General features: G+C 34.2%; 7 protein-coding genes across 17 annotated transcripts; 3 read left to right on the plus strand and 4 right to left on the minus strand.

Moving 5' to 3' along the window:
* Positions 1-6,214: 6,214 nt before the first annotated feature.
* Positions 6,215-31,647, minus strand: LOC106056484 (long-chain fatty acid transport protein 4-like). The gene is made up of 12 exons (XM_056040629.1): positions 31,254-31,647; positions 29,018-29,360; positions 27,837-27,882; positions 26,308-26,460; positions 25,842-25,911; positions 23,047-23,248; positions 18,844-19,036; positions 18,493-18,636; positions 18,148-18,285; positions 17,543-17,707; positions 9,759-9,905; positions 6,215-9,369 (listed from the first exon to the last, which is right to left on the minus strand). Exons 1-12 carry the CDS (start codon positions 31,421-31,423, stop codon positions 9,212-9,214), a joined length of 1,929 nt encoding a protein of 642 aa, XP_055896604.1. The 5' UTR covers positions 31,424-31,647; the 3' UTR covers positions 6,215-9,211.
* A 643-nt stretch (positions 31,648-32,290) lies between these two features.
* Positions 32,291-37,936, plus strand: LOC106056481 (ankyrin repeat domain-containing protein 54-like). 8 transcript variants are annotated; one of them, XM_056040633.1, is made up of 4 exons: positions 32,291-32,376; positions 32,834-33,099; positions 33,234-33,335; positions 33,756-37,936. In XM_056040633.1, exons 2-4 carry the CDS (start codon positions 32,943-32,945, stop codon positions 34,067-34,069), a joined length of 573 nt encoding a protein of 190 aa, XP_055896608.1. In that variant the 5' UTR covers positions 32,291-32,376; positions 32,834-32,942; the 3' UTR covers positions 34,070-37,936. The 8 variants fall into 8 exon arrangements, with proteins under 8 accessions (XP_055896608.1, XP_055896610.1, XP_055896612.1 ...); XM_056040635.1 differs by having other exon boundaries at positions 32,311-32,435; XM_056040637.1 differs by lacking the exon at positions 32,291-32,376 and adding an exon at positions 32,439-32,502 and having other exon boundaries at positions 32,832-33,099.
* Positions 36,480-47,329, minus strand: LOC106056483 (proteasome subunit beta type-1-like). The gene is made up of 6 exons (XM_056040630.1): positions 47,176-47,329; positions 42,795-42,902; positions 41,616-41,697; positions 37,807-37,936; positions 37,263-37,369; positions 36,480-36,762 (listed from the first exon to the last, which is right to left on the minus strand). The coding sequence occupies exons 1-6, from the start codon at positions 47,250-47,252 to the stop codon at positions 36,577-36,579; spliced, it is 690 nt and encodes a 229-aa protein (XP_055896605.1). The 5' UTR covers positions 47,253-47,329; the 3' UTR covers positions 36,480-36,576.
* Positions 47,330-48,436: 1,107 nt separating this feature from the next.
* LOC106070338 (endoplasmic reticulum transmembrane helix translocase-like) lies at positions 48,437-69,717 on the plus strand. Its single transcript, XM_013230216.2, has 27 exons — positions 48,437-48,709; positions 50,850-50,939; positions 52,482-52,669; positions 53,426-53,498; positions 54,498-54,653; positions 54,901-54,970; positions 55,432-55,538; positions 55,845-55,974; positions 56,223-56,405; positions 56,602-56,739; positions 56,988-57,108; positions 57,226-57,377; positions 58,188-58,363; positions 58,500-58,610; positions 59,203-59,328; positions 60,659-60,767; positions 61,037-61,146; positions 61,848-61,940; positions 62,298-62,394; positions 62,767-62,834; positions 63,192-63,326; positions 63,440-63,557; positions 63,924-64,120; positions 64,581-64,723; positions 65,391-65,505; positions 66,445-66,588; positions 67,280-69,717. The coding sequence occupies exons 1-27, from the start codon at positions 48,455-48,457 to the stop codon at positions 67,388-67,390; spliced, it is 3,516 nt and encodes a 1,171-aa protein (XP_013085670.2). The 5' UTR covers positions 48,437-48,454; the 3' UTR covers positions 67,391-69,717.
* A 3,677-nt stretch (positions 69,718-73,394) lies between these two features.
* LOC106070336 (uncharacterized) lies at positions 73,395-81,066 on the plus strand. The gene is made up of 2 exons (XM_013230214.2): positions 73,395-74,074; positions 75,252-81,066. The coding sequence occupies exons 1-2, from the start codon at positions 73,882-73,884 to the stop codon at positions 80,063-80,065; spliced, it is 5,007 nt and encodes a 1,668-aa protein (XP_013085668.2). The 5' UTR covers positions 73,395-73,881; the 3' UTR covers positions 80,066-81,066.
* Positions 81,067-97,200: 16,134 nt separating this feature from the next.
* LOC106053937 (uncharacterized) lies at positions 97,201-102,302 on the minus strand. Of its 4 annotated transcripts, none has more exons than XM_013209624.2 (3): positions 102,162-102,302; positions 101,341-101,407; positions 97,201-98,601 (listed from the first exon to the last, which is right to left on the minus strand). In XM_013209624.2, the coding sequence occupies exons 2-3, from the start codon at positions 101,381-101,383 to the stop codon at positions 97,682-97,684; spliced, it is 963 nt and encodes a 320-aa protein (XP_013065078.2). In that variant the 5' UTR covers positions 101,384-101,407; positions 102,162-102,302; the 3' UTR covers positions 97,201-97,681. The 4 variants fall into 4 exon arrangements, with proteins under 4 accessions (XP_013065078.2, XP_013065079.2, XP_013065081.2 ...); XM_013209625.2 differs by having other exon boundaries at positions 102,192-102,293; XM_013209627.2 differs by lacking the exon at positions 102,162-102,302 and adding an exon at positions 101,756-102,116.
* Positions 102,303-111,398: 9,096 nt separating this feature from the next.
* On the minus strand, positions 111,399-113,613 carry LOC106053936 (uncharacterized). The gene is made up of 3 exons (XM_056041797.1): positions 113,124-113,613; positions 112,533-112,700; positions 111,399-112,023 (listed from the first exon to the last, which is right to left on the minus strand). Exons 1-3 carry the CDS (start codon positions 113,174-113,176, stop codon positions 111,936-111,938), a joined length of 309 nt encoding a protein of 102 aa, XP_055897772.1. The 5' UTR covers positions 113,177-113,613; the 3' UTR covers positions 111,399-111,935.
* Between the last annotated feature and the right edge of the window lie 785 nt (positions 113,614-114,398).

A 114,398-nucleotide genomic window follows, 5' to 3' on the forward strand; every position in this document is an offset into this window, starting at 1 on the left:
GGATGTTATTACAGTTTAGACAAGTCTTTTTTTTTTTAATTTGTTTCATTGACATTTCCATTTCACAGCTTGTATTTTTTTTAATGGCCCTCTTTCAATCTTCTGCCATGTTTTTTGTTTTCTTTGTTTTAAAACTCTTTTAGCCATGATCATTAGTTTTTAATTCTTAGATTGAATGCCAACGAGTAGACCATTAGAGTGGTGAATCCAGATTAATTTTTTAAAGCTTTAACAAGTTCAGTTCTGCAGTTTAAAGATTAGAAATGATTTCCTTCAAAAATTCTTTTTTTGTTAAATTGTCCTCAAAGACTCTTTTTTTTTGCTTATTTCTTTTCTCTAGTCTAAAATAGGGATAACATCACATCAGACTAAAATAGGGATAACATCACTTCAGACTAAAATAGGGATAACATAACATCAGACTAAAATAGGGATAGCATCAGTTGAAAATAAGTAGTAGACTACCAATGTCAATATGGCTATCTCCTTAAGTTTACAAAAATCCTAGCCTGATTTTGTTTTCTTTGATAGTTGGATATTTTACTAAATATTTAATATAATTATCATACATTATGCATGCCAAATGATTAATGTATCCTCTTTCACATAATTTGATACATTTCCTCCACCAACAGAGTAAGACAAGTGCTGGGACTCTCAACTAAACAGGCTGGTAAGAAAACTAGTTGATGGACCTGATGGAGAGTTTTTATTTTTGGGGAGAATGAAAACGTCTACTTCACAGTTGACCAGATGGCTAGAGATTGAAAAAAAAATAATTTTTTTCTTGGAAAGGCAGGTGGAAGTTTTTTGTTTGTTTTTTTGCTTGTTTTTTTTTTTGTATGTTTGTACAAAAAAAATACCAAAGAAAAAATCTTGTGTTGAGATACTGTGCTCAAATAATGTCTTCTTTAAAAAGAAAATGTGCTATAGAGTTTCATACTAGCCCTGATCTAGATAATGTGAACAAAAGCAGAAAGAGTGTCATGGTGGTAGAAGGAAATTCTGTAAAAAAAAATCTTGTTTGTAAGAAATTTTTTTTTTTATGTTACTACATTGTTACATTGAGTACCTATTGTTATATGCATAATAACTTGTAAAAAATTGCATTTGAGAGTGACACTTTGGTAATTAGTTTTTAATCATAACACTTGCCATGTTTTATATAGGACAGTATTGTAATAGTTCTTTGATTAATGTACATGCTCAATTTCTGAGTGTTATATGTAGATTTTTAAAAGATCAAAGATCTTAGTGGAGATCAGGTTAGTTCAGGGGTCAGCAACCTTTTGTGTCGGGAGTGTCAAAAATTACAATGTACAGAATTTCAAAGTTTTTAAAGATCTGCAAATTTTATGTAAGTAAAAATAAAAATTAAATAATTAAACATTTACATACAACTCTAACTTCAATAACCAACAATTGAGCAAACTAATTCAGTAGGAGTGATGGTCTTGCATGGTTTTAGAAAGTTTGGATACATTTGGCTCATAACTTGTTTTTAGTTTCAAACACAACTCTGAATTTTTAATAGTTGGCTTCTTACTTTCTTTTAATTATATTCATGCAAGAGAATGCTCACTCGCACGAATAGGTCGATCGGATGATAGTCAGCACTTCAAATGGCAACTTCTTCACCTCACTTTAGCAATCTGGAATCTGTTATATCCACCATAATGTGAATTTTTGCGACCATTTGTCATTCTCTAATTCAGGATTTAGAAATGTAATTATTTCATTCAAATACAAAGCAAAACGTTTCAACACCTTACCTTTGGAAAGCCATCACACTTTATTAGGAAGAATGTGGTCAGAATACTGAGTCTCCATTTAGTTTTAGAGTTTTTAAACTATTAAACTGACAATGGTAGAGTGCTTTTGACAAGATTCTGTTAACAATCTTGATTACAAGATTAACAATTGATGACCTCAACTGTTTCGGCCGGAAATGTTTGGACACAAAGTGCTTCTAGGTGTATTATTCAGTGAAGCGTAGGAATCCTTGTTGCCCTTTTAATTTTTCAGTCATACTTCTGGCTTCATCAGTTGCTATTGAAACGGATTTATTTAAATCAATTTTATTGTCTTCAAGGTATTTTTGCACTGCATTTGCTATATCTTCACCTCTAGTTTGTCTCACAAGAGCGGTAGCAACCCTAGAAGTTCTTCTTTTGGACCTTGGAAAGACATATACTTGACAAATAGGGCAATTTGTGCCATGTCTTTTATGTCGCAAGACTCATTTATACCAAGTGATAAGACAGAAGAAAGCTGAATATCTTCCACCTGCAAATATGTTACATTTCAAGACATGGTGGAGGGGTGCGCTGAAAAGGGAGTACAAGTGGCTGAGAGATAGAATCTGTGCCTAATCCCCGTTAATCGATTCAGAAATGTTAATCGATTTAGAATGATTTTTTTAATTTTTTTTTTTTTTTCGATAAAATAAATCATATTTGATATGGAATTAAAGAGCCGCAGCATCCAAAGAGCTGCATGGCTCACAATCTGCAGGTTGCTGACCCCTGGGCTAGTTCAAGAGATTAATTACACAAGTGTTGGCAATGAGATTTTTGTGTGAATCTCTTTACTTTGCCTTCCAAAATCTTTCTGTAACTATTTGTTTCATAGCGCATTTATTTCTAAACTTGTAGTAAACTTGGAAAAAAACAAAAGAACTCATTTATTCTTTTCATGTATTTTTGTTTTACTTCAACAAAAATTAGTTAAAACTAAATCTTTCCCTGTCTGTGATATTTTTTTTAAATGTCCTACTTTAAAGTATCTAATCATAACGTTGTCAACTAGGCCTTGCAACCAATGTTTAAAAGAAACAAAGTTTAGAAAATACTTGCTATAATTAAATGCATTTTTGTCAAGGCCTTTAGTGAGCAGTTTTTCATAGTTTATTATTGGAGTAATGAGTTTTTGTCTCGAAAGGAGGTTCACTTAGATTAGCCAATTAATTTGTTTCAGTAATTTTAAAAAATGTTTTAATAAAATGATACATTTTAAACACTCTATGCTGTTATTGTTTTAAAAAATAATATAAGTATTTTGCAGAAATATTTATCTGTTGTATTACAAGAAAACAAGTAAAGATAATAATATAACCATTTCTAAGATCTATTCTTTAAATTATTTGTTTCTTGCTGAAGATGAGTTCTTGTTTTTGCAAGCACTTGTAGTGTTTAAAAAAATACATTAATTGAATTGATTATGAAGCATGACTATAAGAGTGAATACACTCTGCATACGGTACTTCACTGTCTATTTGAAATTTGTTTGAAAAATTCATGTCTACTTCTAGTCTATGGTGTGATTAAAGTGTTTCTGATGTATTGTGACCCAAAATGTAACCAGTCTATAGTGATGCTGGCAGTTTTATCTGTGATTTGTTGAAAGAGCAGTTTATTTGTTACCACCTTGTCAATAATTGCCTTGAAACTCCAAGGCATAGCTTAACACAAGTTAAGTTTGAAGCTAGGCTGACCCAGGTAAAATAAAAAGTAAAGTTCACATTTCAGACCTAGTGATCTATGGGGCAGATGATGTAAAGGCCATATGTTTCTTTGGCCCACTGTTAACTAGGGTGTTATGTGGCCAGCACAACTAAATGCCTTTATTTTTCCCCAGCTAATGTCAGGTACCCTTTAGAGATAGGTGTACTCATCCCAAAAGTAAAAATCCCATTCTTCACTTAGATTCAAATCCGGGACCCCCATGTTATAAATACCTTCTTCAAGGTGATTTTTGAAAGCTTAGCTAAATTAGTTTGAAATTCAGACAGTTAGATGGAGATATTTTAGTGGAATGCTCAAATCAACTGCCAGACAAGATTAGAGGGACAAAATGAAAGTGAATTTGTTAATGTTGAAACTTTATTTTAAAAAAAAATGTTAAATCTTGATGATGCAAAATCGTTGAAAGTTGTTAATGTTTTTTTTTTAATCTTAATGACTTTGATATTTTTTTTAAATAAAGTATGTGTCATTTAAATCAATTGTTCTTCTGATGTGGTCTATTTAAAGACCACATTGTTTACATTTGAAATATAAAATGTAATGAAGGGCAACTTATTTGTTCATTCTATCTCCCACCTAAACATCTTGAAACTGATCAACATTTTGTTCCGGGCTGTCAACTAATGCCTGAGATGAACTCCAATTGGTGACAAGGCTGGAAGGATCAATAAATGCATATATTATTATCATTTTGATTTGTGTGTGTGCATAGTGTGTTAAGTAAAAAGATCTAGCACTGTGTGGTGTTGGGACAAGTTCAGTTGAGCTGTTCTGAAACTAAATGTTAACACTAGTTGGGTAGATCTAAGAAATCCCTTGGGCACCACACTCTTACCATCTAGACATCTGTAAATATTAATCCTATTTGCTTAATGGAAGGTGGGTTTGCAAAGTATTATCTGTGATGTTCTTTAACCATGACCTTTTCAACTTTGTACATTCATGTCCTTACCCTACTTAATGCTGTAATATGTATTGGCCTTTTTGTTTTTCATGTTTTGCTTGTATGTTATTGTTTTTTTTTATTCTTAAATTTAAGCTTATAGGATTGTGATCTTTTTTTTTATACTTAGAAGGAATTACTGGATGGATGGCTGCCTGGTCGTGCGGTTTGCGCGCTGGACTGTCGTTTGGATTTATCGACGGTCGAGGGTTCAAACCCTGCCCGCTCCCATCCCCTGTCGTCCTGCGGGAGGTTTGGACTAGGAAGTAAACTATATTCAACTCTGAAGGAACATCCGAATTATGTAAAACATTTTACAAACATTTTACTGACTGTTAAAGTCCATGACTGTGTTTGACCTGCAGTTAGTTAAATATCATTAAACTTTTTGTTTTTTTAACACTTAGTATCAACAGATTTTGCAAGATAAAGATATAATTAATAAGATAAAAAAAATAAAATAGAAATTTGTTACACATTGATAGTTGCATATGGTTGTTGATTAAGACACACTGCCTATTTAATTTTTATTGTTGAATGCTATTTGTAAAAATGCATACAATATGCATACGTAGTAGACTTTCAAAGGACTATCACTAGCTGTTGTCAAACAAACACATATTTAACACATTTTTTAAAAAGTACAGTTTGTATTCATTTAACAAATACAAAAACTTTATCTATTTAGACATAATGGTCTAGAAAGCTTAACATTCTGGTCACATCACTCTCCACTAAATCCAATTATTCCATAGCATTACTATAAAACTATAACATCTTGCAGTTACCTCTCTTTTGTAAGCACGCTAAAGTTTGATGGAAAAATGTAATTTTGAATAGCACTTTTAGTTTGCAGTGCAGGTGTGATGGACAAAGCCAGACAGCTTAAGTATATAGATTTCCTCCACAGTATTAGAAACATTGAGTGAATTTAAAGTAATCTATAAGCCATCTGCTGTCTGCACTGGATGGAACAAACTAGGTAGATCACAGCTAGAACTGAGTAGGCATGTGAAATATTGCACTCCTTTTTAATCTTCGGACTCAAAGACAAGCCTCATTTTTATTATGTAAGCCATCTACATGTACCAATAATGTTCAGCATTAGTCAATCAGGTGCTTTCAGATGTGTCTATAGATTTCTATTAGTACTATGAACTCTGATTTAGTTTTTCTAATGTAGCCCAGATCACATGGTGTACACTTTATGTAATCAGTCTATTTTATTTGTGTTGAGGAAGTAGATCTGCTAGAAGAATAGAAGCTTTTAAAAAGTTCAAAGAAAAATAGATTTGTTTTGTAAGTACCGGTATTCTACTACATGACATTTTTATTGGCATTATGTCAAACTAGGTTTTACTGAGCTGTATAGGTTTTCAATTGAATATCATCTGACAGTTATTTGATTTGGATTCTTGTGATGTCGGCCTAATCTTATTGAAATGCATTCCATGTAAAGTTAAACTTTGTTGAAATATTTACACAACTTGTTTTTTTTTTATTCATGAAAATAATCCCTGCAACAAATACTTTGTTTTGAGGAAATAGTCAAAATAGTTGTTTGCTAAAATGTCTTATTTTCTCAACATGGATTCACCAGTGTTAGTCTCATGAAAAGGAAACTTAACATCATTGTCTTTGGCTTCTAATTCAGACTACCTCTTATTATACATACTTATCCCTAAGCATTGTACAGTAGTTTACTTTAGAGTTCACTTAGATAGGGCATTACTTTTGTTTCATTCCATTTCCTTTTAACCCAGATTTGACATTCTAGTCAACCATCCCATTTGTAAAGTCATAAATAAGACATTTATATTGCTTACTTCTAGAGCTTTTTCAGATAGTCACATAATACACACAAAATCTTTGTATTTGCTTTGCAGCTCAAGCCAATGTAGCAATGTCACTCTTCATGTTCAAATTTGTTTATTCTCGATTTTGTTTGACAAAACTTTGTTCCTACAAGTTTGATTGTACCATGTCTTCAATTCCAATCTTTCGAAATAAACATTTTTTGTAAGACCATATTGATGCTTAATTCTTCTTAAAGAGAGCAATTGAACAAGTCAAAAACTTTTCAACAATTTAGCACAAGCTAACCACTTTGTAAAGAGGTTAAAATTTTACTTAATACTTTATTTGGCTTTCATGCTAGTGTATCATATATTAAAAAATAAACAAATTTATATAACAATACAGTTTGAGATTTGATTTTAAAATTTATCAAATACATTTATTATTGTAAAAAAAAAAAAAACTATTCAAAATAATAGTTCTAATAGACTTATAAGCTAATGTCTGGTTAAATGAAATATCACATCTAGTGATTTGAAGAGATGGAGAATGCAGAAAGTGAAAATAAAAATGAATATAAAGTGGCAGTTCTATTTTTAATGTCATTAGAAAATAATTTTCCCTCAAAACTTTAAAGAGATAAAATAGGTCAATTAGTTTAAACCTTCACTCATAAACATGTCAAACCTCAGTTGCACAATGCATGAAATCATGGTTTGATATTTTATTGTTTTCATAAAATTGCTTAGCAGTCAAGTTTTTAATCCAGACATCTTTAGACTAGTTCCTGATTTTTTTTCTAGTGTCAGATCTAGGTCGACTGAATATAAAAGTAGGCAGTGGAAACTGCTGGTCATCATCATGCTGGCCTAGCCAAATTGTATGTTTTATACATAGAGTACAATGTATTGTAAAATAAATAAATACATTTGCATAATCGATAAATTATTTATTGTTTTTTTAATTATAATAAAGAGATCTATGAAGGCACAGTAGTGTTCAATGTAGATGAAAACTTTTGAAAAAGAACAGACAAACTTATGATGATAAAGTTATACAATGTCTTGATACAATTACTTTAACTGAGCACAGAGTCTTCCTCTAATCTCTTTGTTTTGTTCTTGTCTGGAATGTCAGGATTGAAAGATTTCTATGGTTTCAAAATTTAACAATCAAGGAATGAATGTCTAACTGAACTCTGACAAATGAATTCAAGAATGGTCTAAAACATTGATATCAATATCCAACTATTATTGAACAAAACTCTCTCTTTGTCTACTATTACTTTTTATAGCTAGAAAAAAAAAAAGGATTTTTATATTGCATTGACTTGCAAAGTCTTCCTAAAGACATACATTGGACTGTAAAAATATAGAGAATGTATATTTCATAAAACTTGAGAATTTAAGCTGAAATGTTTATAAATTGAGTAAAGTAAAATCCAGTGTGAACATGTCTTGCTCTTCTAATGAAATTTTTAAAAACAAAAATATATGGCACAAAATTAAGTTTCCAAACTATACTACAAAATACAGTTGAGAACTCCAGAACTTATTTTCAACTTGTTTCATTCTTTTATGCAACAATCATATTTTATGGTGGAAATTTACTCATTCTAAGATCTACTGGCCATTCATTCAGCCCAAGAGTTAGTGCTACAAGAGTTGACGATTTAGGAAGCTCTCACAAGTTGGCATCATGCCAATCCTTTCATTATACACTGTATAATGGCTAATTTGATTGTATTAAACATTACTTTTTTTTTATTATTTACAAAACATCACAGAACTAGAAGAATGCAATTCACACGCTTGGCTTGTAGTGTTCATAAACAAAGACAAAACTATAAACCCACTGTAACAGTGGTGGGGAAAAAAGTTTTGTTCTTTGTGTAAATCTAATATATATACATAATAAGAGTTTTCCCACAAGGAGCTTACATGAACAGCTCAAAATGACCTTTTCAAAGCTCAATACATTGCAACATACATTATACTGTTTTTGTTTTTAAACTGACAGAAAATATTTATTTAAAATTACCCTATAGTATCATTTAGACATTGTAGTCCAGTGGCACACATTAAGATTTGTATTTTAAAAAGTTAGGTATTGTTTACCCAGCATCACCATTTCAAAATATAAATAGTATAATTCTCATGTATCTTAAAAATATTACACAGTCAAGTTACACGTGAAGGATAGCACACTTTGGTCTTAAATAGAAAACACATTTGAGAATATATAAAACAAAAGGGAATTAATTATACATTGTTCTAAACTATAATGCCATTATTCTATCTATCATTATTTAATGCCCAGCCATTGGCATCCCTTATAATTATTGAATGTGACAAACTCATACAAATATATATGTATATTTTATATGAATGTTTAAATGTTTCCTATGTGTTAACTTGGAAAAGATTTTCCAAAAATTATCTATATGTGGTGTCTAAGCAATCAATCTAACTTTTTAATAGCCTAACAAAATGTATTTACATTATTTGGATTCAGTGTCTCCTGAGAAAACTAATTTAACAAAGAATCTAGAAAACGGTTTTTACCCAAGAGTTAAAGCTAATAGAGTATATATATATATATAGGGACAATAAATCATTTCCCTTTGACTTTGAGAAATAATCACTATAAAGTGTAGCATGGCATGTACCATGGTTGGAATCAATGGAATACTTGATTGTGGGTATTTTCTTTTAAATAATTGAACACCCAAGTATTGCTTTTTATTATTGTTATCTATTTAGTTAGTAAACCAAAAACTACCCAGACTATATTAATCTTTAAACACTTCTGGTATATATATATATATTTTAGAAGAAGTGGTAATAATACTTTTGTTATTTGTTTCTAAAGCACATTTACAACTGATTACATGATAGCAGCACCAATATTATGATGAATCCTACTCAAGACACGCTGATCAACCAAATCATATTCTAATTTTCCCTAAAACTATATCAGAGTACACCTCAGGAGTCAGTGTTTGATACTGCTGAGACTTGGAGTCCAGGTAGAAAACTTTGTCATGGAATAAATTGATGTTGAAGCCTTCATCTCTCAATGTGTTTTTCTTCAGTTTAAAAGTGCCTGGAGAGTAATTTAAACCAACATGTTTACATAACAAAACATATTCATATACTGTCAGGTGACAAGATAGAAATAATTACATTATTGATTTATAAAGTATTTGTCAACCCTTTGGGGGCTAGACAATGCTTATATATTATGTTATTAAATTATCTAGTAGCAGATCAGTTAAAAATTGTGCCATGGATGCATTCATTACATAAGGATATATTTAGATTTTGCTTGTTGAAAAGAAACTGTAGTATGAACATAGATTTTGTGTGCAATGGTATTATAATTTATTAGCTCCTTTAATGTATTGTTATGTGTAATGCAAAGACAAATTTCCTCAAGATTTTTGTTATTATTATCATTAACAATAAACTGCATGTAAAGAAATCTGTACTCACCTGTTGTATCAGCCTCTTGGATAAACCTTATAAATAGAGGTCTGGCATAGGTTGGCAGAGTGCGATTTAAAGACTGTGTCAGTTGAGTCATATTTACAATACCTTCACTGTCCACAATAGATGCCATACCTGCTCTGCCTTCGCTACCTAGAATAAAAAGCAATAAAAACATTGTTTAATACCTAAAATTTAAAAACTCTTCACAATATATATAATATATCAAAACTCAAGAGGATACAAATAGAAAAACAAAAGTTCTAGAAATAGAAAAAGAAATAATATGTTACTCAGGTTATCTACCTAATGAGGTTGGGAGGTGGAGGCTAAACTGGAGATTTAGGTTTAGTCGGAAAGACAATTTGATGCAAACCCTAAGATGAAAAAAAAAATAATAATAAGTCTGATTGGTAGGATATTTATTATATAAAATATTTTAATAGAACGCATCTACCATGCTCTTAAAGCATGCTCACTGTGCAGTGCTGTGGTTCAAAATCTTTTTTTGAAGGGTGAGGTTGGGGGGGAGGGGGGGGGGTATTCTGGAGGTGCTTGTGCTGCCTTTTGGTGCTCAGCAAACACAACTCTACAATGAATTCAGGCTCAAGTCCTCAGTTACAAAGAAATCATTATATGCCAATCAGCCATAATCCAACTAATGATAAAGCAGGCCCAAATCAGCTGTAGGATATAGGGGGGTGGATAGAAGTTTGAGAGACTTAGCTAGCAGCTAAACATGGTGGTTTGAGGAGAGACTTAGATAGCAGCTAAACATGGTGGTTTGAGGAGAGACTTAGCTAGCAGCTAAACATGGTGGTTTGGGGAGAGACTTAGCTAGTAGCTAAACATGGTGGTTTGGGGAGAGACTTAGCTAGTAGCTAAACATGGTGGTTTGGGGAGAGACTTAGCTAGCAGCTAAACATGGTGGTTTGGGGAGAGACTTAGCTAGTAGCTAAACATGGTGGTTTGGGAAGAGACTTAGCTAGTAGCTAAACATGGTGGTTTGGGAAGAGACTTAGCTAGTAGCTAAACATGGTGGTTTGAGGAGAAACTTAGATAGCAGCTAAACATGGTGGTTTGAGGAGAGACTTAGCTAGCAGCTAAACATGGTGGTTTGGGGAGAGACTTAACTAGCAGCTAAACATGGTGGTTTGGGGAGAGACTAAGCTAGTAGCTAAACATGGTGGTTTGGGGAGAGACTTAACTAGCAGCAAAACATGGTGGGAGAGACTTAGCTAGTAGCTAAACATGGTATGACTTATCATATTGAATTGACCAACATTTAAATCCAATGCTTCAGGGACATACTCAAACACTTTAACTATTTTTATCTCCACCAAAATCTTTGGTAAGCAAATCTTTCACCACCATAGACAAATTTACACTGTATCACTATAGACAAACTACTGTGTATCACTATAGACAAACTACAATGTATCACTATAGACCAGGGCTGGCAAACCTATGACACGCGTGCCCAAGGTGGCACGCGAAACGTTTTTGTGTGGCACGCGACAACGATGATATTAAGAAATGTGTTTTTAGGAAAAAACACGGATATCTCAAATTACCATAATTAATAACGTTCAATTATTTCCGAGAACTGTAAATAATATGGAAGAAGCGCTAGTGGATCATATCCCATATAATTATTTTCATATGACTGTGTTTCATTTGGGGAGCATAGGGCATAATAAATTAAATTAAAATTAATTAATAAAACAAATCTCGTATTTGAACGAGATCTCCTTAGCTTCCGCCATTTTGTTGATATTGAAAACGTGTCGGTCTTACATCGATAGCTAGTGTTGCCATCAATAAATTTTTATCAGAATAATTACCATAACATGTCATTCTCAAAAATAAAAAAAAGAAAACTTAATGAAGAAGAAGGAAGTGGCCGACCTTTTCAAGAGTGGTGGACTGAAAGATATGGAATGATTCACAGAGAAAACAAGGCCTTATGTGTCATGTGTTTTGAAAGTGTTGTTTGTCGGACATCATCAGTAAAACGTCATTATGAGTCCAATCTCAGCTGGCTTTTAGGCAAAAGCGAGGATGAGCAAAAAGAACATCTATCACGTGAGTTAAAAAAAGCGATTTCACAATCCAGTTCTTTTGTAAACTTTGTTAAAAGTTCTTCTAACTTAGTGGCTGCAAGTTTTGAAGTTTAAAAAATTATAGCTAAGCATGGAAAACCTTTAAGTGACTGTGATTATATCAAGGAAGCAATGTTAGAATGTGCGTCTTATTTGTTTGAAGACTTTCAAAACAAGGATAAAGTCATTCAAAGAATAAAGGATTTGCCAATAAGCCGAAACACGCTTAAAGCGAGAGTTATGAAATTGCGAGTTAATATTCAAGACCAAGTAAAGAAGGATATTAATGCATGTCAAGCCTATTCTATTTGCCTTGATGAAAGTACTGATGTGACATCGTCCACTAGACTAGCCATCATCGCCAAATATAGCAAAGGAAATGAAATACACGAAGAACTAATAAAATTAGCAACTTTACCAACGACAACAACAGGTGCAGATATATGTCAAACTGTTGTGACTGAACTCAGAAATGCAGGTGTAGATCTCAAAAAATAGTTTCTATTACAACTAATGGTGCTCCAAGTATGACTGGAAAAGATACAGGTTTCGTTACTTTGTTTACAGGACATGTTGGACACCCACTAATAACTTTTCACTGCATTGTGCACCAACAAGCCCTATGTTCAAAAAACGGCTTAAAGGAACTTGAAGACATTATGAAATGTGTAACAAAAACCGTAAACTTCATTACTGCCAGTGCTTTGAATAAGAGAAAATTTGAACAGCTGCTAAATGAAGTTCAGTCCAGTTACTCTGGCTTATTAATGTACAACAACGTACGTTGGCTAAGTCGAGGTCACGTTCTGGAACGGTTTGTGGAATGCCTTGATGAAATTCGAATCTTTATGGATGATAACAAACAAAATTGCTCAGAATTGACAAATGTTGACTGGCTTATCAGACTAATGTTTTTTACCGATTTTTCATCCCATTTAAATGAACTTAATATGAAGTTGCAAAAGGTTTCGGAAAATCTGTCGATCAGGCATTTGACATCTTGACAGCATTTGAGAAAAAGTTGAAGATTTACAAACGTGACATAGGGAAAGAAGAATTAAAATATTTTAACAAACTGAAGAAATTTTATGATGATTTAAAAGTTCATGATACTACCGGCAAAGATTTTCAGAAAAGATTGTTTTTAGAGATAATTGACACAACTGCTGAACAATTTTCACTGCATTTTGAACAATTTCGAAAATTCGAGTACACCTCCAAATTTATAAAATATCCAGATACAGTAGATTTTGAAACTCTGGATTTGACCATGTTTTCTTGGATGGGATTACACGACTTTGAAATGCAACTTGTTGAGTTTCAGTCCAGCGCAATTTGGAGACAGAAATTTATTGACTTACGAATACGACTTGAATTAATTGAACGTAAACGGTTAAATGGATCATTAGAACCTCAGCTATTAGCAGAAAATGAGATCCTTCAAGTTTGGAATGACCTGCCTAAAACTTTCAATTCTCTGATAAAAGTAGCAACATCCATTCTGTCAATTTTCTCGTCTACTTACTCATGCGAATCTTTATTTTCTACAATGAATTATATTAAATCAGATGCCAGAAGTTGCTTGACCGATGAACTAAGTGCGGCGTGTGTAACTTTGAAGAATACATGGTATACACCAGATATCAAACTGTTATCGTCTACCACACAACAGCAGAAGTCGCACTGATTGACCTGCCCTAAGACTTCAAATCTGTAGGTCAGGATAATAAAATTGAATAAACAAGTAATATTGTTACTAAGCTGTTTTTATACATGCAGTTGAATTACTGGTTGTAGCACTTCTTTTATATAGCGGCGTCACTAGTAGACCTACTGGGCATGCAACAATCTTCATTGTTTTTAAATTGAAATTAATTGGCACTCGGACTGAAAAAGGTTCGCCAGCCCTGCTATAGACAAACTACTATGTATCACTATAGACTAGTATAGACAATATCATTATAGACAAATTACAGTATATCATTATAGACAAACTACAGTGTATCATTATGGACTAACTACAGTGTATCATTATAGACAAACTACAGTGTACCATTATAGACTAACTACAGTATATCATTATAGACAAACTACTGTGTATCACTATAGACTAGGGGTGCACCGGGCTCCGGCTTCTGCCGAATATCCGGCATTTTTTACTATCCGGTGCTATTCGGCTCCGGTTGGATATCACTATCGGATAGTAAACCGGATAGTAAAAAATACACCTATTTAATATGCATAAAGTGGACCTCGTTGCATTAATGTCTTTTGTAGAATGTATTAATTTTTATATTAAAACAAAATAATGTGCTTAAAAATAGAGCCATTATGAATATGCACCAAACATCATTTATTATAAAGACAAGGCGTGTTAATAACTTAATATAAATAGAAATGAAACTTTACATTATAAATGCGCTTTACATACAGAGCAGCAATGGCTGGCACTTTTTTTTTTCAATTTGTCTTGACCTTTGAGTAGGTTAGTTAACATGTTAAAATGCTACATTCCTTGACTACGTCAAGCTGACCAGACGTCTGTCTAACTGTGCGGGTATATCTCCAGAGGTAGAGATGAACAACTCCCACCCCTTTTAAGTGTCTAGTCCATCACATTGAGTTTTTTTTATAGGTAGGCGACCACAAGTTAAATACGATGGACGTAGGTTTAATGTCAGCGTATTGACACTCTCTAGAGGTCACACCTTTCGAGGGAGCTAAGTTTGTTTACTTAGTAGTTAATCTTTATAAGGGGGGCTGGACTACAAGAGCCACACCTCTAAGGTAACTAGGTATATTTCCAGATGAACAACTCCCTCCCCCTTTTATTTGTTTTGTTCATCACAATGAGTTCATTGATTGACAGGTGCCCCAAGTCAGATACGATGGACGTAACCACTCTCTAGAGGTCACACTATGTTTGTTTACTTAGTAGTTAATCCTATTTGGAGGGGGGGGGGGGGGGGGGGCTGGACTGGACTTCAAGCCAAACATCTACACGGGTATCCGGACAAAGAGTTTGCTTATTTGGAGAAAAATCTTAATCACGTGGTTGGGCTAGAGGCCACACCTTTTCAAGTGTGCTGAGTTACTTGAACATAAATCTCAATTAGTAAGCTGGACTAAAGATCAAACGCATCTAAACGAGTGACCTTTAGCTACACAGAACACAAACCCCGAGATTATATAGCCCAGTAAGCCAGTAACTAATTATTTTGTAGAAGACACGACCAGGGCTATCTTTAAATGGAGAGCTAAACACACCCTACTCTTTATTTTATTTCTTTGGTCCTTAATACCCAATTTATTGATAGACATTGGCCATTTTTAAGCCAGAATGAAAAAAAAAACACAACGTGCTAACAAAGGATATTACACTGTCAATAAATATTACGGTTAAATAGTTTTTCTAACGTGTTAACTTGAATATTACTCCTGCAGTTAAGTGTCTTGATTTGATAACAATATTCTTAATAATTTGTGACAGTCAATTAACTCCTTGTTATTACTAAATTTTTTTTTACTTAAAACGCGTACTTAGCCAGTGTGTATCAGGCCAGGACGACTTTTACACACCTGACATCCATAGGCTTACTATCGTTCCCTTTTGTAACAGTTACTGATACCACGAATAAAATAATTAATAAGTATTAATTAAGAAAGATGTTTCTTACATACGTTCTTTGCATTTAATATTTCTTACGTACGTTCTTTGCACAATAAAATAAAACAAAGATGTCCATGTTTGCGTGTGTGTATTTTTTGCCTTGTATTAAAATCTTTAGAAAGAAAGCTAATTTCATTGTTGAATTCTTTTGACTTAATAAATAACGAAAAACCTTACAGTACATTTTAAAATCGCATAAAATAAATTGAATAATAATACCGCAGTTAGATCTAGCAAACAAAGAAACAATAAGCTGGAGCGTAAAAAAAAACAACCCTTGACCTCTAACTAGTGGACGGGTATAATTTATCTATATGCTTGACTGACCATGCCAATGTGTTATCTTTTTTGACTGACACCCAAATCTATTGCATGCGTATGCTCAAGGAAAAAAACAATGCTTGATGGTTAACACAAACAACTATACACACTACACTAGGGCTACATGTGTAGGCTCATTAGGTATATCTGACCAAGTTGATGGTCTGAAATTCATGAACACACACAACCGACCACTATACAAGGCAGATTGTACTTTACTTATGAGATTTACATTAGTAACTAGTTAAATATATACTAACATTATTTACATTGACCTTCCTACCCACATCCTTTACAGTTGGTGGCATTGTACATACACACAGACACACTCATGCTATACAGATTTTTTGAAATACTGTTAAGTTTGAATAAATCAATCAGTAACAGAGTTTAAAACAAAAAGGTATATAAAAGGAAAAAAAACAACAACCAATATAGGTATGTTATTTAACAGTTTCGTAAAATGTTCAGCAATACAAGATATTTACAAGACACTTAGGTATCCGGCTCCGGCCGAATATCAAATTTTACTATCGGGTCATATCCGGACCCGGTCAGATATCAAAAAGTACTATCCGGTGCACCCCTACTATAGACAAACTACACTGTATCACTATAGACAATCTACAGTGTATCATTATAGACAAACTACAGTGTATCACTATAGACAAACTACAGTGTATCATTATAGACAAACTACAGTGTATCATTATAGACAAACTACAGTGTATCATTATAGACAAACTACAGTGTATCATTATAGACAAACTACACTGTATCATTATAGACAAACTACACTGTATCACTATAGACAAACTACACTGTATCATTATAGACAAACTACACTGTATCATTATAGGTAAACTACAATGTATCATTATAGACAAACTACACTGTATCATTATAGACAAACTACACTGTATCATTATAGACAAACTACACTGTATCATTATAGACAAACTACACTGTATCACTATAGACAAACTACACTGTATCATTATAGACAAACTACACTGTATCATTATAGGTAAACTACAATGTATCATTATAGACAAACTACATGTATCATTATAGACAAACTTGGACTGTATATTTCAATTCTCTATTAATAAAGCCACCTTACTTATAGTGTTTTGGTATTCCAATTAGCTGTTACTAAAAACAACCTTGGCTAAACATACACTAGTACAATAAAGTTCCCCTTTCAGACCTTGTGGTCTATAGGGAAGATGATGTAAATGTCATCTGTTTCTGTGGCCTACGGTTAATGAGGGTGTCATGTGGCCAGCACAACGACCAACTGCCTTTACTTTTCCCCAACTAATGTCAGGTACCCATTAGAGCTAGGTGAGAACTCAGAGGGGCCCGAAGATCCTGAAATTAAAAATCCCAGCCTTCACCGCTCAGCCACTACGCCTCCCTAGCCCAATAAGCTATTACCCAAAATTATCAGCTAACCTAAAGTTCTGTTACAAAAACCAACATGTTCTATTCTTATGTATTTTTTTTCTATATTTACATACAAATGTTCAACTACTTGTCCCAACCTAAGCTGTCAATAACTCTGTTTATAACTCAAGAATGTGTGTACCATACAAAAAGCAGGGAATGAAACAAAGTCATCATTGTTAACTATTCTGTACAATCCTTACTGCTTTGTAAGTAATAAGACAAGACTAACACGATGTTGAACTTGCCTGGCACTTCAACCCCATAGACTACCGCATCCTGCAGGCCAATGGCATTACTGATGACAGCCTCCACCTCATTGGTGCTGACATTCTCACCTCGCCAGCGGAATGTGTCCCCAGTCCTGTCTCTAAAGTAGAAGTAGCCCAAGTCATCCATGACCAATATGTCACCTGGAGAAAGAGGTTCATATTATATTGAGAGCATAGTGTCTAATACAGTGTAATCATCAAACATGTTCTAATAATGAATATAAGCATCAGTACCTTCAAATGGACATGTAAGTCTAATAAACAAAAGATAAAATTTCAACTGAAAAATATTTAACAAGATTTGTTATTGACATCATAAATGAACAGATGTTAATTTTTATTGAAGTTTGACTAGAAGACAACTATGTACTTAGCGCAGAGTGGGCCCTGATACATCCTAATAGAATACTACTGTGAATACAATAGACTAAGAAAAAAATCTGATGCTAACTAATATTTAGTAAAAATAGATCTTCAGTAAACCCCTATACACTTTGATGGTCAAAGAGACAACTAAAGTTTCTACATTATACATTTGTCTGGTCCAAAAAAAAAGTGTATTATGCTAATAAAAATCTGACCTGTTGAAAAAGCCATATCTCCCTTAGAGAATACATCCCGAATAATTTTCTTGCTTGTAGCTTTTTCATCTACATAGCCATCAAACTCACGACATGGGTCTCCTTTAATAATTTTACCAACTAATTCACCAAGCTCCCCTGTAAATAAGAGAGAAATTAAATCAAGTCATTGCAGAAGAAATTAAATGTAAAGTTAATGTGTTCCTGTGAAAGACTTGAGCTGTCTTTTGTCTATTTTAGGCATTCAAATCTTCTAATTAGTGACAATAAAATTCAGCAGGAAGGAACAACTTAGAATGAACTTAAAAAAAAGTCAATTAGTAGTCTTACTAATTCAATACTTACCTGGCTCAGCCTTAACACATATTCCACGACTGTCTCTTATGATCTCATTGGTTTCTGGATTTATTTTAATCAATGTAATGGGATACAAGAATGGGAGTATCCGTGTGGTAAACCCAACAGCTCCTACTTTGTTCTGGGTGTTCACTGGACACAAAAGAAGCATTTATTTGAATAGGAAGATATATATATATATATATATAGTAAACATAATGAAGGTGAATATGATCCATGATGATTTTCCCAATGTGCTAGGTACAGTTGCAGTTCATTGTATATATTCTATTCTAAATGTTTACAACACACTATATATATATCAATATAAAATACTAGACCATAGTCAATAGCTTATACCAATAGAACAGTTTCCTTCAGTGGCACCATAAAACTCTGCTATCTGCTTGACTTTAAATCTCTCTTGAAAAAGGTTCCATATCTGAGGCTTGATACCATTACCAAACATTATTCTCACATTGTGCTGAGTTTCTTCAGGTTTTTTAGGTTGTGCCAGTAGGTAGCGGCAGATTTCACCAATGTACTGGGCAGCCTTCAAAGAAATCAAAATGACAGTAGGTAGTAAATAATGATTTTATAGTTAAATAAAACATAACTTATTCAACTGTCTTCCTAAAATAGTGGAATTCTTTATAAATAAAGCCAGTAAAAATCTAAAATATTCCATCTATAAATATCTAAAAATTAAAATTAAAATGCTATAGCTTAATAATTAAGGTAGAGTATCTAAAAGAAATATTTTACCAATAGTGAGTATCACTCTTTCACTAAATATTTATAATCTACACTACTCACAATACAATGTATTGTCCAACAAGAATGTAAGCAACTAGACAGTGGATCTAAAACTTAAACTACTCACAATACAATGTATTGTCCAACAAGGATGTAAGCAACTAGACAGTGGATCTAAAACTGAAACATGCCCCTGCCCCAAGTTTACTCCTTCCCATCCTATACCATGGTTTTCTGCATTTTGAGCTTAGGAAATTTCTCCTCACATCCACAATGAACAATTACTCCTAGTGTGATGGAAGAGTGGTAAAGGGATTGGCTTTCAAACTGAGGGATCTTGGGTTTGAGTCCGGGTGAAGATTGTGATTTTGAATTTTAGGATTTTTCAGACACCTCTGAGTCCACACCCAGCTCTAAAGGGTACATGATAGATGGGGAAAGAAAAGGCATATGATCACTGTGCTGGCCTCATGACACCCTTGTTAACAGTCTGCTCCATACATTGTAAGGTCTGAAAAGGCTACTTTACTTTAAAGAAGAGCGCATGTGGAATAAAGTTTCATTAGGAAGGATTGGGATGAGCTGAAAATGAATGTGAGAAACACAGCATGCACATTTGTAATGGACTTGATAAGATTATCTTTGTGTCCAGCCAGATGTCTTAGACTGTTTTGTTTATCCAAAAGAAGTAAACATCACTCTTAAGAAATTTAACTGTTCTTACAAATAAAAGAAATCAAAAGAAGTCTACAAGTCAACCTTGTTGCAAATGCCACTAACAAAATAATATAAATGATTGTAATGAAATCAATCACTTAATTTAACTCTTTCTCTCCATAATTATTTTCCACGTTCTGATGGAATTATTAATTTAATCCGATTGTAGTGCCCTAACATGTTATAATTAAAATGGTATAACTTTTTATTTACAATCATAGAATAATGTTTTTGATATTGAATTAAAGGAAAATGAATGTTCTTGTTAGATATTACAAAATCAAAAGTATAAATTGAAGTAATTTTTTTTGTTTGCTTTATGAAAAGTAAAAATGAAAATCTGAAAACTCACCAACGGACGACAAAAAATGTAATCAAAGTCACATAAGAAGATCATTTCTATTCCAAATTGAATTAACTGCATTTTTTTATAATCCTTTTTCATATTTTCATGAAACAGAACCACTAAAACAATAAAAAATTCATGGAGTACAAAACTGGAGCACATTATCCAAGGTCACCACCATAGAAAATTTATGAGAAAAAACAACAACTTGCAACATTACGTTCCAGTAAGAAAATAATCACACTGTACGTGATATATTTCAATTAAAAGTGAATCATTTCTATTTACATAATGTTTGCCTGAACAAAAAACAACTTCCATGTTTTAACTATGGATGTGCATCACGTAACGATGAGTCTAATCCAATCATTGTAGTCATGGCCAGAAATTTATAAATTTCATAGTTAGAAACTGGTTTCCATTTTGTAAAAATGGATGTCCTGCGTGCTGAAGTGCTTATTTTTATTATATAATCTGCATAACAGTTTATTGCATCAACAAGATTATCAACAATTGTGGAATCTAGTAGAGTAAAAAAAAATATTCAAGCTCAGTTGACTCAAAATTGAGTAAGTTCATGTTGACAACTGTATATATTACATTGGCTGAAGTAGATCTAGATTTACTGGAAGGAATAAATCTAAAAATGCTTTCTGTTTTAGTACCCATCTCTGCATTTTTCAAACTTGCTGAAACAGGCCTAGATCTAGATGTATTCTTTGTGCTAATACGTCTAGTTTAGGGGGGGAAGGTTCATCAGCTGATGAACAATCAGATTCAGATCTAGCATCTAGATCTAACACTGACACTAGAACTATCACTATGAACAGATAAAACAAAATCACTGTCATCTGAATCAATAAGGTCTCTTACTTGTTGATCCGAATATAATTTAGATCTACAAGTTTTAGTAGATCGACCTTCAGATGGGCAAGGATCCATTTCCATTTTAACACACACACAAAAAAGACGACTTTCAAAACGCTCTGTAATATTAAAACCATGTTGAAGGAAGTAAACAGTGAACTCTTCAGCAAGCGGAAATCATGTGGATTTAGAATATAAGCATTTAAAATTATCAACCAAGAATAGGAACGAAACAAAGATGTTTAAATGCACAGACGGCAGTATCGTCACTTAATCGACTATTAAGAAAAAAATCTATGATATTATCGTCGCTTAGGAGAGAAAGAGTTAATAACTTGATTTTTTAAACTCAAATATTTGTTTATAACTACAATGTAAATACAACAGATTGTAGTCCTTGGGAAAAGGCTACCTAGTCCTTCTCTCGTATACTAACTCATGCAGAGTTGGAGAAATGCTGGACTTTGGAGTTGTCTGGGAATTTTTGTTCAACATCTCTGCTCTTTGATATAATTATCAGGAGCATCCATTTATACATCAATTCAGGGCCAATGAGAAGCAGATAAGAGCTTGCTGCATGTAGTGCCAATTGGATTTAATATATTATAAGCAATAAATTGCATTAGTTGTTTTTTTTTTTACCATTTCTTGTTTAATGCAATAATAATTGGGAATAAAATAATAAACCCACATTTTCTTGTCTTTGGATCAATAAAATAATTACATTTTACATTATAAAATCTTTGCTGAAAAGAAATACAAAGTACTGAATTATGGATGGTATTTCAAACAAAGTACAGACCTGCCTACCAAAAAAAATCCAAATGCGTAACGCTGATGGTCAAAATGCGTATTTTGGAACCAGAATGCGTAACACTTACGAGATCCACTACTTTGTCATATATATATATATATATATATAATATTAGATCTAGATGTCATGTTTAAATCTACAATCTAAATCTAGATCAATACGACAGTCAATAGAGATGATATCTAGACTAGATCTATGTCTATATAATGAATATAATCTACTCCAGACCTAGATCTGGGCTCGAGAGTGTTACCGATGCCGTGGATCCGCTACAAACGTAGGTCTACTCCAAACTTTCGTAAGCCTACCTTCATCCTTGATCTATTCTATACTAAGACTAAGAATCTAGTCTAGATCCAGACTAGATGGTAGTAGATGTTATTGATCTAGATCTAATCAATCTAAATCATACTACAACTAAATTGGATCTAGATTGTTGAGTAATGTAGAGAATCATGACTAACGTAATGACTAGCTAGATCTATTCCTGTATAACAAGCTTTCTAGATCTAGAATCCAGATCTAGACTAGATATCTACAATGTCACTCAATGTGTTTTGAATCGATAGCACTTCGATATTTTTTTCTATACAAATGAATACGGGAATCAGGGATTCAACATAATTAATTTCTACTAATGAACTTACAAAAAAAAAAAGTCACATTGGTGTATCAGCTAACTGACGGTACCAACCAGGTACCAACCCGCCACTCCCTCACTCTCGCGTTCTTCATTTCTAGACTAAATAATCTAATTACTTTTAAGAACCAATCAACGTATAGATCTGGACACAATGTGTTCCCCCACCTTTTCTGTCTCCCCCCCCCCCGACCAACAAAACGGCTTAGCGTGACCTCCGTGACCGCTCGTAAGCTAGTCAAGAGAGGGGGGGAAAAAAGGATACGAAAAGCGTAACGGGACGGGTTCAATGCGTATTTGCGTACTGACTGTCATTTTTGGGAGATTTTGCGTAACGAATATGCATTTTGCGTAACGGTAGGCAGGTCTGAAAGTACACTTATTCACTTTTATGATTCTCCAATGAAACCAATGCTTACTTACAGTACAATTGTATTGGATACAGTCTGTCCAGAACTGACTGGCAGAGAACTTGCTTCTTAATGCTAGCGTAGTGCCATTCAGCAGAGATTGAGCAGCTCCTAGTATGCCCCCAGCTGTGTGGTACAAGGGAAGTGGAATGTAGAGGACATCTGAAGGTTTCAGTTTCAACAGAAGTTCTATGCCATAGCCCATGTAACAAAACCTATGATGCAAAATGAGAACTTAATAAAATAAATTTTGCGTAAATACTTTTGAAAATGCAACTCATTACAATGTGCCATCAACACCATTGAAAGAAAAGCTCATGTGAGAAGACCTTTAGGGTCAAAGAAATACAAGACGAAAACTACAGCCCAATGAACCACAGCTATTTCTTTCCCCCAATAGATCTAAAGTACACTTAAACTCAAATGTTCTTAAATCTCACAAATTTGGATTTTCATCAGAATTTGTACTCAGGAGGCCCTTAGGCTTAAAATTCAAATGTTGAATCTTTCATTTGTCCAAGGATGATTATGTTTTGGGTAATTATCTATAGGTAAATAAATGAGTAAAAGAGTTAATTTATTGCATGTGTGGAGGAGACACAAAACCAAAAAATGAAGGACTCAACTTCCTGTTCTACATCTCTCTTCCAGGCATGTAGATGGTTGTTCCCACCCTCACCCCCATTTCCTTGTATTTATACAACTGCCATTGTCTGACAGACAAAAAATATTTCTTTGGGTAGTATGGCTTACCATCATAGAGGAATAATGAAAGTTTTTGACTGCTGTTAAAAAGAGATCAATATCTTCTTTAAGAAAACAGATTATTCTGAGAGAATCTAATCATTCCAAGTTATTCATTATTTTACTTCTCAAACCTAATTCACTAACTTTGGAGGGTACAGTTTGATTTGAAGCCAAAATCAAATTTTTTCTTTTATTTGACATGATTTCCCTTAAAAAGTTTGCATCGCAGTTTTCTCAGAGTCTGTTACTCTAGTCTTGAGTAAAGCAGCATTGAAAATGAATTATATGCTTACAGCCTACAGTTAAACAATATGTTTTCCAAAACTGTATTGAAAATATACTGAAGAAAGAAGTAAAGAAAAAAGAGAAATAATGTCTTGCCAAAGGGCAAAGGATTAGTGCAGAGCTGGAAGTAACTGGGCAACTTTGAAAGTAGCCTAAATCAGTAAATGAACCTCATTTACTTCATCCTGGCCAATCTAACAATGATGAATTTAAAAAACAACAAAATCGTATAAAATACATTAAAAAAAAAAAGCTTATATTATGTGTAATTGTATCAATTAGTTTAGAGCAGCCATGTGATTGTAATAGATATAGACTAACAATAATAAATCTGTGCGAATAGAACTATTTATCCAATTGTATTATTTAACGCAATTTCATTCTTTTAGTTTTCTGATATTAACTTATTTCCTCCAGCCCCATAAACTATACACATGGGATAACTATCATCAGTTTTCTCCCCTTTTTTAAAGTTAACGGTACTATAAATTAAATAAATCATTTTCCTTTCCACTTAAAATTGCATCCCTTTTTTTCTATCATTGTTTTGTTTCGATTTGGACAATATTAAAATCCACACCCATGTTACAATGTGATTAAACAATAATTACTAAACAAACTTAAATACCAAAAATAATGGACAACAAGAAAATTAAAAAAAAAAAAAAATTTCTTTAAAAAAAGCTTATATTAAGCATTAGCTTGGATTAGTCATGTAATGAAATTTGTAATAGATCTAGACTAACAATAAAAAAGCATTTATGAAAATTTTTTAAAAAGGGGAACGACCTGAAGTTGAACTCATGGCTAAAGCCTTCTAAGGCTTCTCAAGTCAACATGGTAACCACTCTGCTAGTGGAAAGCTTAGGAACAAAGAAGATTGCATAGTTATCTGGGAGAAATAACGTGTACAAACTTTTTACCAGACAGGCAAATAGACAAGACAGATTGACACACAGAGTAAATTGATATAAGCTTTGTTCTATACATGAAAAATATGTTAAACACAAACACACATACAAAACACTAATATGTATCATTCTTGTTTAAAGAAACAATACAATGAACATAAACAATTTGATCAAAACATTTCATGCAAAAACATTCCCTGCGCCAAAACGTCCTGTTTTGTTAATTACCAATTAACTTTTTGGTTATTCTTTTAAAATTGATTACTGTTTTGCGCATATGGGAAGCGTGATCGAGAGGCTAAGTGTGCTTGTACTTGGCTACCAATGAAGGGGGCTCGAGGTTTGACACCCGACTCGGGCAGAGTTGTGTTTACTGAGCGCCTAAAGGCAGCACGGAAAAAACTTCTAGATATTCCCCCCCCCCTCCCACTGGTCCATAACTGAGATTGGACCAAAGTGCTCTGAGCATGCTATAAGCATGAAAGTAGCGCTATATAAAAGCCATAATTTATTTTATTTTTATAATTTCTACTTGATCTGACATTGGGAGAAATAACATGTACAAACTTTTACCACACAAAGAGAAATTAAGAACAGAGTTAGTTGAAATAAGCTTTGTAAAAATTGCAAGCTCAAATTTTAATTGTATATTTTCAAGTACTGTTCTTTGATTCTTAGGAAGGGGAGGTAATTAAGAAACTTAAGAAATCATTTTATAGAATCACTATAAAGGAAAATGTGTATCTTGTCTACAGAAACTAAGCAACATTAAAGTGTTGTTGTTTTTTTTACAAAGGATGTTTTATGTGATTTAATAGAGTGAAGTTACTAGGGATTAAAAACCTAAATATAGTCTATGCGTTACCTCGTGTTGGTGACAACTGCCGCTTTGGGAAGTCCTGTTGTCCCAGATGTGTACACATAGAACAGTCTATCTAAAATATAGAAGAAACTATAAAAAATCATTTTCAAGCTTAGTACTGATACAAATGATAGAATAAGCATAGCCTGTAACATACAATAGCACAATTAGTATAACTATTGTTATTGCCACGTGAAAAAAATCTTTAAAAAAAAAAAAGGGAAGCCCTGACAAGAACTCAAACCAAGCCCATGGAATATAGAAAGGCAGTATTGCCGAGCCAAACTGGACATCTCTAGAATCCTAGTTGAAGTTTGACTACAATTGTATGTTCATTCCATCAAAAGAAAGTATATATTAAAAAAATTATGGTTGTTGTTTTTTTTATTGCACTAGCAGTTGTCTAAATACCTATGTCAAATATATATATTCTTCAAATCTATTACATTTCAATAATAAAGACAATTACCAGAACATTTGACACCTGCAGCTGGTAGATTATTGAAATAAACTTTGTTGATTTCTTCATCTAGATAATGAAGCGGCAGGTCTACTTTACATGGTCCATTCAAACAATAGTAAGTTAAGGAACGAGGCAATGTATCTTGTATTTCTTTAATAGCTAGATAAGAATTGGAAATAAATGTAGTTAATCATTTTATTTGAAATTTCAAATATTAAAAAAAAGAGAGTAATACTCAAAATTACAAACATACATAATGCGTTACTGTGTTTTATTTCAAGTCAATGTATAAGTGATTTGTACTATGGATTATTCATTCTGTATTAAAAACTACAAAAAATATTCACCGCTGAGTTGCTTCATTTTGTCCTAATGGTGTTTAAAATTGCTCAGTCTTAATTATTTTTTTTTCTAGATAAAAAAGGGGGTTGTGGTGCTTTTTAAAATTTTGCATACAGGGGGCCACAAGCCTCGCAGTGACCCTGGATCTATGTACATATGCTTGACAACCATGCAAATGTGTTATTTTCTTGTGTGACCACTCAACATACATTATTGCATAATGCGCAAGGAAAAAAAAACACAGAGTGATCTTGTCATCATCGAATACACACTACAGTACAGTAGGCCTGCATGTCTATGTCTATCTGACCAGGTTGTTAATCAGTAGGACAGACAGTCTATTTACTTTTTGGTGTGGATTAATTTTGTTTTCCTAGAGTTGGTTATCCTAATACTCTTATCTACATAAGCCTAACTTAAGATTTAGACCTATAACACATCTCAATAATAGGGTCTAATAAAGACTATTATCTATTTTATGCTTTGGCTTCATCTACAGATTAAGCTATAAAAAGGGTGTACTTGATGTTACTGCAGTTAATAAATGATTGTTTACCACAAATGAATTGACCTAACATGCTTATCAGATTCCTAATATAAACAAACAGAATTAAACACCACAACGTGAATTTTAAAAAAATCTGAACTACCCCATTCATAATATTGCATGGAAGCTTTTGGCAAAAAATGTTTAACAACATTTATAACATTTATAATGCTGCTATTTTCAAGTGCAGATATTGGCTCCATAACTTCTACCACCATCTTACTTTACCAATTCCTCTTTAAATAGTTGTTAATTGCATTTTTTTAATAATCAATGCCATTGATATCATGTACATGATCAGAAAACAGGGATGTGTGTTTTCAACCGCTACCACATGTTAAAAAGTTTTACACATTTTAATTGATTTTCTTTAGTTTGTAACTAAAACTATTAATTAAACTACAATTTTACCAAAAATATTTTTCTAATTAAACTTTGGCCTTAATTAATTTTTTTTTTAGTTAAACTAAAAGTTTCTAACTCTTTAGTTAACTTTTGCCCATCACATAATTGTTTTCTTCTTTTTAAAATTTTAAAAATGTCTCAAAAATAAATGTGTCTAGCTTTGAAGAACTGGCAGTATTTTACAGCTTAGTTTGAAGTTATTATAAAAGATATTGTGTCACATTTAAACATATGTTCATACCTTCAGCAAGATTGGCTGCAAATATGATACCTTTAGCACCAGCAACCTGTCAGCAAATCAAAAATAAAAGTCAAAAATTATATTGGCTGACAAGAAAAACAAAATGAAAGAATAAGTTAACCCAAACATTTTGACTCCTATTAAAAATAGATAGATGATAAAACAGGCCAAGGTTTTTATCAAATCATCCAGAACTCAATGACATTTTTATTTATAAATGCCCTAAAAGAATCTGAAACAGCCTAAACAGGACAAGTTTGAAAAAGTAAAGAGAGCTTACAAAAGAATTTTATTCACGTCAGGTTAGATGAAGGAATAGAAGAATTAATGTTCAGAAATCAGCTATTATTGCAGTTGAACATAAGTATTACTATTACAAGAAAGTTGAATGCTGTATGCCAGTGATGCTCAAAGTACGGCCCGTGGGCCAGATCCAGCCCACCGAACCATGAACACAAAGTGACTGTAGAAATTCCCTCCCTCCAAAAAAAAAAAAAAGATTGAAAAATTTATCTTTACCTACTTTTGGGCCCTCACTTTTTCTCTGATATTAATATGTGAACATTTATGAAATGGGAGAGCCGAGGAAACTACAAGTAGACTCTGAATTTAGGATCTACTAGGGAAATAGAATGGATCTTTACTTTTTGGGGGATACATGATAAAAATCCAAGATATTTGATTTGTAAAGAAAATGTAGCTGTTTGTTTTTTCTTTAAAAAACAACAACAACTTATACATGGCATTATAAAACAAATATGACGCCATTCTTGCCTTGAGCTGTGAATAAAGATTATTAACCTACGCCTAGAGATTGGAGGATTGATGTGAATATTCACCAAAAAGAGACAAAAAATGAGTCGGTGGTAAAGGTATCTACAATGATATTCATATTTTAAGTAGAGACGTGAAAACAAAGATCAACTTCAAATATCCCATTAATTATTGTAAATACTAGATACACACGTTTCTAAAAAATTGTTTCAGGTCAATTTCATTTCGTTTTTGCACCTTTTCGGTCATATGGCCCGCGACACGAGTGTCGGAAATTAAAATGGCCCGCAGTTCGATTTAGGTTGGGCATCACTGCTGTATGCTATGTGTGTATAAATGACCAAAGGTCATGCACAGAGAATGGTTTATCGTAATTACCATTGTCTATGAAAGCTGTTATCACTTACTTTTATACAATGAGATAAAGATTGATCTCTCAAGTTGAAATTAATTAAAGCTGCCACAACACCAATTCTGGACATTCCAAGCCATATTGGGATATACTCTAAACAGTTCTCTGAATATAGAGCTATTACATCTCCCTTCCGATAACCTGATTCAAACAGGTAATTAGCAAGTCTTTCTGAGTAGCTTTTGGCATCTGAAAAAGTCCAGGTCTTGTTTTGAAACAGGGCAAATGTTTTTTTAGGATATCTAGCTACTGTTTCTTCAAATATTTTATAAACAGTCCTATTGTTTCGTAGGTTTCTTCCAACTCTGTATTTCACCAGAAGCAAACACTTCAAACCACTGAAACATAAAAGCATATAATTAATATTACAGAAAAAAAGGATATTAACTTGTTGATCATTAATACAATTTAAAAATTATATAAATTTATTCTCAGAGGACTAAATTTCCATTTAGACCTAAAACATTGATGCATATACACTAATGCAAAAAGGATGGCTAATTTAGATTTTTCAGTTTTCAGTCTAAATAAACCAATTACAAAACTAGCCAAATATAATTAAATCGTTGACCTAAAAACTAGATCTTAATTACAAATTTCATATTTTAAGATTAGTGTCACAAGTGCATGTATAATGTCAAGCTTAACAGCACACAATAATGGCAGACCAGGGAAGAGTACCAATTGTGACTGGAATGAAGCTAACGTCACCCCCTCTCCCATTTAAAAAAGGAGAAAAATCTGAGCCAGGAAACTACAGACCAGTATCACTAACCAGCATCACATGTAAAATCCTACAACACATAATTTGTAGCAACATCATAAACCACATAGATATATATATATATATATATACATAATGTCCTTACTCCATAGCAACATTTCTTTAGGAAATTTAGATCATGAGAAACACAACTAAGACTAATTGATGATTTTTAAAAAGGTTTAACAAAGTTCACCACCATAGTTTGCTTAAAAAATTAAAATATGTTGGCATTGAAGGTCCATTGAATCAGTGGATAACAGATTTTCTAATAGGGAGAGACTTAGACTTAGGTCCTCACGCACTGTTCAGCGCATTGGGCAGCAAGCTGTCTCCATAAAGATCTGTCGTTGGCAATGTGACAATGTCTGAAGCCTCCTCCCACCTGGTGTCCACTATTCTGAGGTCCTCCATGAAGGTGTAACGCCAAGTAATACGAGGACGTCCCTGATTGCGCTTTCCTCGTATTGGCCTCCATGTCATTGCAACTCTTGGTATGCATGTTCATTTTGTCGTAGAACATGTCCCGCAAACCTCATGCGACGCTCTGTCACAACCTCACTAAGTGTTCGACTCCTGGTTCGGCATAGGATTTCCTTGTTTGAGACCCCATCAGTGTAACTGAGTCCCAAAATCATTTTTTGTTGAGCCACATTTAGTCTCTTCTCTTCTTTTTTTTTCTGCATTGTATCAAGGTTTTCTAACTTAACCTCTCTCATCCCTCTTTTTCGTTAACTGACAATGGAACCATCAAAAGATGGAGGAGGGAAGGAGCAAAAACAAATGGGAGTGTTATCAAAAGTCCATGCCAACCAGCAAAATGATTAGGCCAAACACAACCTAGAAGACATCAAAGCAGTGTTGAAGTCCATGCTGCTCGTGTATAGCAAAGTACGGACTAACGTTTTGCAAATGATATACGTATAGTGTATAGTGTACATTTTTTTATATTCTTGTTGAATTTCAAACAAAAATAAGAGTAATAATAATAATAATAATAATAATAATAATAATAATAATGTGTTCTGGCATCTGTGTCTCGCTGCTGTCACTTTTTTTTTTGTCTGGTCGCGACCAGACCGGCCCATTTGGCATTTGCCCATATAGCCAGTCCGCCCCTGTTGACAATCGTCCATAAAGCATACCATATGACCAGGCAGCCACTCTACTAATCAAACCTATTATTTTATTGTGATTAAAACTGATTTGTGTATCATAATAACAATATTTTATTATGATATATATTATAGATTATACAATTAAATCAATAAATTAATAGATCTACTCTAAATTCTAAAATCAAAAATATTAATATTATTATTTCATTATAGATCTACTAATTAATTATACAATATATGAATATAGATCTATTAATATAATTATATAGAAATATATATATATAGATTTAGCCACTACTGCACTAGTCACTAGTCTCAACTATGATCCAGTTTCAGACTAGACCACTTACGCAATATCTCTGGGCAAGGTTAGTATAACTACTCTGACAAATCTCCATCCTCCAGTAAAGAGATAAATTGTAAACAAAAGAGCGGATGTAAGCCAAAATTTCATTTCTAAAATAAACACACAAATAAATCCCAGGGCAAAGTATATTGCTACCTTCGTTAACGTGTTCATTTTGCATTTATGATAAAAAATGTGCAAAAGAAAGGATTATAATTATAGATCTAGATCTAAGTGGATTATTCAGAATTACTGCTTTTGTATATCTTAGGTATCTTGTCTACTAATCTAGATCTAGAGTCTAGATCTAGATTAAATCTAAAGACTAATGGAAAATCGCATCAAGCATTTTCCTTAGAAGGTTCGTGTACTCTTGGATTATGTAAAAAGTATACTTTGATAATATATCTAATTGACAACTATTCTATGAAAAAAAAAATATTTAGACTTGTCACTTGTCTAGAACTAGATCTAGAATCTAGATTAGATCCAGATCTATCATTATCATCTAGAATCTTGCTTGATCTTTATTATTTTTTTTAAATGGAACTGTCTCAAACGCTAAAGTTAGTAAATTTTTGTTCAGAAATGAAAAATCTAGATCAGTTTTTATTCACAAAATCATTGAAATAATATGAAAATCTACAAGATGCTCAGATGGCGTGGAAATGATCCGAGATCAATATAAATTTCATTGCTAAAAAAAATTAATGTTGTTACCTAGATCTATGTCTACGTTATTTTACCTAATTATATCTAGAGTTAGATTAACATTAAATTGTTCAAATTTAATTATAAATATTTTCTTTTCTTTTTTTTTCTTTGAAAAAGGGATTAATTGGCAGCACTATAACGAAAGATTCAGATACATTTTTACAACCGTCACCAATGAAGCTGAAATCCTATTTTTATATGGGGTGAAAGTTCAGTATTATACCAAGTCTATATATTATACATTTAAAATTACCATCATCTTTATACAAAACAAAATCGTGTTTTCATTCTCAATGAATTATTGTTACATATTCAAGTTCTAATTTTTAAATCACATACAATTGAAGATTTGTAAATATAAAACAAAGCAATTATTTAAAGAGCAATCGTATTTCGATTTAAACATTTAATAGGTCTAAAATCTAGATCTAATTAATTTCAGACTGTTGCTTAGCAATATGCTGTCTTAAAAGTTGGATCATGTTTTTGTTTTTTAAATCATTTTACTTTCTTTTTCGGAATCCTACTATTCCTTCCTGATTAGTACTAGCTAGATCTAAATGATTTTATTTTATGATTTGTAGATTATATTTTAAAATCACTTCCCATATATTGAATAATTAATTTACAATCTTGTGAAATTTTATTTATTTCCATCGCCAGGCAGCTATTTATTTTTTTCTGTATAATAAATAATAATAATAATAATAATAATTATACGTGTACACTAAAATCTAGGTCTATAAATAGTAAAATACTATAATTATTATAGTAGACTATAGTAGAGTATATATAAATAATAATAATATAATGGAAAAATAACCATAAATTACTAATCATTGCTTTTTATCATGTCTAATGTTAATACAGCTCTACTAGATCTATTTATTAATTGTGCTCAGACAAGACTATCGAATCAGATTAAACTTCCTGTTCGATTCATTGGATGATTCAAATAGAATTATAGATCTAACTAAAGATGACACTTTCTGAACAAAATTGTCATTTTGAACAGAGGATAGTATCAGCTGCTGGAAGTGGAGATATTTCTACAGTAAGAAAATTATTAAGAAAGAAGATTAATGTAACTGCTACTGATGTGTATGGTAGAACTGCCCTGAGCTTTGCAAGCAAGGGTAAGTTTCACTACAAAATAAAATATATACTACTACTACTTCTCTTAAAAGTAAAAAAACACATAGTTTTCATTTCTTTACTTTAGCATGTCAATTAAGGCCCCATCTCATTTATTTTTGTCAAATGATTACAGGTGGACATGCAGAGGTTGTTAAGCTGCTTTTGGAATCAAATGCTGATTGTGTTAATCAGAAAATAGGATATTCGGCTACACCCCTTCATCTTGCAGCAAGAAGTAAGACTTTTATTTAACATTAAATGTTTGTTTTTCCTTCAGAATGGAAGATTATTACATCGTCGCCATCATAGCTTGAAGGAAATCAGGGGATGACTTGCAGAGTTCAAATCTGGGACATTAGAGATCGTCCAGAGCGCATACCTCATGACCAGACAGCCATCCCTATTGGGTGTCATATTACACTAATTTACATCACAACAATTTAAATCACAAAAACAGAGGTTTCAAATAAGACTCCATTTCATTAACCTAAGAAGGTGAATAATACAAGGCGACACAACACAGTAAAACAAACTTGAGAAACACATTAACACACTGAACAAGGGAGATTACACAAAGAAATCATAGTCTATTATTCCTCTTTAAGTATCTCAGTACTTTACAAGGAAAATGAACTTTTTCCTTCTTTATTATCAGATCACCACACAGATGTTGTAAAACACCTAGTTCTGGCTGGAGCCTCATTAGATGAAAGAAACTGCAACAAATTAGCACCATTGGATCTGTGTCGTTATGATTCAGATACTAGAGTTGTCTTAAGGAATGTCAAACAAGGACATCTGCCTTTGAATGAACAAGTTTCTGAAGTTCCAGAAATTCCTAAACATGCATTGCCAGAAAGACCAAAATCTACAAGCGAAAAAACTAAGACTAAAGGGAAAACAGGCAAAGGAAAAAAGAAAACAGGTGGAAAAAAGAAAGGAACGAAGAAAAAAGGGAAAAAGAAATAATTTGTTTTCATTATTTTTGGTTTGAATTAAAATTTAAAAAAATTGTTCTATATTGAGTCAATCCAATTCAATCTGTATAAAAACCTAGTCTAAAAACTCATCTTAAAGGCAGATACAGTATAGTGCATTGCCATAAAAAAAAGTTGCATATTTTTTTGTTTAACTTTTGCTTATATAGTTTTTAAAAAAATAGAACTGAAGAAATTTTTTTTATATTTAATGTATAAATTATGAACATGTCTGTTATTCCTATGACATAACACAATAGCCCATTTTATGTCTCAGTGATTACTAATAGCACTTGAAGATTACTGGATAAGTAATTTTCATGTGAGCCTTTACATTTCATAACAGAATTTAAAAAAAAAAACAATAATAAATAAGCAATTTCAGAGTGGTGGAATTCCTAGTCTGTCAGTATTAATAAAGTAGAAAATTAGCATTGAAAATAATATTTAAATGTTAAGAATTGTCTTGATATTGATGAGAGTAAAATCCTTTTTTTAAAGATATTTGTTACAGACAATTATAGCATTTAATTTCAATTTCTTCCTTGGGCTCCTATAAAATTCATTGGATTACGCTGGTGTAGCATTTTTTTTTGCAATATATTCACTATTTGCATATCTGTTGTAATGCATATTTTATATTAATGCTAAATTCTGCATATTCAACAATTTAAACTATTTCATTGCACATCCTAATAAAAACTATTTCGATGCATATGTCTTGTAATTATATGTATGATTGACCTAGACTTATAAATCTGTGCAATAGAAATATTTTTACCAATTGTTTTTGTTTAGCTTTAAGCTTTCTCAATGTGCTATGATACTATCACTTGTCTAGATCAGTTGTGAAAGGGGGAGGGAAGAAGGGGTATCTTGGTGAATGTTTACATGATAGTTTTTTTTTTTAATGCATAAAAAAAATGTTCACTAAGGGCTGTGTCCTCAAGGGGACTAATTCAACTTATACCACCACATCTGTCAAGTACAGTTTCTTTCCCTTGTTCAAGATACTAAACAAAAAAACTAATTACCAATAGTTAATTAACTACTTGGTTAATTTTTTAATTTATTCTTGTGTTGTCAGGTAAAAGAAAAAAATTGTGCACAGTTTTTAGCTTAATCCAAGATTATGTGTGGGAGAAATGTGTAAAAACCTTTTACCATACAAAGTGAGTTGATAAAAGCTCTCTAAAAACTGATAAAAATTAAAAGATATGCTCCTATTATTTTTGTAACACAATTTCTATGTATTGATTAATTATTGGCTATGCTCAACATTTTGAGGGTGACTTCCCACTGTCTCATTTTATTCTAAATTAATTCTAAAAATAATTGATTGGTGAACACAAAATTTTACAAACTACTTATCTTTATGTGAAAGCGAGAATCGACTACAAAGTGGCCATACTTTGTCATCAGTGTATCTATAATAAAGAAATGCCCTTGTACCTTAGCAAACTGATCGCTCCACATGTCCCTCAGACTCCTGCACTCAATTGTCTCGTTAGTGGTGCCATGTTTCTCCCTCAAAAACTTTCAAGAAGAACATTATACCCGATGTGTAAAACTTGTTTAGATTAGTTTGTCATTTTAACTCTCACTGTAATGTTTTCACAGCGAATTGAGCCTACATTTTGTTTGTTAATAGTGCTTTTCAAATTTTATTATTAATATTAACTCTGATTACCCTGATCAATATGTTTTGTATGAAATCATGAATTTTTTGAGCATCTAGTTGCATTTTCACAATAAAACATTGGCTGCTCATAAATTGTAACAATTCCTGAACATTGTTTATGAAACTCTTGAATCAATAAACCCTGAATCAATAAACCCTTACATTCGAAAATTCCCAAATGCAATAGTCCTTTCGAAACCCATGTAGGATCTAGACCTAGATTTATAACAGTCAAACTAGGGTTTTACCCATGTGGCCAACAAGCTAGTAGTTAATACATCAACTGTTAATTTTCTAGGAAATCGCTAGACATTTTTCATTTTATATAAAATAATCCTATATCACCTAATACCCATCCAATGAGAGGCAAAACTGCTTCTACTGACAGATGAAGAGGTGAAGGGATACTATTGCCCTCTTAAACCTTGAGCTTCAGATAGATGTGGGGTTCATCAGCATAGTAATCAAATTCATTTAGAAGAGAAGTACTCAAGACTTAACTACATCTGCTTTGTGCTGTTTAAGCTTCAGGAGTCAACCAAAATAAAAGAATAGCAATTGATAAATTAATGAATTTATTAAATGAAAATAGCGTCAAATATTCTACTCCTGATAAAAAAAAACATTATAAGCCTATTGTTTGAACTTTTTTTTTATGCCAAAGACTTTTTTTAAATATATGAAACATAATTTCAAAAAATTTTGTAACACTCACATAAAGTAAGCTGTGGAAAATGTTTGAAGTGTTTAATCTTTGAAACGCAATGTTTAAGAATACAATACATAATGTATGACAAAAGCCTGTGCTAACAAATGTACTAGTCTCGTCGCAACGGGAACTTCTCTGATTTGATGCCATCTTTGTTGACCACAGATATAATTATGTTGTCTCCAGTGTAGATGTCTCTCTCTGCAGCAGATGTGAAGACATCCTTGACTAAAGCAACACACTGTGTGGATGTGAGAGACTGAGCAGTGTACCCGTTCTGGTTCTTACCTCCAATCTAAAAAAAATTTAAAAAAAAAAAATTAACAAACATTAAAGTAACTAGTCCAAGGTTGTTTTTATTATGCTAACTATACCTGAATAGTGCAACCTAGAAACCTTAATTAAAATTGTACAAAAAAAAAGAAATATAACAATATGTCTACTTTCCAAAATATATGCTCCAAATTATACATGTATTTTTAAGGGTGGCATTGCATCAGCACTTTCATATAAAAAAAAAGTTTAGGAAAAGAAAAAAAGAAGAGCTATTATATCCAGTTTTAGTTAAGCATACACACCTGGCTTTAACTACAAGATGTATATATTCTAGTTCTGAACAAGATATGAAGAACTTTTCTAATACAAAAGTTTAAAAACAAACCTGTTACCTGGTTAATTTGTATCATCCATCCATTTATTCATTGAACTGAATTAGGAGTTCACTGTAAATACAGTATTCTATCACAGAAGGAGTGTGTGTTAAACCATTTTAATCAGTATATGAAAAAAACAAACCTGGTTATCCAGCAGTGGTTGCAACATGGCTGAGGCTGACCCTTTTGCTCTAAATGACTCTTTTTCATAACAACCAACAGGATCAAAACTGTAGACGCAGCCTTTTCCTAACAAATAAAGTATTCAACTGATACAATATTCAAGATACACCCACCATTAAACAAAAATTAAAAATCTGTTCCAAGAATTTTAAGTACCTTAGAAATGATTGCTAAATATTAATTCCAATATCCTGATCCTCCATTTTAGCTAATAAAAGACAAGTAATACAAATTTAAAGATAAGAGAAAAATGCTATATAATACTACTTTAATTAGCAGATTTTAAAAAATTAGGCCAAATGAATAATTCCGTCAGAATTTGGAAAATAATTATGGAAAGAAAGTGTAAAAAGTAAACTTGTACAGAGAATGTGTATCTATCATTCTGCATCCGTTATTTATTTACTATACTTACCCAGGGCAAGTTAGAGCTATTTAGAAGTACATATATCCAGAAATTCTATAAAAAAACAATTAGATCAACACAAAGAAAAAAAAAATACCCTCTTCATCCAAGCCAGCCACCACATTGTGGGTGTAGTATGGAAAAAATCTTCTGTAGTACAGTATAGTGGAGAGCATGGCAGCTATTGAAGCAGTTGGCATGGGTTTGTTGTGATCTTTTTCAAATATCTGAAACATGCATTATACAAATATATCACTTCCAATACTAAGCACAATCATTTTAAGAATTGTATTTTACACATCACTCATTCACTGTCACTGTCAGTGACATAGACACATCATTGTCAATATCTAAAAAAAAAAAAAAATATTATTTTTTAAACAGATTTTATGGATTAAAATATTATTTCTAAGTTTCTTCTTAAGTTCTATTTGCATAAATTCATCATCAAAGCTTCAACATTTTAAAATGACTGCAAAATTTAATCTACAATTTTTAAGCATTTCATTCCACTTTAAATGTGCCAATCGTTATTGTTTTACATAATTAAAGTGCATTCATGTTTGTAATGTCTAATTATGTAATGAGACTCTTTACCGATACACTAACACTAAAACGACAAAATCATAGTTTATAAATAATTTAATCTTAATTAACACTGTAAACACTATTTTGTATATATTCCTCCATTTTGGTTCTCTTTCTCTCTAACCCTTTCAACATGCATTCGCACCATTCCACATTCACGCTATGCAGGACCCTGCATATAATTAACTTACCACACTCATACTACCATAGATTTAAACCCAATGCCTATTTACTTCTTAGTATCATCATAAAGATTCCAGTCTTGACATTTCGTTTAGGTATTTCTACCACATCATTTTGATAATTTTCTTGCAAATGTAATTTTAATAGAATAATTATAATCAAACAAAATCAAAACAAAATAAAATACATTGTACAAAATCTACGTATCTACTTTCTACTACTTATACTCTTTACATTTCCTATATAGCCTTTACAAAGCTTCTATAATGTAGCAGCCTTAACATATACTTATATGCAACAATGATATCCAATTCATTAAAAATATATTTGGTCAGTGTAGATTAGAACAAAAATTAGTATCCATCATCACCACCTTTCCTAATCATATCTCTATATAATTCTAACATTATTTACATGCCATCCTTTCCGTTTCCCTCCTTTGCAATGATGTCCCATTGTGATCCCACTACCGAATGGTCTAGCTATACTGTTTTCTAGCCTGCTAATATCCCTCTCTTTTCTCATAGATGCCTCTCCACTATTGTACCTTAATTCCTTAACTGTAGACACTGTCTCATAGTATGTCCCCTTCTCCCACAATTAAAGCATAAGATGTATGGATTTATACGTATGTATGTGGGTTGAAATCGCTTTCCCCATACCACTGATTGTCTTACTTTATTTTGATTTTGACCCCTTCCAATTGCATTTCTTTCTACCTTATCTGTTAATTCTTTCTTCTCATGATCTCTGCTACCCATGTCATCTGATTGCTGGGATCTTATGTCTTCTTCCACATCCCCATTTCTACATTGATTAGACTTTATCTCATAATGTTTCTTCCAATTCTCTATCTCCATCTCTGAACACTTTTTCCCCCCCATGAATGTTCCCAATAATTAAATCTATCTCACCCTGATCTACAACACAAGCTTCCACTATTGTGGGTCAATGTTAACTTTAGCAATCGGTAATTGTAAAATCTTCCCATTAAACATAACACACTTTCTACATTCGCCTGTATATTCATAGTCTTCCACTAATTTCTTATTCACTCCAATAATAGTGCTCCCTGTGTCCCTAATGGCCTAGGCTGTCTTGTTCCCTACGAATGTCTGAAAAACCTCCAATGTTGCAGTATCAGATGACAATGATAAACCTTGTTCTATTCCACCTTTCTCCAAGTCCTTTCCTGTTTCCTTGATATCTTCCGTTGCAATTATCATATTGTCGTTCATATGTACCACGTCTATTATGCCTATTCTGTGTCTCCTTTGTTCTGTGAGAGTTATTCTGTGTCTCACATGTTCAGTTAAAGGCAACTATTTCTTCTATATCACTGCCTCTAGATAATTTCTTCTCGGGATGTGCTGCTTTATAAGTCCTTATCAGTCTTACTATGTCTTCTATGGATTTCGGTTTCCTCTCTAACAGAAATATTTTTAATTCCTCCTGACACTCGTAAATTATTTTGTCCAACATGAGAAATGTCTAAGACTGTCAAAGGTCTTTTCTACCTCAGCAGTTTCTATCCAGTTATCGAAATGGCTGCTCATTCTGTCCAAGAATGTCTGCGGGTCATCCTCTGGTTCTAATTCACAATTAACAAACTGTTGGCGATAGAAAGCCTCTGTTTTCCCGAAAGTTCAAGGCAATTGCTCTTTCACAAGATTGTAATTACCCTGGTTCATACATATTTTTGAAGGGACCTCCGCTGTAAATGATCTAGACAATAAGAATGTCCATTTGTCTTCAAGGTACTCCAGTTCTTTCATTTCGATTTCGAACTTTGTCAAAAAAATGTCAATGTCCATCTTGGTCAAAAAAATGTCAATGTCCATCTTGTCTTCGTTGAATTTCAAAGCTTTATATTTTGCCAGTTTATTTCCTGTAGTGTCACTCTTTCTTTTATCACTCTCTTTTTCTTGGTCTGTTTTAACTTTTTCTCCACTGTCACTTTTCCAACGCCAATCTATCTCTTTCAATAGCAACGAATTCGTTTTTCTTTTCCCTTTCAATGGCAATCAATTCTTTTTCTCTTTTTTCCTCCATGGCTAATCTCTCCTTTTCTTTTTCTCTTTCCATAGCTAATCTCTCCCTCTCCATCAACCTTTGTTGAACGTATTTTCTTAGCTCCGATCTTTCAAGATCCAACAACCTTCCTGTCAAGAGTGGGGGTGTGTAAGATGTGAGATTGTGTGTGTGTTTGTTTATTTTATTAGTTGTGAAGGTGAACTGTTTTAGCACGGGATTTTCAAGGGGGGATAATAAGGTTTCCTGTGGTCATTCTAGTCAGTTGGAGAACTGACCTGGTCTGAGTAGGGTGTTGGTGATTGTTGTCAGGGGTGTTGCCTAGATTAAGGAGATATTATTTCTGCATTGTGTGTACTGAATATTTGGGGTAATACTATGTTGCACCCTGTAGTATTTAAATTGGGCACCTTTAGATACTCTTACTATTGATGATTATGTATTCCATATTATATGTGTAACCTATTGTTTGCTGTAAATAAATATTAATTATATACTCCTTTGTTGAGTGTACGGTACTTTATAATACTTATACGCTTGTAAAGATCTACAGTTGGGACATTAAATTAGGCCCCTCAAAGAATCATACCCTTAGTACATCGAGCCATTTATCTAAAGTAAGAACTAACTAAGTTCTTTACACGCCCCTCTTCCATCAATGCTGCTAGCTCAGCCTTGTCCTCCATTGTCTATTATCAATAGCCAAATAATATCCTGTCACTAGATCTAGGTTTTAAAATCCCTACTGTCTGTTGACAGGAGATCAACTATGTACAGAAGAATATGTGGATAATACCTTTACGTTAGGCGCCACTTGTTACGTTTAATTATGTAATGAGACTCTTTAGTGATACACTAACACCAAAACGACAAAATCATAGCTTATAAATAATTTAATCTTAATTAACACTGTAAAAAATATTTTGTTTATATTCCTCCATTTTGGTTCTCTTTCTCTCTAGCCCTTTCAACACGCATTCGCACCATTCCACATTCAAGCTATGAGTGCATGTAACAATGTTACATACTTTTTTAAACATTTTTATTTTATTTTATCAAAATATAATTCTGTTTATATGAAAGGAATTGGATGATAATATTTACCTGCAGTCTTGCTGCTAGTGTTTTAGTCAGTGTCAAAACATCTCCATGGAAACCACAACATCCCAAAATTGTATTGTTTGTTCTATTAATTGAAAAAAACAATTATCTGTTAGAGATGCTTTTAAGCAAGATTTTCTGAAACATTTCAGAATATTTTGGTTAGACTCAAATACAGAAATTAACTAATTACTCAACATTAAAGACAATCTTTTAAAACAGAAATTGTCTAAATTAAAAATCTCAATAAACCTTCACTTGTCTCACAGTGCACTGAACCATTGGGGAACTACATATCATCTGTCAACCATCTTTCTCCATTCCTCTCTAGAATCTCTTTCAATGACAGGCCCATTCATTCTTTAATGTTGTCTTCCCAACGCTTTCTCTGTCTGCCTCTTCTTTTTCCTGGTACTGTTCTCTGAAGAAAGGTCTTTGCAAGCCCTAGTTTGCGTTTTTTTTTTTTTTTAAATGTTCAGCAGGTCATCATGAGGCCCAAATTACCATTGTGATCCTGTTTTGAATCTATCATTTGTGATGCTGCTGTCTTTTTGTAGGTGATACATAGAATTCTTCTATAGCATCTCAGTTCCATTGCTAGGATCCTCCTTTCCAACTCTGCAATTAGTGTCTAAGATTCGAAAGTATACAAGAATGTCACCATGACCAAGGAGCACATCAGTCTGAGTTGAGTACCAAAGCTATGCCTTTATCTTTTCAGATTGCTTTGAGCTTTGCAAGTGTGCTGTGGACTGTGCAACTGGCCAGTAGTTCATGTTTGGTTCCTTCATCTGAAACAATAGCTCTCAGGTATTTAAACACTTCCAACACTTGCCAGCTTTTCCTCTCTGATACTGATGTCCATTTGAAAGCCCTATTGGTTATTGGACATTATTGTTCTTTGGCATTTGTTTGCATACCATATGCTGCAGAAGTCTTGTGTTTGTGCATCATCAAGTCATAAAGCTCTCCCCTGTCCCTGCCAGACCATCAATGTCATCCACAAAGCACAAGCTAGTAATTCTTCTTTCGCATAAACTATGCTCCAGTAAACACATATTCCAAAACATTTTTTTTTCATTTAAAATAAACATCTCTCGCTTTACAGAACCTATATAAAAAGTTGAAACAAAATGCAAAAAGATACATACATATAATATAGAATATTTATACCATACTTACAATGTAAAGGTTTTAGGACATTCTCTTGAATGAATTGCAAAGCCCTGACTTAACCTAGTATCAGTTGCAATTAGTGCAAAGTCATTCCCAGCAATGGCTAAAACAGTCCTGTAAATTGTGAAATAAGAAATAATATAGAATAAGTGTAAAGTTGTATTAAATCACTATAAGACTTATCTGGCAATTGAATATAAAGATAATAGATCTATTTCATTAACATAAATAAACTAGAGCTTGAATAGCAAGACCACTACTACAGTCTACACTTGGCACTGACTTAGTGTCTACAGTACATGGAGTACTAGATCTAGATTAATATTTTACTAGTATACTTATTAGGAAGTTAACTATAGATTGTATAAACAGTGTTTCCCAAACTTTTTCCTAGACGGAACACTTCCCACATTCTGAGTATTTAGTGGAACACTTCAATAAAGCCTTTTTTTTTAGATATTGGATTTTTTTCTAATTGGCTAAATTTTAAATAAAATAAAAATAAAGCCATATTATCATATGATAGCAGCATTTTTTCCTAGCTTTTATATTATATAAAAATTTATTTTAAATATATGTGTATATTCATTTAATTGATATAAAGCAGATATCTGGTGTGGCACCAAGCCTGTCTCTATAATTTTACAACAAGTTGCAACATAATAAATAATATGAAAATCTTGCTTTTCACAAATAGGTTGTTATGAAATTGAAGTAATTAAAAAAACATAATATAATATAATCATGTGGTGCTCTTTAGAAAAACATAACCAGAAATCATTTAATGGTCGATCTTTTATTATAGGTTTGTTTCAAATGAGAATCATAATCTAAATCAGTTCAAAGCTCAGAGAGATGTTGTTGTAGAATTTATTTTGTTACCAAGAATAACTAATATAAAAAATATTTTTTCCTATATTTACTTCTAGAGATAATTATATGTGGTGGCCTACTAGTTAATTGGTCCAGTAGTTTGTGGAACACCTATTAGCCTCATGGAACACTAAAAGGTTCTGCAGAACACAGTTTGGAAAACACTGGTACAGACCACACTCCATAGTCATAGATAGACAGCACTCAGAACTGTCTCAGTGACCGACGCTCTCATAGTCTGGTCTCTAGTTTCTATATCTTATATAATACAGACGTTACTTCAAAAAAGAAGATGACTACGTCCTACGCGTAATGCATTTAGTCATGCATATTAACCAATGACTTAAATTCTGCCAAGTCACTGGTTTTCCTGGCTAGCTCAGGCAACCCATTCCATGCTCTAATAGCACTAGGGAAGAAGGAGTATTTGTATAAATTTGTCCTAGCATATGGGACGAGGAATGTGCCTTTATCTGTGTGTCTTTCAGAGTATTTTTTATAATTTTGTTTTTGTATTTTATGTATAATTGCTACCCTACTTTTGAATCTTCTGTCCTGAAGGCTTTCTAAATTTAGTGATTTCACTAAAGGTGTTACTCTAGTCAAATGTGAATATTCGTTTGTTATGAATCTCACTGCTCTATTTTGTGTCTGTTCCAGTTTATTAATGTTTTCTTGTGTTGAGGGGTCCCAAACGGAGGATGCATATTCTATTATTGGCCTAACCAATGTTAAATGACATTTTAGTTTTATGTTCTTATTTGATTTATATAAATTTCTTTTAATAAACCCTAATGCTTTGTTGGATTTTTTTATAGTTTCATCAATATGTGGATTCCATGACAGTTTTTCATTTATTATAACACCTAGGTATTTTGCGTTTTTAGTCTGTGTTACTGGTTTGCCATAAGATAAGTGGAATTAATTTGTTTTAGTTTTTTGTTACTCTTAATAACTGACATTTTTCTGGGTGGAAAGACATGCTCCAATTTGATTCCCATTTCTGTAATTCATCTAATTCTCTTTGTAAAATATCTGTCTTGTGATGTTTTTATTGTTCTATTTATTATGCAATCGCCTGCATATAATCTGACTTTTGTTCCTGAAGTAATGCAATTTGGTAAATCATATATGTACAAATTAAAAATAGTAGTGGACCTAAGACTGCTCCTTGAGGTACACCTGAGTTTACTTTTATCTGTGTTGATTTAGAGCCATTTATTATTACATTTATATTTAGAGTCAGACTAGTAGATCAAGATCTAAATCTAGACCTCTATAAATAGACGTCCTAGATGATAGAATTATATCAAGTGACCTTATTTAATCAATCAGTGAATATATATACCTCACTCTCCTCGCCGCTAGCTCATCTGGAGTAATCACCTTCAGTAGGCATGGTCTCTGGCTACAAATTAGCAGCCTGCACTTTTTTCTTTCAATCATTAATTATATATTCTAGATATCTCGATCTAGAACATGTTTATTCATTGAACAAATATAATAGATTTATTAATCCCAATAATATTTCTAATTTTTTTTTTTATTTTACGATTTTGCCATGTTCAGGAAGAAGAATGAGTTAAACTCATTATTATTCGCTGAATACCCTCTATTAGATTTTATTTTCTTTAACAGCTAACAGTATAAATGTGATTGGAATGTTTTCTATAGTATAGATGAGTGGAAGCTTATTTTGATATGCTCATCAACCTAAAATCAAACAGGCTCATAATATAGCCCTCATCCCTTATATGAGTGTGAGTTGCCGGTGGAGGTTAAATCAATAGCTTTATATACATGATTACAGAAAATCTAAAAAAACTGCCATCTGCTTAGGAAAAACAGAACAAAAATATAGGAACTTATATCTAAAATTGGATGGCATGCACAGTCCCAAAACGTTGAATTTTGTTCCAAACATAAAAACTAATGAATTACAATAAAAAAAAGTGACACATTCAGAGAAGGAAAATTTGATGGGGTGTTCAGAATATAAGTCTACTAGACCACATAGAATTGAAAAGATATAATTAATTCTAATTCTAAGATCTATTCTAATGACAATGTAATGATCTAAACTAAAATCTAATCTGTCTTTATGATCGTTCAATCTTATTAAAAGTTAAACTGAAACTGAAGTTACTTAAAAGTGACAAAAGACTGAAATTTGAAAAAGACTGAAACTGAAAAGTTAACAAAGACAAAAGACAATATCTAGACCTAGAGTAGACTAGAGATAGAGACTAATATCTTATACTACTAGTAATTTTAGTAATAAAATTATAATCTAATATTATTACTAATAATTAAAGGGAAACGCCGATGGTTTATCAAATTTGATTTATTGAGATATATTTGAATTCTGCGTAAAAAGTTGTAATAGTAAACATTTTACCATTTTTTATTTAAATGCTTAGAAACATTTATATTTAATAAATTAGACAGTAAATTCTTGACATCTCCAAAAAAATGGGGTTCTTTGAGATTTTGTTTTAAGGTTAGGCATACGTCACTTCCATCAACGATACTGAAAAGGAAACTAGATTTAACCAGTTACCAATCTTATCGCTTCATTCTTACAGGCTTTTGGGCTTAGTGACGGCCTATTCCAGAGTAATCCAGAGCTATGGTACAGTCATGTATACATGTATAGGTAGATCTAAAGGCATTAGGATAAGCAACACAAGAAAAAAAGTAACATTTTCATCTAAGCCTCTTCCTTTCCCAAGAAGTAAATAGATAGTGTGTCTGACTGATTCAGAAAAACTGGTCAGTGTAAGGCTAGTCTAAACTACGTGTAGTCGGTCATGACAAGACAACCAAGTGATAGTGTTTGTTGTGTGTTGAGTGGTCATGCGAGAAAATACACACTGCCGTGGTTAGTCAAGCATGTAAATCTACTTTTATTTTATTATGCATTTTTTCTTTGCTTACAAGATCCTAGATCTAAGTTAATCTAACTGATTCTAACTGCATAGACAAAGATATATATTTCTTTTACGAGAATGTTAACTTTGCTGTATGGTCTCCCGTTATACAATAAGTCAATAGATTAAATTAGTAGGCTAGTGTGACGTCACATAGAAACCCGGTGAATGTCTGAAGTGTGACTGTTTTGGATGCGCAGGAAAATTAAGTCAGAAAAACTCAAAAACATCAATAACTAAGTCTAAGTTATTATTGCAAATTAAAAGAAAATAATAATATATTCATTATCTGTAATTAAATTATTATTATTTATTATTAATATATTATATATAAAAAAAATTTGTCAAAACCGACAAAACATTGTCTTTGACTTGTCAAAACTGGGACAAAATGACAAAACCATCGGCATCGGCATTGGACATGATTGATTGGAGTTCGCAGTTCCCTAATAATACTAATTGCCTAATTCTAAACTTTAATGATTAATCAAGATTTCTAGATCTATATTATTCTATATCTACAATTACAATTCACACAGATCTAGTCTATAGACCACATACAAAGATTTTTTTAAAAAAATTACCCTCCATTAAAATCATAAGGACTAAAATGAGCAGATATTGGAGCTTTGTATTCCGACAGTACTGAGGCGGACGCCATGTTTTTTTTGTAATCAAAATTGCTTGCGAATCGTGATTGCAATGATTTAAAAGAATATATAGTTCAGTGGCGATGTTTTGTTGTACTAAAAACAGAAAGTTACATCAAAATGAACAGAATGACGAATTAATCAGTGTTTAATTCATTTTATAAGTTTCGGGCATCCCTTCAGAATTAAAGGTTATTATATCTTTGTCCGAACCTCAATCTGGGGAAGCCAGTAGGCAAGGTTCAAACTCAGTCCGAAGCACGTAGATATTTATATTCATTTTTTTCAGCAAAGGCATAAAGGCTTATCTTAAAAATCTTATAACACAGACGTCTCTTCAAAAAAAAAAAAAAAGAATTTAAGATGATTACGCGTGTCCTTAGGTCAATCTAGCCAAGCATATTAATCAATGACTTAACTTTTTCCAAATTATTGGTTTTCCTGACTTACGTACGCAGCACATTCCATACTTTAATAGCACTAGGGCGCACTAGCAGATCCAGAACTTTGGAGTGGCGGGGGGCGATTTTTTTCTAAACCCTAACCCTAACGCCCAGTAAACCCTAACCCTAAGCATAAACGCGTATACAACATATATATATATATTAGAATGTTTTTAAAAAAGTAGTGTTTCTCAACCTTCGGCCTAAAAAAAGCACACAAAAAAGTCATGTTAAGGCCTTTCTCTACACAGCTAGGGTGTCTGGGAGAGCGCTGTAAGCTCCCCCAGTGGGGATTGGGGCGAAAGATTTGTTGTGAACCAACTGTCGGTGAACAAGTTGTCTGTGAGCGAAAAGTCCGTGAGCGATATGTCGCGTGAACGAATAGTCGCGTGAACGAATTGTCGGGTCAACGAATAGTTGTGTGAACGAATAGTCGCGTGAACGAAAAGTCGTGAACGATTTGTCGGTGAACGAAATGTCAGTGAACGAATGGTCGTGTCCCCCAGAAAATCAGATCTAGATTCTAGATCAAGACTTAGATCTAAGTACGATTAATAAGATCGTTATACTGTTCACAATTTTATTCACGATTGGTAACAAAAAAAATACCTCATGTATTATATTTTACAGACGTCTAGATCTAGATTATTATTATGTAATAGCCTATGCATTATGTTTTTGTTTTAAAGTTTAAAATGTAAATAGCTACTTTGGTAAATTCGCAACTTTTCTTTAATTAGACTAAATTTCGAATCATTCTGACTGTTAATATGGCTGCCCCCTTGACTGAGGAAATACAACGTCTATCTTATTATAATATTAGACCATTATTATTACATGGATATGTATTTCCCTTTCTTTTTGTATACGCAGCATGGGCATATGTGTGGGCCTATGTTTATGGAATAAATGATTATTATGAAGGTGGCTTAATTGCTCTAGCAGGCATCGGCTTATTGCAAATTTTAACATCGTTGTTTTGTTTATGGTCGGTCCACGTCAGATGTGCTTTAACCTGTTCCAAAGTAAGGCAATTAGATCTATCTAGATTTTAGATCTAGAATCTACTAGACATCTCTCATTACTGCCATCATCATCATAAAGCATGATCCTTTCATCTCATATCCCTATAATTTTTGTTTTAATCTAAGATCTAGAAGCTAGACACACACACTTCACACAGTGAGTGTGACAGTGACACACACTCACACATGACACACAGTCGAGTCACTATATATAGTAGCTTCTTATATTAGGCACAGCTCATCGAATTCTCCTTTAAGAAACATGTCGCTTTTTTTGTTTATAATTCATTTTTTTTTTTATGTTTGGAGCGAAAAACGACGTTTCAGGACAGTGCATGTCCAATTTTAGATAAGTTCCTGTATTTTTGTTCCGCTTTTCCAAAGCAGATGGCAGTTTTTTAGATTCTCTGTAACCAAGTATGTAAAGCTATTGTTTTAACCTCTCCCGGCAATTCATACCCATATAAGGGATGAAGGCTATATTATGAGCCTGTTTGATCGTAGGCTGGTGGATCTATCAAAATAAGCTTCCAAACATCTTTAGAAAGACATTTCAATCACATTTATTCCGTAAGCTGTTAAATAAAATTAAAAAAGGAGGTGTTTCAACATTAATAATGAATTTAACACATTCTCCTATAGTGCACAAGGCAAAATCGTAATAAGAAATATTACTGGGATTAATAAATCTATGATTTTTTCAATGAATAAAAGTGACCTAGATCGAGATATGTAGAATATATAATTTATGAATGAAAGAAAAAGTGCGGGCTGCTAATTTGAAGCCAGAGACCATGCCCACTGCAGGTGATCATACCAGGCGAGCGCTGGTGGTGAGGAGAGGTATACACTAATACTAAGCGTGTAGTGTCACAACCTATCATACAGGCAGTGGAGGGAATGGGGAGAGAGTCATGAAAAGAATTATAAGCATCTATGGGAGGGAGGGGATGTTAAGGTGTAACAAAACGAACATCCAAAATATGAAAAGAAGAGGGTCCTTGGATGGGAATTAAAAGAAAGAGACAGAGAATACATGTAGCCTAGTTGAAAATATCATGTTTATTAAATTATAATAATTAATTTATAGATCTATGATTTATAGAGATTTATTTCTGTCTGTTTCTACACATAGATTATATAGGTAGGCATATATAGAGAGACAATATACTATAAATACATATTGCAGAAGTGAATCTACTTCTTTTAATACAATCTAAATAATTTTTAATTAACACAGATATAATTTATTAGCAATAACATAGTGGTGTTTCTTAACGGTGCTCGATGTGCGCTAAAGGAGAAAGCACAAAAACTGCGTTTATTATAGGAGCATGAAGTGACCTGATTTATTTTAAAATAAAATCTTGACTCTGAGTGGTAATTCAAAGAAACACAGCTATTTTTATAGTCCTTTAGTTGCAGAATAAGAATCTGCTTTCAATTTTTTTGTAAGTTAAACCATCACCAAATAAAAACATAAAATAAAAATTTGACCTAGTTCCCAAATACGGTGTGCCTAATGTAAGAATCTACTATAGAAGTCTAGTCTAGTATATTATAATTATAGTTTATTATAGTGTCCTATATGACTTCTAAGTTCTAAGACTAGTTGACTACTCTTGACTCAGAGTCTTGAGTGAGTGACCAGTATTACTCAGTATAAGTATAACCTAGACAGTCTAGCCTCTACTCCTCTAACTCTAGACTCTAGTTAACTCTAGTTACTAGATCTAGAATCTAGATCTAGTAGTAGGATGACTAGTGTCTAGATCTAAAATATATCGAATCTACTTTCTAGACAATCTAGACTCTAGACTAATCTTAGATCTTTAGACCTTGATTTCAAGTACTACTTTCAATGAGACTAGATTGGACTAGACTAGAATTGATTACTAGATAATCTAGATCTAAATATCTCTAGACTAGAATCTAGATCTAGCAGTAGACCTAGATTTCAAGGTACTACTTTTAATGAGACTAGATAATCACTATTATATACTCTTTATTCTTTATATATATATGTATTATATATGCTCTAGAGACATTTATTATCAAAGTTTCCACTTAGGGAGGATAATGTAAAATTATTTGACAATTAAGAAAAAAAGTGTTCAATTTTCGCATTTATATTTTTTAGGTTGCAGATCCATTTAAAGCACAGTGGGTGAAAGTTATTCCAACACCTAACAATGGTTCAACAGAGCTCGTTAGGCTGCATCATAAAAAAGTATGCTTTATTTTTTCAAGACATACACATTTTTGAACCAGTCAATCTGATTTATTGGTTTGCACAAAAGCTGTGTACATCCCAACCCATTATGTCTGTCTCCTTAGCCTTTGACTTGCAGTCCATAGGAACTGGTTTATTTGTAAAATGTTTTATGTTTAGGATGTTCCTTCAGAGTTTAAGATAATTTACTTCCTAGACCCAACCTCCCACAGGACGATGGGGGATGGGAGTGGGCAGGGTTTGAACCTGGGATCATCGGTAAGTCTGAACGGCAGTCCAGCACGCAAACTGCACGACCAGACAGCCATCAGGAGAATAGGGACTTATGGACAGGATACTGAAGGTCCAAAGGGTAAAAGAATCTAATAATACTAAATTTTTGTCAGTTAACTTACTTAAATAGACCAAAGCAGAAATGTAACTTGGATATTATTAACACATAAACTCTTGACAAGATGCAACAGAAAGCTGTGTTTAAGGTTATCTATGTTGGATACTATATGATTGGAAGTTACTAGCTTTTTTTTTCAACTTTGGTATAAGAGTAGTTCTTCATATTGTGCAGAACAAGAAGATAAACCTTAATAAACACTCTTTTGTTTCTTTTAAAAATGTTCTAATGGACATGTAGATTGCTGATACACCAGTGTATAAGGCAAACTATAGAAATTAATTGCTTTCATGGAACTTTTTTTTTTTTCCGTTATGAAGTCTACATTTGTTAAAACTACCAATTTTTTTTAATAATGATTGTTTTTTTTCTTTCTTTTTGTATTGATTTTTTAAGCTCATTTTTTAAATTTATGTCCTTTACAGCTTTTTCTCTTTGCTTAGTAGTTAAACGCTTCTTTTTATTTGTGTGTGTTTGTGTGCCCTTGTGAAAACATTTAAAAATAGTATTGATGAAATAATAGGCTAACAAGTAAAGGAATCATGTGGTTACCACAACACAATTACTTTGTAAGGGGTGAGAAAGAAAGAAATGTTAATCATTCTTCTAAGTACAATGCAATTCCTTGCAAGTGTCATATTCTATTGTGGCAGCTCTCTGGCAGTAGCATATCATGCCTGAACATGAATTGTAAAATTAGTGATTTAGAGTAGGAGCATGAACCCACAGAACTTGGCTGAAGTAAAATAGACAGTGAAACAGGTGTAAATAAATTATCACTTTGTTGGTCACTTCAGACAAATATGTTAGTGGGGCCAATGTCTCATTCCTTTTTACTGGGAGAAATCCTTTCAAAGGTGTTTTCTCCTGGATTTTTTTCTAAACTCTACAACTCTTGGATTCTTGAGTGCATTTCTATCACATTAATTGTTTTTCACAATAACAGATCAGCACATATTTACTTAACATTTATATATATACATGCAATGGTATGTATTGACCTTCAAAGTAAAAATATCCACCTAACTTAAAATAATTGATTTTGTTGTTGTTTGTATTTTTTGTCTTCTTTGTGTTATTTGACATATTATGCAAAACTACAGTTCTTTTTAAATTCTAATTTTTTTTATTTTTTTGTGTGTAACTAGTCAGATGAGGGAGAGTCCCTTTGGTTCATGTTTCAAAAAACAAAGTATACCTATGATGCTGCTGAGAAGAAACAGTTCCTTCCCCTTATTTTTCCTATTGACTATTCTATTTCTTACTACATGGACAGTAAAGGCTATCAAGAAGAAGAGGAAGTTACAGCAGCGGAAAATACATTTGGAAAAAATTCGTAAGTATTTCAGATATAATGTAACTATAGATTTTTATTCTAAAATTATATAATATTTTTAAGCAGTAGAAAGTGTATATTGATTTATAGGAGGTTCTTATATTTTGAACACTCCATCGAATTCTCCTTCCTTGAGCAGGTCGCTTTTTTTGTTTATAATTCATTTGTTTTTATGTTTGGAGCAAAAAACTAAGTTTCGGGACTGCGCATATCCAATTTTAGATAAGTTCCGGTAATTTTGTTCCATTTTTCCAAAGCAAGTGGCAGTTTTTTAGATTCTCTGTAACCATGTATGTAAAGCTATTGTTTTAACCTCCCCCGGCAAATCATACCCATATAAGGGATGAAGGCTATATTATGAGCCTGTTTGATCGTAGGCTGATTGGCATATCAAAATAAGCTTCCAAACATCTTGAGAAAGACATTCCAATAACATTTATACCGTTAGCTGTTAAATAAAATTTAAAAAGGGGGTGTCCAACGAATAATCATGAATTCAGCTCATTCTCCTTCCTTGGACACAGCAAAATCGTAATAAGAAATATTATTGTGATTAATAAATCTATGATTTTTTCAATGAATAAACATGACCTAGATCGAGATATACAGAATATATAATTTATGAATGAAAGAAAAAGTGCGGGCTGCTAATTTGACCTAGTTCCAGTAAGTCAGTGTTCAAATATAAGAATCTACTATATATTTAGAGAAAATAAATTAAAAGTAAACTTTTTTTTGTTCTCTTCTCTGTTTTAGAATGGTTATGGATATTCCAAAGTTTCTGGAGTTATTTAAAGAAAGAGCTACTGCACCTTTCTTTGTTTTCCAGGTAAATGAGCTGATTCACTTTTCAATGGGAAATGATTATACTGTATTCTTTCTTTATTTTTAGCAACATAATTCTTTATTTAGATTTTGCTAATAACATTACCATTCTAGTATACTCACAGCTTTGAAAAGAAAATGTCGATTACTCTACTATCTGCTGTTATGCTAAAAATTGCCACTAAACATGACACTCAAAATATTTTTATTAATTAGTAAACTAGATAAATATGGCTGTATCAGTCTGATCACAAATATCATTTCAATCAAACATTATTTTTATTCCTGTTGAACTTTCCACATTTTTTTTTCTAATGCTACAATGGTGGTCTGAAAAATATTTGACTTAATAATGAAAAGTATATATATTTTTTTTCCTTCTAATTAGATTTTATTTCTTTACATAATTTTCTATTTGATTCTGCACTTCTCGCGCCTCGTATATCATTTCAATCAAACATTATTTTTATTAATTTGTAAACTAGATAAATATGGCTGTATCAGTCTGATCAGAAATATCATTTCAATCAAACTTTATTTTTATTCCTGTTGAACTTTCCAAATTTTTTTTTCTAATGCTACAATGGTGGTCTGAAAAGCATTCGACTTAATAATGAAAAGTATATATATATATATATATTTTCTTCTAATTAGATTTTATTTCTTTACATAATTTTCTATTTGATTCTGCACTTCTCGCACCTCTCTAACCTGTCTAAATAGTAGACTATAATCATAAGTATCTTTCCTAAACTAAAAGTAGCACTCTGAAGGCAGGCATTTACATGTAACAATGTTTTTTTGGTTTAAGACACTGAATAGTATTTAAAATGTAAAATTGTATGAAATTTGGGTCTTTGGTACCAACTTTCAAGAATCAATAAATATGTGTAATATTAATTATCTTATTGTGATGAATGGGTTTAAAAAATTGATTGGTTATTGGTAATTGTTTTGCTTATTGTTAACAAATATCTTGTACTAATGAAATGTCATGTTTCAGGTGTTTTGCGTTGGCCTGTGGTGTCTAGATGAGTACTGGTATTACTCAGTCTTTACTTTATTTATGCTGATTGCTTTTGAGGCAACACTGGTACAACAGCAACTTCGTAACATGGCTGAGATCAGAAAGATGGGCAACAAACCTTACCTTATTCAAGTAAAATCTTAGTGTCTTAGAGTTGGACAACAATGTTTAGAAATGGAAGCATGTAATCTATTGGCTGGTCTTATCTATTAAGATTTCTAATATTGCTAATAAGAGTCTGTTCAATAATCTTTGTAATATATTTTACGATTGTATGTTCAAATGTCACTTGAAAAGAATAATATTTAACATTGGTCTTTTTAAGCAATTTATATAAGTCTTTTAAAGTATTCAATGACAACTAAATTGAACACTCCAGGTCTACAGAAATAGAAAGTGGATTAAAATAATGACGGATGAATTACTTCCTGGGGATATTGTATCAATAGGTAAGAAATGTTGACCCCTTTAATTTCCTAACATTTATTTCATTTTTATTTTAGAGATGAATTTTATACACTGGATACATTTTTAACCACTTATAAAATTAAATGAAATATTTTAATTATTGTTATTATTATGTAAGCATCAAAAAAGTATATTAAAACTACTTTGAAGCCTTATAATTGTCAAACAGCATTAAAAACTTCTTTTCATACATGATATGTATTAAACACATTGTAACTTTATTGCATAAATACCAGTTATTATAAACAGTGTTTTGGGTGATGGCAGAGCACTTCATCAGTTTAGTTAGTTACTTACTATTTCAAACTCATAAAAATATCACTGAAAGCAAACATTTTTTATCTATATTATGAGAATAGATTAATTGTTTTCTTCCTTTTATCATTTGTTGTGGTATATGTGAAATGTCTGAGCAGTAGTGTTGTTCTTTTTCATTTACCAGTCAGGTCTCAAGAAGAGAAGATTGTACCTTGTGACATGTTACTATTGAGGGGATCCTGTATTGTTGATGAGTCAATGTTGACTGGAGAGTCTGTGCCTGTTATGAAAGTAAGATTTAATGTTAAGTTTGTGTAATCTTTGATAATTTTTTTTTTGAGGGGGTGCTTTTTTTTTTTTTAATTAAAATTTTACTTAGAAAAGTGGAATAACATTATCTAAATTCTTTTAAGGAAAAGGTCAAATGTATTTTTTAGGGTGAAATTATGAATTTTGTAAACATTTAATTTAATTTAATTCAAATAGTGAGAATATGTATTAATGTTTATTTTTACAGAAAACAAACTGTTCATTGTTGTTTTGTTTCCTTCTATACTGATCTTTCGATATTTGTTTCTGAATGTCGTCTATCTACAGGAACCTGTGGAACTGCTGGAAATGAACCATGTCTTGAACTTGGAGCAGGATGGTAAACTTCATGTGCTTTTTGGTGGGACTAAAGTTGTTCAAAATACTCCACCTAGTAAATTTGGCCCTGTCTCAAAAGGTAGACATTGTTTTCTTTAACATCTTGACTTGTATACATGAATCCAACTGTTTCATAAATAATTTTTACCTTAGAATTTACATACATTTCACTTTTTTAAAGGCTATCCAGTATAATGTTCCAAGAATGAAAATGTTGGCATGTTGTTGTTTTTTTCTTTTGATAATGTAATCTCTTATTAAAAAATCAAAAATATCATCTGTCGTACATTAAAAAGTACAAATTTACTCCATATTTTTTTATTCCAGCGAGTGACAATGGTTGTATTGCTTATGTCCTACGGCATAGCTTCAACACCTCCCAGGGAAAGCTGCTTCGCACTATTTTGTTTGGTGTCAAACGAGTTACTGCTAACAATTTGGAAACTTTCTTCTTCATTATGTTTCTGTTGGTGTTTGCCATCATTGCTGCTTCTTATGTTTGGATTAAAGGTAAGGCACAAACATTGAATATATGTTTATCTTTTTATCTTCAGAAGAGTTGTACTTCTGTGAATCATTGTGCTAGGACATATTTATATACAAATACAAGAACATTTGACTTGTTAGTGTGTACTCTTCTCTAAATGTAAAGATTTTTTACAAGTGTATCAGATTGAAATAAGTGCTGTTAATTTTTGAATGACAGGTACTGAGGATCCCAGCAGAAACAGATATAAACTCTTCTTGGAGTGCACACTTATACTAACATCAGTTGTTCCTCCTGAGCTTCCAATAGAATTATCTCTGGCTGTCAACACATCACTACTTGCCCTCACAAAGCTGTGTGAGTTGTTTCTATCGCTTCTATTGATGTAGACAAAATTATGAATATTTTAATCAAAGTCATTTTAATGTATTAGAGTAATCTACAAAAGTTAATTGTTTGTAAACTGAAGTGATAGAAAAAACTAGTAGAACATGTTAGATGCAGTAACTGTGGTTTTATAAATGATGGATTTGTCCATATCAAAGAACCTTGACCAACAAAATATTAGTGCAGAGTGTTATCAGTTCTGAAATATGTTCCCACAGATGTATACTGCACAGAACCTTTCAGAATTCCATTTGCTGGCAAGATAGATATCTGTTGTTTTGACAAGACTGGGACATTAACTAGTGATGATTTAGTGGTAGAAGGAGTTACTGGATTTAAGTAAGCTATTTTTTTTTTATGTTACTCAGAAACATAAATTAGGCACTTCTTCATATTAAAAGATTGGTAATTGTTCAAACTTAAATTTCTTATTCATTTTGTACTGTTTGTAATCAGTGGTTCAGAAGTTATAACTGCCAGTGAGGCTCCACTGGAAACACTTCAAGTGCTGGCCACATGTCACTCATTGGTTCAGTTAGATGATGAATTGGTGGGTGATCCACTGGAGAAGGCAACATTGAAGGCTGTTGAGTGGACACTGACTAAAGGTACAATGTAAATAAATTAAAGTAATAATTTGTATAAAAGTAATATTTTTAAATAGTTACAAGGATTAGTGAAGGTGAAAAAGAGTGAAAGTTTTCTTTAGGTCATGGAATACAAATGTCTTAGAATGTTTACTACTTTCATATGACATATACAGGTTCTTTTGTGCAATAAACAAAAAATTAGCTAGACCACTGTTCCTGGTTTCTATAATTTGTTTTGTAAATTTTAATGTAATGAACTACGAATTGCGAGTATAGAGTGTTTGACAATCTTATTTGTACATTAAAATGCTTATATTTCAAAACAGGCATCCAAACAGAAATAAATGACCAAAAAAAATGACTCTATTGAAATGATCACAGTGAAGATGTTTCATAAGTGCATAGATCATATCCATGGGCACGACATGGTCTAAATTGTGCCAAAAACTCAAAATACAAATACAGATCATATCAATGGCTTAAATAAGAATGAAACACACTGTCTCAATTCAAATGTTTGGCAATAAAACTAGTTCATTTTGCCACGGCAGCATGTGAGTTTATTGAACTAAGAAGTAGTGTTTGCCATGTTCTGTTGTCATCACTTTTATGTAAAAAAAATTTGATGGCCAGCCCAAACTATCAATGTCATTTATCATAAGACTCAAGACCAACCTTAACCTCCCCCCTCCTCCATCCCAGACAGAATGTAATTCTAGACCCACAGTTGAGATATTCAATGTTTTACCACTCTAGTCATAGTTTAAATATTTGTACTTTCATCTATGCTTGTACTTATTTGGTCTTGATGATGTTTCCTCTACTTAGGTGAAACAGTCGTGCCACAAAAGAAGAAAACTCATGGCCTGAAGATCTATCATAGGTTTCATTTTCAGAGTGTACTAAAGAGGATGTCAGTCATCTTAGGCCACACCCCTGCAGGAAGTACAGAAGTACAGTATAGTGTGGCTGTCAAAGGAGCTCCTGAAACACTTAAATCAATGGTACCTGTCACCTTGTTATTTTTATTCTTTAATTTGACATTTCATCTTAATGGAATTATCTAAAAAAATAATAAGATTATTAACACTAATACTGATCAGTTTTGAATATCCAATCAATTACTTTTGTGTGGCCCAGTTCTCACATCTGCCCTCAAATTACGATGAAGTTTATCTCAAGATGGCTAGAAGAGGAGCCAGAGTATTGGCCCTTGGTTACAGAAAACTTGGCAACATGTCTCATCAACAAGTAAGTAATTGTACTTAATTAGCATTTGTAACATTATGGAAACAATTAAAAAAACAACAACTGAATATAGGCTGAACATTAAAATTCTATTCAGTGAAAATTGATCAAATAATTTTCATTAGGTGCTATAACAAACATGCCAACAGCTCTGCATTTAACAGAACCACAAAATCACCAAATAATCTAATATGTTCCCCACTGGCACTCTTGTTCTGCAAAGTAGAAAGGAAAAATATATTCTTTAATTGTTAGCATGTGCATGTTTCTCAGGACCATTAGTGTTTCTCTTGTGGGTCCTCAAACTCAGCATATATGTTCTAGAATCAATAGTTACAAATGGATTCTATTAGAAATAGAGTATATGGATATTCTTTGTACAAAGAATGTGATAAAAAATAATTAAATCTCATTGAGCAGAAAATATTGTTTGTATAAACATTGTGTATTAAATAAAAATGGTGTTCAGCTTCTCTTTAGAACCATTGCTAACAATGTTAACATATATTTTATTAGAAATTGGTATGCATAGAATTAATAATCCATCTAGTGTAGTGTCCCATAGCTAAAGAAAAAGATGCTTTTGTTGCTACAGGTGCGTGACATTACAAGAGATGCTGTGGAGAAAGATTTGGACTTTGTTGGCTTTGTGATCATATCCTGTCCTCTCAAGTCCGACTCCAAGGCTGCCATCAAAGAAATCATCCACTCATCTCATCATGTACAGTACTCACTACATAGTTCTCTCTAGACACTCATCTCATCATACATATACAGTACTCAAGTTCTCAATACTTAGTTCTCTCTAGACACTCAGCTCATCATATACAGTACTCAAGTACTCAATACTTAGTTCTCTCTAGACACTCATCTCATCATGTACAGTACTCAAGTACTCAATACATAGTTCTCTCTAGACACTCAGCTCATCAAATACAGTACTCAATACATAGTTCTCTCTAGACACTCAGCTCATCATATACAGTACTCACTACATAGTTCTCTCTAGACACTCAGCTCATCGTATACAGTACTAAATACATAGTTCTCTCTAGACACTCAGCTCATCAAATACAGTACTCAATACATAGTTCTCTCTAGACACTCAGCTCATCATATACAGTACTCACTACATAGTTCTGTCTAGACACTCAGCTCATCATATACAGTACTCAATACATAGTTCTCTCTAGACACTCAGCTCATCATATACAGTACTCACTACATAGTTCTGTCTAGACACTCAGCTCATCATATACAGTACTCACTACATAGTTCTCTCTAGACACTCAGCTCATCATATACAGTACTCACTACATAGTTCTGTCTAGACACTCAGCTCATCATATACAGTACTCAATACATAGTTCTCTCTAGACACTCAGCTCATCATATACAGTACTCAATACATAGTTCTGTCTAGACACTCAGCTCATCATATACAGTACTCACTACATAGTTCTCTCTAGACACTCAGCTCATCATATACAGTACTCAATACATAGTTCTGTCTAGACACTCAGCTCATCATATACAGTACTCAATACAGAGTTCTCTCTAGACACTCAGCTCATCATATACAGTACTCAATACATAGTTCTCTCTAGACACTCAGCTCATCATATACAGTTCTCACTACATAGTTCTGTCTAGACACTCAGCTCATCATATACAGTACTCAATACAGTTCTCTATAGACACTCAGCTCATCATATACAGTACTCAATACATAGTTCTCTCTAGACACTCAGCTCATCATATACAGTACTCAATACAGAGTTCTCTCTAGACACTCAGCTCATCATATACAGTACTCAATACAGAGTTCTCTCTAGAATGTAGAATGAGATGACATGCATTCTCATTACAATTTTAATATTTACTTAGTCATTTTTTTATGTGATGAATAAAACAATCATAATATATGTGTCAATTTGTTAGAAAAGTGTAACAATAATATTTTCTGTTTGTCATTTTCATTCTTCATTGAATACTTCATGAATATTTTTCTAAGAAATTGACAAAATGCATGGACTGTACTTTCTCTCTAGGTTGCAATGATTACTGGTGATAACCCATTGACTGCTTGCCATGTTGCTAAAGAATTAAAAATGACTAGAAAAGAATCAACTGTTGTTTTACAGCCTCCTAATGATTTGGGTATAGAATTTGTTCCTTTACATTTCTACATTTACTTTTTTTTAAGCAACTCAAATATCTACTGTTTACAGTAGCCTTTACATTGTAGTGTTAATTACAATAGGTGGCTATGCTAAATCATTAAGTCCATCATTTGAACACTTCATTTTAGTTTCTCAAAACTGTTAGTTGGAAATCATAATTGAAATATGTTGTGATATTTTGTTACTATTTTAATATTTATGTGCTAGATGTTTTAAAATTCTGATTGTACTTGATGACATTACCAGCTGATGAATGGCATTGGCAGTCTATTGACGATAAAATTATTCTAAAGGCTAAACCACTTAATCCTAAGAAAGACTTGCTTGGACTCTATGACCTCTGTCTGACTGGAGAGGTAAGGCTAGTGAGTGAATAGGGATTTGAGGTAAGGCTAGATAGTGAATAGGGACTTAAGGTAAGGCTACATGGAGGACTAGAGGTAAGGCTAGATAGTGAATAGGGACGGTAAGGCTAGATGGAGGGGGGGGGGGGGAGCTAGAGGTAAGCCAAGATAGTGAATAGGGACTTGAGGTAAGGCTAGATATTGAATAGGGACTTAAGGTAAGGCTACATGGGGACTTGAGGTAAGGCTAGTTAGTGAATAGGGACTTGAAGTAAGGCTAGATGGGGGGGGGGGGGAGCTAGAGGTAAGCCAAGTTAGTGAATAGGGACTTGAGGTAAGGCTAGTTAGTGAATAGGGACTTGAGGTAAGGCTAGTTAGTGAATAGGGACTTGAGGTAAGGCTAGTTAGTGAATAGGGACTTGAGGTAAGGCTAGTTAGTGAATAGGGACTTGAGGTAAGGCTACATTGGGGGGGGGGAGCTAGAGGTAAGCCAAGTTAGTGAATAGGGACTTGAGGTAAGGCTACATGGGGGACTTGAGGTAAGGCTAGTTAGTGAATAGGGACTTGAGGTAAGGCTACATGGGGGACTTGAGGTAAGGCTAGTTAGTGAATAGGGACTTAAGGTAAGGCTAGATGGGGGGCTAGAGGAAAGGCTAGATAGTGAATTTGTTTTTCTTGTCCTAAATGTCCTAAGTGATTCTCTTTCTCTTCAGGCTCTATCCTACCTTCAGACTGGAGATAAGAAATATTTTCATATGTTGTTGGCTAGTGCTAAAGTCTTTGCCAGAGTTGCTCCAAAACAAAAGGTGAAAACATTTTTTTTTTCTGTTTAAATTTTTTTCAAAACATAGCTAAAAAAAATATTTAAAAATTAGTTTCTTTTGTAATGTTTTTTTTTTCCAATATAATCAATAAAGTTAATGAAACTTGAGTTAGACCTTGACTGAAATGTACATTATAGCTATTTTTTTTTTCTCTACCAAGAGTGTAGATTCTTTTTGTTTAATGTTAAGTTAGAGGGACTACAGCATCTGTTATATCCAGTGTAGAGTTAACTGGATTATAGGATACCTAAATATGCATACTAAGCTGTATTAGTTTTATTTTGTTGTTGACCTAGCAGAGTGCATTCATTCAATTGTAGCTGTATTTTGTTGACCCAGGAGTTGATCATCACCACATTAAAATCTCTGGGCTATGTGACACTGATGTGTGGAGATGGAACCAATGATGTGGGTGCTCTGAAACATGCTGATGTTGGTAAGCTACTCAATATGTATTGGTTGCTTTTAAACACTTCAGATGTAGATAATTTAGTCAAGGTTGTGTTGGTCCTATTAGTGAATCTTTGAATGAAAGTAGTAAGTAAATGTCACAAAGTTCTTTGATTTAGTGACTACAAAGAGTATTGTACAACATAAAGTATTTCTTTGCAGTTCTTCATTGTAGTTTATAACTTTCAGGCACATGCTCAACAACTCAGCCTACTTCTGCTTGGTCAGCTAAAATCTATATAACCTTATTTGTTGTCATTCAAACTAACAAGTTGTCATCATAATCCTGTTTGTCTATCAAGTCATACATTGTTTAAAAATTAGATATTATAGTATTGCCATTATGTTATAATTTCAGGTGTTGCTCTGCTGGCTAATGCTCCTGAAAAACTACCAGAGAAAAAGAAAAAGGAAGAGCTTGCTAATGTAAGACTTATAACATACAGGTGTACATAAAGAAATTCTATTTTTTTTTCCTCTAGCTCATTATGTTACTTGTGAACTTGCTATACCCACTAACATTGGTTTGTATATTTATAATGAACATTTCAAATAGCTTTCTTTCTTTGCAATATATCTATATACACTAAAAGTCAATAGTTTAAAATCTATATTCAACTCTTACTGGGAGCAGGAGGTGTGATATGCAGAAGCTACTGATATGAAACTTATGGTGAATTAACAATCTTGCTTCATCGATAGATAATTGAAACTTTAAAGCTTTATAACTTTTTATTTAAAGAGTTTGTTTTTACATAATGTGCAATAATGTTTCACTTTTAGGATAATGAAGCTGGCAGTAGTGTAGATAAATTACCTTTGTCAGGACCTGGTCAGCGTGGACCACCTGGTCGACACATGGGTCGAGTGGCTAAACAGAGGGCTGTGAACAGGGGAGAGAATCTACATCCCCAACAAGTTGGTTTCATTTCAAATTTATTAGTGTAGGACATCAACCTGCCAATTACCTTACTAATGTAACCCTGACTGCTGTGTCACACATAAATGTTGACTTTGTATTCCTCTTGTAGAAAAAACTTCAGGCCTTGTTAAAGGAGATGGAAGAAGAAGAGAAGGCTCAAGTGATCAAGTTAGGGGATGCAAGTATAGCATCTCCATTTACATCCAAGCTGTCTACAGTCATGAGTGGTTAGTTGTACTTGTCATAGAGATAACTTAGTATAGCTAGCATTTGGCACTAGTAAAGATTAAGATGGTGAAATAGGACTTCTTAAATCATTGACATTCATTTTAATTGGCACATAATTTCATATATGTCCCTAATTTTATGCGAGCTAGACACTATTGAAGGAAACCACTTTCTCTATGAATGTCTTATAACTTTGCATAAATATTGTCACAAAGTATTTCTGGGATGTTTTGACTCATATTTTAGGCACTGTATAATTCTTTATGTCTTTCTTTTCATTTTTACATGTTTGAATCAAATACGTCTTAAACTATTTGAAATTTTTGTAATTAAAACTGTGTACCTGCTCTGCCTTGTTCTTTCAGTTTGTAATATCATCAAACAAGGTCGCTGTACATTGGTTACAACCCTCCAAATGTTTAAAATATTAGCATTGAATGCTCTAGTCCTGGCCTACAGTCAAAGTGTTTTGTACCTAGATGGTATTAAATTTAGTGATGGGCAGGCAACCATGCAGGGACTACTCCTAGCTGGATGCTTTCTCTTTATATCTAGGTCTAAGGTAATTTATTTTTTGTAAGATTAAAAATTGTTCGTTTTACAATGTGCATTATACAAGAGTATAACATTACTATTTATAAAAAAATGACATGCTAAATATAGAACTATTTGAAATACAAAAAAAAAAACATCCATTCAATAATCACAATGAAACATTTTATAATTTAAAATGAGTTTGTCCTTGTGATTTTGGAATTGGAGTGTCATTTTTGTCTTCATAACCCATTTAGCTATAACATCAACAAAATGTGTTCAAATCCTTGACATTGAAGATGTTGATGTCTTTTATTATTGACTATTTGTGTCTCCTTGAACAATAACTCACAGCTGCAATCCAAATGGAATCCTATGTTAAATGTTGTCTGAGCATGGCACTGTAATGTATTATGGTCAGAGTTTAACTCATCATATTACACAACTCATGCTACAATTTATCCTGTTCTTTGATTTTTTTTCCTCAGCCATTGAAGAGCCTCTCTAAAGAAAGACCACTCCCTAATATATTTAATGTGTACACTGTTCTGACAGTGTTCTTACAGTTCTGTGTTCACTTTGCATGTCTAGTCTATTTAGTGCAAGAAGCTAAAGCCAGAATGCCTCCAAAGTAAGTAACCTCTTGTCTTTCTTTTATTCATTTTCATAATGAGTTAAAAAAAGAACTCAGGGGATATAATGATAGCTTACACTTTTAATTAGAATCCAATGTACTATACACATAGGAACATTACATCTCTTAATTCTCTGTAATAAAATGTATGTATTGAAAGGACTGAGTTCATTTGGACTCAATGATAATTCTTCAGTTTTGTGCCAAACTGTTAAAGTGACTCTCTCATCCACAAAGGCATTAGCTCACAGCCTTTAGTAGGTAATAAAACAGATTTGTGGATGTTTTTATCATGTGAAGTTGATAGAACCTTCTTCCTAGAATGTTTAAAAAGGTGTATATGATATGTAGTTTGTATCCAGCTGAAAAATAAGATTGAGAAAGGAAGCATTTGTGTAGAATTAGACAACATTTTCTTGTAGCTCCAAAAACTATCAAAGGAAATTGTTTTCTTATTATTTTGGTTCAAGTAATGATGGTAAATATTATAGGATTTTTTACTGCTAATAGTTATAAATCCATTTAGTTATACATTTACAATTTCATATTGAGAGTAGCATGTTAGTCTTTTTGATGCAGTTATTGATTTAACATTCTGTAAAAAAAAAAAACTCACACTTGTGTTTGTTGAAATAATGTTTGTTGTGTTGGCTCTAATCTCCAGGCCTGAAGGAGAATTTGTGAACCTAGAGAAACAATTTGAGCCAAGTATATTGAATACCACGGTTTATATTATCTCAATGTCCTTACAGATCTCAACATTTGCTGTCAACTATAAGGTACTCAAACTTGTTACATCTTTTTTAGAGCTATACTGTTTATGAAATCAGAAGTTCAACCTAATTCTAATTGAAACAAATAGTTTGTACAAAGTTACTTACACTGAAGTCTGTGTTCTTAATTTATTTTTATTTGTGACAAATGATGTCAGGATTTTCATTGTCATAATCCTAATAAAATTATATAAGTAATAACATTCCTTTGTGTAAATATATTTTGAATGAAAATATTTTTCTTAAATCATAGCAAAAAAAAGTTTGCTAAGAAAGAAGCCACAGAAATGACTGGACTCTTTTTTTCCATTATTGCTGTGGGACTGGCTAGAGCCTAAAAGAACATGAGAATAATTTAGTATGGCACATTAGCTTTTATAGCCGTCTGGTCATGTGGTATGCACTCTGAACTGTAGTCTTTGGTGGTGCCGGTTGAGCCCTGCCTGCCACCATCGCCCGCCCTCTTGATGTGTCTTAGAAATGTACACTGTCATTGTCAATCTACACATAAGTCAAATTTCCCTTCAAGCAATCTGGGGGGGGGGGATGTGGTTAGCACACAGTCTTTACTTTCCCTTAAAATTTGATGTACCCATTAAGGTGGGGGGTAAGTTTGGGAATTGATCCTTTTCATGATAAACTAAACAAGGTCAAGGATGCTGAACTGTGAGGTTGCTAACTCAATAAATCAAACTACAAAAGAAAGAGCTTAGAACATTCTGCAGTGCTCAAATGTACTCAAGAATTAGCATGAAACATTTTTTTAAAAATCAACAGCTTAACAAAACAACTTCCTTTATTCTGTACGCCAAAAATCTAGCTATTTTATAGTTTTTCCGCCATTGATGACATTTGTTTAACATTGTAAAATCAAGTTTATAAATCCCATAAGCCCATAATTTCTCAAGATTTTAATTTTCTCTTCTACATTAATTAACTCTTCAGGGTCACCCTTTTATGGAGCGTTTACGTGACAACAAACCACTAATGTACAGCCTTTTCTTCTCTTCCATGGCTGTTCTGGTTCTGGCTAGTGGTATCATACCAGAACTTCAACAACAGTTTGAGTTGGTACAGTTACCTTCAGAGGTAAGAAATTCACTTCATGTTACTTGCTATTATACATTTAATAACTGAATATTATACAATTAATAGCAATCTTAACATGTTACTGCCTGTTTTCATAGCTTATATGGCTAAGCCATGAACTTTTCTGATTCTAATTGATTTTGCTAACGTCTTACCATATTTCTATGAGGCCATATTTCAAAAAAAAATTTAGACTTGCACTAATTTTCTCTCAGGCTCAAACTAAATAAAACTTTTGAGTTTATGGCTAGACTAGATCCTTAGAGAGATTATATTTCCTAGCTAAGTAAGATCATCTAAATTATTTGCCATGACCCATGGTATTAAAAGTATAAAATTGTGTAGGTCATATAAAATGTTTCTTATAAATAAATATTTGACTTATATTTTTACACAAGTCTCAATCTCAACACTTTGATGATAGCTGTACAATTGTGTAGTTTTTGACAAGTTTAAGGACTATCACACAGACATGTTATTATGTTATGAAATGAAACATGTTAGTACTCTATCCCACAGAAACCTTTTTGTTACTTTTCTATAATACAATTACATTAGAAAGACTTTGCTTGGTGAAATTTAGTCAGTATTTCTAAAAGACTGTTCCCAATCCCTGTAAACTATCCCATAGGTTTTAATGATACTCATAAATTAGATTCTAATACATTTCTTTTGTATTTTGATGGCACAGTTTAGAAACACAGTCTTAGCTGTTGTGGTTGGTGACATCTTGTCAGTATTCCTTATAGACCGTGTTATCCAGTTCTTACTTGGTGGTGGTCAGCTCAAATCAACAAGTTAAAGTTAGTTCATGGCCAGTACTGTATGGCCTGACTTTCTAAGAATGGTTTTAAAATGTACCAAATGTATCACTCTTATAACTTGTGTTAATTGCCATGTTTATACATGATTGATTTGTTTTACTGCTTCTCATTGTCACACATGGAGATGATGACTCATTCATAATGTCTGTGTTTTATAATTACTTTTCAATCACATTTCAAGTAGTGTTGAAGAATGGCTTTCAGTTGTAAAGGGATTTGTTTTAATTATATCTTACTACCTTGATGAGATTGTTGCTAGCTCTCAAAGGATTAAATCAATTAGAAACTGTCTTGACTTTTAGTTAGTTACCAAAAATGGGTCAACTATTTATGTAGTCTTTTACAAAGAGTCTATTAAATGTTTAGAAAATCACAATCTTTAAGTTTCCTTATAAGAATTACATAAAATGTCATTGGGCCTTCAAATATTAAGGAAGATAGAAGCTTTAGAGGACCCAATGCTCAATATACTTTTATTTCAGTTGGCCTTTCTCCTAAGTGTTGAAATAACACATATCTGACATTGATTGAAATTGAAAGGATGTCTGGTAATTTAGTAATGCCTGTCTCTATTCACCATTTAGGGATTCATTAGCCTACTGGTAACATTTGATAATATTAGGGTAAGATAGATGTCTAACATTGTTTCTAAATAAAGGAACAAGAGAGTAGCATGTTAATCAAAAGAATTGAAATCTACTGGACTTTGTTTTAAAAAAAGAATATATTAGTTTTATAATGTATCTTTTTTTTTTTTTTGAACATCATTCATTTATTTCATCTCAATCCAATTTGAATGAAAGAAATGTAATGGAGCTCTTTCAAGCAGGATCTACTATATACTTGTTACGAAAGGAAAATATCACTTATATGTATTTAACAGATATTTGATTCAACATTTTTTTTTAATGAATTAGTCAAGTAGTACCATTTTTTTTTCTCTTTAAAATGTGCATATCATTATTTTTTGGTTTAAATAATTTTCTTTGAATGATATTATAATATTACACTGATGTATGGCTGGACATTTAGCAAAAGGAAATATTATATTTTATTGATAAAAACTGTAGCATGTGAGCTGGTGTATGCAGGAACCAGAGAGGCTTCCTTAGATTTCCTATCTCTTATTAACAAATTCTTAGTTTGTTGTCCAAAAAAAATGACATCACCTGTATTCAATGTGTAGTGCATTTTATTTTGTTTTGTTAGTTTGACAGTCAGAGGACAATGATGATTGTTTTTCTTCTTGAAGATTTGTATGGTTGATTAGGGTTCTAAACCCCCCCCCCCCACCCCACCCCCCATTATCTTCTTTCTTATGTGACTGTATCATAGTCTACATCTCCAACTATTTTGTTCCTCATTCTGAATGTATTTAGATATCAGTCACCTGATCAGTGTGGAGACCATGTTGGCTGGAGTCACCATGTACATTGATTGTCATTGCATTATCACTGTCATACTCACTAGTTGATTTCTATCTATTCCTTGTAAAGCTTGCATTCTAATGGTGATGGATTTAATGGGTTTAAGAGGATTTTATTAGTAGACATTATTTCATTGTTATTAATCTTTGGTGAATGAAAGAAACCATGGACTCAATCTGATGATATGCTTAGTTTCTTGGTGTTTTAAGCAAATTGGGTTTGAATGATTATACAATATATTTCTATTATAAACCTTCAGAGGCTGTTCTAGAATAGATTAAATGAACTGTCGGACATTTTTATTGCAGTCCTTTATATTGTATGTCATAGTTGACATTCTATCATGTTGTAGTTGACATTCTGTCATGTTGTAGTTGACATTCTGTCATTCGCAGCTGATCTAAGTCTTCAGAGTGTGAGTCTGTCCATTCAATCCTGTACATCAGGTTGTCTGAGATATCATATATATATTTCAATATGTATTTATTTCCATAGTTTGAATGATTCCATGACTATAGTTTGAATGATTCCATTACTCTCTTGTCCTAGTGATGTTGTATAGCTACTGTACATCCTTTTTTGATGCTATACTTTTGTCTAATGAAATGTTTTGTGAACTATAAACATTGATTTCACTGAACCATTTTCTAAAGATATATTGTATTATACGTTGATTAGATCCAATCAAAATGACCTTAGACCATTGAGTGTTATGTGTTGACTAATCAATAATTATGTTTTAAGAGCTATTCCTTAAGAAATGTCATCCATGTTCATTCACAACTAAGATATCTGTGTCAACAAATGATTTTAGTGTCAAATTAAATATCTATTAAACCGTTGATGACATCAATGAATAAATGTGTTTAAAACATTAATACATTTTTTGTTTCAACTTTTAAATATGTTGGTTTCTGGCATCAAAATTCATATTACTTGTTAATTGTTTTTTTAAACTGCCAAAAGGTCTCAGGCTTCTGATTTTTCCCTCAGGGTTGACTCCTGAAGCCTTTCCCATGGCCTTGTATTGGTAAAGAGAACCGAATTAGGCTTCAAGAGAGGAGTCTCCCTAAAGGATAGGAATAATTATTGTCTTATTGATCATATTTAAATCATAGACAATATCTTCTATGGTGAGACTCATAGGCAATTTCTTCTTTGGTGAGAATCATAGGCAATCTCTTCTTTGGTGAGAATCATAGGCAATATCTTCTATGGTGAGACTCATAGGCAATCTCTTCTTTGGTGAGAATCATAGAAATTATTTTCTATGGTGAGAATCCAATCTTTCTCCTTTTTTTTTTTCACTGTGAGAAATCGTTTTCTGTGGTTAAAGATCTCAAGGACCTTCATTTTACTCATTGTGAACATTCTAATGAATCAGGATTACTCTCTAGCCTATTGACACTATTGACTATTCAAAGGTGAACAACGTGAGAGCATACGGCCGTTTGTCACCAACTGCTGGTAAGGAAACTGCTTGACAGGTGGCCAGAGAAAATGATATATTCACAGTTTAAAACTGTCTTAGCGTTAAAAAAACTCTACCAGAGAGGTAATCAGATCCCTTCTGTCCCTGGTCAGGGAGGAGGCTAACAAACCCACTCAAGAAATTCTTTGCTACAGGAGAAAGAGTTTGTGCAACACGAAGAACCTCGAAGTAGTGAAAGCCGTGACATTTTAATGTTCTTCCAGAGAGCGACCAGGAAGTCAATTAAACATGACGGTCAAGTATTAAAGTGGAAAATCAATACAGGGGGTGGTAAAACTTCAATTAACCTATAAAGAAAACCATCTCAGAAATAGGCCCTTGTCATCACAACAAATTTCCATAAGGATCAATGAAGCAGTCCTGTCTTAACGAAACAAGATGGATCCGAACCGGGCATTTTCGGGTGATGCCACAAGAACTAGGTTCACCACACACAAGGAGGTTTTCTTGTAGACTCAATCACAAAGGACACTAATTGGATGGGAGGCCCATAGACCAAAAATAAACTTAAGTAGAGTATTTCATCCAATGTTAAAAAGTAAAGTAAAAATCCCCTTTCAGACCTTGCAGGTAAGCTAAAGGTCATCGGTTAACAACGACCAACCGTCTTTAATTTCCCAAACTAATGTCAGGCACCTATGAGAGTTGGGTGGACTCAGGGTGTGACGGGGTGTCCGAAAAATTCCTAAATCCACCAAGATTCGAACTCGAGCACACTCGGTTCGGAAGCCAAGAGCTTTCATGGTTTTTATGCGTTTTCTACAGATTTTTTAAAACAATTAAATAAAATATGTGGACTAAAAAATCAGCCACGCTTTAATCTTCAAATAAAATAAATTGTTGAAAATTGTACTGACTGCTCGTTTTTTTGTTTTCAGAGGCCCTTGTAACAATAGACTCATCCCGCCCCCCACTCCACTGCGCCATGAGAAAATAGTTGTTTCGTCTTGTTGAATAAATATTTCCTGCGGGATTTTCACCCAAACAGTCTATCATAGTACCGGGTAATCTGCTCTTTATTTACACGTGATTCTTAATATCTCATTTACCTTCTTCAAGCAATTCAATTCAGGAAGAAAGAAACAGACGAGAAAACGATATGAAGAAATGTGGTGGCAATATAATGAAAATAGAGGATTGGAAGAGATTTTGAAATAAATAGATCAAGCATGTCATAGTGAAAGATCACTGCTGTCAACTCAATAATTATTTTGAATACGAAGGTAAAGAAATTAGAAACTTGATTCTATATTGACGAAGAGTGCACAGTACTTGACTCTAGTATATGGCCTTCAAAGACTTCACTTCTCAACATTCCGTACACCGGATACACCAAACAGATTGCTCTTTAAGAGTTTGTCTCCAGGTATACAAATCTCCCATTGAAAGACAACCTTCGTTGGAACGATTTATGTTTGAATACAATTCTGTATGTTGAGATGAACTCCAAGTGGTAGCAAGGCTGGAAGGGTTGGTCCTCCCGTAGAGCCTTGGCGAGAAACTCTGCTGTTAGGTGTCGTGTCTTCAAGCTCCCATACAGGTCAAGTGACTCTGCAGACACACTTGCAAGATATGCGACACTGTTTCCACCGACTCTCCACAGTGTCGGCATCGGGCATTAAAATTTGGCCGGAACCGGGCAAAATAAGCACCAACAGGGCAGTGGCCGTTCTAATGGATTGTTCGGCCTTTATAGCCTCCACATGGATCGTCGCGGTCCGGGCGACGCAAAAGCTGCCAGACTCCACGGGCTTTGTTGGAGCCATCCCAGGATTTCAACCACTTGTCATGTGCTCACTCTCGGATTATTGTCGTAGCTTGGTTTGAACGTACTTGGGGCCTCGAAAGTGGGCACGGCCAGCAGTCCTTCTCGTGCTAGAGCATCAGCCGCCTCAGTGTCCCCCCCCCCCCCCCACGCCACAGTGCAAGGGCACCCACTGTGGTTTACCCAGATATTGTCAATCCGTTTCAATGGCGTATTTGGCCGACACGTCGAAATATGAGAGCTTTCACATTTAACTTAGACGGTAAAATGTCTTGCCACTGAGCTCAATAATCGCCGTCCGGTGTCCTGGACTTACTGGACCACGTCACTAATTGTATGCTTTCACACAAGACTTTTTTTTTAGTCCTACGGCCACGAGAGAGGATCCAATCACAAATCAGTATTTTAAATAAATACAAATGTTGAATATCGAATCCAATTTGAAATAAATACAAATGTTGAATATCGAATCCAATTTGAAAGCTTCTACGACACGGAAAAGTCCGTGTTTTTTTGTTTGTTTTTTTTTGTATGCCATCCTGTCGAAACCGTGTAGTGTGCAAGCGACCTAAATGCTCTTATATAGGGTTAACAGAAGTCCGCAAAAAGAGGACATGTCCTTATTTAGTGGACCACGTCCAATGTCCGGCAGGCGTTGACATAAAGTGCGAAAATGTCCGTCTTTTACTCTTGTCTAACTCAAGTCCATATCATTCATTAATGAACCTAAAAAAAAAAAAAAAACGCTTAAAGGCACTAAAAGTAGAAAGTTGAAATTTCGCACAATTATTCATAGTCGATGACAATACACGAATCAATCAGAAAATTAATCAATTAATTAATTTGGTTTAATATAATGGGAGTTATATACCTTTCAGTATTGACGAATGTCGCTGTGATTTCTTTCTCTCAGATAAGCTTTGTTTTTTTTTTCTGAAGTATTTTCTAGATTTTACTTGTTGATCAACACTAGAGAAGAAGGAGTTTTGCAAATGTCATGCATCAAATCACATGTCGTGAAGTTAGAAATCAACTTGATGAACTTATTGGCTAAATATAGTGTAGCTACATCTCCGAGTTTTTCCAAATTTGTTTGTCACTTTCTCTCGGTCGTCTGTGATCCTCTCTCCACTTGTTTAAATGCCAGCTACGTTTCGTTGAAGTCCTATGTTAACACAGAGCTAGCACATTGTTACCTTGTAGGTTTGTTTGTTTTCTGACAGTGTTCACACGTCCCTGGCCATTTCCGTTTCTTCTTAGCCCCCCAAACGTCAATGTATCGGTCCACCATGCCCCGCTTCTTCCAGGATCTCCCTATAAGTTAGACGTACATTTCTTCCCCTGCGCTAGTGATGAGCTCTGATTGGTTCATGTAGGCATGTGGCAAGGTTTACCTTGGACGTCCGGTGGCCAAGTTGTTTGCTCCGTTAAAGTTCTGTAGGAAGACATCTTGACAAATAGTCGTGCTGTTCTTAATGTCTTTTAGTAACACCTGCAAGCAGAGTAGGTTGTTTTTTTCAGCAGTATGGTTCGAGATTTTTTTTTTCGGACATTAGCCAAGGCTTTGAGATTACTTTGATCAAATAAAGTAAGCTCACAATGACGTAATCAGCCTCCTTTATGTATATTCTATTTTCAACGACACACTATTGAGATATACTAACAGTAAACGTCATATGTAAACTCAAGTTTAAGTTGACTGAATAATGTTTACATGCTATAGAATGGTGGAGCTATTTTAATATTACGGACCAACTATTTCTGACCAAGGAAGACAATCCTAAAATGAAGGACACTGTTATGTTACTATTGGAACTACTGTTGACCGGTGTGGTCATCACAATACAGCCAACAAAAACACAACTTCTGGATCATATACTGAAGAATGTCACGGTGAAGAATAGCTTAAGCCTGGATAACTTCTATAACCAGACAGCTGATCACGTGACTAGCATTGATACGTTCCCAGAAGTACCAGGTACACACAGATTTTTTTTTTTTTCGTTTTTTTTTTTTTACATTTAATTACTATTCATTGTTGTCTTGGATAACCTGTTTCAAAATGTCAAAATTTGACAATAAATGTATAAATTTGTTAATCTTAAGATGAGATTGTATTTTATGAAGGTTAATTGAAACGTAATTTTCAGTTCGATTACTCCTTTTTTTAATATGTAGTAAATTACTCATGGCCATTAATGTATCAAAAGCTAAGAGACAAAGCTCTTAATTCTAGTTTAACGCAGTCTCCTCTAAGTCCATGAAAACGTTATGTACACTTTATAGAGACAGCTCGGTAGGCTTCAGTTGTACTCACTTTGACTTTGGATAGATTTCAATGCATTTTTTCTGAATGCTTTATTCACCTTTGACAGACGAGGTATGAACACTAAAGTCTGTTGTATGATGTCACTGTTAGTGATGGTCTTGGCTAACTTTAAAACTTTTGTTTCTAAGACAGAAGTGTGATGCATTCAACTGCGTCAATTACCATTCGTTTTAAAGTTAATTTGGATCTCTTTGTTTTTGAACAATCTTTAGTTGTGTACACTTCTCATTAAATATTACAATATTTTGAAGTTGGTAATAAGCTAAACATATTGATGTCAACATGTTTGTAATAAACTAAACATATGTTGATGTTCACATGTTCGTAATAAGCTAAACATATGTTGATGTTCGTAATAAGCTAAACACATATATATATACCTTACCATTTCCAGCACACGTTTGCACAAGAGTAAAAAAAAATATAGTTGTTTTTTTACTTCCTTCTAAATCTAAACCCATTCAGACTTGGAACATCTTTTAAAAACTATTTGCTATCCGACGACGTTTGTTCATTTACAAATTCCTAATTGTTTGGATTGTACCAACATAGACTTTAAGTTAATGTAGTTATAAAGTGTAAGTCTCTGCCACTGCGCAAACCAGGTTTCATCAATGTCTGTCTTGATTCAAAGTGTTATCGAACTAACACGTGAGCTAGAACTGTGTCCCAGCACTGAGTGGATAAATTAGAATCTTCAGGAATTCTAGTCTATCAAATGGGCTTTAACAATATCTATTTACCTGATTTATGAAATATTTTTTTTCTAAGCAATTAAAATATAATTATTTTGTTTTTAGTTTTTATTTTCTATTTTCCCACACAGAAAATGTCTCGTCAAAGTCAATGCTTTTAAAACAACAAACTACTGCCGGAAGTGATCTTCCAGACTCACTTAACACGAGTGTAGGAGACCAGAATCAATCACTGATCAGTACTTCGGCACTCTTAGTATCTCCACCTACAACACAAGATTCCCTCACGTCTGATCACCCCAGAACTACTTCTCGTTCGGGCCAGAGAGTCGAGAGAAGTTTGTTAGATCCATTTCTGGGTTTGCAGGAAACGGGAGACGATGCCAATGAAGCTGAAGTCTCAGTCAGCGTATCAGACGGCAGTAGCTCTGTCCCCTACAGTGAAGGCGACTTTCTAAGATTTATACTTGATAGTGACAATGACCTTGTCTCGAAAACGTCTGACGTCATCGGCTTGAGCTCAGCAGACGACATCGATGATGTCATTCATCTTTTATCACCTAATGACGTTGATGATGTGCTCACTGATACATCTGATGACATTGACCTGGGGAAACTGGAGGATGAGCATCTCATCTCAGATGTCATCCATGACATTTTATCCAATGACAAAAATATGGCGGAATCATCTAGTAGGCCTATACATATATTCACACCAGAGAACAACATCGCAGCTTCTAATGACATACATGTATTCACAGGGGGCGCCCAAAATTTCAATTTACCTTTTAAAATTCACTCGCTTCAAAACAGCGACATTAACATGGCGCTGAATGTCCTTGATGAAGGGTCGAACAATGTCGCTATGGACTTCTTAAGCAATATCCTCAAGGCGCCTTACCATGACACTGTAGGGACCCCATCATTGGACACGACCTACTCTAAAGATAGGACAATGGATTCATTACATGACGACAATGAGAACAATGTTGTATTAGCACTAGGTGATAATGACATGATGTTAAATGACATCTCTACTCCTTCATTACACCACATCAGTGTAGAAACATATAATAATGACATTGACAGCAATAGACATTCTTTGCATGTTAATGATGTTCTACACAGCATCGAATCATCTGAAACTCTCTACACCTTGCCAGAAAAGCTACGCTCCATGTTACAACAGCCCAGCCAACTCGTAGACCAAATTCACTATTTACCTCAAAACGTTAACGCTTACAAATCACCTGGCAAACAAGAATGGACGAGAAACTCGGTTTATTCACTGGCAGATAACTCGATGTGGACTCGTGAAAATCTTTTGAACCTGTTCGGCCAGCAGTTCGACACATCGTTGTTGACTCGTAGAGAAAATAGTCAACCATTAAAAATGTCCCCTTACATCAGTGAACCCAACAACGAGATAGACAATGGTGATCTTTATCTTCCTGTGCGCACTGAAATTATACAGAAAAGTATCGGCTTCAATATTCCAAGAGATTTACGACCAGAAACTCAATATGATACAAATCGTATACAGAAAGTCCCTTGGCTACAACTGATCAAAACGCCAATGAAACATTCCGCAATGTCAAAGGTAAGCCCACAGAATTTAGCACCAACTTCCGGTGCTGGAAACGTGAAAGGACGTCTTGAAACATCCAAACCCGAATACTTCCAGTCTGTTCTATCTTTAGTGGAATCCTTACCATTAAAAGAAAAGGAATACATTTCAACGAAAATTAACTACGTTTTAAAGATGTATCGAACTATTATGGACGGAAAATGGCGTCAATTAATACCACCACCACCAAAAGATATTAGAATGTTAGCGCCACGTATTCAAGTGTTAGACTTATTTAATTCAAACAAAACGGTTACTAATGATATTGGTGAAGATACTATACTCACAAATCATCTTTTCACATTAATTTTAGATTTGCTCAAATTTGATTATAATAACTCTAAGGCTAAGCGTGATAAAAATAATAACAATGTCACAGGGGATAAAAAATTTGAGCCTTCACCTGTTAGCAGAAGTGAGTCCATAACGAAGTGGCCAAGAATCAATGCTGATGAATCCAAGTTGGTCAAACCATCCTCTAGATCTAAACGAAGTAGAGACTGGCCACTTGGTGAAGTCAGCTCCATAAACCACAAGTTTCGGAACAAGAAACTTTTCCTCACCCAGCAGTTTCAAATAATGAGGCATGAAAAATCTCAAGTAAGTCGACAAATGGCTGGCGTGGACAATAAAATGAACCAAGTGCTGCCCTGGGGCATCAGTGTCCAGTCCGAGGTTCAAGACCTGTCCGAGGCGGACAGCCTCCAGCCACCATCACTGTCACTTGATTCCGAGGAAGATAAAAGTGACGTCATTAGTTCTAAAGACACAGAGCCCAAATTTAGCCACGATGAGCCTACAGTCGCGCGAATCAAGAATAAGAGCGAAATTATTTTTAGCACAAACTCTACAAACATCACAGAAGAAAATTCATTGCATTCCATGGTCAATGAAACATTTCCTATGGAAACTTTCCCCTTGAATCAGACTTTTAAAAACTTGAACTTGAGCCACGTAGAAACACAGACGGATTCTAAAAATAAAAGAACCTTGATTGATAACATAAAAAGCGAAGACAAAATAAACGACACAAACTCTAGTAACAAAAGTTTTATGAATGAAAAAAACACAGAAACAATCAAGACTGTAATTCCTGGTGAAGAACACGTGACTGAAATTAATACAGCAACAAGAAAACCAATTGGATTTGTCTCCGTGGTTTCTAAGAGTAACAATATTTCGTCAGAAAATTCAAGCATTGCAAAAGAAAAGTCTTTAACTTTACATAATATGAGTGCAGCATTAGAAGGTCAAAATGAGACAGACATTCAAGGCAATAGTTCTCAAATGTTGAAGATGTCTAATGATGATCAGAGCAAAAGGAACAAACGTGACCTAAGTGGTCCTGTGCCTTTATGGGTATTCCACTCTACAACTAAACAAAGTCCAACCATTAGAACAGCTGCACGCCTGCAGCCTATTACGACGAAACCAAGTCTTCGAGGACAATCTTCAAGTCAAGAACAGAAATATTCAAACTCTCAAGAGCAGCACGCGGGTAATGCCTTAATCAGCCAGTCAAAACTTGATGATACTCGACAAGCTCCATCTACCAAACATACCTCAAGCTTCAATACTGACTTTGTAGAGATTCACCCAATTGAGGACACTAGGGCACGCCTATCAGACTCACAACCACGGCCACAAGACACGCCTACTCGTTCAGTAGATACAAAAACAACTCCAGAGCCTTACATAAATCGCTATCTTCGCGAGAAGCAAAACGCGGAGAAGTTAAGTGGGAAAAGAGACTTGGTCAAATTGAAGTCATCCGTTACAAAGAACCATGAAGTACCCAAAAGTAAGCCCGCGAATCTCAATGAACAACCAGCAAAGATGAGCAGCTATCCAGTATTTAACTCACAGCATCTCCAAAGTTTCATCAGTGATTCACAAGTAGGGGAGAGGTCAGGGGCCAGCTACTCTCACAAGTTCGTTCAAAGTAAAAGTCCATTCCAACCTGAGACACAGTCTACAAAGTCGAATGATTTAACTGACAATAGTCAGAGGGACAAGCACAAAGTCCAGGCGCAAAATGGAATAAATACTGGAGACGCGCGTGAAGCACCCATGCAACAGATGTCGAACTCTGAGACAAATATTGGTCAGCTTCAGGATAAAACCTCTTTCGAAGGTGGAATGCTAAACATGATGCCCCCTGAGCCAGTTGTGGTCCACTATCAGCCGGTCATCACATACTATACTCCTCCCATACATTATTCTCAGATCCCAGAGTATTTGGACTTTACCGCACGGCTACTGACACCTCAACTACCAGGACAGCGTGATCCATCAATGAACGAAGCTGGCCTGGAAAAGGAATCCCAGTTAAAGACTGACCCTGATACGGATGAGCCAACAATGAACGATCCCGATCCTAATCTAAGTGTCTCAGTAAAATCTGACGATGAAGATGACCTAAAGGTCAAGGTTATAGAGGATATCCAATCAAAGTATGAATCCAACGATGACCAAAAACTGAGCCAAACTAAACAGGACTCTAGCCAAAGAACATCACTGAAAGAAGCACGCACTGAAGATTGGAAGACTGAGAATAGTCAAAAAACGTACATTCCAGAAAATAATAATTGGGAGGAAGACAGCAGCTACACGAATTATGAGAGTCGAAATCGTTATCAAAATACTCAATCTCAGACCCGAAAGTTTCAAGTGCCAGGCTACCAGCAACAAAATCAACGAGCATGGACTAAGAACCGCGTACCTTTGAACCAAGAATATTATGACACCAATGTACGTGCTCAAAATGGTAATTTTGGTAAAAATAGAAACTATGCTACCAACTACAACACCAAAAACAAGGTCAGGTGGTATGACTCTTCTAGATTGAACCAGAATAACCAGCAGAGCCCATCTATTTTGAAATCTCTAACAAACGAATTCGAAGTTTTGTTGCGGTTCACAGATCCTGAGAAAACAAATTTCAAGCAGTCCAATGTTCAGGACTACTCCGGATCTTCCAACTACTATCAGACGATAGATTCATCAAGAGGTCAAGGTTCATCTTTCAACAAGCAAATCCCCAAAGTCCAAACATTTTCCAACGAACAAGACAGGGACGAAGAGGCGGTTCTAGAGTTTGTATACTCTAAAAAAAACATGAACTTAGGGCAATCTGGCATGACAGGTTCTGGTGGTATGGACGATTCCAGTTCTTCCAACTACTATCAGATAATCGATTCTTCATCCGACAGAGCTGGGCAAACTGGAGAAGATAAAATGATAGACGCAGTAGTTGAGCATTATATATATACAAATCCTAAATATGGTTACAAGCGAACTGAGAATAAGAAGGATTAGATCATGGAATATATTCATTGTATTTACTTGTATATAAACATTTAGAAAGATAAGATTACTTAGGCCTACTGATTCCAGATGATTTAGTATTTACCACTAAATATGCTAAACTTTAAAAAAAAAAAACTGACCTGCAATACGCAATGCATTGAGGGTCTGATCAAGAATGCGCTATGGAGCTGTTATGTTTATCATTATAATACTTCTATTCAAGTCACATTTTCGGAGTGGGACCTGGGTGGGCAAATGTTGGGTGAACGCGATTCTCGTAATGGGGTCTTACGATTCTCCTAAAATCTGTTGATATTTATCGTTGTGAAAATTACTAGCTCGTTGGCTACACTTGTAAAACTCTAGTTTGACTGTTATAATTGTTGGAGTATAAAATATTTATCTATCTATCTTGAGCGTACTATAGGTCTACATATTGAAATTGTATAAAGTCTTGTAAAAAAAAAAAAAAGGATTGGGGGGGGGGGGTGGAATGTGGCGGGGTACAAAATCTTCTTTTTTTTAAAAAAAATCTAACATTCATTAATGATTAAGAGAAAAACAATCGCTCTATAAGTTGTATAAAGGAGGTATTGTCTTTAAAAAAAGTTTTTAAAATGTTTTTCTTCTTCTATATATTATTATCTTTGTGCATGCTGTTATTATACGTCACATGTTTTATTCATGTGGAATTCAGTACAATCTCACATCAAGTTAGGACACTACTGAAGTTAGTCAACTGAGAATATCAAGTTGTTTTTTTTAATCAGCTTTTTTACAGACTTAAAAATATATAAGTTTCTTGGTGTTACATGCATTCTTATCAATCTCGAATAGAAGTACGTGGAGAGTTGAACAGAATCATTATCAACTCTCATTTAATATGTACGGAATAAATAAGAAAATATCACAAGTGGTCCCAGATTGTAGGACTTGTTTGTTGTTTCTTTTTGTCCTATAGAAATACTGAAGTATACGCTAACAGTTACAATACAGAGTTCAATCCTGTACTTAGTTTTGTTTTACTTGTATTTCTTAGAGTCACACTTAACTATTTTTAACAAATGTCAATAAAGTGAAACCCTAGACCTATATTATCCGCGGAACGCGGGTCTTAATTTGCGTATCCCTGTCGATATAGTCACTGAGTGTTTTGAAAACAATTAAACGAAATAATAATGCTATAAGAAAGCGAATGCCTGAATTTAAAAAATAGTATGAATGGAGCTATCAAAATAGCTAATCGACCTAAAGGCATTTTTTAAAAATAAAAACATTTGCTTGTAGGTCTACACATATTTACATCTAAAGTCTAGATACTATTATAATAGATGTAGACCTACTATTATAAGAGTTAATTCAATGGCTCAAGAAGCTTATTAATTATTATATGTTAGTATATTTAATATCCCCCATATAGAGCCTCGTGTAGCCTGTCCAACCATAGTGTGTTTACATAGCGGTGTGCACGACACATGAATGGGACTATTAAAATGTATGTCAACATGGAAGCTAGAGCGAACGAATGTATAAAAAAATGCTTTAGAAACACAAAATTTGAGGGTTAATTTGAAATGAAAAAAATATTAAATTAATGGACTTTATTTTGTATGTTAAGGTGTTAAAGTATAAAGTAGATCTTTCCTCTTTGGATTAGATCTAGAAATAGAGTTAGATCTAGACTATCTAGAGTCTAGACTTATATATGTCGGCATCGATAGATGAATGGGATTATAAAGTACGTCAGTACTTCTAAATTCGAAGATATGAGGAACGAAATTATGTAAAAATGCTTTTGAAAGACAAATTTGAAGCTTAATTTTATTAAATAATGAAATAAATAGACTATATTTTGTAGTTTTCATGTGTCAAAGTAAAAAAAAAACTATCTGTGCAATGTGTAGTTTTAAAAAATAGATCTAGATCCTTTCGATCTTCTCTCATGTAAACATGATAAACATGGCCAAGATCCATAAAATAGGAATACTTTCATAGAGTTGGGCAATTTTTTTTTTGAGGGTCTTAAATTTGTTTTAGGGCTAATATATTATACATACGTTACGGTTCCAGTTAGTACCCAAGGAACATTTATGCCAAGTTTTATCAAGATTGGCCAAACGGTTTTGATTTCTATTCGTAACATACTTACACATACGCCTTACTTATTACTTTATAGTAGGTATAGATATCTAAACTGGAAATCGGAAATAAATTCTTATCCGCGATTGTTCGATTCACAGACCTATATATAGAGAGATTTTTATGTACGTAACTCTTTTTCAATCTGTAAGGGAGGCAGCACCAAATCTAGGAAAATCAATCTTTTCTGTCTTAGAAAAGTAATGATCTTTAGTTTTTAAAGTTAAGAAATAATGCAAAATCATTTCTTGGATTTTCTTTAGAATGGGCTATTAATCACAGAACTATATATTCACACAAATATATGAAACAAAGCCATTTCCTGTTCGTTTCCATTGAGATAATGTTTAAAAATCCTAGATCGAAATAATTCATGTCTGTTGATTTTAATCATCTTATGTATATTTAAATAGATTGATAACCTAGATCTTTCTAGATTATGTATCAAAAATTGCAAAATAATAATTTTGAGACAAGAGTACTCTTATTTTTTATGTTCAATTACTAGATCTAGATCTAAAAATTAAATTATAGGCCGATGTTACATAGGTAAGAGTTGAAAAAAAAATAGTTCTTATAACTGCATGCTTTACAAAACAACGCTTTGTTTCAACTTTAAAAAAAAAAATCATTTTTTTTTTAGTTTTAACAGATCTCCATGTCCAGTCTAGATATAATATATCTATGAGTGAACATTTTTGGAGACGCAATACTTTGATGGGAGATTTACTAGTTAATCAGAGTTCTCAACTCTTAGTTTGCACTTGAATTTGTTAGATTGGGTCTAAGAAAATAATTTTTACATAAATAGACAAAACATAACAATGTCAAGGACATCAAAGTGAATGGTCAACACTGCAAACTGAATAAAAGAATATTTTTAAAAAACTTATTTAAACAAACAAAGCTTATCTAATGGGTAGAACTCCGCATTTACTCTCTCTCTCTCTCTCTCTCTCTCTCTCTCTCTATATATATATATATATATATATATATATATATATATATATATATATATATTATATATATATAATATATATATTATATATATATAATATACTAGACATATGTTACCCGCGACCCGCGGGTCTTTATTTGCGCATTACTTTCGATATAGTCACTGAGAGTGTTTTGTAAACAATTAAACGAAATAATAATGTAATAAGTAAAGCGAATGTGTCAATGTAAAAATAGGGTGAATGAAGCTATCAAATCAAAATAGCTAATAGGCTTAAATCCATTTTTTTTTTTCAAATTAAAACATTTGCTTGTAGGCCTACATATATTTGATTAAAATTTGAGATGAATAGACTAAATTTTGTATGTTCATGTGTATAAAGTATAAAGTAGATCTTGAGGTAGACATAGATCTAAATCTACACTAATCTAGAGTTAAAAATTGGCTTTAATAGACTATTGAGTTCATTCTGTGCTGCGCATGCGTGAACTTTTTTTCATGAATGAATATAGGCCTATCTCAACACGGCTACGCAGCTTTAGCGAACAGCGAACGAATATATTAAAAATGCTTTAGAAAAACAAATTTGAATGTTAATTTGATTAAAATATGAAATGAATAGACACTAATTAGTATGTTTATGTGTTAAAGCATAAAACTATCTTTGCGAAAAGAAGTTTTATCATCTTAGAGTTCAAGTTTTAGACCTAGGCCTAGGAATAGACTCAGTAGAGAGATGTGTTAATGTGTAACCATTTGGTAATGTCTAATGAAATAATGTTCGCCATGAAATCTGTAGTCACATGTAAAAAATGCTTTTGGATAATCTAGTGGATTGGATTTAGATGTATGTTAAACGTAGCTAATGATCCTTTCACGTTATTTCTCTTTCGCTACGAAAATAAAATTAGTTTTGCGAAAATGGGTTTACCCGAAGTCGATACATTCTTATCTATTAAAAACGAAAAGAGCGATAGCTTTGTTAAATGAATGGGATTATAAAGTGAACAATTAAACGAAATAATGTGTAGTACGCGATTCATGAATGAATATAGATCTAGGCCTATCTCAACTCGGCTTCGCAGCTTTCGTAGGTGAATGTAGCTTTAGAAAACCAAATTTGAATGTTTATTTGATCAAAATATGAAATGAATGGACTTTAATTAATATATTTATGTGTTAAAGTATTAAACTATCTGTGCGAAGAGAAGTTTTATCATCTTAGAGTTGAATTAGAGTTTTAGATCTAGGGATGGGATTATAAAGTAAACAATAAAACGAATAAATTTTTAGTACGCGATTCATTACGGTATTGTCTAATGAAAGAATGTTCGCCAGGAAATCTGTAATCACAGATGTAAGGAACTAATTTATGTAAAAAATGCTTTTGAAACACAAAATTGAAGGTTAATTTTATTATATAATGAAATCAGTGGATCTTCTTTTGTCTTTTCATGTCAAATTAAAAAACTATCAGCACAAAGTGTATTTCTTAAAATTAGATCTAGGTCTAAATCCTTTCGATCTTTTCTCATGTCAACATTGTAGACATGGCCTAGATCCATAAAATACTATAGCTGTAATAGAGTCGGACAACTTTATTTTTTTTGAGGGTCTTAAGTTTGTTTTAGGGCTACAATACATACACTACGGTCTAAGTTGGTACCCAAGGAACATTCCTGCCTAGTTTTATCAAGATTGGTCAAGCGGTTTTGATGTCTATAAGTAACATACATACATACATACATACTCCACACATTCTACTTTATAATATAGATTACTAGACATATGTTACCCGCGACCCGCGGGTCTTTATTTGCGCATTACTGTCGATATAGTCACTGAGAGTGTTTTGTAAACAATTAAACGAAATAATAATGTAATAAGTAAAGCGAATGTGTCAATGTTAAAATAGCTAATAGGCTTAAATCCATTTTTTTTAAAATTAAAACATTTGCTTTTGAATAATCTAGTGGATTGGATTTAGATGTATGTTAAACGTAGCTAATGATCCTTTCACGTTATTTCTCTTTCGCTACGAAAATAAAATTAGTTTTGCGAAAATGGTTTACCCGAAGTCGATACATTCTTATCTATTAAAAACGAAAAGAGCGATAGCTTTGTTAAATGAATGGGATTATAAAGTGAACAATTAAACGAAATAATTTTTAGTACGCGATTCATGAATGAATATAGATCTAGGCCTATCTCAACTCGGCTTCGCAGCTTTCGTAAACGAATGTAGCTTTACTTAGAAAACCAAATTTGAATGTTTATTTGATCAAAATATGAAATGAATGGACTTTAATTAATATGTTTATGTGTTAAAGTATAAAACTATCTGTGCGAAGAGAAGTTTTATCATCTTAGAGTTGAATTAGAGTTTTAGATCTAGGGATGGGATTATAAAGTAAACAATTAAACGAATTAATTTTTAGTACGCGATTCATTACGGTATTGTCTAATGAAAGAATGTTCGTCAGGAAATCTGTAATCACAGATATAAGGAACTAATTAATGTAAAAAATGCTTTTGAAACACAAAATTGAAGATTAATTTTATTATATAATGAAATCAATGGATCTTCTTTTGTATTTTTATGTGTCAAAGTAAAAAACTATCTGCGCAAAGTGTATTTCTTAAAATTAGATCTAGGTCTAAATCCTTTCTATCTTTTCTTATGTCAACATTGTAGACATGGCCTAGATCCATAAAATACTATAGCTGTAATAGAGTCGGACAACTTTATTTTTTTTGAGGGTCTTACATTTGTTTTAGGGCTACAATACATTCACTAAGGTCTAAGTTGGTACCCAAGGAACATTCCTGCCTAGTTTTATCAAGATTGGTCAAGCGGTTTTGATGTCTATAAGTAACATACATACATACATACATACCCCTCACATTCTACTTTATAATATAGATATATATATATATACTAGACATATGTTACCCGCGACCCGCGGGTCTTTATTTGCGCATTACTGTCGATATAGTCACTGAGAGTGTTTTGTAAACAATTAAACGAAATAATAATGTAATAAGTAAAGCGAATGTGTCGATGTAAAAATAGTGTGAATGAAGCTATCAAATCAGAATAGCTAATAGGCTTAAATCCATTTTTCCAAATTAAAACATTTGCTTGTAGGCCTAGATATATTTGATTAAAATTTGAGATGAATAGACTAAATTTTGTATGTTCATGTGTATAAAGTATAAAGTAGATCTTGAGGTAGACGTAGATCTAAATCTACACTAATCTAGAGTTCTGTGCTGCGCATGCGTGAACTTTTTTTCATGAATGAATATAGATCTAGGCCTATCTCAACACGGCTACGCAGCTTTAGCGAACAGCGAACGAATGTATTAAAAATGCTTTAGAAAAACAAATTTGAATGTTAATTTGATTAAAATATGAAATGAATGGACAATAATTAGTATGTTTATGTGTTAAAGCATAAAACTATCTTTGCGAAAAGAAGTTTTATCATCTTAGAGTTAGAGTTCAGTAAGAGTTTTAGACCTAGGCCTAGGAATAGACTCAGACCTCAGAAGAGAGATGTGTTAATGTGTAACCATTTGGTAATGTCTAATGAAAGAATGTTCGCCAGGAAATCTGTAGATATCAGGAACTAATTTATGTAAAAAATGCTTTTGAATAATCTAGTGGATTGGATTTATATGTATGTTAAACTTAGCTAATGATCCTTTCACGTTATTTCTCTTTCGCTACGAAAATATAATTAGGTTTGCGAAAATGGGTTTACCCGAAGTAGATACATTCTTATCTATTAAAAACGAAAAGAGCGATAGCTTTGTTAAATGAATGGGATTATAAAGTGAACAATTAAACGAAATTATATTTAGTACGCGATTCATGAATGAATATAGATCTAGGCCTATCTCAACTCGGCTTCGCAGCTTTCGTAGGTGAATGTAGCTTTAGAAAACCAAATTTGAATGTTTATTTGATCAAAATATGAAATGAATGGACTTTAATTAATATGTTTATGTGTTAAAGTATAAAACTATCTGTGCGAAGAGAAGTTTTATCATCTTAGAGTAGAATTAGAGTTTTAGATCTAGGGATGGGATTATAAAGTAAACAATTAAACGAATTAATATTTAGTACGCGATTCATTACGGAATTGTCTAATGAAAGAATGTTCGTCAGGAAATCTGTAATCACAGATATAAGGAACTAATTAATGTAAAAAATGCTTTTGAAACACAAAATTGAAGGTTAATTTTATTATATAATGAAATCAATGGATCTTCTTTTGTCTTTTCATGTGTCAAAGTAAAAAATAATCTGCGCAAAGTGTATTTCTTAAAATTAGATCTAGGTCTAAATCCTTTCTATCTTTTCTCATGTCAACATTGTAGACATGGCCTAGATCCATAAAATACTATAGCTGTAATAGAGTCGCACAACTTTATTTTTTTTTGAGGGTCTTACATTTGTTTTAGGGCTACAATACATTCACTAAGGTCTAAGTTGGTACCCAAGGAACATTCCTGCCTAGTTTTATCAAGATTGGTCAAGCGGTTTTGATGTCTATAAGTAACATACATACATACATACATACATACATACTCCTCACATTCTACTTTATAATATAGATATAGATATATATATATATATATATATATATATATATATATATATATATATATATATATATATATATATATATATATATATATAGGCCTACATATATATACTATATTGCTGTAACTCTGCCTACAGCCAGCCCAAAGAACCTCAACGAAAGGGACAGATCAAAACAGCAGTTTAATGATAGAACAATAGTCGGATCACAAATGTGCATTAGAGTAATGAGGACACTTCTTAGTAATAACAACACTTGTTTACATCGGCCATCTTTGACTCCTCTGTTTCTCCATCCTGTCCTATGGTACACAATATCGCCCCAAATGACAGTGCGCAATGTAGAGTCATAACAATATTCTATCAATAATGGAGTAGTTATTTTCCTTCTTGGATATCAAACAAAATAATTAGTTATCAATAATTAATTGACTAATTGATTATTTTTTTATTGATTCATGTTTTGTTTGCAGGACCGGCCTTAAGTAATTGGATGCCCTAGGCGATGTGAATTTGCTGGCCCCGAATAAAATATAAAAATAAACAAATAAATCTTTATCAATATGAAGCAACGCGGATATTACATAGGTATATAGACTACAGTCTAACAAGTAGATCTTGACATTCACGTCTAAACCATAAGTTATAGTAAAAGACTTAGAGCTAGGCTAGTTGACACGGATCTCTGCTATGGTTGAGGAAATAACGTGTATTTAGCCATATCTCTGAATACGACGAAGTAATGAAATATTTAGCCATATCTCTGAATACGAAGAATTAATGAAATATTTAGCCATATCTCTGAATACGAAGAATTAATGAAATATTTAGCCATATCTCTGAATATGAAGAATTAATGAAATATTTAGCCATATCTCTGAATATGAAGAATTAATGAAATATTTAGCCATATCTCTGAATACGAAGAATTAATGAAATATTTAGCCATATCTCTGAATACGAAGAATTAATGAAATATTTAGCCATATCTCTGAATACGAAGAATTAATGAAATGTTTAGCCATATCTCTGAATACGAAGAATTAATGAAATATTTAGCCATATCTCTGAATACGAAGAATTAATGAAATGTTTAGCCATATCTCTAAATATGAAGAATTAATGAAATATTTAGCCATACCGGTATCTCTGATTATGAAGAATTAATTTCCCTTACGGATATAAAAAAAATACTAGTACGGTAATTAATTGACTTAGCCAATGAATAATTGTGCGAAGTTTCAACTTGACCCGAGAACGGATGTGGGAGAAATAATGTGTTCAAACTTTTTACTAGACATACAGATGAGTTGATATAAGCTATCGAGGACAGACGCAGACGGCGGAAAGAAAATCTAAATCGACCACCTGCGGACAATGGTTATGCTTGCCCTGGATGTGGCAAAATATGTATGTCTCAGCTGGGGCTGTGCAGCTCGGAAAATATTGTATTCCTCACTAATCTTCGGACTCGAAGACAAGCCTTATTATTATAAGCGATAATTTTTAAAAATGTCCTTTACAGAGCTGAACAATACACAGAATAGTTGAAATCAATGCTTTTTAGTAAAAAAAAAAATAGGTGCGGTACTCAGTGATGGATTGACTAACTTTTAACTACTAATAAATTAATAATTAGGCCTAACGTTAAAATACAAAAAAAAAATATAATTTTCCCCACATCGAAAAAGGTGCAGGTACGCCATATCTGTGCGCACCGTCACAAAAAAAGCCCTGGTTAAAATACTAAAATACTTCGCCTATCAATATTTCAGTATTCTGTACATATGATTCGATACACAAATAAAGTTAACTATTAGAGTGAAGTGATACTCTTATTATCTAGCATCCACCAAGTACAGGGCGGCCCACTATAGGTTGGCCGTTATCACGTAGACTATTGATTTGAAAATTCGTCACACAGCGGGGACTTCGTCAAGTTAGCATGACACATAATAACAAACATTTCAGTCAGCAAGGACAAGGCTGTTTATCTAAGTCAGATTTATACTCTCAGAAATGTTTTATATTGCTATTGCTAAGCAATTAACTTCAACCATAAAAAAGATAATTATATAACTGTAAATATACTAAATATACCTTTGGGTCACCCCGTATGATGCAAAATCATTTGATGATTAATAAAGGTCAAAGATATGATCCTTTTTGGTTAATACATGGATACGCTTAGGACGCAAAACTCTCATTTCAGAAGTTCCCTTCTAGAGTTTTTTTTAGAAGTTCGTAGTCGTAGGGCCGTACCTCCCACCCTGTAACCTGTCTACTTGTAGATTGTAGAGTACCCACACACACACACACAGAGCAAACAAAACTCGTTTCTAAGTGAAAGTTTCAAATCTAAAATTGTCTATTGGTCTGCACAAAGTGGAAGTCAACAAAGTCTGTCAATAGAAAGGTCAGCCTGGTCAGGCAATGGAGAAACTTATTAAAATGGTTGACAAGTTAAGCAAACACGACATTTGAACAGGGATTTCAACACAAAGATGGCGAAGCACACACACATGCTCGCGCGCGCGCCTAAAAACAAAAGAAAACAAGGGTAGTGTACAAATAAATAAATACAAGAAAAGAAAGTTCCAATAGTGCTCACTAGTAACCAGTTAGTCTGTCTTGCTTTTCAAGGTCTAATATTACTACTGTTCTATTATTTCAACAGAAACACCTAAGATAGAATAATGAGATAAACCTATTTCTATGGAGACAGCTTACCGCCCAATGCGCAGAACGGGGTTGGGGGAGATGTTCGTAAAATGTTTTACATTTTTTTGGATGTTCCTTCAAAGTTGAAGGTAATCTACTTCCGAGTCCAAACCTCCCACAGGACGACGGGGGATGGCCAGCGACCAAATATCGGGATGGTCCAGGGATCGAACCGTTGCCATCCCCTACCGCAATAATCTTCAATCCTGAAGGAACGTCTGAAATGTACAAGTCAAGTCAGATTAGTATTAAACATTTTCTTTTAGTGTCAAGTCATATGTATTAAACATTTTCTTCAATAAGTCAAGTCAGAATAGTTTTGTAACGATCATCAATGGTGTTGATGTCACAATCTAAGATGATGCTACTGTCACGATCAGACTTGAAGTATATTGTACCATCAATGATCGTGATTGCCGAGGATCTTGAAATGATCTTTCGAAAAGATGATCGTATAGAAGTAGACAGATCTATGTTGATAATATGATCATACAGAATGTTGCCAATTGATAAGAGGATCATCTAGGTCTAGGAGTTAATACTTGACAAATATGATCTAAGTACGATCTAAATTCAATGAAGAAACTTCTCTTCGTTCAAAAATAATTACTTTAATTAATAACTTGAAAACACTATTCACAAATAGTTACAATGGTTAAGATGTACTTGAATTGAATCTACACAATAGTATATCTGAGTCTTGATACAAATAAAATATAAATTCTCAAATTCACGTTACATACAAGTTAGATGTTAATACTACAACTTCCGAGACAAGACTGGCCGGGAGCTACACGCTTCATCCGGGCTTCAGCTCGTAATCACGTGATCAACAACTTACCCCTCCCAGACCAACCAATCATTGCAGTCTAATGTACAACAATTAACTTTTGGAACCAATGGAGTTCATTTAATTACATGCTTGGTTTTTTTTCCCAGCTATATCAAGCTATGTCGGCAAACAACCCGAAACTGTTACCATATATGGTCATTGTATACGTGACAGTATTAAACATTTTCTTCTAGAAGTCAAGTCAGATAAGTATTAAACATTTTCTTCTAGAAGTCAAGTCAGATAAGTATTAAACATTTTCTTCTAGAAGTCAAGTCAGATAAGTATTAAACATTTTCTTCTAGAAGTCAAGTCAGATTAGTATTAAACATTTTCTTCTAGAAACCAAGTCAGATTAGTATTAAACATTTTCTTTTAGTGTCAAGTCAAATTAGTATTAAACATTTTCTTCTAGAAGTCAAGTCAGATTATTACTAAACATTTTCTTCTAGAAGTCACAGCGTTTTTCTCAAGGCCTCTCCTTCTCCCAACTAATTGACCTGAATTCACGCGAAATTAAGAATAGAGTTGCACTCATGTAAAAATGCTTTAGAAAAACAAATGTGAATGTTAATTTGATTAAAATATGAAATGAATGGACTATTATTAGTATGTTCGTTTGTCTAAGTATAACACTATCTTTGCGAAGAGAAGTTCTATCATCTTAGAGTTGAATGAGTGTTTTAGACCTAGGAATACAGAGATGTGTAGCCTAACCTTTTCGGTAATGTCTAATGAAAGAATGCACGTCAGGACTTCTAAATTCGCAGATGTAAAAATGCTTTTGAAACACAAATTTGAAGACAAAATAAAAAAACTTTATGCGCAAAGTGTTGTTCTTAAAATTAGATCTAGATCCTTTCGATATTTTCATGTAAACATTGGTAAACATAGCCTAGATCGATGAATTTATAATGCTTTCATAGAATTGGTCAACTTTTTTTTGAGCGTCTTAAGTTAGTTTTATGGCTACAATACATACACTACGGTCTAAGTTTTGCCAAGTTTTATGTGAGCTTGCGCTCCCAGAGCTATATTTTTATATATTTTATTTTTATAGGCTAGTGCCAAACTTATTATTTGTACTTCCGCTTTTTGTGTATAAAAAGTGATGCCACGCTGTTTTTAAAACAGTTCAGTGTACAGTTGACCAGTGGTCAGTACCATATCTGTCTGTGTGATAGCTGAAGATATTTGTGGTCTGTCGTCTAATTATATTTTTATTCCTGTACCTGGGACGGCCTGTAAGTGTAGAAATATTTTTTACTAGATCTATACTATGTGTAAGGTAGTTGTTTTATTTTCTACTTGGACTATTTGTCATAATAGTTGGCAACATGCTGTACGGAAGATGGCGGCGTCCATCAGTCCTAATAGAATATAGATCTAATATAGTTTTGCATTTATGTATTGCAGGCTATTATTACTGCTTATAGCTGCTTTTAACTGCTGCTTTTAGCTGCTGCTGTTGAATATTACTGCTAATAGCTGCTGTTGTTAGATCTATTCTAATTCTAGGGAATCTAGAATCTAGTGTTATTTTGTTTCTGCTATTGATACTGGTTTTGTTATTGTTTCTGTAGATCTATTCTATATCTAATTCTAGGGAAGCTAGTGTTACTTTGTTTCTGCTATTGATAGTTTTATTGTTTCTGTAGATCTATTCTAGATCTAATTCTAGGGAAGCTTAAGCTAGTGTTATTTTGTTTCTTTATTATCGCCTTAGTAAACTTAGTTATATTTATAGTCTGTTTCTCAGTTCTGTTCTTAGTGAATAGTAAGGTACTGAGCCTAAGGATAAGATATTCTTGTTTTAGTGTTAGTGTTATGAGTGTAATAGTAGGATATTGTAGATCTAGGTCTAGTGTAGTAGTTGTAGTTATTTTGTTAGATAGTTGGTTTGATCAGTTTGTGTTAGTTAGTTTGTTAGTGTTTGTAGTGGTGTAGATTTAGAGGATAGTTTATAGTGGTTAGTGTATATATTATATTCTATTATTATTTGATTACATGTAAATAAAGTTTCATTTTGTTTATTTATACTAAACTAAAGTTTGTTATCTTGTTTCCATTTAGTTTAGTTTAGTATGTCTGGTTACTTAGGTGACTCTAGCCCCTTGGTCGTAGACTGAGGTGTCACAGATTGAGCCCACCCAGTAGCGCTAACATCTGCCTACTGTTGGTAAATTTTAATGTTGAGCAGCAGAGATTAGGTCCTCTCTCTCTCCCACTGACCTGCTCACATTTATCAAAATTGGTCAACTTTTTGTATTTCTATTCGTAACATACATACATACGCCTTACTTTCTACTTTATAGTATAGATCTAGACTGGACATGGAGATTTTTTAACACTACAAAAAATGTGAAAATTTTTTAGAAACTTGGATCAAGGCGTTGTTTTATAAAGTAGTTAAAAGAAGTAAAGTTGTTGTTTTTTTCAACCCTAACCTATGTAACAAATAATTTAATTTTTAGATCTAGATCATAGACATATATATATATATAGACTGGACGATAAAGAACAAATTATTATCGGAAATATTTGGGAAAAGATAAGTGTGTAGATCCACATCACAAACCTATATATATTTGCCTATGTCTATGATTATAAAACAAAGACAAAATATTGGGAATATGGCAGTTTTGCACTTTTCAAAACTAAAGATCAAAGGTATATATTGGCTGAAATGTTATTCCTAGAATTTATAGCTCAATCGCCGCCATTTTTTTTCACATAGATATAGTACATAAAACATATTGAGTCCCCCCAAATAAAAATAACTTCCTACTTCCAGTCTATATTTATTTATGTCTATGATCTAGATCTAGTAATTGAACATCAAAAATAAGAGTACTCTCGTCTCATAATTATTATTTTGCAATTTTTAGATACATAATCTAGAAAGATCTAGGTAATCAATCTATTTAAATGTACATAAGATAATTTAAATCAACATAAATTATTTACATCTATGATTTTTGAAACATTGTCTCAATGGAAACAAACAGGAAATGGTTTTGTTTCATATATTTGTGTGAATATCCGAGAAATAATTTGAAAACGAAAGATCATTACTTTTCTTAGACAAAAAAGATTGATTGAAGCGACTCGCCTTAGAGCCTGAAAAAAGAGTTTACATACTGTTGTAACCCTGCCTTGCACCAGTGCCTGAGGTGCGCACTAGCGCACTAGTGAACGTAAACAGGAAGACACTAGGAGAGAGAGAAGCACAGTGCATCAGGGATTGTGAAGAGTCTGAATGCTTGGAAACTAAGAAGCCAACTTTTGTGCTGCCTGAAGGTTGTAGAAAGGGACCTGGATAAGAATTTATTTCCGGTTTCCAGTCTAGATATAAGTCTATGGCTAGGGGGCCTGCATCTCTCTTCTTTAATTCAGAAAATATATTTATCAGAATAACGAACAAACTAGTCAAATTAAAAGTTAATTCATTTAATCACAAATCAAGTCTCTTGGGCTTGTTAACTATTCTGCCTGAGCGTGTTACGTAATGTTCATTTGGTCTAGAGGTGTTAGAAGAAGCAGTTTGTAGTAATCCTGGACTCTCCAGATATTGTGGTTCTAGTTGCTCTGACATGTCATCTGGTAAATCATAATTATTGTCAAATCTACTTGCTCTCTCTGATGTGTTTCCTGTTTCTTCTGTAAACCTGATTTCCACTTTTGACATTACACGACCTAGGCTTTGAATGTTCACTTCTAAGTGGCGTAGGACCTAATCATCTTCTTTTCTGAAGTAACGTCTGTATTTTATAAGATAAGATAACTCTTCTACATATTCTTTATGCTGGAACCAATCTTCTGGAAAATGAAGACATAACTATAAACAAAATATAAGTAGTAGAAATACACGGTGTTGCCAGGAATTCTTCTGGATGTTTTCTTGAGGGGTCTTGGGATGTTTCGGATATTTCTTCAGAGTTGAAAATAATGTACTTCCTACCCCAAAACTCTCGCAGGACGACGGGTCATCGAGACGACCGCACGACAGTCCAGGGTGCATACTGCTCAACCAGGCAGCCATTCTACAAGGTATAACAAAGGATGTTTAAGTATAGAGGACAAATTCGTACACATGCTTCTTCTTTCGTAGTGACAATAGAGCATGGAATAGGTTGCCTGAATCAGCAGGAAAACCAAAGGCCTAGCAGAGTTTAATTCTCTAATTAAATGCACGACTAGATTAACACATGGGTACGTGTAAAATACGACTTCTGTTTTGAAGGAACCTGTGTCAGTATTCTACACTAAAATAAGATCTGAAGTAGGCCTAGGCTTGTTTCAATTTAGTTTAGGTTTTTTTTTACAAATCCATGCTACTCTATTTTCTTGTCTTAAGCATTACTGAATGAAAGCAGGTTTTCCGCATTAAGTAAACGCAATGTGATCCGCATATGCAGGGCCGGCCCTAGCGAGTGCGGGGCCCTATGTGGAAGAGATTGTGCGGGGCCTAGTCTGAGTATGGATAAGCATAATGTCATAATGTCAAAATGAAGATTTTGTATTAAAAAATACATTTGTCTTTGCAATACATTTTTATGAAATGAAAGCTGACCGTGCAAATTTTTTTTATCGCAAGTACGATTTGTACTCCAAAATGACAATTTTGTTTATTTTTCAGGAGATTTGTATGAGTTTTCATGAGATTTTAATAATTTCAGAAGATTTCCAGGAGTTATTATGTATAAGTTATGATAGTTTGATTTAATACTTTACCCCTAGAATGAGCGCAGGTCCTGCATAGGTTGCAGTGGCCTAAGGCCGGCCATGCTTAAAGATCAGAGGAATGAATGTTGGACGTGGAGTCTATGACCACTAAATCTTTGACACATTTTTATCACCCGAACCAAATCTTTCTCCTATTTAGTGTTTGTTTAGTAGATTTATATATTTTTTTAAATTGATGTGTTGCCCCAGCCTCCATGAAGGTGGACGCCTTCGTTGAATACCCAGTTTACCTTCAACTGAATACCCTTACTTTTATCTGGCCATAGCCTGGCTTTTATACTGCAAGCTTCAATATATTTAAATTCTTTGCAATAGAAAATCAGTTTTATGGTTTAGGAATATCTGTAGGCCTATCTATGAACTTGTCCTCTTCATGTAATATTCTCTACCTCCATCTGCTTTATTTCCACAAAGCTTCCACTCCCCGGTGTTCAGTACGCTACTGATGCTATAACGCCCTTCAATTTGTTTTTCTGTTTGATATATGAATAGGAGGTGTTTCCATCAAATGTCATCTAAATAAAGACTTAGTAAAGTTAAGCTTTTAAACTGATTGTTGTCATTGAGTTTGTATACTCGAAGATTGAGTGTAACATTTGAATGATTCTAAAATTGCTAGTGTGTGTGTGTGTGTGGGGGGGGGGTTGTCGTATGTTACAAGATAGAAATATGCTTTTGACAATTCCTCCTCGATCTATCAGCTTGCAGAATGGTTCAAAAAGTTGCTGAGTGGAACCTTATCGACATTTCCCATTCGGCTAATTGGTCACAGGGAAAACTCTGGTTTGGCCTTTATAATATTTGAAATACAATGATCTTTAAATTTGGCTTTTTGAGCACGCTTTCACTCGACTCAAACTTTCTTTGTAAAATGAAAGAGTTAAATGAATGTTCATGAGCAATTTGCGAACGGTCTTATATGATGGCTTACTACTGTGTTCAACTAAATCAAGTGATAAATTTCTCTGGTTTGATTTAGACTATTTTAGAACTTAAAAATACTTCTTATATTAATTTAATTTATTTTTTATTGTTCACTTTCTCAAAATTGTCGCTAAGGATATAACAAATAACATAAGAAATACAATTACACTCTAACCTTGCGAGACACAACTGATGGACCTACGAGTTCTAAATACATTTGTAAAATACTTCTTTTATTGAAAACATCGGGGTAGTTCACAATACATTTCATGAATGATTTAGATTTTAGATAAGTGCTTTTACAAGAATGTCATCACATCGGGGTAGTTCACAATACATTTCATGAATGATTTAGATTTTAGATAAGTGCTTTTACAAGAATGTCATCACATCGGGGTATTTCACAATACATTTCATGAATGATTTAGATTTTAGATAGTGCTTTTACAAGAATGTCATCACATCGGGGTATTTCACAATACATTTCATGAATGATTTAGATAATGCATTTACAAGACGTCGGCACGAACTTTGCAAAAAACCAAACAGACATGTCCATGGTAAGCCTTCACGATGGCACAGAAATCTTGTGCAACTTAGAATTCAATGAAGATCTCCAAGAAGGATAATTAACATCTCATCTCACCATGCCTAGTGATGTTACTTCTAAGCCATGTCCGCGATCGTTGTAATTTAAAAGACTATCCCAATGCCACTAAAGTTGAGACCTTCACTGCTAAATGAGCCTGAGTGAACATGCTCTCTGAAACCTCCAATGTATCCCACAAAGTAAACCTGTGCTCCACTGCTTCCTGGACATGTACATGTTCTGTAGGTAAACTTTAGCAGGTCTTCGCTTAAATCTACATGCTGCTTGTCTACCCACTGTCCAATGCTTACCATTTTACGACATCCGTGAGGATGTGACACAATAAATGATAGTTTGTGAACATCTTTGGACTCTCTATACTTTTGATCAATGCTAAACCAGAGACTTTCCCAATGTTTCAAGTTCCTTTTCAACTTGTCACCTAGCTTTTTATCGCAGGTAACACACTTAAACATACAGCGGTCTTCCTCAATATTTAAATTTACTATACTGTCAGTGTGGAGAATGACGTCTGGACTTTCTTTCCTATCATAGAAAAGTCTAATAGATGTGTGCTTTGATTCAGTGTCGTCATACACTACGTGGGCGGCAGACATTATCAGTAATTCCCACTGCGCTTTTTTTGGTGTTTGTAACTTGGTGACACATTTCTGACACGTACACTGTGTAGAAGCTTTGATCTTATTCACTTCCATCACTCGACCAGTTCCTGTTCTCAGAACGCAACTTCCTCGCCTGCTGTAGAAAGGGTATGGCACGTGACTGCTGGGCCAAAACGCTGGTCTGTCTGAACTAGTCATAGGAACACTCACTCGGACTGTCAGGCCAGCCGTGGCTTTGATGAGGTCACTCAAACAAGGGTCTCGATAACTGACGGGAAGATCTTCCAGGCTAAATGTATCAACAGGTATGAAGTGTTTGTGACCTGGATTCTTAGCACACCTTGTATAGTGTCCGTCTAGATCAGCCTCCCCACCTTCAGACACTTGAGTTTCGTAGTCACCTAACAGAATCAAACACAGCAAACATGCACATATTATGTTATAGTTTACTCCAAGGCTACATTTGTGTATGTTTTATGTACCGTAATTACAATGTTTACATATGCATGCATATAATGGTTTATGATATGAAATATCAAACTTCGTATAGATCTCTCTCCATGTCTCTCTCTCTCTCTCTCTCTCTTTCTTTCTTTCTCTCTCTCTCTCTCTTTCTCTGCGCTAAGAAAATGACAGCCTTTATTTATAATATTGTATGAGATGTGTGGCTGAGTGACATAAACCACTTGGGGTCTTGAGTTCGAGTCCCGACTTGAGCTGAGTTGTGTTTGCTGAGCGCAGAAACCTTAAACATTATATGGCTAATATATAAATAATGCAGTCAAATGTTAATGTCACCTCCCCAATGGGAATCTCTTATGCACTTTCTATTCCCATTGGATTGCGATGTAGTTTTAGAATTCAAATAATACTCTGAACAGACAACAATAATTTGAACTTCAGTTAGTTGAGCACATTATAGTTGAACACATTATATAATACGAATAGTCATAATAGTTTCTCCGTACGCTATAATCCAGTAGAATAATTGTTTCTATTGAAATAAGAAAAGCTTTACAATTGAACCAAAGTTCTCAACTGACTAACCCATATTCTTCTAGTTTCCTTTTATCCAACCAACTTTTATGCCCCAGGAAAGTACGCTAAAGCAATAACACATTTTAGAGTCTAGACCAGGCATGTCAAACACGGCCACCTTTAAAATTATCAAAATAATGTTAAACTATTATGCTGGAAAATAAGAGATGACAAGCTACTTGAATTGAAAAATAGAATTTGTTAAACTGAACAACGAGAGTGAGTCTGCAGTGAAAGCAAGCTACATTTTGTCAAACTTATTTGCAAGCCATAGCTAATCATTTAGTGAAAGTGGTTTTATTAAGAAGTGTGTTGTTAAAGCCGCCGAAGTAATTTGTCCAGAAAAGGTGAAAGTATTCAAAGAAGTAACGTTAACTAGGAACACTGTGGCAGATTGAATAAATGACATGTCTGTCAGCTTGCGTAACAATTAAAGAACAAAATAGTTGATTTGGAATTATTTTCATTGGATCTCGATGACTCAACTGATGTAACGGGTTGACTATATTCATAAGGGCCTGTGACAGGAATTTTGAGATACACGAGGAGCTACTTGAGCTCTGTTCTCTGCATAACATCACAACAAGCGAGGATGTGTTTGAGAAATGACAGGAGGTGATAGGGCAGTACAATTTATCTTTGGTAAAGCTTAAAGCTAGTCTGACAACGGATGATGCAACAACTATGAAATGAAATGGTCTTGATGCAAAGCTACTTGCAAAAATAAGAGAGACTGATTCTAATTTTAAATTTGCTCATTTTCAGTGCATCATTCACCAAGAAACATTCTGCGCAAAGCTATTGCAGTGCAGTTCCAACATGTCATAAGACCGTTTTCAGTCGATCTCTATTTTATTCGTGCCCGTGGTTTAATCCTCGCCAATTTTCAATGTTTCTGGATGATATTGAACACGAATTTGATTGTGTTCCCAACTACATAGAAGTCCGCTGGCTCTCATGTCATAAAGTATTGAAGAGATTTTGTGCATTGCGGAAGAAAATTGTATTGTTTCTGAACATGAAAGGCGAACCTGTTGAACATTATTAAATTGACGAATGGGTTCGGGATTGGTATTTGCAGTTGATCTCACTGGTCACCTGCAATACTTGAATTTGAAACTTCAAAGTAAAGACAAAATTGTCACGACTGCGTGTGATGATGTGAAGTGCTTGCAAGCAAAATTACGACTGTGGATAAACCAAATATGAAGAGAAAATCTTGTTCACTTCTCAACGTGTCAGGAACTAAAAAGATTAAATACGGTTACAACATTTGGCAAATATGTCCTACACCTGGAATCGTTAATAGATGCATTCTATGACCGTTTTCGTGACTTCGTTTCATACGAGCAAGAATTTTCGCTGTTTGTATCTCCATTCTCATTTGCTTCTGAAAATGCTGCTGGTAATGTGCAACTAGAGCTGATAGAATAATAGCGGTCAGATTCTTTGTTGAAATTGAAGTATATAGAATTGGCTGAGCCAGAATTTTAGAGTTATTTACCTGAACGGTACATTGAATTGCCGAAATTTGCAGCTAGAATTCTAGCTATGTTGGCAAGCACTGATCTCTGTGAGCAGTTCTTTTCCATAATGAAAGCTACAAAAACACCTCACCGTTCGAGATTTATCTGATCAAAATTGGTCATCAGTGATGAAAGTGTCAGTGGCAAACAAACTTCAACCTGACATTAATAAACTTGTATTCCAGAAAAGATGTCAATCATCAGGACAAAGAAAATAATGCGTAATCATAGTAATTTTTAATTACCAAACAGTACTACAAATTTAGCTAAGGGACAGGTATGCCATTAATTATTGTATTCTATTCTATTGTTTCTAATTTAAATAAAACTAGTAGGCTGTTTTGCAACTGATTTTTTGATGTGCCCCTCAGGTCATAGAAAGTTTTTTATGTGACCCATACACCTTCCTTAATGAGTTTGACATGCCTGGTCTAGACTCCCCTGACGTTAGTAGTGTGCTGTAGTCGTTTCGAGTTGTTGTGTACTGCGTAATCAGTGAAACCTAACAATTACATTTATAAGACATTCTGTGATGACGTGTACTTTGAAGAGAGATCAGATAAAAAAAAATCATACCTAAAAACTGCCACATTGTCTTTGAATGGAAGCTCGTAAACATCGAAGACCTTTATTAATGGACGACCTGAATGAACAATATATATATATATAGGTGGAATATAAAGTGTTAGCATATATTAATTTTTACACGGTTAAGAAGTTAACTTCGTTGTTTTATTTCATAACATATATAATCAAAATCTAATAATTCTGGATTAATTGGCAATAAGATAAGAAAGGTAGTTTGTGTTGTGACATAGACTGGTAGACGGCCCCTTTGGGTAATGCGGGTTAAAAGGCAAAGTGAAAGTTAATTACAACAGCGCTTTTATTTTGTTTACAGATACATCAATAGTGATATATCATAGTAGTAATGGTTTATATAAAGAACTTATTGCTCCTGTTGGATTACAAGTCATACAAACTTTCGTGCCTGGATGGATATCTGAAGCTAATCATTATCCAATCTTCCTCCATATAAAAGGTTCACGATGAATATCTGCATTCACTCCTATCCAATTCACGTGATACTGCTTAGTCTCCTGTCTGAATATGTGTGACGTTGCAAAGAGGTGGACTATTGATGAAATTGATGATCACAATTCATTGAGTCTATTATATTGAAAATAAAAATAAATTGGGATGTTTCGTTTTCATCTCATCTCATTTCTGACTGTGGTCCTATATTATCCTACTGCCGAGACTGTATATTTCGTTGAAAATGTAAAGTAGGTCTATAGATCTGGATCTAGGTCTAATATATCAAGATGTAGATCTAGATTTTATGTCAGCTAAATCGTAAGAAATATTTCAATAAAAATACTATGAAATAAACCTACTCGTACAAATCTTTTTACTGAATACTTTACTTTGATCATGGAACTATGCTTTGATATGCGTTGAGACTTAGATTGTTTGATAGAGATCTACTTTCGATCGTCTTTAAGCCAAGAACATATTCTGGAAAATCCGAGGCTAAAAATAACGATATTTAGATAAAAGATAGAAATAATTAGGTCAAGGAATGAGGATGTTTGTTTTACATGTTTCGGATGTTCCTTCAGAGTTGAAGATAGTTTACTTCCTAGTCCAAACCTCCAGCAGGACGACGGGGGATGGGAGCGGGCAGTGTTTGAACCCTGGACCATCGATAAATCCAAACGACAGTCCAGCGCGCAAACCGCACGACCAGGCAGCCATCCTGGCGCTGGTTGTGAATGTGTATGTGTTTCGTGTGTGAATGTTGTTCGAATTTTTCATCTATACTGTTATTGTACAGTAGTTACGCTGATGTTGTCAATTGTATTCAAACTGAATTTCCATTTGATTGGATCAATAAAATTATCTTATCTTATTAACATTTCGGTTATATTTCCAAAAGTTTAATGAGTCAACAAATCCGCACAACCAACCAGTGAAGTCACCAACATTTTACAACCAACTGGTGAGTTAAACAACGCTTTAGAACCAACTGGTGAGTTAAACAACGCTTTAGAACCAACTGATGAGGTGAACAACACTTAACATTTTATTGTTATTTTTGTAGTGTGGTATAATAATAATAAACTTGATGAAACTAGAGGAATTGGGTTGTTGAGAATGTTGCAGAGCAACTTTGATGAATGGTTTTTATTTCCCAGTAAAAAGGTGACTAACAAATAGGAAAGTAAGTTTTAAAGACTCTAAAGGTTTTGATTTCCCAGTAAAAAAAAGTAGAGTTCCCTTTTCAGACCTTGTGGTCTATAGGGCAGTCGATGTAAAGGTCATCTGTTTCTGTGGCCTACAGTTAACGTGGGTGTCATGTGGCCAGCACAACAACCAACCGCCTTTATTTAATGTCAGGTACCCATTAGGCTGGGTGGACTCAGAGATGCCCAAAGACACCGAATTTGATAATTCCAGTCTTCACCAGGTGTGACAGGTGGGGAAATGTGACGTGTGTTTGGCACGTTTTATGTCTAGGGGATGATTATTTTTAATGCTATCACACCCCCACTTATCAGCATATGAATCGGGAGCAGACACGCAACGAGACAAAGCAATGAAAGATAGATACAAAAGTTAAAATGAAGAATATTTATTTACACAAATATACATATAAGAATAAAAAGGGGGAGGGTTTGCACCTATCTCTAATTGATGATAATTTAGATCATCACTCTTGCACCTAATAAGAGAGTATGTCACTTTGTCCTCTGACTTAGCTGGTTGTCCTGTTGATGTCGCAGCTGGCTGTGTCCTGACTTGAGGTTCTGCAGCTGGAGGTGGCGCTCTAGCGGATAGAGGGACGCCGGTGATATAGTTCTTGTGGAGTCTCAATCCCCAAAATCTAATATCTGTAGTGGGCACAGTAGGGCGGGTGGCCGGCCACCGTGGGCACAAGGATACTGCGGGCAGAGCTGATCTGCCGTGGGCAGCGTAGTCGACAGGATATGTCCAGTGAGTTGCCGAGGGTTGGCGTAGCTATGACGTCTCGCACAGATCTGACTCTATAGGGACGTCGCGCCTAATAGCTTGACAGGTGGGCTGTCGAATAGGCGGGCAATGCCGATAGCGCCAAGTAGTAGAATTGAGTAGATCTCCGTAGGCGGTAGGTGATACTCAATAGGAAAGTGCAGTGCTGAATAGCACTAAGCACATAGATAGGCCAGTAGGCAAATAGGCAGGTAAGTAATCCGATAAATAGGCAGGTCAGTGAGCTAGTGCAGTGCTGAATAGCACTAAGCACAAAGATAGTAGGTGATTCTTGATATCAAACAATTAGGCAGACACCTGAGGGAGGCTGCGGATAAACAAAGACAAGTTAGGACATGTCTCTCAAGCATCTTATCGATGCCCTCGACTGAGGTGCATTCGTCAGATTGGTGAAATTGCTTTAGAGCACAATGAGGAGATGATGACAAATGGGATTTGGAAAATAGATGGCAGATAGTAGCATTATATAAATGTACATAAAAGGGGAAATACTAATATAAAAATGTACATAGAAGGGGAAATAATAATCTCAAATAAACAACACAGGTGGATAGAGAAAGAAAAAGGGGGGGGGGGTTGAATTGGGCGGTGGTCAGCGACCCAGATGATTGTTTACATATGACCGTGGGTCGAGAACAATGGAGCGCGCTTGAATGGTGTGTCCGTTCAAGCGGCGCAACTCTCATTAGAGTAAAATGAGTAAAGGGGAGATAATTCATTACAGGGGAGATAATTCATATCTCCTTTCTAAGCGCAGTATTAGTGCGATAGTAAAATCATCAAGGCGATCAACCGAGATAAAGGAAATAAAATAAGGTGTACAAATATATACATGGTTGCATCAATGATCAATTGAGCAACGTAGCATTAATAGATTAATGCAATACTAAAATATATACATAGCACATGTTTATGTTTTCTACTTACGCCAGTGAGAAATACACAATGCACTAATTAAATATAAATGAACTAAGCAAAATACACATGATGATATCCAATGGAAATAGCACAAACGTAATTAAGATGGAACTTGTGATTAAGTTCGGCTTACCACCAGGTATTCCTCTAGGAGGGAGAATAAATGATATAGTCTAGACTCGATAGCTCAGCTCGAATGAGAAAGAGAGGGTCTGACTTGATTTGAATCTACTTATATACAGGCCTGGAGAATGTGGGCGGACACAGGAAATGCCCTAGGCTAAGATTTATCTTACACGTGGGTGGATTTGACTCGAGGTGGGAGGCGCACCTTGGAATATCACGCGGTGTGTTGACCAGGGTAATCTCTTAGATCAAAGAGAGACGTGAGAGAAGGGGGGGGGGGAGAAGGATTAGCTTGCATTCAAACCAAGGTGGTGTCAACCGCGACCGTCCTTCAGACATCCGGCGGGCAAGACAAAAGAGATTGTGTGTTTACCTTTCCCCGATCAAGGGCAGATAAATGAAAGGACGCGCTTTAGCTATCTCCAAGGTGGTCATCTAAGTCTAGCCTGGAGCGGAAAAGGTGTGGCGGGTGAATAATTTAGGGGTAGGATGGGGAAATAATTAAAATAAAATAAATAAATAATGAAAAATAATGATTAATGCTGTGATAATTTTGAGTGACTCTGACAGCGAGTTTTTGACTTGTCACATACGCCGCCGCCAAGATGGATCTATCGCAGAAAGATCCATAAAGTGCGAGCAGACTGATGTCACTCTAACTTTAAGATCAGTTGTTATCACAGCATTAGAAAAAAAAAATCTGGAGAAATAAGGGGTAGCCATGCCAGGAGGAGAGTCTGTCCAAGTCTGTCCGTGGTCTACTTTCCGTCCCTGAATATGTAGTCACCTGGGTGAAACCTTTGGGGTTGCTTGGGAGAGTAGATTGGGCGATTGGGTGAGTAATCATTCCTTCCTGGGGCGGATTGGGGAGTGTGAGTGGGGCTTAGGCGGGGTGCCCAAGGCACGTGTGCATGTTGGGGCTTACCTCCGAAGCCGCTGTGAGGCGCTTCTTCACGAGAGTAAGTAGTCAGCTTACCTCGGTATCGTCTGACACGATCAATGCCAGGGAAGAGTGGCCTGATAAAGAATGTGGAGTTCTGCCTGAGAACGTCCCCACGAGTGCGACAATCTGGCTTACATCGTGGCTTCCTGACACGGTTAATGCCAGGGGAAGGTTGATATTGAACGGTGGCTGAGGAGCCATGGTGAGAGGAGTTTTCACGAGCGCGAGACTTCGGCTTACCTCGTGACTTCCCGACACTATCAATGCCAGGGAGAGGTTGATTCGGAATGGTGGCTGAGGAGCCATGAAGAGGAGCGAGTCCACGAGAGCAAGGGTTCATCTTACCTCGGGGCATTCTGACACTGTCAATGTCAGAGGAATATTGCATGATTTTGGCTGAGTAGCCTGGGTCAAGTAGACCCTCACGAGCGCGGGTATACGACTTAACTCGTGACTTCCTAGCAGTGTCAATGCCAGGGCGGAGTGGTTTGAGATTCGCTGATGAGTCGGGACTAGACGTGTTAGTGTGGCGACCAGGGCTTCCAACCAGCTGGTTGCGGCCACGTTTCTGCCTCGTCGATCTGCCGACGGGCAGAGAGAAGTAGGGTTTGTTGACTACTCCAAGAGGGACATATTTGGAGCCTAGAATAAAGTCGTACACTGGCGCGTCCATGACGGCTGCGTCAATGGTACCATGCACGTACCTGCACTCTACGTGGACCCTAGCAATAGGAAGAACCTTTGGAGGGATCTCACGGTCAATGGACTGAATCGTCACAGTTCTACCTGTGAGATCAGCCGGATCAACCAGTGCTTTGCAGATAACTGAACTTACCGCACAGCCTGTGTCAAATAGGGACCGGACGTACCGCCCGTTAACCAGAATGGTCTCTATCCCGGGGGAAGAAGAGACAGGGTGAGGAAGTGCCGGTAGGACTTCCGTTTTCGTAGGGCCGAGGGCAGTGTGTTCAGGGGCCACAGTCAGTGTTGATATGACGTATGGGTCGCCCGCTGTTCTATCAGTACGTGGTTGCTGATTAGACACAGAGGGTTTGGGGACCGCGGTCATTACTGAAATGGTCTGTGAGGCCTGCTGCTTATGGCGGTTGGGTTTGTGGCTACGCATGCTGTCGTTGCAGTCACAGTAGGCACGGTTAGTTTTGTTGCCACGCGTGCTGTTGTTGCAGTCAAGGTGGGCTTGATTGTTCTGGTTATGAAGAGGCTTACGTGCTGGGTAGTTGCAGTTTTTGTGCAAGGCTGGTTGTTGGGTTGGTGCCTTTCTAGATTGGGGTTTGCTTGAGGGCATGGGCTGGATTGGGGCATCGCAGTTTGCAGGACTATTGGACTGAGCAGGAGGGTTGGGCTGGGTAGATAATGTGGGATTGTCGAGAGAAGGGATATCAGTTATGAAAGTCTCATTCTTGGCAGCAACTTCTGTTTCCGTTTGGGCAGTGTACTCAATTTGGACATGAGTTGTGGTTTCGCTCTCCTCTGTTTCCTGGTCTAGTCTGGCGGGTGTGCCGTCCAGCTCCAAACTCTGCTGTCTATAGCGATGTCTGATTTCTAGTATTTCCTGGTCAAGCGCCTTCAATGCCAACTCATGCTCCCTTGCTAATCTCCTTTCTTCCTCTTCGTCTTCCTTTCTTCTTTCTTCCTCCTTACTTTTTTCTTCCTTTTCGTCTTCCTTTCTTTTTTCTTCCTTTTCGTCTTCTTTTCTCTTTTCTTCTTCTCTTTTAAATGCCTCAAAACGTTCCCTCACATATTTTTTCCGTTCTGCCTCATCATTATATAGGGTGGCCGCTATTTCTTTGAATTCAGCTATTTTCTGCATTAAGTCAGAGTGCTCTTTTGAGAATGTGCCACTGGCCATAATGATGAGGGGTACTAGGATGGTGGAGGGGCCAATAGAATTAATAATAGGATTTAGCTAGAATTAAAGAAAGTGGGTTAGTGAAAGTGAGTCGCTGGTTACAGGAAAGAGTGCAAAAGGAATGTGGTGTCTGCCTAAGTTAATCACAAAGTTCCTGCAAGAAAATATTACACATGAAATGCAATAATAATAATAAATAAAATGTGACAAAAGTGACACTCTTGATAATGCGAAGTGATGATACTTATAAATATTTTAAGGAAAAAATAATATTGATATGGAATTTAGTTATTGCTGCCTGTTCGTGCCTGCTGTACTAATGGGTTAAATCCACGGACGGGCTCGCCAAAATGTGACAGGTGGGGAAATGTGACGTGTGTTTGGCACGTTTTATGTCTAGGGGATGATTATTTTTAATGCTATCACACCCCCACTTATCAGCATATGAATCGGGAGCAGACACGCAACGAGACAAAGCAATGAAAGATAGATACAAAAGTTAAAATGAAGAATATTTATTTACACAAATATACATATAAGAATAAAAAGGGGGAGGGTTTGCACCTATCTCTAATTGATGATAATTTAGATCATCACTCTTGCACCTAATAAGAGAGTATGTCACTTTGTCCTCTGACTTAGCTGGTTGTCCTGTTGATGTCGCAGCTGGCTGTGTCCTGACTTGAGGTTCTGCAGCTGGAGGTGGCGCTCTAGCGGATAGAGGGACGCCGGTGATATAGTTCTTGTGGAGTCTCAATCCCCAAAATCTAATATCTGTAGTGGGCACAGTAGGGCGGGTGGCCGGCCACCGTGGGCACAAGGATACTGCGGGCAGAGCTGATCTGCCGTGGGCAGCGTAGTCGACAGGATATGTCCAGTGAGTTGCCGAGGGTTGGCGTAGCTATGACGTCTCGCACAGATCTGACTCTATAGGGACGTCGCGCCTAATAGCTTGACAGGTGGGCTGTCGAATAGACGGGCAATGCCGATAGCGCCAAGTAGTAGAATTGAGTAGATCTCCGTAGGCGGTAGGTGATACTCAATAGGAAAGTGCAGTGCTGAATAGCACTAAGCACATAGATAGGCCAGTAGGCAAATAGGCAGGTAAGTAATCCGATAAATAGGCAGGTCAGTGAGCTAGTGCAGTGCTGAATAGCACTAAGCACAAAGATAGTAGGTGATTCTTGATATCAAACAATTAGGCAGACACCTGAGGGAGGCTGCGGATAAACAAAGACAAGTTAGGACATGTCTCTCAAGCATCTTATCGATGCCCTCGACTGAGGTGCATTCGTCAGATTGGTGAAATTGCTTTAGAGCACAATGAGGAGATGATGACAAATGGGATTTGGAAAATAGATGGCAGATAGTAGCATTATATAAATGTACATAAAAGGGGAAATACTAATATAAAAATGTACATAGAAGGGGAAATAATAATCTCAAATAAACAACACAGGTGGATAGAGAAAGAAAAGGGGGGGGGGGTTGAATTGGGCGGTGGTCAGCGACCCAGATGATTGTTTACATATGACCGTGGGTCGAGAACAATGGAGCGCGCTTGAATGGTGTGTCCGTTCAAGCGGCGCAACTCTCATTAGAGTAAAATGAGTAAAGGGGAGATAATTCATTACAGGGGAGATAATTCATATCTCCTTTCTAAGCGCAGTATTAGTGCGATAGTAAAATCATCAAGGCGATCAACCGAGATAAAGGAAATAAAATAAGGTGTACAAATATATACATGGTTGCATCAATGATCAATTGAGCAACGTAGCATTAATAGATTAATGCAATACTAAAATATATACATAGCACATGTTTATGTTTTCTACTTACGCCAGTGAGAAATACACAATGCACTAATTAAATATAAATGAACTAAGCAAAATACACATGATGATATCCAATGGAAATAGCACAAACGTAATTAAGATGGAACTTGTGATTAAGTTCGGCTTACCACCAGGTATTCCTCTAGGAGGGAGAATAAATGATATAGTCTAGACTCGATAGCTCAGCTCGAATGAGAAAGAGAGGGTCTGACTTGATTTGAATCTACTTATATACAGGCCTGGAGAATGTGGGCGGACACAGGAAATGCCCTAGGCTAAGATTTATCTTACACGTGGGTGGATTTGACTCGAGGTGGGAGGCGCACCTTGGAATATCACGCGGTGTGTTGACCAGGGTAATCTCTTAGATCAAAGAGAGACGTGAGAGAAGGGGGGGGGGGGAGAAGGATTAGCTTGCATTCAAACCAAGGTGGTGTCAACCGCGACCGTCCTTCAGACATCCGGCGGGCAAGACAAAAGAGATTGTGTGTTTACCTTTCCCCGATCAAGGGCAGATAAATGAAAGGACGCGCTTTAGCTATCTCCAAGGTGGTCATCTAAGTCTAGCCTGGAGCGGAAAAGGTGTGGCGGGTGAATAATTTAGGGGTAGGATGGGGAAATAATTAAAATAAAATAAATAAATAATGAAAAATAATGATTAATGCTGTGATAATTTTGAGTGACTCTGACAGCGAGTTTTTGACTTGTCACACCAGGATTCGAACCCGGGACCCCTGGTTTGGAAGCCAAGTGCTCTACCGCTCAGCCACCACGCCTCACTTCCAAGTAAAAAAATGTTTAATAAACAAGAAAGTAAGTTTTAAAGACTCAAATGGTCACATCACAACTTGGTGAGAACAGACAACAGGTCACATCACAACCTAGTGAGAACAGACAACAGGTCACATCACAACTTGGCGAGAACAGACAACAGGTCACATCATAACTTGGTGAGAACAGACAACAGGTCACATGACAACTTGGCGAGAACAGACAACAGGTCACATCACATTCTAGTGAGAACAAACAACAGGTCACATCACAACCTAGTGAGAACAGACAACAGGTCACATCACAACCTAGTGAGAACAGACAACAGGTCACATCACAACCTAGTGAGAACAGGCAACAGGTCACATCACATTCTAGTGAGAACAAACAACAGGTCACATCACAACCTAGTGAGAACAGACAACAGGTCACATCACAACCTAGTGAGAACAGACAACAGGTCACATCACAACCTAATGAGAACAGCAACAGATTAAGGTTCTATTATGTGCTCCTCCAAAGCTAACTCAAGATAAAATATTCCTACGTCTATAAATTAAGTCAAATATATTTTAAGCTTTTGTTGAATATCTGGTGTGAAAAATATACTACCTGAACTTTGATATGCATTCAGTATTTACTTTAAAAATTGTATTTGACTAATTTGCTTTTTTTTTTTTTTTTTTTTTGTAAGTTGAAGTCTGTAAATAATTATGTGAATGCTAGCATCATTGTTAACAAATTATTTAATAGTAGAAAATAATTCACTTCATTACTTTTTTAACATCTGCAATAAAATCATCACTAAAAGAAAAACTTGTCTGATTCCATTTGAATACAGAAATCAATCAGAGAAGGTGGATGGATACATCAGAGCAGGTCAAAAACTAGTAACTACTGAGGCAAGAGGGATAACAAATCAAGATGGGTTTACTTGGAAGCAGCTAGAATGAAAAGATACACATGTATAGAACAAATAAGATTTGTTGTTGTTAGTTGGATCAATCAACTAAGGAGCTAAAGGAGCTAAAAGTATGTACTGTGATTGTACATTATTATTTCTAAAAGCCTTACAATAAAAACAGACCAAAAATAAATAAAAAGCAAAAAAGACATTTTTTTTAAAAAAAAGCATATATATTTTTGTAATAATTTATTTCATTTTTCAAGTATATAAATATCAGAACAGAAGAAAAAAGTAAATCTCTCAAATAGTTGAAGTAAATCACAAACAATTGTATCAAAACTGATTTCAAACATGCATCACCAGCAATATGCATGTTAGTATGACTAGAAAAACTGTTGAATGGAAAAATACTAAATGAATTAAACTTAGTCATCCTTTAGAAATGTCTCTCATAGTTCCTATAAATAAGTACTTTGAATATCTTCCAACTTAGTCCTACCAGCTATCCAACAGCCATACAAGTTAACATATCTATCAACTTAACTATATCAATCATATAACAATCCCATCAGCCAACTGATATACCTATCAACTTAACCATATCAATCATATAACAATCCCATCATTCAACTATCATACCTATCAACTGAAACATATCAATCATATAACAATCCTATCAGTCAACTGTCATACCCATCAATGTCATATTTGTATACCATTCATATTCAACTACTGGGTGACAATAGATTTTTATTGAAATACAACAACTTAAATTCTGGAACACACATTGACCTTCAATTGTTCATTTTCGTGAATAAAACTCTGAAGCTGCTCAACACCAGCAGATAACTTTGACCTGAAACAGAAACAACTTTGTTTCAAATTTGGATAAAAATGCATCTTTCAAATATTGGGGTTTGTGTTCAACAAAAATCAATAATCTTTACTCTTCTTTATTTTTACAATATTTATTCAAAAGTAATGGTGATAAATATTGGTAAGCAAGAAACCAATAACATTTCTCAATATCAATATAAAAGTTTAAAAAAACGAAATAAAATGTGGGATGCATGGTCAAAAGGCTAAATATGCTTGAACTTGGCTTGGCTACCTATAAAGCCTAAAGGCAGCATGAAAAACCTTACTTGGCTTAGCTACCTATAAAGCCTAAAGGCAGCACGAAAAACCTTACTCCAGATACCCCCTCCCCCACTGGTCCACAAATGACATTGGACCAAAGCACTCTGAGCATATTATAGGCATGAAAATAGCGCTATATAAAAGCTATAATTTATTTTTAAGTCTTCTGTCTATTCCATGAAGACGCTGATGTGACTAGATATACTAGATAGCTGCCACACTAACCTGTTTTTGCCTAACTTGAAATGCTGCATTAGCTGCTGGAATGTTACTGGCTCACAAGGGTCTTCACAAGACAGCTTAGCATCATGGTAAAAGGAATTCAAAATGTCACTAAAGCTCCTGAACTCCAGAATGTGATCCCCAACGATGACTGGTGAAAATGAAAGACATCTGGCAATAGGAAAGACATGAAACATTAAGCAGCTATTCTAAGCATTCTAGAGATGTGACAAAACTGGGAGTTTTTATATAGAGTCAAAGTTAGGTCTTCCAAATGTTCCCAGGACATTTTTATGTTATTAAATAAAGAGAAGTTATCTCATTAGTCCTGCAAAGAATTAAACACCCATTTCTATTTAAAGCTTTTGCAAAAATAAAACTAAGAAACCAATATTTATGCCTATATTTAAAAAGTCTCTTCAATGAGCTCTCTTTTTACTACAAATATTCAAACGAAACAAACAGAGCTAGTTTAATCTAACAAACAAATGGTTGCTCAATTGATACCCATTTATTACAGCTTACTGATGTAGCTATATTAAAAGTAGCATATTCTAAGATAACTATATACATTAAACAAAAAAAAGTACTAACCTGTCAAACTGTTCCTTCAGTACAGGTAGAACAGCTCCAAGTCTACCACACATTTCACAAGCTGCAGTAAAGTCTCTATGTGAAGGACCTTGTGATAGGATAGAACTGACTTGAGCTCTAGGAAAAGAAATAGAAACATTAGCATTCTATCATAGTCCAGATTTAGAACACACTCAAGTGAATTCTGTATTCAGTTTTAACTGTTTATTCCATTCAATTGAAAGGTAGAGTTAGCTAAAGTCAAACCTCATCTGAGTAGGTCAGCGAAATTAATACATTAACCCTCACAAATAAAAGCCAGAAGGAGGAATATTTTATGCCCTCTGTATTCTCTGTGTTGATAACTGACTTTACAAATGCAGACATAGCTCATTTCATGATGACATCCTTGAAGGGATTCATTTTTCATAAGGAAGTTTAAAGACAATAAATTACCATGGTAACCATTTTGAACTTGAAATGTGATATTTCAGAACTAATATGATAAAGCATGTCACTCTTTCAGAAATTTAGGAATAGGAATATATTCCAAAACTTTAAGACTGGTCAAACTTTTAAGACATTATTTTTAAAAAGTAAGATGAAATGATCAGATTTTGAAAAGCTTTTTAATGGCATTAGATTTGCAAAATTGAATTAATCCATGGTTACCATTTCTTTCAAGTGCACTGCTGCATGTAAAATCAATATTTACCATAGAATTTTCCCACTTCAAAATTTTTTTTTTGTTCTGTCCATACAAAATAAACAGATAAATATTTTCCTTCTTCTGGATGACGGAAGGTTATAGAAATGTACAAATTTAAGCAATACAAAAGTGAATTCAACTAAACTGAGCCTCATAAAGACATTGTACTCAATAATAAATAAAGCCAAGATTTCATTTACACTGGCTAATCCAGAGAATGTTATTTATTTTTAAAATCATCGTTTGAGTCGATAAAATGTTTAAAGTCTTTAGAGTATAGGCTACGAAAAATATTTTAGTTCAAAGTAAACCAAATTTGGTGACTGCTGACTTAATATAATACTCTACTCAAAAATACACCCAACTGTAATAATATTACCATATAACATTTCAAAGTATACATACAAGTTCTTGCCAAAGTCTACATAACTCTAATGGGCACCTGACATTATTTGGGGAAAATAAAGTAGGCTGGTCATAGTTCTTTCCACATGACACCCGCCGTAACCAGAAACTGATGACCTTTACATCATCTGCTCTACAGAGTTTTGAAATAGCACACAGATATTGTGTAAAAATCAAATATC

Source organism: Biomphalaria glabrata, chromosome 9 (genome assembly GCF_947242115.1).
Source record: "Biomphalaria glabrata chromosome 9, xgBioGlab47.1, whole genome shotgun sequence".
Classification (NCBI taxonomy): Eukaryota; Metazoa; Mollusca; class Gastropoda; family Planorbidae; genus Biomphalaria; species Biomphalaria glabrata.

What these genes read in the sequence shown, in the direction of transcription:
- LOC106056484 (XM_056040629.1), bottom strand. Translation starts at nt 31,423, where the DNA reads ATGAACACGTTAACGAAGGTAGCAATATACTTTGCCCTGGGATTTATT. An exon ending in CTTTATCTCATTGTATAAAA is followed by an intron (nt 27,883 to 29,017) that starts GTAAGTGATAAC and finishes ATTTGCTGACAG; the next exon opens with GTTGCTGGTGCTAAAGGTAT. An exon ending in TGCAGCCAATCTTGCTGAAG is followed by an intron (nt 26,461 to 27,836) that starts GTATGAACATAT and finishes ATTCTTATCTAG; the next exon opens with CTATTAAAGAAATACAAGAT.
- LOC106070336 (XM_013230214.2), top strand. Translation starts at nt 73,882, where the DNA reads ATGAAGGACACTGTTATGTTACTATTGGAACTACTGTTGACCGGTGTG. An exon ending in TACGTTCCCAGAAGTACCAG is followed by an intron (nt 74,075 to 75,251) that starts GTACACACAGAT and finishes TTTCCCACACAG; the next exon opens with AAAATGTCTCGTCAAAGTCA.
- LOC106056481 (XM_056040633.1), top strand. Translation starts at nt 32,943, where the DNA reads ATGACACTTTCTGAACAAAATTGTCATTTTGAACAGAGGATAGTATCA. An exon ending in CCTGAGCTTTGCAAGCAAGG is followed by an intron (nt 33,100 to 33,233) that starts GTAAGTTTCACT and finishes AAATGATTACAG; the next exon opens with GTGGACATGCAGAGGTTGTT. An exon ending in CCTTCATCTTGCAGCAAGAA is followed by an intron (nt 33,336 to 33,755) that starts GTAAGACTTTTA and finishes CTTTATTATCAG; the next exon opens with ATCACCACACAGATGTTGTA.
- LOC106053937 (XM_013209624.2), bottom strand. Translation starts at nt 101,383, where the DNA reads ATGTTTACGAGCTTCCATTCAAAGACAATGTGGCAGTTTTTAG. An exon ending in GACAATGTGGCAGTTTTTAG is followed by an intron (nt 98,602 to 101,340) that starts GTATGATTTTTT and finishes TGATTCTGTTAG; the next exon opens with GTGACTACGAAACTCAAGTG.
- LOC106053936 (XM_056041797.1), bottom strand. Translation starts at nt 113,176, where the DNA reads ATGTGTGGTAGACTTGGAGCTGTTCTACCTGTACTGAAGGAACAGTTT. An exon ending in CTGAAGGAACAGTTTGACAG is followed by an intron (nt 112,701 to 113,123) that starts GTTAGTACTTTT and finishes TCCTATTGCCAG; the next exon opens with ATGTCTTTCATTTTCACCAG. An exon ending in TTCAAGTTAGGCAAAAACAG is followed by an intron (nt 112,024 to 112,532) that starts GTTAGTGTGGCA and finishes TTTCTGTTTCAG; the next exon opens with GTCAAAGTTATCTGCTGGTG.
- LOC106070338 (XM_013230216.2), top strand. Translation starts at nt 48,455, where the DNA reads ATGGCTGCCCCCTTGACTGAGGAAATACAACGTCTATCTTATTATAAT. An exon ending in AGTCTGTGCCTGTTATGAAA is followed by an intron (nt 55,539 to 55,844) that starts GTAAGATTTAAT and finishes GTCTATCTACAG; the next exon opens with GAACCTGTGGAACTGCTGGA. An exon ending in TGGTACAGTTACCTTCAGAG is followed by an intron (nt 66,589 to 67,279) that starts GTAAGAAATTCA and finishes TTGATGGCACAG; the next exon opens with TTTAGAAACACAGTCTTAGC.
- LOC106056483 (XM_056040630.1), bottom strand. Translation starts at nt 47,252, where the DNA reads ATGGCGTCCGCCTCAGTACTGTCGGAATACAAAGCTCCAATATCTGCT. An exon ending in TGTCCTAAAACCTTTACATT is followed by an intron (nt 41,698 to 42,794) that starts GTAAGTATGGTA and finishes TTCAATTAATAG; the next exon opens with AACAAACAATACAATTTTGG. An exon ending in GGCTGGCTTGGATGAAGAGG is followed by an intron (nt 37,370 to 37,806) that starts GTATTTTTTTTT and finishes TTTATTTGTTAG; the next exon opens with GAAAAGGCTGCGTCTACAGT.